The sequence below is a fragment of the Semicossyphus pulcher genome, unplaced genomic scaffold (genome assembly GCF_022749685.1).
Source record: "Semicossyphus pulcher isolate SPU_LCO1_2020_fin unplaced genomic scaffold, fSemPul1.0.p SCAF_1, whole genome shotgun sequence".
NCBI lineage: Eukaryota > Metazoa > Chordata > Actinopteri > Labriformes > Labridae > Semicossyphus > Semicossyphus pulcher.
The window spans coordinates 22,673,463-22,778,901 of record NW_027211603.1 but is presented as its reverse complement, the minus strand read 5'-3'; the positions used below and the strand labels follow the sequence as shown (position 1 = coordinate 22,778,901).

Below are 105,439 nucleotides of genomic sequence, written 5' to 3'. Positions count from 1 at the left end.
CTGAGACATATTTGATATTCGGTCAATTAAAACATCATCTCATGATATAAAGCCTTTCAATACTTGCTCACCAATAGAACTTAAAACTAACTGACCCTGCACTTTCACAATCATATTGTACATCAATGCTATATTATACCGACCTCCTCTAAGGTCATCCCAGCACATCTGAATCATTTGCTGTTATAATATTTATAATATATTTGCTATAAAGTGTCCTGACATTGACAGAAACATTTCACTGATATATAAAATAGCAACATGATGTAGAAGTGTTAATATTTTTAAGTGTCGCATGGGAAACATCATGAGAAGTATTCTATGTGGGGAATTGTATCTTTTTATTTGTGCTGAAAATGTACATTTTGAATAACATCTTGTATACTGCATCTCTGTTTTCACTTAAAATGTTCCTCCTGCCTGATAATCTCCATATCTGTGCTTTTTAGCTGCGGCATGTGTGTTCAGTGATTTAACAGAAACATATTAAACAGAAGAATCACACACGCGGCTGCTTTAATATGCTGATTCCTAAAGCCAAAAGTTTTATCTCGTCTACACGCTTCAGGTGTTTCCAACGTATTTCACCGTTTTCCTTGTGCTAATGATCTCCATATCAGAGTTGTTGAGAATAACAAGCGTCTACTGCAGATACCATCTGCCTGTAGGCTACACACAGTCTGCTGTGCGTGTGTGTGCGTCTGTGTGTGTGGTGTCTCCTTGGCTTCAATTGATCTGTGGGTATCATACTCTATCAGGTAATAGAATGCGCTGGGACGGGGGCAATATTTAAATGAAAGGCGATGTGTGTGTGCACATACACAGACACAAACATCTACCTGTGTGTGTGTGTAAATAAAAAGAGAGCAGTGGTGGGACGAGTGCAGAGCAGAGCTTCTCTCCGCTCGTGCAGCCGACAGACGAATAGACGCAGCTATTGGTAATCAATGGTAAAACTGGAGCCATTGAACAACTGTCCGCCTTTTCAATTGTGTCCCGTTTGAGAAACAATTTGACAATAACGTCAGCCTGAGAAAAAAGACACACAGTCAATATACAGGGAGAGCCGTGTGAAGGACAATTTAGAGAGCGGCGGCGTCTATATGTGTGTGTGAGTGTGTGTGCGTGTGTGTGTTCTTTGTCCCAGTGTGTTTTTGGACAGTACTGACAGCGGAGCATTGTATACCCTTCACTGATAAACAGCTTCCAGAGTCATTAAAACAGAGTTAGTGTGTGCATACACAGGCCTGTACACACACACACACACAGACACACTGAGGCGCAGAGAGGTGAAACTGCACGAGACCAAAGACAAATGTTTCAAATATAAATTTAATCACAGCTTAATGTACAGCTGAAACTCAATTATGTATATTAAGTTAAACTAAGGGAAGGATTAATGCAGAGTGTGAACTGATGACAGTATGTGATACATTTTCCTGAACGCTTTGGGTCGGTAAATGAATGTTGAAAGTACTACACATGATGATCATCACAGTTTTTATATTGTCTGTTAAAATAACACATTTCATTCATTCATTCAAACCTTTATTAAAGCCTTGAAAATCATTGAGGTTTCCCTCATGTGCAGTGATGTCGAGATACAGAAAATTACAATTAAAAACAATTGCAAGCTGAGGTGAAGTGGTTTGAGACCATCGCCTTCATTTGTCCTTGAGATTGATTGTCTTGATTCATTAATCAAGAGGAAACATGAAGCTTTAATATTATATAAATGCAAAGAAGACACTTTAAATGGCAAGAAATTTGCAGGGAAAAAATAAGAATGTTAGGTAAAATAAAAGTAATATTATAAACATATAATCCCAAATAATTGCATTTAAAAAATGACAATTCATTAAACTTTACATTTTTTTAATTATAATTAAAAAAGTGAATTTATTCCACCTAGTTTGCAAGATCTCAAACCTTTTTAAACACAAGATCCAAATATGTCACCACAGGCTTCCTGTAGTTCTGTTCCTGTAACCTTTAAACTATCTCTCTCTCCTGCTCCCATGCTGCCATCTTTTGTCTCTTCCTGTCCCTGACTTTCACACTGCATGGAATCATGGTTCCCAGAGGTTCTTCCAAGGAGAACACATAAGGAGAACGTGTGCAAGAATGTGGAGACTTTTATATGCCTCTGATTTTGTGCGAACGTGGCTGCTGAGGGATCAACAACATTATTCAAAGTTTCTGATTCAAAACACACTCATGCACATTGCACCGTTCTGTCCTGAGTTGTTATTGCTTAAAATGTTGGTGTGTGTGTGTGTGTGTGTCTGTGTTTTGTTGATTAAAGCAGGGTTCCCCAGGGCTCTGCCCCCCTCCCATCCATCAGTTTGTCCCTGAACAGGCAAACATATTGTGTGGGACGTTAAGACATGGCCGCAGAGATCAATTTCAGGGGACATAACTATCGCACAGTATAACTGACTAATTTCAGCACACACATGATAAGTACACTTGACCCCCAAATATCTCAGGGGTACTGAGGGGAAGGGAGAGGGTAGCCGTCAGGCAGTTATTGTTGTTATACCTTATAAACTTTGTTGGTGGCCCTTTGTGGTGTTCCCTATTAAACGAGAGCTAACGTTACCCCGTACACTTTTAGCAGTGTGAGGCGGCATGTCACGACTTGTCTGTGAATCTTCACAAATACAAAATCTTTCCAGCCGTGACCAAAAATGTAATAAATTCAATCTTGCTTTCCCCTCAGGTATTGTTAGTTTATTTATAGGCCTCCAAACTGTAACCCACCCAGAGCCAGACGGGCCCTGTTTGTCCCATTAGCCATGGACACAGCGGCGAGGCCTCTGTATGTGTGTGTGCGTGTGTGTGTGAGAGAGAGAGAGGGAGAGGGTGTGCGTGTGTGTGGATCAATAACCATCCTAGAGGTGTGGATAGAGAGGGGCAAGGTGAGGGTCAGGGTTAGCCGCCAAGTGTTAGGGAAATAAGTGGATAAACAGATGAGAAAGAGAGCGAGAGATTGAGTTAAATGAATTAGAGGAGAGGAATGGAGAGAAAGAGAGAGGAGGATTTACTGACGATATTGTGTCATATTTTCTAGTAATGACAAACACATTGGACAATTTTGCACAATTTTTATCTTTAACACTTGTTTTTATGATTGTTCGAGTGTTTGCACTGCAAAAGTGTTTAACTAAATATGTGTATATTTATCATACTTAGATTCTGCTCTTTTTAAATTCAATGTTGACGTCCAAAAAGTGATGGCTGCTTGTTTTTGGTGTTAATAATATGATATTATTTAAGATAGGTGAGGTAATGTTAACTTATCTGAAGTGCAAAGACTGAAATGTTTGTTTTTTTACACTTTATCCTGCATAATATGCCATACTTAAAAAGCAGCATACAAATAAATGGAGGTTACGAATTATATATATATTTTTTCATGAATTTCTTTATTTATAAATTGTAGAATATGTATTTTTAGAAAAAGAAAAATTTAACTAATAATAATACCAGAAAATGAATCAATCTGTAATTACAAAGATCGACAGAAAACACACATACTGACATTTTTTTGTAGCAGTGACTCAGGTTGCCTTCACAGCTGACGAACTTCTTTTCCCTGTGATGGCTTAATCTGTCAACCGCACACACACACACACACACACACACACACACACACACACACACGGCAGCACGTACGGCGTCGACTAGGTTTTGCTCTCTACGTAATTGAATCAAATTCTCCACCACCAAAACAAAAAGGCTGGCGTCAGCATCTTGTGTTCCTTTTTGCATGGCCACTGATTGTCCTTCGTCCTGCACGCTGTAAACTGTAATGATACAAATGACTCCACACACCACACTATATTATAGCTTCTGTAATGACAACAGAGAGAGACAGCAGGAAGTTATTCTCTCTGCCTGTCATAGTGGTGTCTGCATCTGTCTCCCTCTCTGACCATCTCTCTCATTCATGCTAACTTAGGTTTTCTACACCATGTCAAATGGAGCACACACACACACACACATGCGTATACACATGCGTGCGCACACAGTCCTATTGTCATGATAATGGATTCTGTGTTGTTGGCTTTGGGGTCACGAGGTCAACATAAGCTTCTTAATGGACTGTGAAATAACCCTAACTGCATTAACCTCCCAGATCTCACATCTCACACACACACACGCACACACACACACATGCATTCTCATACATATAAGTGTATACATGCAGACGCACACACAGCGCACATGAACACACAGAAGCTCAGATGCGATTGGATTGGTCTTTAATTGGCGGGGCGATCACACCTTGAGGATGGAGGGAAGACGCTTCAATCAGACGGAGTGATGGAGCGAGGGATGGAGAGGAGGGAGGATACGGGATGGATGGATGGAAAACAAATGAGCGAGCCTAAAAAGAGGACACTGTTGTGTCACAAAGCTTGTCCTGTGCATGAACACACACACACACACACACACAGTGAGGCTTACATTAAGATAATGTGCTGTGCAAATACTGCTTTGCCTTTTAGAGTGTATTAGAAAGTGGATGATGTTCGAGTGCACGCTCGGTGTATAGGGAGCCAGCGAGAGGCTGCCGCTGGCTAAGTTTGACCTCAGCCCAGTGTCATTCTCCATATGCTCTCCTCTAATACAATTATTCCTCTGTGTCAGATATCAAGTGGGAAGTGGGGTCTATGTATGTGTGTATGTGTCCGGACACATCTCATGGAAATGTCCTCAGTTTATTTCCGCTTAAATGCGTTTCGGCGATTCGGCTCAAAAAGTACAAACTTATTTAACTCTTGCATCTTATTAAAAATCCAAATAATACATTCAAAAAGCTTCCTCAATTTTACATTCTTTCCTCTCCTCTCTCCTCCTCTCCTCTCGTGCCAAACGAGTGTCTCCCTGAGAGGGGATCACTGTGGATTTTGGGGGGGATTTAGCTCTGCGTCTTAAATCAGTCTTAATTTTTGCTCTCTGCCATTAAAGAGCCGCCATTAAGCTCTTCTCTCCTCGCCTCATTTCCCTCTTCCTCTTGTTTCACTTTTTCAATTTGTGTGAGAGGGGGAGTTCACTCCTCATAAAATTTCACTTTGGCCAGCCTATCATTTGCATCTGAGCCAATAAATAGCAATTAGCATTAACAATTAAACCAGCCAGTGGAACCGCGGGCAGCTCCCTGAGATGGCCTGATGGATGGGACGGTGGATAAGAAGGAAGGGAGGGACGGTTTGGAGTGTGTGTGTACGTGTGTGTGTGTTAGTCACTACTTACTTCATGAACTCTCACAGGGCAATCCAGTATATCTAGCACTTTCATTTCCTTCCGAAAGCTAATTTATCTACTGTCTCGGTGGCCTCATCACAACGCACACATATGCGGTGTGGGCAGAAATGCCAAGCTGGTGCGCCATTTGTTCCTCATATATCGCACACATTTTACACGTTAATTACACTCATTAAATAACAACTGCTTTCAGCTCTCCGTCTTATTTTTACAAGTTCTGTTGTTCAGCTCCGCACAGGTTTCCAGATTCATTCATAAAGATCTGATGTAATGAGGCCAGCTCTGGCCTGATAACGTCCAAGGAGTCAAATTATGTTGCTATTAACACATATTTAGTAGAGGCTGATATTATTTTTATCACAAGAGTAGTGATTTTTCTGCCCATTGGTCCCCAAAGGAGACATTTGTCATGTAAGGATGTGTTGGAGAAAGTGTTGCTTTCCACGTTGGTGCCTCATCGCAGCTTCTTAAAATTACACGATCTTCATCCTGTAATTCTCAGATGATTAGAAAGTTAAGAGAAAAAAACTTTTAACAAAATGCTTTTAAGCTTATCTGTGTGTCAGATATGTGTCCAAATCCAGTGTGCATGTATGTGTCAGTGCTGCTGACTCCCGCGTGCAGGCTGCCTCCCCCTCCCCCTTCCCCCCCTGTGAGCGCCTCCTCTGAGCCCCCGGTGAGAATATTGTTGGTGGCTGGTGACGATCAGTCCATCTCCATACATTAATCACCACCAATAGAAAGCCCTGACACAGCAGCTACAGCGGTGGCACTGCCCTGCCTAACAAAGCATAGAGCAAGGACACACAGCGCCAACAGCGAGACAGAACAGAGGATGGAGGGAAGTGTGTGCTTGTGTGTGTGAGAGAGAGAGAGAGAAAGCTGCACAGAAAGAAAGAAAGAAAGGGGGGAGCGAGATGGGAAAATATGGAAATGCAGAAAGAAAACAATCATGCTTTACGTTTCCCCCTCTGTCCTCACCTCTTTCTTTTTGTCTCTCTTTCTGCGTCTCTCTTTCCCTCTTGTTCGCCTGCTTTTTATTGTTATTACCACGGCAGCGCCATTAGAGAGCTCCACGTTCTTCTCCACTGGAGCAATAAATGAAGAGGGCCTCACTCCTTTTTTCCTCCTCATCCTCTCCCCTCTCATCCCTTCTTCAGGTCCCCGCTCGTCTCCGTCCTCACCTCCCCTCGCCTCCTTCTCCATTCTCTGTTCCTCACTTCTCATCTTATCGTCCCCTCTCTTTCCCCTCGTTTTGTCTTCTCTCCTCACTTCTGTCGTGTTCAACTATCATCCTTTCATTTTTCTCACATCACTTTTTTTTGTCTTCTTTTCTCATACAATGTCTTGTTCCATTTCATATGTGAGCCTAATACGATCAAACACAAGCCCTCTGACCCTGACAAGCACACACACACACACACACACAGAAAAACTTGTAAGAGACAGATGTTGCAGTCATGACAAATCACCCTCTGTGATTAAATGCTGCTTAGCTCTGTGGACACACGTTGGACCATTAATTAGTGATCCGAATGCACAAATCCAGCAGAAGACTCATTACTTTACACTTCCATGATGTCATCACTGTCACACAAAGACATTTTATCTTACTATGCTTAATTTATAGTCTGACTCTTTGTAATGTTAAGAATTACTCATAGTTTGAACACCCGACTCTGCAGCTCTGCAAAGCCTTTATCTTGTTCTTTTCTTTTTCTTACAAGTTCACCTGTCCTCTCTTTCCGTGTACATCCCATGTTTAAAATGTATGAACCAAACAGGAACCTTGGATCTGTTGACTCAGGTCAGCTGGTACAGCCCGGAGTCCTAACTAAACATGGTGACGCCGCTTTAAGCCACAACGCTGCTTGTAACTAACAGAAGCATTGACATTTATAAATCCAGCTTAAAAACATTTCTGTATTCATGAGCCTTTGAAAGAACCTGCACTTCATTCTTATTGTACTGTAGTTTCAATTTGCTCTTATTACACTGCAAATAATTGTTATGTAATTGTGAAGTATTATATCCTCTTTCAGTCATTTTTATATTTCTTTAAAAATTACCGTATTGTAGCCTCCCAGAGTACTTCCAGAATCTTCCCAGCATGCACTGGGGCGGATTTAAATGTTCAGATATTGTTAAGGAATTGAGCTAATATGCCTTGCTTATAGTTAAGTTATCTTACAGTGTGTTTGTTGATGCCTGTGTGTTCAGACATCATTCATTTCACAGTCATGTTACTAAGTTTTATGCGTACCATAAGTGAGGGTTCTATCTCCTGTCTTGACGCTGTTCTAAAGAAAGTAAGCTCTGTGTATGAAATGTACTATATAAACAAACCTGAAAAAATATGGGATGGTCAATACCACCAGTTTAATTTAGCATTACCAGCAAACCAGCTTAGCATTTTATTTTCAAAATATTTATTAATTCATCATTACTTTGTCAGATTTGAATTACCATGTCTTGCAACCTCATGGTCTCAAGCAGCTCCAATTAAACCTCTTAAAATTACATTCACTAGTTGGGAAAAATTAAAATGAACAATTTATTAAAACAGTACATAAAATCTTATGGTATGCTAGTATATGTTGCATTTAATTAAATATATTTTAATACAAACCCACCTAAAAAAAGCCCCCAGTGTATAAAATAAAAATGTCCTCGACAGACACCAGAGAGGGTTAAAAAAGGATCCCAGCGGTACAATCAGACTCCAGCCAACAACACACAAAGATTAATATAAGGACTTTGGAGTCAGACGACATATCAAGTACGCAGCATGTTACGAGACGAGACAGAGACACAGCATGCAGACGGTTTAAAAAAGGGAGAAGGACACAGATGTAAAGTGAGTAAAGGAGTATATGGCGTTTTAATAGGCGGGAGAAGGTAGGGAGACATGTGGGAGGCGTTAGAGGAGCTGATGCCAAAACTGTATGACAGTGAGTGTCAAACAAGGAGAGGACGAGGGTGGAGGGAGCAGTGGGTGTCTGCAAGGAGAGGTGAGAGAGGAGACTGTGGGAAGAGCGTGTCAAAGTAAGACAGAAGGACGTTCTGGTCAGAGGACTGAGACACATGAAGTGTATTTAAAATTCTGTACAGTAATTCTGACCTTTATCACAAATGCTCGTGTTTTTGTGCTGAAAATGTTTTTGAAGCAGACAAACAACAAGCTCTTGGTCCACCTCAGTTGTTCCTTTGTGCCCTGTCATTGCTGTCAACACCTCCCTGAGCTGTGATGCCTCAAATTAGACAGAACGAAATCGAGACCCAGGCCAGCACAAATGCTATCTAAACCAAGGTAGTTCTAAACTTAATTTGATCAGTGTGTTAGCATTAGGATGCAGCCTCATTCTGATGACACATGTCTGTCTCATGAGGGCTTCCAAAAATGTTCATGTGCCTAAGTTCCAAAGCAAGCAGGCCCTGTTTCTCTAGCACAAAATAAGGGCTGCTCCATGACATCAAGGTGAGTTACACCTGGCTGATTTGGGTGACATCATTTCCAAAGGTGTTATAGCCACACACAAGTGTAAGGGCCTGTGTCCACTAACAGCGTTTTTTTGTGCTGGCAGCATCCAAGACCTCAAATTCAGAGCACTTCTCACCGGTGCTTACTGTTGCTAGGATACGACAGTTGTCTGGTGGCACGTCCGCTTCCCTCAGTAGTGACCGTTAAGTCTGTTTTAAATTTCTCTGTATGCTTAATATTTGCTTTTATTCATATACAAAACCCATAAAAACAATGTAAAGGAATCGTGTCCCGGCATTAGCAGCTGCTCTACACCTGGAAATTGTGGCCGCGAAAAAGCTAAGCTTTACAAAAAAACTAAAGGATTAGCTTCTCCTCCACCATTGTTGTTGACAAAGTTGATATCACAGGTCCCGCCCCTTCTGGATTTTGATTGGTCGATGAGGGAGAAGTGACATTGAAGAGCGTGGCTGACGCTGAAGGCGTTTTTTTTGCACTGAAAACGCTTAACTACATTGATTTTGTATGGAAAATAGGTGCTGCTAGTGCAAAAAAAAAAGCTGGTCCTAAACAGAGCAAAGTTTTGAAACAAGGTTGTAGGGTCTCTAAAACCTCTGAGTGGGAGAGTGGATGCTAGACTAAAACATAACAAAAGTTGGATGACTTCTGTGGTGTTGAAGTTGCCTGTGCTAGCTGTGACCCCCCTCGACTCTCTTGTCTATTTTGACAAGCGCTGATAATTGCACCAAAGGTCCAGAGATCACATTTTCACTTGATATCATCATTCCCATCTTGTACTGCAGATATTTTTTACAGCACTGTTGGAAAAGGAGGACGTTTTTTTTGCACCAAGGGTACATGCTAGCAATGCAATTATATCTCCAACAAATGTGCAGTATATAAAACATATAGAACAGTAATTAATAATAAAACAGATTGAGCAGCTTAGTGGGACTTCTGAAGCTGAGCTCTAAGCTGTCCAACTTCAGAAAACTCTCCAGCTTTAAAAACTGAAAGACCTTGAGTGGGGATGGAGGGAGGAAGTGATGGCAGGCTGGAGAGGTGAGAAAGAGAATTAATGTGGTAAAAGGGAGTCAAAAAAAGTTTTAAAAGTCCCTCCAGTAAAAGTAACAGTTCTCAGAGACTGTGGACGAATGTTCTGTATGTGTTGGCAACTGCCTTATGAAAACACATCAGCCTCCCAGACAAAATGTAAATAGCAGTTAGCAGAGGATGGGGCAGGATTAACAAGTCTATACCTGCTTCTGAGGACAACGACAACGTGCGAACATTTTACTGACACATCGGGCAGACAGACTGATGGGAGGAGGGAGGGAACGAGAGGGGACGCCGAGTTCAAGGTCAGGAAATCAATGAGAAAAGTCAGAGCCTATTAAAATGTAACATGCATGGACAATATAATATTTTTGACAGTCTCTTACACATTAAAGTATGCTAACTTATCTATCGTTCAACAGTATCTCTGTCTGTCTGCATGTATGTCTGTCTGTCTGTCTGTCTGCTCTCTCTCCCAAACACTCGACCACTTGGTTATTTTGGGTTCTCTATAGGAAGTGCTGCTTCTCACCTGTCGTCCCTGAGACATGGATCCATTACTGAGCCCGACGCCACCAGGATGCTGTGTGTATGTGTATGTGTGTCTGTGTGTGTGTGTGTGCGTGTGTGTGTGTGTGTGTGTGTCTCATGTAACTCAACAGTTGTTTGGGAAGTTGCTGAGAGAGGTATATTACAGTCCCATGCTAACTGCAATTTTTACTCATTCCCACTTACTGTGGAAACAAGATCTTAGTCCACCTTATTTGTGCTAATGTACCAACCAGTTATAGTCACATTAAGGTGAGACTCGCCAAACTTCCTGAGCTTATAAGATTTTGTAGGTATAATTCAGCATTGTTCAAATTGCATACCGTAAAATTCAGTGTATAAGATGCAGTTTTAATCTTTTTTTTTTTTTCTAAAAAGTGGGCTGCGTCCTATACACCGGTGCGACCAATATACCAGTATAATGCAGAGAGAGGTATGTTATTGTGTTACGGTATTTTTTTATTATAATCTATCTGTGGTAACGTCACACCTCCTCATTAAACAGTTTCCAGGTTGCTGTTTTAAGTGAGTAAAACTAACTTGATTGTTGCTGACGCTTCATCACGGACATGCACCGTCATGATCGCCATGTAGGCTGCAATCCCGCTAGCTACAGCACCGGTAGCTAGCAGGATTGCAAACTCCCTCTGAGATACCCCCCAAAATAGGCCCCATACATAAACACCTAACAGTCAAATTAAGCATGTTCGCAGCCTGGTAGAAAAAATGGTTTTGGTCTCTAGAGATAATTTATCTTTACTGAGGTTAAATATTTGTATAAATCAATCTCAGTCTCCTTCTGTGTGATTGTTCACTGGCTCATTCACAGGCTAATGAAATAGCTACAGAGGTAGACTGTTAAGCTGTAATAACTTGGCAGAAACCAACCCCTCGCTTCTCTCCAGCAGAACCTTCTCGTCCAAATATAGCAACTTTTAGCTCCAAAAAACCAACATGGCGACTTGGCAACTTGAGGCTTCAAAACTACAGCTCTCAAACCAATAGGTGACGTCACAGTCTATACAGTTGCTTCAAACAAGGTGTATATATTTTTATTCAGCAGGTTTAAACATTTTTGAATGTTGAGATTAAACATTACGATGGTGCCAAGATGCAGTGCGAAGCCACAGGCCAGAGTACATGATGTTTGTACACATCTGATCGAGGTAAGCAACACATCAGTGTTTCTGAGCCTGTGGCTGCACTAAGTTTTCTTATCAAGGTGCTTTTGCTCTTCCTCTTAAACCTACATGCTTTTTCTCTCCTAATCCCTCCCATCTAACCTTTGTATCTTTCTACCAGCTTCCCTCTCTGTCTCCATTTCTTCTCCCTCCCTCTCTCCCCTCTCCCTCCCTCCCTGCTCAGTCTCCAGCGTCTCCCTCAGTGCCCCCAGTGAGAGCAGCTAAAATTAAGTGGTGCCACTTCTCAATGACACTTTAATGATAGCACCACTGCTCCGCACACAGAGAGATGGGAGAGGTATGAGCATCTGCTAAAGATAGGCCCCTCAGACACAAACACACAGTACACACACACAGACACACTCGCACGTCCAAACGAGTGAGCCTCCCTTTGTCTCGGCTGCCACGGGGACCGTGGGGGACGGGTGGAGTCTAATTAAGAGCGTCCGCAGGGATACGTTTGTCTATGCTTGTGTGTGTGTGCGTGTCATTCCAGCTTGGCATCACCATCACCTGCCTGGCACTGCCATTATGGCTGGCAGAGAGAGAGAGAGAGAGAGGAGGGGGGCAAAGATGAGCAGAGAGGGAACTGATAGCACACCAAGACACGGTGTGCCTTTTAGTTGTACTAACATCTCAGAGAAGTGAAGCGAGAAGTTGAAGTTTCTCTGTTCTTCTCCAGTGATGTTTAGGGCATCAGTACTTTTATAGTGTGATTAAAACATGTTTTTAACAATGGGAACCAAAAACAAGTATTCTGTGGGGTGGTCGTGGTTAAATCAGCCCTGTAATCTGAGCCTTGCTTCAGGTAGGTATCTGTGCGTAAGTGTGTGCGTGTGTGTGTGTTCAGAGCCTCCTTGTAATGGAGTTCCAATATGTTCTTAACGTTGTCAGCATTAAGCAAGTGGTTGATCAATTAGCCCACTACTACCCTTACAACGTCAATACTGTGACTTTAAAAGCTGCGTCAATAATGTAACATGACCTGCCAAAACACAGGTCATCACATAACACTGACTGTTAACACAACACCAAACTACTCACTGTAAGATTACAGAGGGAACCAGCACAGACTCATAGATAATGCGTTTAATCTCTTCTACTACGCCAGGACATAAACATCCGCTGTCTCCCTCCCTCGCCTTCTTTCGGTCTGCACATGCGCACTGCATTAGTAAACAATGTTACATGTGGCATCACCGGATTCGGGAAGTCTTCGTCTTTGCAAAAAATAGTATTGTTTTTCTTTTATTTGCACAAGAGCAGCCTAAACACACACTGCCCAAAATGGCAAAGACCGCTGAAAGTCGGGTTCTGCAGCATTGCAGAACCCAGTGAATTATGTGCTGCTTGTTATTTATTCTCTCTCTCTCTCTCTCTCTCTCTCTCACTCTGTGTGTGTCGAGCATGTGTGTGTGTGTGTGTGTGTGTGTGTGTGTGTTGAGGCTACCGTCAGGTCAAAGATGCAGCTGCAGGGAGGACTGCCAAGTGACATTTTAAGACTCTTTCCCACCCCCCTCATCACACACACACACACACACTGGGGTCTGACTGGACTAGACAGGTCATCAGCAGTGTGATGCAGGGCCTCGCCCTGACTGGCACTGCATGCACGCACACACACACACACACACACACACACACACACATACGCATGTCACTTTTATGGCAGATGAGATGAGAGATGTCCTTTTTTGAGCAGACGTCACATTCGGGGCTACATTTGCTTCCGCCGAACACACACACACACACACACACACACACACACACACACACACACACACACACACACGCGCGCACACACAAAACAAGCAAACACAAAACACTGCTACTCTAGACAGACTAACTTTTCTCTGTTTAATCATGTAATACATATTTAAGTGGCTATTTTAGCACACATGCTCTGCCTTCATTTCAAATGATCAAACACAGTCAGTATTCTCAGCCAGGAATGATTTGTTCAACAAACGGTGGAAAAAATGAACATTTTCTGTCAACTCAAATGAAATAATGTTAAATCGGCCACAAGGTTTATTGATGGGTTTGTTCTGCTCACATTTCTGCATGATTTAAATTAATTCACAGAACATCAGCAACCAATAAGGATGAAGAGAGAGTAACTTTTCTCAACCCACCGTTAAAAATGAAACCATAAATGTGTAGCATCTTTACCATCACTTAAACATGTCATACAGGAGCACAGATAGCACAACTACAACAGGTGGCAGAGCTGGAAATTCAGCCCTCAGACCAGCAGTTCAACAGAAGAGCATCTCTGCCATGATTCAGAATGAAAGTGGACACGATGTATGCCAGCAGCCATCTGCAGCCAGGTGTGTGTGTGTGTGTGTGTGTGTGTGTGTGTGTGTGTGTGTGTGTGTGCTTGCCTGTGTTGTGACCTCTGGACAAGTAATGAATGATCTATTCTCTGCACCACTTCCCAATGAAGTTCCATTACACCTTGCTTTGCTCCAGTCATGTATACAGCAGGTGTGTGTGTGTGTGTGTGTGTGTGTGTCTGCGTGTGTGTAGTGTGAGAAAGGTTTGCATCAAGGTTGAAGCACATCAATACCTGAATGGGATGAGAGCTTCCTGCTCTAGACGTATACACACACACACACTCACGTACACACACTGTGTATTAAATAAATAATTAATTACACAGCAGACTGAAATATTGGCAGGCTTCTCGAGAGATAGACAGTTGATTTTCAACAGGAGGAATAAATCCCTTAGGGAAAGAGCATGGGCACACACACACACACACACACGCAGAAGCATACCACACATGCTACCACTGGGGGTTGAAACACTCATACAAACAGTAATTACCCCCAACAGCTTAAAAAGACATTTGCGGCGCATTTATAATGGATGCCAAATTACCAAAGAGTCCATTTACACACACAAATACATGTGTGTGTGTGTGTGTGTCAGTGCTGAAACAGACATGCACACACATGCACATCTACACACAAACATTTAACGTTGACTGCCTGCAGAGGGCTGTTTATGTCCAGTGTGAATAATTGCAGTTATTGATTTATCCTGTTAAAGGTAATTGAAGTCACTTAAAAAAGTATTAATTCACCGTGCTGTCGTTTAGGAGAACTGACCTGTTCGTAGGTTATCACATTTTAAAGCACACGCGCGCAAGTACATACAATGAGATATAAACAGGAGCAGAGCAAACTGTACGCACAGACACGCACGCATGTACACAAACTCTTAAGACTGCGTAGGACTTATCAGCTTTTGCCGCTCTATTTCTCTTCAGCCCTTTCCAGCTCTTCTCCTTTATTTCTCTCTCTCTCGTTATCTCCTCTCCTCCTGACCTCTCTCTCCCTCTTTCTCTCTTTTCCTCCATCCCTCCTGCTCCTTCTCCCCTTACCTCACTTCACCCCCTCTTCCCCTCCTCTGTTCCTCATCCATTCATTAATCTCAATCTCTCTGTCTATGCTCCTTGAAGTAAGATGTCAACACAGAGCGCACACACGCACACACACACACACACACACACACACACACAGAGTGATGTGCCATATCATCAGCTCGGCTTGCAGTCAGAGTTGGCGTTTGTCGTCACAGGCAGGCTTGTAAAGAGAATCAAATCACATTTGTCTGTCCTGTCACATTTTCATCAAACAGACTGCTGTGACTGTGTGTTTGTGTATGACTGTGTGTGTGTGTGCGTGTGTGTACAGGCCTTTGTATTTACAGTATGTATGTGCTTGCAAGCATGACTCCATGAAACAATTGCATTACCATGTAGTCAAGCAGTGCACAGCGGTGAAATGAGACAGGGACATATTACACTGCTGGCTCTTATTAACTCTTCACTGAGAGGAGAAATCTGACAAAGCTTACAAGTGTCAACAGATAGTTCAAGAGAGACACAAAGAGAGGTGAGCAGGCCTTTTTCCTTATCTTTCCCTTAGACTTATTTAGCTGAGGTCCAAAGTTTTAATTCAATTTGGTTAATTTAATGCCTTTTTTATTTAACAGAACAAAGTATTTTTCTCTTTCTGAGTGTTAGCCAACATTTACAGAACAATAATGGTAGTTTTCAAAGTGTAAAAGTGCGATAAACCCTGTAAGAGCTTCTAAAAATGAGTCAAATTAAAGTGGATAACGGTTAAAAGAATCACCAAACCACATCTCCTGGAGCTTGCTGAAAAAATACAGAGTTGGGACTATAACCAGAATTATTTATTGTCACATTATGCCACCAAATGGGCACTTGATAATGATCCTCCATTCAATGAAGGCCGTCAGCAATACAATATAATGCACTGGAAAGAAGACAATTAAAGGTCATACGATTTTAATGTTTCTCAAAAATCAAAGATGTTTTTTGTCTGTAGAAATATCTGAGCAGACTCGGGACACCCCGCACAAAGATCTTAACTTGAGTCATTTGTATTGATAGATTATTTTATGATTCTTTTATAGACAGTGATGTCACAAATTCTTTGTAGGAACAGTCTGGTTTGTACTCTCATATTTGTAGTAGTTACTATGTTACTGGTTATAGTTTGAGCAAGCCACATTGCTCTTTTCAGTGTTAAGATCCTTTACCGTGCATGTTTATCTTCTGAGTGTGCTCACCTGTGCAGATGGAAATGTTTTGTTCTAAGAACGTTCTGAGAAAGTTACGTGCGATGTTCTGGTAATGTTTTGAGCGTGACGTTTTTATTTGGTTCCCACAATGTTCCTTTTAATAGAAGGAGAACGTTCTCTGGAAACATCTTCAGAAAGTTGCAGTGAGAATGTTCTTTTGTTAACAAATCACATTTCAGGAATTTTTTATAAATCACGTTCTGATAGTTCAGGCCGTACCAACATCCTGAAAAGATCCTCAGCATGTTGCGGTAAGCACGTTCTACCTTTGTTTTTATGTAACATCGAGCAGACAAGCGTTCTGACATCCCAGACCTCAATAACATCCTGAAAATATCTTCAGAATGTTGCAGTTAAAATGTTACGTCTTAGTTTAAGTTTTGACGTTACAGGAACTTTATGTGAAATTATAAACATTCTTAAAACGTAAGGTAATGTTAGCCGATGTTATGGGAACGTTCCCTGCCTGCTGGGTGTCTGAGACGACATGTTTATCAGTAAATGAAACCAGTAAGTGAAAATTTAAGTGTTACTCAACTTTCTTCTTTCTTTTCCCCCCTTTTTTTTTGGTCTTTCTCTCTCTCTCTCTCTCTTCTCTCTCTCCCGGCTGTTTCAGTGGAAGCCACCTCTTCTCAAGGACGGGTCAAAGTCGTGCACATGCACACACGGGCCTGCACGTGCACAGCCACACACACACGCACATGTATAGAGGAGGTGCTGCTGTATGTATTGTGGCAGCTCTGTGGGAAAAGCCTGTGGGTCTGGCCAGAGAAAAAAGGCAAAAATAGAATAGAGCCGTCGAGTTGCTGCGACTCCAGTGGGCCAATTCAAATCTCTCTCCGTCTCTTTAGCGAGACCTCACAGCCACCAACACACACACAAACACACACGCCTGCACTATTCGTACTTGGAAAATATCTCAGTCGCTGCTTTGGTTTCTATTCCTCTCATTTCCCCTCCGTTTAGTTTACAGTAGTGTTTGTTTGAATCTTGAGACACGTGGAAAGAAGTGCAGAATGTCACTGAACAACCTGGAGGGGAGGAGGAGTGAGCATATGGCACAAATACAAGAAGAAGGAATACAGTTATCAAACACAAGCGTCCCATTTACTCCTGCTGCCTTTCATCGAGGCTGCTCTCCTCGCACACTGACAGGGATTACCTGTGTGTGTGTGTGTGTGTGTGTGTGTGCGCGTTTCAGCATGATTGATAAGAATTAAAAATTAAACTTCTGCAGTCACATTTTTTCACATGTAACATTTTCCGATCCTCAAAAGCAGTCAGGCGATCTAAACCAAAGCTTTGTGTCTTGAAAGCTGTGACATTGAGAGGTCTGGAACGTTTTACGCCTCCAGTGATTCAGTTTTTCTCCTTTCTTAAACTACATTTTGATGGTTAAGAACATGAGTCAGAGCCCCGGATTTCTTTTCTTTCTTGGAAACTGGAGGCCGTCAGGAAGAAGTGGAGGTCTCTGGGGCCTGAATGCTTTAAGTGCAAAACTCTTAAAACTAAAGTTAAATTATTTCAGAACACTTTGATAAAATTTTTTTTTATAATATTAAAAGAACTGTGAGGATTTTTTAACCAAAATATGTGCAATTGCTCCCTCCGGGTACTCTGGCTTCCTCCCACAGTCCAAAGACATGCTCGTTAGGTTCATTGGTGACTGTAAAATTGCCCGTAGGTGTGAATGTGAGCGTGAAAGGTTGTCCGTCTCTGTGTGTCAGCCCATAGACTGTATATAAAGAGGGACGACATGACAGCTCCCTAAAAGTGAAGCCAAACCCTCTCTATCGCCTCCTGCTGACTGGCTGGAGTATAGGTCATAAAGCCCGCCTCCTCCATGTTAACAGATGGGACATGAGTCAAACTATAAAATCAAAATACACGTCAAATAAATATTTCTGAAACATGGTTTCTGTCATTATAGATGTCAAAATGATGATTGACAGCTCTGTTGATAAATACGTCTCCTGCAGCCGATCTGTTCCTGATTAGCAGATTGGAGGATGAACGATGAGAGGAGACGTAACTAAAACAATCACTACAGTCATTGAAGTTTACATACCTGTGAACGTTAACCTCAGACCAACACAGAGAAGCTGTTCTGCTGTTAAACACACCGGTGTGCGGGATCTTTGCTGTTTTTTCGGTAAGTTAAATGTGTGTTTGGGTTAGCGGAAGTGGCTACGGCCGCTTCACTCGCCGATCTCTACTGCGCAGACTCTGGCTCTAAATGACGTCACCATCGCAAGATGGCAGCGCCTATCACAGGGGCTATTTTGGCATCAGTTTCGTACAATGGGAGCAGATGGAGACGCGTTGTCCATCTATATATACAGTCATTGTGTCAGCCCTGTTATTGACTGGCTCAGTCCAGGGTGTAACCCTCCTCTCGCCCAATGACAGCAGGGATAGGCTCCAGCCCCTGCGACCTTGAACAGGATAAGCAGTATAGATAATGGATGGATGGATGGATGGATGGATGTCAGTTGCAGTATTTTTGATGTCTGTTTGTGCTGATCAACAAGCCAGTTTCTCATAGTAAGAGATGACGTAATTATTGGTTTGTACAAGTGTTCATTAATCGAAATCCCTGCAAGAAACTTTTAGCATGTAAAGTAGCCGTTCAGTTGTGTTTTCCTTTTTTGTCTGTGAACTTATGTGAAGGATTCTTAGGCTACGATCAGACCAACATCAGGCCTCCATCCCATGATGAGGTCACTCATGACGAGGTCTTCACATTTCTTTAGCTTTTTTGGCCCTTTTCTTAGCATTTAAATGTACACTTTAAAAACTCCAAGTACAGTGACGAGATCTCACTAAGAGAAAATGTAGGTTGACCCAGCAAATGTGCTGGGAGATCGGTTTGTGTGTGTGTGTGTATAATTGATATAGCGTGCCATACAACGCTTTGTGGGAGAGAAGCAAAGGAACAGTAGCGTGTGTGTGTGTATGATTATGTGCATGTTTGTGTGTGACAGAAGCAGGGGAGTAAAGTCTGAATCTGCAGCCGTGCGCTCTACTTTCTGAGAGCACAGGGCGGAGGGAGCGAAGCGGAGCGGGGTGTAATTAGGCCACGATTTGAACTCTCTTAGTTCCTCCCTGAGAGGGGGCGCAGGGTCATGCCAACTATTATAAATGGAGCTGGGCTGTATATGTGATCACGTGTGTCTGTGTGGGTGCGATAATGTGTGGATGTGTGTGTGCGCGAGGTATAGAGGGAAAAAAGGAGGCAACTTTTGATTGGTTCAAAGTGTACAGTTAAATATAGCTTCTTCAGGGCAACCTGGTGTCTTATAGTGCATGACAGGCTTGTGATATTCTGCACATGTCACACCGCTCTCTGCCTGCAGGTTCTTTGTTTTGACTGCTGTTAATCAAATATCAGAGAGCAATGATTCATGATGCAGAACAGTCCCACTGCAGGTCCGCACAAAAGTCATGCTTTATATAAAGTTCCCTCTAGTAAGTGTGAGTTCATAGGTGGGACGGCCATTATTGGTCCTAATATGATGCTTATTATGTGTTAATAAGGCACAGGTGTTAGTATTGGCATCATTACCAAGTTTATTGTTACATTATGAGACACATACAAGCACATGTTAACAGTTCATAAGTTCAACGTCTTATGAGTTTCTAATAATAGTTTTTAGAAGCATTTTTAAAATTAGGATACGTTCTTTATTGTGCGTTTATTAGGCCTAATTAACAATTGACTTTATCTGTTTAAATATCCAAAGTCTTGTTACTGGTAATACATCCTTTTTTATGCATTTCTTTTTTATCTACTTTTCAGAATAAAACATCCTGTGCAGACTCACCGTGACCGGACCGTTGCATCACCATATCGAGCCATCAAACCTTCCGCTTCTTAAAAATCAACTACTGGGGAATGAAGCCGTGCTGAAGACGGAACAAAACGTCGGCACAGCTGGAAAGTGATGCATCCACGCGCAGTGGAGTTTTAAGAGGTGCTGGTAAGCTGATTTTGTTCCCTTTGGATAGAACAGGTCCAGCTTAGTTAGCCATGCCAGTGGAGTGATATAAATCCTGAAATCTAACACAAGAAAGCAAAAAAACAAAATGCTGAAAGAATTCCTTTGAAGTAGCAATACATGTATTTCCACATGGGTACAAATCAAAAGTCAAAAATGAAATGATTTATAATCAACATAATTATTCATCAGAGGAACATTCAAAATGTAAGCAGTACGTAAACGATTCTGTTAAGGCTGAACACACCCAGTGTTGTACATCATATCCACCACTTTACCACATGCAGAGAAACTAATGGACTGTTGATAAAAATACAGGATTTAACAGCAGCTTAACAAAAGAAAGACATGGATTAACTGTAAAGGGTTTTTGCAAGACATAAAGCAAGACAAGAAACCTGCTTTTATAATATAATGGACTAGATTCAGGCAGTTCCAATATTTGCGACTCTAAACATTGACAGCGCCGTAACGGAGCTCCGCCGTTACACTGCCTTTGCTATTTTACATTGAACCACACAACCAGTGTGTGTTTTCACATTGTCTTCTGGTGTTCGGAAGCAAAACATGTGCAAGGTGTGAACCAACAGCACGTGCTTCACATATACACACACCGCTGTTACTCCGTTTACACTGACGTTGTTTCGGCTCTCTGATGCCGGCTCAGAGGTGGAACACTTCGCCCCACTGTTACGCCTCTGTGCGTTTTACATAGAAGACGCGGCGCAACAGAAGCGTAATATCCTGCCTTGAACTGGCAGTGTAAAAGGGGCTACTAACTGAAGTTTAACTACTAGCGCACTGCAGAGCCTCTGTTCTGGCTCTGTTGCTTGCAGTCTAACACAACTGCAGGTTATTGTTCGCCCTGCCGTGAACTGATTGGACGACTCCTTCAACCAAGTAAAAGCTGCCCTCCTGGTATTCATAATTAGTTGGTGTGGAAATAAAACTGACACCGTTCTATAAATTACTTTTTTTGTCTCTAACTTGCTGATAGCCCATTTCAGACCACTGATCAATTAAAGTCCTTTTGTAACCTCCCCTGCACCCACACACACAAACACACTCATCCCATTAATGAGCGGACGGCTAATTAAGGCTCAAAAAAGCGGGGGAGTCACTTCTTTTTGATTGATGGCCCCCTCCGTCGTCTCTTCCTGCTATTTTGCATTTTAATGTTCATTAATAAACTTTTATTGTTTTGTTAATTATAATACCATCCTCCCCCGTTGAGATAATAACTGAACAGTGCGATTTGTTCAGAAACATTTTCTTCTACATGAAGGAAGACGACGGGCGAAGTGGCCGGACAAAGAGGGAAGAAGGGAAACAAAAGGGACGAAAAAGTGGGAGAAAATAGCAGGAAGTGGAGGGTGATGTAGGGTAGTGAGAATATTAAAGGGCCTGTTTCATACTCAAACAAGCCGAACAGTAAAACATTTGCAATTATTGTTTGATTAAGTTTCAAGACTTTGAAGCAGCAAGTGACCACAAACAATGGCTGATAGAAATCAAGAAGACCTCTTGAAGTGATGGACAGGCAGTTTTTTCTGCAGCTGTGTGTGTGACACAAAACCACAACACTTTCCGAAAACAGTTTGAAACTTTCCCTCCACTTCCTCTTTCCTAACGCCACTCTAAGTGAGACTGTTATCTGTGAATTCAATGTTTATTCTGCATGTTTTTGCAGAGCAGAAAGAAATAATGGCTGCTAATGCTGATTGTTTCTCTCCATCTTTTCATGCTTAAGTACACCTGCTTGTGTAGGCGTGTATTAATGTGCATATATGAGTGTGTGAGTGTGTATGTGTGCATGCTCATTTAAATGTGCGTGTGTGCATGTGTGCTGTGGCCCTAGAGGTGCTAGGCCAGGGACGCGCATGATGGATCGTGGAGGCCAGTTGATAGCGCCATTACTCACTGACACACACATTCTCACACACACCCACACACACGCGTACACACCTGCCTGACACCTGTCCCCCATGGGGGCCCGGCTGCCCCTGAGGCCATCGCCCCGGAGACGAGCAGAGCCCAAAATTATTCTGCAAGACAGCAAATACATGAAAAGTTCGAAAAAGGAAAGAACGGTAAAAAGTTTGTAGGACGTGGTCTTTCTCTCCCAGCCGCTCTTTCTCCTGATGCACAACTTTACCTCCTATCTGTCTGTCTGTCTGTCTGTCTGTCTGTCTGTCTGTCTGTCTATATACAGACCTTTGTGACCTTGTGACCCCTTTCACATTACACGAAAAAATATGAACCATCTTTGTTATTATATAAAGCATCAAGTGTCGAGTGAACGAAGGATATTTCTTCTCCCGTGTTGACTGATATTATAAAAGAAAGAAAAACTCGGAGGAATTAAAAACATGACACAAATTGAGCTTCGGTGGTTAATAAGCATTAAATGGGGCATCGAGCGCAGTGAGAAAACACTCATATCTCACTTCATCTTCATTACTGGAAAAATGATGAGGTTTGCTTGTGAGTGTGTGAGCACTTCAGAAGGAACAGTAACCTGCATGAATGCCTGCCTGCATGAAAACAATTAGACATGAGTGTATTCTCAGTCAGAGATGTTTCTTACAAACTTTTGAGGTATCAACTTGAAGAGGAAATTCAACAGAAGTTTTGATGAAACGACATGGAATAAATACTTCATGGACTCCAACAAAATTGTTTCCTTGTTCAGTAAGTCAAAGAAGTGTGTTCACATTTTTGCATTCAATCTGTGTAGGTTAAACCTGCTGCCTCTAGGTTGTGTTTGAGGCCCTTGGTTTTTTAAGCATAATATTCCTTAATGTATCTTTGTGCTTTTATATTTCAAAATGTGCAAAGCTGATGCAAACATTTGGCCAAAACTAACAAGTCATGCTCACTTTCCCTAAAAGACTTTACAGCTCCAGAAAAAATAAGAGACCTCTAAAATTATGTTTTTCTCTGGCTCTATTATTTATAGGTTTGTGTAAATATGTGTATTTGTTTTATTCTCAACATTTCTCCCTACGTCCAAATAAAGTCTTCTCATTCAGGTCTTTTATTTGCAGAGACATGACGACTGGTTAGATAACAAGAAGATGCAAAAAATATGTTTTTCAGATCTCAAATAATACAAAGAAAACAAGTTCATGTTCGTTTTTAAACAACAGAATACTAATGTTGAACTAAGGAATAGTTCACAAATCAATATGTGGTGGAATAACCTGGTTTTTAATCACAGCATGCATCCATGCTCTCCACAAGTCTGTCACATTGCTGTTTGGCTACGTTAGGCCACTCTTTCAAGCAGCATGGCTGCTGATCATCCATCTTTCTCTTGATCACATTCAGGAGGTTTTCAGTGGGGTTCACATCTGGATTGGGCTGCTCATGACAGAGCGTAACAGAGAGAGAGACGGTGATTTAAGGAGCATTTGGAGTGGTCTGTAGCTGAGCTGTATATGCGTCAAGAACGCAACTAAAGTTCAGGTTTTGATTGGTTTTAAAAAAGTGATAAATAATCAAACATTATATCAGAACATTTCCTAAAGCTTCAACAATGAATTAAAAATATAATCCCATCAGTCCAGTAGTTTAAAAACCATGGAGCATTTGGGTAAACTGCTCTTACTTTATCTTAGAACACACAATTCACATCAATGGCTGCAGGGTTTTAACCCTGTGATGTGTCTTTTTTATCTTTTCATACTTCTGTGAAACTGGTTTATTTGATGAGTCAGCCACAAAATGAAGTTGAAGTTTCAGGCCTTATGATCAGATTTTACATCTCCAAAAGACATTTAGAAATACTCAGACAGACGAACACAGGGAACAGACCTTAGTAGACAGACAGGTAGCTAATGTTATATCTAAGGACTCGCAGGGACTTGCTACAGCACACAGCGGAGCACCTGGGGACACGGCAGCCATATGTTTAAGCTTTGTCTCGTCCTACAAAACTCAGTCTGCCCTTCACGTGATTTGTCAAAGGGCTGCGCACAGTGACAGGTACAGGGTACAGGAGGGCCGGAGATACTGAGACACACCGCAGCTAGAGGAGAGAGGTGGATGGGGGGAGAACGGCCAGGGGAGGAGAGGGGAGGTGGGGGGGGGTGAAAAGAAAGAGAGAAGGAGGGTGAAGTGAAATACAGTACAAGACGCACAGGAAGGAGAGAGAGAGACAGGCCAGAGACTTACAGGCATTTTAGGCAACAAAACGGGTGAAGGAAGTGTGTCTGGGGGTTTTATGTAGTACTTTAGGAAGAAGGGATGTATAGGAGGAGATAAAGGAGGACACAAAGGAAGGAAAAAAGGTGCAGGTAGAACACAGCAGGATCAGAGATAGTTCAGAGATGAGATGTAGGAAGGAGGAGGAGGAAGGAGGCGTGGGTCAAGAAGCAGGGTGCCTCCAGGCTCCTTTCCCTCTCCTTCCTCCAACTCCGCTCCCTCTCTCCCTCCACCCCGCGTCTCTCTTGTCCCGTCTTTCAGTCCCCCTCACCTCCCACCACCCCCGCCCCCCTCCTCTCTCTGTCCTTCTGTGCAGGGGGTTGAGGCGCTGAACAGATTATGGCGTAATTAAGGCGCTAAAGCAGCACATTATCCACCTGGTGGCTTATCCAGGGTGGCTAGCACCGCGGCTAGGCTAATCAGCCCGTGTGTGTGTGCGTGTAGGTGTGTGCGTACGGCCGGCAGCATTGGGGCCCATCTCACCTGATTAAGGCCTCTTATAGGGATGTGTTAAAAGCATTAGTTGAGGACAGGAATGTAATTCGTCATGTTTAAAGGATGGAAATTGAATCAGGGATTAGGAGGCAGCCAAATGAGCGCACATACACATACACTCTGCGGTCTGAGGGGGAGTCAATGTCCTTTACACTCGTTTTGTGTCTCTTTTTTTCATCTTCTCTCCTCATCAGTCCCTCTAAGTTCTCTGTTTATCTCCATTTCCATCCATTTATTTAATGTCTCTTCTTCCCTCTCTTTATACCTCTCCATTTCCTCGTTGACTCTGAGGTTAGGTACATCTCAAAGTAAGGAGACAACACACCTCTCCCTCTCTCTTCCTCTCCACTGTCCTCTAAGCGGTTAAATTGAAAATAATTGTGCACACAGACCCCAGAATGCAATCAACGGCCAGGACAATGTGCTGGGAAGAGAAGCGGGAATTATTATGTTGGAGAGAGTACTAAGTGTAGAGTGAAATACCTCAGAGAGTAATTTTATACCTTCAGACTTTATTAAAGCTAATAGGTTTATATATACCTCCCCGAGGCTGGTCAATTCATTAGATGTAACCGTTAGGAAGTATTACGCACACAACAAAGTCAGAGCGTTCAGACACAGAGGCAGAGAGAGAGAGAGCGGCTGAGTGCAGATGCATATTCTGCTTTTCTCAAGACGTGTCAGAAATAACAAACAAGTTATAAATAAATATATAACAATTATTGCCAGACTGTTTAAGGTCATTCTAAGTAACAAGAAGAAACAAGAAGAAAAATCTTAATCTATAATAAAACTCATGAAATTACTTCTAAATACAAATTCAAGAAGATAAAAATCTCAAACAAAGCAAAACAAATTAATGTAAAAAAAAAAATGTGTCTAATAATAATAAAAAATAATCACTACAATTTGAAGTATTAGCAGTTTAATATCTTGTGTGTTATTGAATACTTATTAGACACGATATCATTTGTAAGATTGTAGAATAATAATAAAAGTAATAGGAATAATAATAATCATTATAAAGGAATTTTTTGAGTTAATATTGTACATTTAATCTATATTGAAAATAAATTAGTTGCTTTCAGTTTATATTGAAATGTTTAAAACAAAGATGTGACTCGTGTCCACGTGTGATGACGTCTGTCTGCGAGCAGCCTCGAGGTTTCAGCGTCCAACCAAGAATTTAATCAGAAAACTTGAAAGAAAAAGGAAAGCGGACTCACATCATCGGAGCGTCTTTGTCAAGGGCGCCTTCTTTATTTTCATACACTGCTGAGTGGGACATGCTGAACAGTAAAATGGTGACTGCTAAAGAGCCAGCAGTGTGTGTGTGTGCGGGTGTGTGTGTGTGTGTGTGTGTGTGTGTGTGTATTTGCGTCCTTATATGTGAGAGACACCTTGAAGGGGTATGAAGGTGATGATGGTCAAGTCAAAGCTAATTTGAACGGTTTATAAAAAAGATGAAGGAAATTAAAATATACAGTTTTCTGTTTGTATTTTGGTGAATTAAGAATAAAAGATAAATTATTATCATTTTTAATGAATGACATAAACACCTTTATGACACCTTAAATACACACAGTTTCACAGTCTGGTGCAGAAGGGTTTGCACCAACTTCAGCACATATACAGCCGGTCTGCTCAGAGACACGATTCATTGACTGAAAAGCATCATTAGCTAACGATGTACATTTAAGCAGCATTGCTTTTAAAATACCTTGTTACAGCTTTTTACAAATATGCCACCAAAGTGTTGAAATGTGGTCAGCTGGGATGCCGCTTTGCAGATACAGTGGTTCATCCATGTCTCCTTTTTAAAGAGCTGTTTCCCTGCTGTAGTGTCCTTGAGCAAGAGGCTGGACCCTCACTGTTTCCCATGGGTGCTATTTTAAAGTTAACCTTTCCCTCTGACCTCCCTGAAGGCAGCAAGTGAAATAAGTTACTCTATATGAATGAAAGATTAAAATGCAAAATGATGTAAGAGTTCAGTGGACACACACAACAGCAGAGAAATAATCGCAGCTGTGTGGAATATTGTCAATATATAGAGTACAATGAACAATGTAAGGAGGGTCTGATTTGTTTCTCGATAATTACTGGGAGCAGAGCGGTGATATCGCCCCTGTTAGCACACTTTTAATCACACCATTTATGAAAACAAGCATGTCTGAAATCTCACCTCCTCCTCCTGCTTCTAAACTGCTACAGCGAGAAGGATAAATCTCACAAAAGTGAAATTAAACGAGGACAGAAAGCATCAATAGAGAAAGGCTGAGTCACTGTCAAGGGCACCTTTTCAATAATCAGCGCAGGGGGAGGACATATGTGATCATGCATCTGCAGCTACTATTAAATTATCACTGTACTGTCGGCAATGAGGCAACATATGGTGCAAAAGTGTTCTGCAATTTTTAATCAGTGACTAAATTCTTAAAAGATGAAATATCTATCATTTATAATTCCCGCATATGTTTATTTTATTCAAACCAAATGTTGAGGAATTTTAAAAAAGTCAGTTTGATTGAGATGCAGCCACGACGTGTGCACGGAGTATCAGCCTCACATCTAATCATCTGATCTGAATGAGACTCACTACAGACCATGTCAGCTAAAAAATACAAACACATAAACAGATTGACTTTTGAATAACATTTGCAGTGATTAACTTTGTTTATTTTAATATCTCTGCATATTTATGTTAGTAGTAAAAATGTGGCAGCAGAAAATGTGGCGTCTCCTTTTTTTTAAATGTTCATCATTGTTTAATTTGGTGCATTTTTCTACACACTGTATATGCATGCTTCTGCATCGTGCAGGTCGCTGCTGCGATCGCAGCTCTGTGCACGTTATTTGGTCACATCTGTTATTCTATTTTTAGACTCAGTCACATGAATGTCATCGCCACTGACACAATAAAATAAAGACCCTGAAAAGTCTTCATTCACAAGCTGGATTAAAACAATATGACATGTGTGTGACTCGGAGGATCAGAGGATGAGATGGTGGCAGTCAGGACATAGTTTGAAATCACAATATGTGCGTTTTTATAAAGAGGAAACCGCTTGTGATACGTCTTTAATAAATGAACAATCACTGTAATTAAATGTGTATTTCAGGGACTTGATATGACAAAGAATTAAATCGCTCTAATCATCACATTATTTTAAAATGACTGAAACACCATTCATTCTACTGCTTTCTTTATCCCTGTAATTACAGTGTAATTGCAATGTAACAAAATGTGACACAGCTGCTCGCTACCACTGGGCCAATTACTCACCTGACCTTGACTGAATTTACTAATCACACAGGTAGATGGAGCGACACCACAAGACAAACACACCACCTGTCCCTGTGTTATTCCTTACATTCCTGCTCCTATAGAACAACTCATAATTCACCATGCTTTATATTTCATTACTGTCTAATTACACTGTAATTACCGAGAGGAGGAAATCAGCATAATGGAGATGACATGATGATGTGGTTTCGATCAAATAAAGTCATTTTCATTCTTGGGAAAATATCAAACACCCCTCTTCTTAAATCTATAACCTGTAACTTTAATTTTAACTCTTAATTTCTGTGTGTTTTTCTTACAATGACTTCATGTGAAGCCTGTTTTGTGTCTTCCATCTTGTTCCATTTCCCTCCACAGACTTAAAAGAAGTTTAGCAGCAAAACAATCCCTTTCAAACCTAATTGAACACGCAGCAGCTTCCAGGCCGAGCATTTGAATGAATTTGTGAATTATGTGAGAGGTCGCGGTTATCAGAAGGAAAATGTCATCCCGACTCTGCCTGTCTCGATGATCTAGTGTGCTCTTTTTTGTTTATAACTTCACTTTATGCGTGGTTGTTCTGTAGCTATTCTGGTGCTGAATGTGCTGGATGACTCTGTCTGCCGGCTCAAAGACAAAGAAGGACGGTCATTAGACTATTCTGTAACATCAGGTACTGTACACCTCTCCCTCTCTCTCCCTCTCTCTGCCTATTTCTCTCTCTTTCTGTCCCTCTCTAACACACACACACACACTTTCCATTTTTCTTGCTCTATTTTTCTATTCCTCCCGCTCGCTCTCTCTCTCTCACACACACACAGATGCACAGAGGCACACATACATTTATTCTGCGCTGCGGTCCACATTCCATCAAAGTCCGGGGTGATTTCCTGGTATAGAGCGCCATCTACAGGTCTCAGAAGGACAGTCGGCTCAGGGCTTTGACTCTCAGATGGTGGTTTCAAGAAAGACACACATTTTTAGACTCAGCAACAAGGTGAAGGATACACTGAGACATGACAGTGACGTTCGATTACATGCACACAATATAAATAAGGAGAATTTAATACATTATTACTCTGGATAAAACATGTTCTTATGCACTGAATGGTGGGGACATAGTGCAGCTGGAAGAATAAAGAAGAAGGCTAAGATATGAAGACACTGAATTTGGTATTCTGTGGTTACATTCACGTTTATCTACAGGAAAAGTCTCCTAATTTATATGTTTTTAACTGGTTATTTTGTAGAGCAACCAAGAAAAATGTTGTCTACATTCAAATGATTCACGTTTGCTTTAAAAGAGCTGATATTTAATACTTCTACTTTAAGATAAAAGTGTGAAAGAAGAGTTTAATCACTGTAAAATGTGCATAATGCACTAAGCTGCGTGTGTGTGTGTGTGTGTGTGTGTGTGTGTGTGTGTGTGTGTGTGTGTGTGTGTGTGTGTGTGTGTGTGTGTGTGTTCTGTGTTCCACGCGGAGGGTCAATATTCCGTGTGTGGCTGCGTGAATGCAGCCACCGGCCTAAGTGCAACTGCTTTAGCTTTTGTCTTCTATTTTGCGAGCTCCTACAATAGCCTGTTATATTTGTTAAAGTGATGAATGAGTTTGCCCATTCCATTCTTCATTTGGTGTGTGTGTGTGTGTGTGTGTGTGTGTGTGTGTGTGTGTGTGCGTGTGTGTGTGTTCCAGCCCTCTCAAAGTCATTGTTTCCCTAGAGAGGGGTCAGTGTGCTGGTCAAAGCTTTCTGCTGCCACGCTCACCTCCCACCACTGACCAGAGGGAGGGAGAGGGAGGGAGGGAGGGAGGGAGACTCACTTATACCTGTGATGTAGAGAGATTAAAATAACACTGTGGTCTTTTATAGTTTCTGCAGCAACTTTAAGTTAAATTTGGTTCATTTATAGTTGTTATATTTTGGGGATAAAAAGAGGAAGAGGCTCTCGTGCTGTGTCTGGGTGGGCCGGCCACAAACAGGAACTACGGTTTATCAACATATTTATTAGAAAGAGAAGAAGAAGAAGAGATCATGCTAGAGACTCTAAACTTTAAACCTTATAAAGAAGACAAAAATCCAAATTTAAGTTTTTCAGTAAAAGTCATATGAGTGCTAGCGCAGCGAGAAATCAGCCCAGGCCTTTCAGTCTTGTCATAGGCTCCCTCTGCCACACACACACACACACTCATAGTCCACCCGTTATTAAACAGTCTGTCAGGGGGGTTGAGTGTGTCGCTTTCCTCCCCCCGTTCGCTCACTGCCCCTAAAACAATTTCAATTTTAATAGCTTTTACTATGTATCTGAAGCACTGGAGACATAGAAAGAAAGGGCGACACACACACACACACACAGAGCGAGGGGGAGAAGTAGTCCCGCTTGTTGAAAATAGAGCCATCAAAAATGAAGGCCGGCCCAGCACAGCCCGCAGACAGACAGACAGATCCCCGGAGCATCTTGTAATTATCCCTGTGGACGCGTTGCCTCTAGCTGGGCTCAGCTACCCACCCCAACCCCTCCCCCCTTTCTATCATCCCTCCATCCTGCCGCTAACCCCTCTGCTGCTAATTTCATCCCAGGGATTAGCCCCCGCTTGCTTGTCTATCTTGTAATATTTCTGGGGGGTGAAATGGTGAAATATCGCCTTCTTCTACTTATAATAGGACTTAGTGCGCTGGGCCGGGGCATGCCTGTGCCTCCCCCCATCCCTCCTTCTTTTTCCTTCCCTCCTTACTGCTATTCAGAGATGGAGAAAAGGGTTAAAAAAGGAGATGAGGAGAGAGAGAGAGAGAGAGAGAGAGAGAGAGAGAGAGCACCCCGGGAAGTGCCGCTGCTGCGACGCAAGCTCTACCGGGAAGTGACCGCGGAGAAGGTGTGAAGGTGAAAGTGAAAACGGTGCGTGGCGGCGCAGCGCTCTGGTAGTACCTGCAGGGCAATGCAAGCTGTTTTCTTTATGCATAAAAGAGAGGGAGGGAGGGAGGGAGGGAGGGAGGAGACACTGAGACAGAGGTGCCACACTCCGCAAATCCAGCACCCAGTCTTTTGTCTAACTATTCATGTGATGTTCTTTTATGCCTACCTGTCTGCCTCTCCACCTGACTTTTGTCATGACCTGTCTGTGTGACACTTTAATCGACAAAATGTCTGCGATTTCACACACCTGGCTGTCTGACTGAAAAAGTGCGGGTGTCTACAAAAGCAACACATCCGGAGCAGTTTGATGTTTTCTTGCGAGCTCGTAAAAGCAGGTGAATTAGTAAAATATTAAAATGAATTAAACCAGTAAGGGAAGCCAATAATCAGAATGTCTTTCAAAATGATGCTCTAACATAAATACGATATAATATTTCAATCATAAAATCTGTATAATAAGCACTAAACCAGGGGAACATCTTTCTCCACATGAGGAGAGGAAGGGATTGAGACGTTTTTCTCTAAAGATTTTTTACTTTGCGATCAGCTGTTTAACCTTTTGCTGGACTGAGCTTAAAGTTAATGTTGAGCAAGAAACAAAGGTAAAAATGTGTGATGACAATATGTTTTATTTTTTGGGCCTTTTATGCCTTTATTTATAGAGAGGACAGCGGATATTGTTGGAAACAGGAAGAGAGAATGGGGACTGACACGCTGCAAAGGGCCGAGGGTGGGAGTCGAACCCGGGGCCGCAGCATCAAGTACTATACCGCCGTTTCAACTGCTGAGCTAAACCAACGCCCAGTGAGACAATATTAAGGACACTATATCCACAATAAACTACTCCTACAGTTTTATTTTGTTTCAAAGATGATGTTTTTTGAGTTTTTGCCTTTATAACATAGGACAGCTGAAGAGAGACAGGAAATGTGGGGAGTAGAGGGCGGGGGAAGTCCTTGACATGCACCAAATGGATCAGGAGTCGAACCTGCGATCAGTTCGTCGAGGACTGCAGCCTCTGTACATGGGGCGCCTGCTCCACCAACTGAACTAAACCAGCGCCCCTTCTCTCACATTATTACGGGTCAAATTACACATGTTTTACTTTGATTGGAAGTTATGTTGAAGCCCCGCTTGTCTGAACATCCAGGCAGAGCGCTTTGGAGTAGAGGTGCAGGTGCTTTATGCTGAGATGGACAGAATGACATCTACACTGTACAAAAGAAAGAGTTACGCTACAATAAGGAATTTGATTCAAAATCAGATGCATTGATTTTTTTTGTTTTATAGGAAAATGTGCGTGCTTTTGAATATTTTAACTGGTCATGTTTGTGTGCATGATCATCTGGATATCTGTCCACTTATGTGTGTGTGTTTAAATCCATGTGTGTGTCTGTCTATCTTTTATATACGTGTCCGTACATTCACAGTATGTCTCTACCTGTGTGTGCGTGTCCGTCCATCTGTGTGCGTCCGCCTGCATGTTTGTCTGTTCGCACGCTGAATGACCTATAGCCCTCTGTCTCTCACACACTCCTCTCCATCACTCCAGCCTCTCATTACAGCTGCAGAAGCCCAGCCTGTCACGTAATTAAAGGCAAAGTTATAAATGACCAGCAGGCCAAAAGCCATATTTCACAGGTGGCCGCATATTTATTTATAATTTTTCACCTTTAAATGTGTTTCTTATGCAAATGAGAGCCCGGACACTTTTCAATTAACTTTGGGGGCCAGTCCCTCTAAGTACCACAGAAGCTTGTTATTGAAAAAAAGAGTATTTTTGTTATCAGCCATAAATTATTCCTGTGTGTCAGAGAAATTGAAAGGTGTAATGTATGGGCCTGTATTTGGTGTATTTCCCTCCCTTAAGGACTTCTAGATTGCTTTTCTGGAAACACCTTTTTTTCTATAACTTGTACATATATGATTCACCCCCCCTTTGCTTTTCTCCTAGACTCGCTCTTTCTCCGCTCATCACATGCACGCCCAGTCAGACCTGCACTAACACTGCAGGGCAGTTTAACGGTATATTATATGAGCAATTGGCAGGCAGGTATGTAGAAAGGTATGGCTCTTTTATGGTGACAGACTGAGAGTGTCCCCCTCCGCCTCATTTTCTCCTTAATTGACCTGCCGAGGGAAAGAAGTGGAGCGACCCCGCTCTGCTATCACCTCAGGGAGAGAGAGCAGCAGAGAGAGGGAGATTCAGCAGAGGCAATGAGGAGACAGAAAGTTTAGAAGAAGAGGTATAAAAAAGAGAAACAGCAAAGAGAGCATGTGTTCCTCCTGCTCTCCTGTCCCGTCAGAAGCCCCCTCACAGTTTGAGATGTGTAGGATACGCTTAGAGGTACGCGTGTGTGCATGCAGAAGTGTGTTACATTTGTTAAGATGTGCGTGCTCCACACATTAAGGTGTGTGTGTGCAGATGTGCCCTCTCCCTGGTGCGTAAAAAACGTCCATTAATTGAATTCCCCCTAATTTCTCGTCAGCCTGGCCTCGCAGAGCGAGACGCCTGCCTGCCAGCCGCGCAACGCCACACTTCAGGTATGGTGGATAATGGAGGATGACATTTCTGTCCCACCATGCCTCGGGGCAGCATGTGATACATGGCTTCCTCTATGAAGGTTAAACTCAGCTAACCTGCCTTTGGCGTTTCATTACCCACTTGTTAAATACTCTTTTGGTAATAAAATGATTAAAAATTTTATTGCTTCTCTCAAATGAGGCCTCTTTTCAAAGGGATTTAATGACTTTGGAGATGAATATGTGTGTGTGTTTGTGTGTGGGTGCACTCTGTGTGTGAATGCATGTGTGTGTGTCCAGATAAGTGCATCTCCAGTGTGTAAAAACCTAATGAGAGTGATATGCTTTACAGCGAAACCACCATTATTCTCAGGGAAACGACCCGGGCCGTCATTATGTGTAAAGTAGCCATACCTTCTCCCTCTGCCGGGGCACATTCAAACAGACACGTTTTACATACAGCTCAGTCTGTGTCTTGAAGCGAAGTGAAGTATTTATACTAAAATGAATGGGCCTGACTATTTTTACATCGCAAGTTAAGCAGCGTGGCTATAGCAACGGCACATAAAATATTATATTCAGCCCATTAACAGGAACTACAAGCCTCGCCTCGGCCAATATGGCTCCACAGCGACTGAGCAAATCATCATACCCAGTGTCATTGTGGCTGTAAAATTAGCAGTAAAGGGACCCGAGAAACTGATCTCAAAATCCCAATAAAGCAGTTTCTTAATGTCTGAGTCAGGAAAAAGAAGTGGTCGTGAGGACCTGTTTTAAGGCCACCCGAATATTAGGAAACAGGTTGAGGAGCAACGCGAGGAGAAGAAAATTAGCAGCAAAAAACATGTTCATTGATGATTTAAAGTTTGTCTTAAAGACTTGTGTAAGACAGAGGTGATTAATATAAAGTATAAAAAGGCCAAAGCATTAAGTTTGCTCTCTGGCTCATATCATGGTCCAGAACGTGGAAACAGTGTAGCCTTTGTGGGAAGTCAAATTGAGAATTGCTGCGAGCTAAAATGTATAGTTCTTGTTTAGGGATTTCCCAGATTAGCCTGCCTCCCTGTTGGCTCTCTGGGTCCCTATCAGTTTTGTCGGGGCTCTCTGTCGTACTGCTGCTGCCCTCACAGAACCTCTGCACACACACACTCACACTCACACTCGCACACACACACTTAATAAATGGCCGGGTCCCCCTCCCTCGGGCCAGAGGAGTCGGTGCTGGCCGGTTCAGCTGATATATCATGGCAGCCCGCTCGGCTCTGCTCCACTGGACCCTGTCCAACACCTGTTCTCCCATCAGGGGATGTTGTGTTGGCGTGGCGTGGCTGTGCCACTGTACAGATTGGCACTGCCCAGCCGGGCCAGCGGAAAGGATGAAGTATGAGACTCGCAGTGACAAAATGTAAGCTGTAATTAGGAGGGAGGACCACAGTGGATAATGGCCGTGCCTTTTATAAACATCCTCTACATTTCATGATGTAAATATCACACCGGAATAAAAGTTATCTAAGTCTTAACTAATAAATCAATTAATCAATCATGAGATTAATTTAATTTCTGCTTGATTTGTCTTTTAATTAGAGAAAATGTGTTTGATAGTGAGTATGATCAAAATTCTGTTATGTAGTTATATATTTATGATTTCCAATTTCTGGGATTTTCACATATCTGAGCGGTCAAACTTAAAAACAAAGTTAAGATCATGAACTGAAAAAAGATTCAGGGTTTCCTCACGTCTAAAAAAAATCACTGATCCACGACCTGAAGTTGTCTTTCAACACAATGATATGGTGTAAGGTTGGACAAAGACTAATGTGGCAGAGAAAAGGAGGTGAAGTATATGTGTATATGTGGACTCACAATTTAGAATATATTGAAGAATTTAAATTTGTGCATCCACACAGCATCTTGTTGTAAATGTACAACAGTCTGTGATGTGAGGTGAACATAAAACCAGTTATCACCCCATTTCTACTAACATGAGATGACTAACTTGGGTAGTAGTGCTATAATACTCTGCACATACTCACCTGTCTATTTGTTTGTCAACTGTGGCTTCAGGGACATTTGGCACAGGGGGTGTTGGGGGGTCTTGTCCCATCAGCTTTACAGATTACCTGGGAGAGAAGAGGGGAGGTGCTGAATGAGATATTAACATTTGCGTTGCAGTATTAAGTTGGGGTCCTTCCACTGAGACTGCCATGTACTCTGGTCACACATTTTCTTTTTCACTCTCGGCAGAACTAGTTTTGCAGTCTGGGAAGGGATAAAATGGACTTGTCATCAAGTAAATTAAAGATTTACTATAAGATGTATGTGAATTAAAAAATAGATTTAAATTATTCATGACAAAATATTGCCCATTTAAAAATAAATAGATTTATTATGATCAATTTGACCTTAAAATGAATAATAATAAAAAGTAATTTAACACCACTCTCAACCAGAAGGATTGGTTTAAAATGAACGATATATCACAAACTGATCAGCACGATGATAATAAGCTTTCCCTCTACTCTCCTGTTCCTCCAGTTTTTCTCCAGTAGAGGGCGACAGATACGCATGTATGGCTGGATGAGTGGCGTCAATTATATTTACTTCAATTAACCGATAGAGCTCCAAGAGTTAATAGTACTATTTCAGTTATTACGTTTTTTAAAATACTTTTTGCAACAATCTCAGAGATCGTTTTGTTATACAAGTAACTCTTTATCACTGGACTATTTCCTTGCCTGAATCGAGGGTGCTGTTTTGAACAGATTGTAGGGGAAAATGTAAACATTTAGGAAGGGCTAAAGGTACGAGTTGGCTTGCTTTAGTCCCTCTGTGACTGGCATTTCTTACATTTTAAGAAAAAATATTTTTTGAATTAATCTGCTAAATATAATCTGTAAAATAATTCCTTTATCTACTTAATTTCATTCTCATATTAAGTTTTAATACAAAAAAATCTAAGAAAAACAAATGCAAATTTAACTTAGTTTATAGGGCTTTCCGCTTCGTGCTAAATTGTGCTACTATTAACAAGAAAGTTGGGGCATATCGACCACATGCTATAGTGTGGTTCACGTGAGGCCATTAAATGCTTACCAGGAAAGAAGTGTGTGTCCAGACAAGGGAGAAAGGTTGAGAAAACACCTTAGAACACGCAATGAAAGGTATTAGGCTAGGCTATCTGTTTTTTAGAGTTAGCTTGTTTAACTATACGTCTTGAGCATTTATACCTGCTATATCCTTAAAGTTTTACGGTTTAAAATGACTTTTTTTCACCTTTCTATTGCTGCCTGTTCTGTTCATTATAATAAGGAAGCAATACTTGACATTACGTCAATTAGTTACGATACGATATTACTTTACCTTTAAAAATATGTTTTTATTTTATTAAAAAGCGGTAAAAGGTAAAAAGAAAGACAGCCGCGGACCATACCATTTTAGTTAAGAAGAGGGGAGGGACCTTTCGTCGCTGAGGATCAGAGGTGATGACACGCGCGACACACAGTCCCGCCGGAGGTCTCGCGCTGGAGACATGGTGACAGCACACAGGATCAACTTGCAGGCTTTTCATGAGGAATAGTTACCGGGCTGCTCCCGCTGGGCAGTAAAAGGTGAGTCCTTTAAGCGGTTGTCTTCGCATTTTTTATTTTGTCGCAGTATTTTGAACAGGTAGAGCACGTTACCTTGTCTGGTTTGTTGGTGATGAGAAACAGACCTTTACTGTGTGCGCAGTTGTTGCTGATGCTGTTGGGGAAACAGGAGATAATCCCTGCTAACAATGTTTGAGAAGACGAATTAACAATGGAGCTGTGACTTTTTAGAAGAAATGTTGTGTTTTGCTGTAAAACATTGGTTAATATTGCTTTTAACACTTTGTTTATCTTGTAGTTATAGTCTGAAGGCTTTAAAGGGCAGTTTTCCGTGTTATGGTCAGACCCGTTTTACCCAAGAAAAAATGCACCCCCGTTTTTTTCATGGCTACACCCTGAAAAAAAACTATGGTACACTTTAACTAGTTGAGAACGGGTAACAGACTACAATGTGGGAATTTAATCGGTCTGAGTCGATGTTTCCTCCATTTTATTCTGTAGTCTACCTGGTATCTTTCACTGCGCATTGTCTGTTATTTTGTTAAAAGAATTGTAAACAGGCCTGAGGCCTGGAGTCATATTACAGCTCTTAAATTAATTCCTTGCTTAACAGAAAAAATCACAGTTAATTCAGTGTTTGAATAGATAAACTGGGTTCATTGTATTTTTTACAATTAGATATTTTTTGTACATTTCTCTACTAGGTCCCTTCAGCCATAGCAAGTTGTTTTGGCCCTGTTGATTTTGGCTGTCACATTAAATATTGTTCTGTCGATATAGTTGCTACAGTTTGTTTATAATGCATGTGCATGTATTTCTGTTTCCACTCCTCATGCTGCTCATAACATTAGATCATAAGTTGCGTGTGTTAACATTTCATGTCTCATGGCTGATATAAGGTTTAAATGCCTTTTTAATGACAATAACACTTTCATATAACTCTAGATGATGGGGACCTCTTAGCTCATGATCCACTTTAAGTTTCTGGAACCTCCTGCAGATTAAATGTTTAAAACCCACAGTATATGCTACGCTTCCAGCCGTATTTGTATGCTTGTAGACAACACAAGTTCTCCAGGAATTATGCAAGAGAGGGGGAGAGCAGACGAAAAGAAGACTGCTCAAGGACGTGCAGCATGATAGCAAACCAACAGGCAGAGCAGACCCTGAACATTCAAGGAGTGGGAGCTTTGTAGTGCCATTTCTTTACATCATCTCAAGACAGTATGCTGCACAGTCTATACACACACTGAGAAGACAGCCACACAACCCTGTATTGTATCACCACAGCTCACAGTTGACAATGTTTTCCATGTGTTGTTAAAGCAGGCTGGATTCATTGTGTAAAGATGGCAAATGTATACACACTTATAGGTTAAAACAGTTATTGTTCATAAAGTGTGAGGATGCCTGCAGGACTGCAGTCAGAAGTGTTTTGTTTTGGTAGAGCTGTCAGGTCATGAGTACGTGTGAATGTATAGCTGGATGTCCTGACTGAGGGGTTTCCCTGAGCAGTTGGCCAGTTGGCTGGCGGGTCATTGATCCAGTGTCCGTTGAGCAAGCTGTGAATGAGAGCGTTTGATGTGGGTCAGTGGTCAGTGATGAGCCCATCTGAGAGTGTGTGTGTGTCAGTGCGTGTGTGTACAGCTGACATCCCTTTGCATATGTGTGGCTGTGGGTCAGTGATCACAGAGCATCTGCAGAGCTGGACGTTTTTGTCTTAATTCTACTGTTCAGGGCTGAAAGAGATGCTGCACCGACCAGCTGACACTGCTCCACATTCCCTGCCTTCTCTCTCTCTCTCTCACACACACACACAAATCACAACTAAAGAACAGTTTCAGTTGTGTGTTTTTGTAGGATATCGTGCAACATATTTGTACGCATGCATTCTCTTAACTGAGCATGTCTGTGTGTGTGTGTGTGTGTGTGTGTGTGTGTGTGTGTGTGTGTGTGTGTGTGTGTGTGTGTGTGTGTGTGTGTGTGTGTGTTTGTGTGTGTAATATGATCAGCTATTGATGGTGTTGCAGGGTGGACTGCAACCGTTCTTGTCAAACTGAACTGAAAGAAAGAATAGCAGGGATGCTGCTTCTGTGTGTGTGTGTGTGTGTGTGTGTGTGTGTGTGTGTGTACAACTGGTATGTGGGCCTGCCCAGCAGAGAAAGAGCCTGGGGTTCTTATCTGACCTCTCCCACGATGACCTTTCACCCCTGAAGACAAGCCCTTTGTGTCCACTGAGCCTGAGCCCATGGGAGAGCGTGTGTGAGGGTGCGTATGCATGTGCCTGTGTGTGCTCCCACAAAAGTTTTTGTGCGTGTGTATGAGAAGTATAGGCCACATCAAAGTCTTACTTAAACATTGTTATGGACTCACCTTTGACCTTTGGGTCATGAGACATCCCTGAAACAAATACATCCATGCCCTCAGAGCAGTGAGTGTGTATGTGGGTTTGCATACATTAGCAAGGAGCTGAGCAGGACATAATGGGTAGAAGAAAATGTGTAGAGCAGTTTATCTAACAATCTCTTCTTTACTTTAATTATTCTTTCGTATTCTACCTCATCATGTCCAGAATTGCTCAAATTATTGGAAAAAGATTGATGTCCTTCCGGTTCTTGTGTTTGTAGATCAGCTTTATTCCTTTTACAGCATTATCTTGAAAACCTACTTTTTGTAAGAACACCTTAAAGTGTTAAAATACGAGTAAAGCTTTGGTGTGGTAGTATAATATGTGGACTGCATGGGGCTCAAAGGGATCCTAACTACAGTGTTAGGTTGGTGATGGTGGGAAGGGGGTCCAAGGGGTCATAAAACTCCACAATAGTGTCTCCCTCCCCGGGGTGAAAGAAAGACAGAGACATAGAACAAGAGGATGGGGGGGGAGATGAAAGGATCTCCCACTTCCACGCGAGGGAGAGAGGAAGGAGGGGGAGATGGGAGGAGAAACGATCAACAAAGCTTCATTACAAGTTTTACATTCTGCTAATGTCTGTCAGCTCTGCTTGTGTAAGTCACCTCAGGTTGTGTGCAGTTGGAAGAGATATTCCTCATGTTGAACTTTGGAGTCTTCATAACAAGGCGAGAGCAGATGAGCAGCTGGAGATTATCATGCAAATTTTGACTGAACAATGCTCATCACAGCACTGGGTTCCTTTCTTTGCAGTGCTTAGACTTTAAGGCACATTGGTCGACATTATGTTAGAGATACGACTGTATCCTGCATCATGCATTACCTGCAAAATATCTGTCATTTTATATTGATTCAGTTTAATATTACGCAGAAATTCTACCAAGCACTCACAATAATATTCAACAAAATCCCCCAAAAGAGCCTCTTTTTTTTTAGAACCACCTCTTGACAGTAAAGCAATAGTGACCCTGCAGTAAGAACATAATAGCTTTGAATTCTTCAGATTTAGACTCACAATACTGGTTTATTTGATCACCAGTTGGTCAGAAGTTTGGGATGTTGGTTAGGATTCAATAAAAGTTGGAGTGCACCTCTCTGCTTTCATCTCCTCTCTGCCTGTGTCCCTCCCTGTCTCCTCTCTCTCTGGTTGTAAAAAAAGATCAGGGTGCTCTTTGGTAGAAGGTGTGATTACTTCCTGTCAGCGCCGGCTGTGTTATGACAGGGCTTTTTGTCCTCCATCCTCTGTCATTCTACAAAGTGGTGCAAGGCTTTAAAAGTCTGCACTGCTTCTTTACATATGAAAGTGTGGAAGCAGAAGGTGGCTGTGTGTGTGTGAGTGAGAGAGAAGGAGAGAGTGTGTTTTTGTGTGTTTTCATCTCAAACATGAATTTTAAGAGGAGAGTGGGGTTGGACTGTTAACATCCTCGTGTGGAACTTTTTTTTATAACGAGCAGATGTTGGGAAAATCTCAAATACAGCAGCTGGCAAAATCTGAAGCTCGGGCCGGATTTTTTCCGGCACATATAAAAGCAGATTTAAAAGCTGGCTCCCAAAGGATCAGAGAAGTATTCCACAATTATTATTATTATCAAAAGTCTAATATATCTTCATGGGAAATATGCAAGCTATAATTTGGCTACGCAAAATTGCTATTAGAATTTTAGGTACTAAGATCGGGTTGTGTTTATCTCTTATATAATATTGTGTTTCACAACAGAGGGTTACCACAGATACTTTTTACAACAACTGTCAACACCTCGTTATTTTATTAAGTTTATACAAGCAGCACAGGCTGTGTCATTATACAGAATCCTGTCGTTAAGTTTTTATAATATTAGTTGTATTTTTGGCCACTGTAGTCACACAAACGTGGAGCACATTAGAAAGCCTCAATAATCGTTTTCGGTGTTTTAAGACAAGGTTTTTTATGCTCCATTTGTTCCTGTTAAGATGTTTCCTACTAGAGCATCGTGACCCAGGCTGCACAGAGAAGTTTCAAATTAAGCTGAAAATAATCATGTTTTTGCTGTTAAGAGATGTAATGCATGAGTCTGTAAAACAATGCATCACCTTAAAGGGGCCATATCTTCAAAATGGATATTCTCATGTTTTGCATGGGTTTCACATTTTGGGGTGTTTATTGTTCACAGTGAAATTCCCGCAGATTTTCCGTGTTTTACAGAATGACATTTTTAAAAAGGTCGCCTCTGAAATGGTCCGTTCAGAACAGCTGCAGGTTTCTATGTAGAACCTTGCTTTCGCTGAAATCGACCAATCGTCATTCACCTCAGGCTGCCTTCTTGCACTAGCTTGTACTCAAGTCGTTGTAGATTTGAGCTTACCATTCTGTTACCTCCTGGCGATTCTGGCTCGTACATGTAAGGCCGAATAATCGTTTGTAGAGCAGCCGTGTTTTCTACAACTTTGGAGTGACAGTGCGGCCGCTCCCCCACGTGGGATCGCACATGTGGGGGAGGGGCTACGTGGTCACTCCAAATACGGCCAGCCAATCGTGGCTAAGGTCTGACCTTTGAATGGCAAAACAACTTGTTGGTTTCAGGAGGAAGAAGAGGCTCTGAAATATAATTAAATTAAAACATGTATACAATTTTTAAAACTAATCAAACTTTACCAATGTGATTCAAAAACACATTAGAATAATAAAATGATTGCATAGCTAGAGTATGTCCCTTTAAAGCTCCTGTGAGGAACTTTTGGTTTGTGTTTAATTTGGCGCCCCCTGTGGAAGAAGCCATACCTCTTCTCTCTTTTTTTGTCCTGAACATGCTAAAGTGGTGGTTTTTAATACAAAATCTAATCCTGCTTTCTTTAACAGTCGTATCACTCACTTTAAGTGTTTGCCCTGTAAAATGTAAACAAAGGCAGCGTGTAGTTAATGACTTCGTCTGAGACCTACCCCCCGCCAGCAGTTTCAGGCATTAAAAATAACTATATAGAAATTATCAATCTTGTTGCTGATGGTCTGGTTTGCTTTTGTAGCTCATTTAGAGAAATCAGAATTAATTTCAGTCGGTTTCATAACCAGCAAAAAACTCCTCACAGGAGCTTTAAGGACAAAGGAAGCTTTGTTTTTTATTTATCTATCACTGTGCCTTTATTTTTTTTTTAAAGTCTTATTGTCTCTGCCTTATTGCTGTTGTTGTTTGACTTGGCCTGGCTGATCGTTTCCGGACACATGGTTTTGTAACCCTCACTCTAACAGGAAGCTGTTGCTCTGCTAACCTGAAGCATAAGACACAAACAGCTTAAAGTCTGTAATCTGACAGGCTAGTCTTTTCATTAATCCGACCTGCAGGTTGCTGACTGGTCAATGAAGCATGGGACAGTAATTCCAGGTTTCTCACTCAGTCACGTGTGTGTAGCAGCCAGCATATGGAGAGGTTTAGAGGAGGGGGATTAGGATCGTGTTTACCATCAAACCTTGTTATTTCCTGACTGACTGACCAAGTTTGTTTGCCGTGGAACACATCTCTGGCTCTGATCAAAATCTTTCCTATGCCCCGTCACCATAGTGAGTGTCGTGACACATTTGTTGAGCATCCCTTTTATGTGAGAGCAATGACTCTCATTAGGATATTTTAGAAAAACATCATATGTTTCCTTTCGCGCTATAACTTAGAGACATAAGAAAAAGGATACAAGAGGCTCTCTTTGTGGGGTTGTGTAAACTTTGACAGCTATAACAACATTTTTCAGCGCACATTTGGAAACAGTATGTGAAAGAATTACTGCCTTCTTGGAGCAGTTCTCATCTGTTGGAGAGCAGAGGAGAGAGGAGAGCCAGAGAGCAATCCAGAGAGAGAGAGAGATGCTTGGAGAGGGAAAGTAGAAAAACAGAGCTGGGAGGAGAGTCTAGGTCAGGGTGCCCTGACTCTGTCAGAGCTGCTGATTTAATGGCATGCTGTCTGGACAGATGCCATCCACAGAAACTACTGTTCAGTGTGTGGGCCTGTGTGTGTTTCTGTGTGAGCAGATTGTTTCAGGATTTCAGTGTTTGTGCCTGTTCATCATTATATAAATGATGCGTTTATAAGCGTGTGGGTGACCTGGCAGTACTAAGCAGCACATTTGTTCTCATTGTTGCATACTTTCAACACATATAAACACAAGAGTTTCAAAGGACCCTGCTAGTCATGTAATATTTAGATAACTTCAGCTTTCTTGGTCCATCTGAGGCTGAAACTGACAGTACTTTGAGGCTATATTTTACACTATAATTGAGGAAGATGAATCTCTGTTTTCACTATCTTAAATCAGCAAAGCAAGACTTTCAATGCTTTAAAAGTCAAACAAATCTGGGTTTAACTGTTAAATCATAAAAATCAGATGGAAAATATCTTTTCATTGTCCAACACATGCTGCGTTTTTCAGGACACCAATGGGGAACTCTTATGCGGGCCAGCTGCGGACCACGCGCTTTGAGGAGGTTCTCCATAACTCCATTGAGGCGTCTCTGAGGTCCAACACTGTCGTGCCTCGACCTGTCTTCTCACAGCTCTACCTGGAGACCGAGCAGCCATTGGCTCATGATGGTGAGTTTTATGGATGTAAGGGAGAAGGTGTGGGGTTCAGCAAAAGAGTTCCTTTACTCAAATTTGAATCCTGAGATCTCTCTCCCATCTGCATGTCCACCATTATGATTGTGTGTTGGAATGTTTTTGTCCCCAACAGGCCGTACAGAGAATGATGATGAGGATGATGAAGAAGGCTCAGAGTCTAACAGCCCTCCAATACCCTATCAGATGAAGCCCCCACCTGAGGGATCATGCACCACAGATGGTTTGTATACAAACACATATGCACATATATAAGCTCATAAAACAAAGATTTTTCACCACAATAAAGTCTGTTTTCTTTTCAAACACACACCTAGCTGGAGTTGTAGTTTCCCTGTATTACACTACACTCCACATCTTCAATGCAATCTGTGCTCACTTCTTATTTATGTGTACTGTGGGTTTAAATGAAGAAGACAGACTTTGAAAATAAATGTACTTTATTTTTCTGCCCACAGGCTTCTGTCAGGCAGGCAGGGACCTGCGTCTGTCCTCGCTGGCATCAGATCCCTTTGATGTGCCCACTGGCTTCATGTTGGTTGGGGTGAAGTCCCCCTCCCTCCCTGAGACACTGCTGGTATGTGCCGTGGACCGCCGCTTCCTGCCAGACGAACGAGGCCACAACGCACTGCTGGGTGAGTCAGCAGACTCAATGAGACAGGAAAAAATAATCAGAGAACAACTCTTCAAAACTTTTCGGACTCTTTCCAACATTGAGATGAAACAATCAGTCTTGTGTTAAATATAAATGACTTGGGACATGTTAAGCCTAGCTTAGCAACGAGGCAGGAGAGAAAGAGAAACACCACACCTAGCTCTCTCCAGATTAAAAAAATACTTGTACCATGATATACTAATATTGAACTATTGTTTTAAAGATGATGACGATGCATACAATGTTACATCATTGCAACAATTTTGTGTGAGATTTAGAAGCACAGAAACACAGCCTGTTGTAATCATCTATTTTCTGCGTGTGTCAGGTTTCTCAGGGAACTGTATGGGCTGTGGAGAGAAAGGCTTTCGCTATTTCACCGAGTTCTCCAACCACATTAACCTGAAGCTCAGCACCCAGCCCAAGAAACAGAAGCACTTGAAGTACCATCTGTACCGAAACAACCAGGGTCTGCTGGTCAAAGGAGCTCCCATCTTCTGGCGGGGACACGGTAAGGGATGGATACACTTTAATGTGGTATGAGCTGATTTTTTAAAGATTTTTCCTGAAGTCCAGCTTGATGTACATGTATGCAACCAATGGTAGTGAATTCAGATGTGTTTACAGAGCAATGTGCTTTTGTAAACATGTATTCAAATATGTGTGGGACCTATTTTTTTTTACTGTGGTGGACCTTCACAGTACAAACCAAGCTGGCCACACAAAACTGTTTGCTCAGTTTTTCCTGGAGATGTACCACCTGGACAGCTCATGGAAACAGGATGACCTTATCATTGGCTGTATTAGGGGTTTTTCACAGTCATTTCAAATTACTTCAGTTTCTCATATATACTCTAAAAGCAGTGCTGTTCCCACTGATAGCTTAGCCGTGTAGAGTAGAACGATAAATAACATTCTAGTGTAATCGAGAATAATAGGGCTTAGCTAGTAAGGCTTTTTCTGTTGTTACTAATCTAGTTGTCTTACTGAGTTACTTACTTACTGATACTAGTCTCTTCCATACTGTAGGGCATACAGCTTATTAATTTAATACTGGTATTTGGACTGAAAATGTTGTATTGGTGCATCCCTAATGATAGTAATTGTGACACTAAAGCAGAGCCTTAGAGTTAACCCTGGTGCAGCAGCATTGTCCGTGGCATAGGAGAAAAAGTGTCTCACTGAGTTTGGATACCTTTTTTTTAGGGTTAGGTGCTTAACCGGAGTAAGTAACATGCGTTACATGCACTGCAATTAGAATAGGGATGAAACATGAAAACATTTCTACTTTCAGAGGACTGTCTGGATTAGCTGATGTACTAAAAGAGGGTTTACTACATGCATGAACGCTAGAGTCAGAGGTGTCAATCGTGCCCTGCCTTTCTGGCCTCACTGTCATGATCTGAAATATAACGATGTTGTTCTGCACACTAATGTAGATGTGTCTATTTTTGAATTCGATATGATCAAAGTACAACAAGTGAAGTAAAACATAATCAGGGTTTATATAATGTTTAGAGTACAATGTATTGACCGGGAAGCTATGGGCAAGTACAGGTCAGACCAGATGGACAGGTAGTGAAGCCTTAAGGGCAGGTGAAAGGTGAGACTGGAGTGCACACAAAGGTCATAGCCTTGAGGTGACCTGTCAAATTCAAACAGTCTGGAAGGACACAACCAGGTGAAAAGGCCTGTAAGACCGGAGAGTGACACTGGCGATATATTGTGCTATCTAACCATATCTATCTATATGACATAATATACCTGTCAGGTGATCTCTTGATGTAATCGTCTTGAAATGTTTTGCTATTGATGAATGGGTAGTAAAATGTTACTGTAGGTAGTGAGTTAAACCTAGTGCAGCATCATTGTCTGTAGAATAGGTGAGGAAAAGTGTCTCAGAGTTTGGATAACTTTTTTTAACAGGTGCTTAATCGGAGTAAGTAACATGCGTTAACCAGTTCGTAAGTTCGTTTCTCTGAACTGCTTTTTTCTCTCTCACAACAAATAAGTCACTGTTATCACCCAGCTACTGTGGGTTGTATTAGTTTAGGTGGATATATGCAATTTCTCAGGTTGTGTGTCTCTGTCTGTTTCAGATAGCAGGATGAGACGTATCGGGTCCAGCCTCTTAGAGGGTCATGTGACATCGGATGAACAGCCACCAAACATCACACTGACCCACCCACCACACACACCTGGCAGCTACACAGGTAACAGACCACAAGTACGCAGAAATATAGACACCAGAAGCCAAGTTGATTGAGTTATTTGTTTGTATTCTCAAACTGACTGCAGACTCAAGTTTAATCTCAAGAGCCCTGAACATTAATGAAAGCTATTGACAGAATTTAAACTAACCTAGAGAGAAGGCAGTACGTAGTGAACACAGAAAAATGCCTCATGAAAAGTCACAGTTATTAATGTCATTAATACATTTTTGTCCATTTATCTGTAAACGGCAGGACCACATGTGGACCCGACTGGTCTTCCACAAATAGCTGAAGTGCCCCACTCGCTAACAAATGGCAACCATGCTGTCCCCTCCTCCATCACCCAGCCACCTTTAAATCAGTCTGGACCTGGGAGACCCTCAGCCACAGGTACAGATGGTGCACTATATATTATATATTTTAAACCTGCTTTAAACTGAGTCGTCCGCTTTATCTGGCTGCTTGTGTGGATGTAAACATTGTCAGTTTGTGCCTGTTGTTTAAAACCCCTCCCCTGGATTTTTTCACACCTCTGAAAGGGAGAGCTCCTACAACCAGCAGCCTGTGTGTGTGTGTGTGTGTGTGTGTGTGTGTGTGTGTGTGTGTGTGTGTTATAACACCCCTGCTACAGGAGCCATCCAGCTGCATTGTGTGTTGAGGGTTGTCCTTTGTCTTTCTGTCTCTCTCCCTCCCTCTTCCTCTGTCTGTCACCTTTATTAACCGGGGTTGTAAAATCCCCTCTCTGTCTCGTCCTTTTCCCTGCCTCTCGCTGAATGAAACGCTTCCTTCCTGTAGATGTTGTTTTTTTCATGGCCCTTTTAACAAGTGGACCTTTTATGTGTCTCCCTGTGACTGCATTTCAACAGAGAGTTGAGAGGAGAAAGAGAGAGGTTAATGTATCACTAAAATACAGCTGTTTTGTATTAGCCTACTATCCATGCTAAAACATAATTTATTGCATGTTTGGTTGATTTGCGGGTTATTAATAAAATAAAAATGACTCCCCTGATGAACAGGAAAGACTGAATTGTAGAAATAAGTGAAAAATCTTCCTCAAAAAATATGAAGGTGTTACTACATTATTGTGAACATACTGTGAAATCTAAACTACAAACCTTTGACTTATATGTGATTTTTTATTCTGCAGTGCCCCATGCAAATAATGGACCACCAAAAAAGAGGCACAAGGGCTGGTCGCCTGAGTCATCTGCCAACAGTCTGCCAGAGAGCGCTGTGAAGACACCGCCCTCTTCATCCACCTTATCAACTTTACCTGTGTCCTCTGCAATAACTAACGGAGTCAGATCAGGTACAAAGAAGACAAGAGATATACAGAGAAAAATAGACATAAATAATGTGGTTGGAGACCTTGCTTGAAGTGTTTCTGTGTGTAAATGTATCTTGTTGTTTCTCCAGAGACTGCAGCCCCGCTGAGTTCGTTGCAGGGGTCCTTAACCCCACTTTCTCCCCCAGGGCTGTCTGTAACGATCCCTGATCAGCTGCTGCACACCTGCAGACTGCAACCTGTCATCTTTAAAGGTCAGATTCATAACTATATGTGTGATTTGTAATGATAGAGTATGCTTTCATGTGCAGCACATACTGTGACACCTGCAGTAAACCTAAAGATTATACTTGTGACAGAGTCGAGTAATTATTGTCTGGCTGGTGTTTGGTGATGATTTTTCCAGCCCTTCTCAAGCAGGTGAACAGGTGACGTTTTTAGTAACCTCACAACAGATGGTCTTTTAGTTTGCTCTTCCTCTCAGGTTAGAGGTCAGCCAACACCCGAGGCTGTTTCTCAGCCTGTTTGCCCTGCCCTCATCCCCTCCCCTCTGCCCTTTTCAGCCCTTTGTATCACCTGTCAAGTCATCCACCTTCCCTCTTCAACCTCTATGCCCTCAACCACTTCCTATATCTTACTGGTGTACTTCGTAGTTTTATTTTCTTTCTGATTTAACCTCTTATTCATCACCTATCTGCCCTTCCACACCCATTACACATTTATAATCCTACCATGAGGAGTAGACGGAACTTGATTTACCCACCACTGGATCCTTTGCAACGACTGGGCTCTATTTGGGTTTGTTGCAGCGTATGACCTTTGCATGGCATCTGAAACAAACATCATACACCTGTCACAGTAAAGTCTAATCTAATATACCTCATTATAAAATGTATGTGTCCTTTTCATATCATAAAATAGGCATATGACAGCCTTACAAAGACTGACATATACAAAGATGTCGTTATTTGTTTGCACGATCTACTTCTGACAAATCAATCCGTTGTCTTGTGACATGATTTCATGAACTATTTTTCCATCAAGCCGTCAGTAAAAGCCTCCTCCTTTTCCATCCATTTATTCAATTTCATTTGTCCAGAGGGACCTTCCCATACATTTTGAGTATTTTGAGTTTTAGTATCTCAGTGGAGGAAGTTTCAAGATGTGGAAAGTAGGAGGAGGGCATCAGCTTAATATCTATAATGTTTGTGCCCAAATGTATTCTCTGCCACCTCACTGTGCTCATCCTTTTTGCTTTGCACCTCTCATTGACACAGGTCATGGCCCGCTCCCTCAGCTGACTGGCAATGTCAGTGAAGTCCTGGTCAGTTCTCTGCTCCAGAGTTGTTATCTGAGCTCCCAGACACTCCCCAGGGTCTACCAGCACTACGGACCATCACCCATTCAGCCGTTGTCGACCGAGATGCAGATTCTACTCACAGTCTACTACCTTGTTCAGCTAGGTCAGCGCAAAACCATTATTTAATCACACACAGTAGGCCTGAAACAGAACATTTTCTGTCATGATGTCATTGCTGTTTCTCATGATGGCCACAAGGAGGCAGACAGGATAACAAAGTTCAACAAAGCTTGAGTCGGCTGACTTTAGCACCCAAACTAAAATCAGTTTCCATACTCTCCTTCACCACGCTTACTGTTTCTTTGTCTTTCCCTTATATCCATCCCAGGCCCAGACCAGGTGCCCCTGATAGAGGACTTGGAGCAAATATTCATGAGGTCATGGAGGGAGTCCCACCTCAGCGAGATCAGACAGTACCAGCAGCCTCAGACAACTGCCACCCAAGGGAGGCACTATGGCATAGAGGTGAGGCAAGAAGCCTGACAAGTGTCCTATTGTTCTGTTTTAAAATTGAGAAAGCAGTGTATAGGACAGAAATATAACAATGCAAATAAGCGATCATATTTACAATAAAATGTGGAGTGCTGTGCATTAAGGAGGCTTTACGATCTTTGAAGACCTTTTACTATTTCTCCCTTTTTATAAGCTTCATTTTTTGTCCCCCAGACCCTGTCCACCCTGCCTGGGCTCCCCCAGCATCTTTCTTTACCTCCCCACAGCCAACAACCCCTGACCCCCAGCCAGCTTCCTTGGCTGGCCCAGTTGGCTGCGTCGTCCTGTGGAGAGAGCGTGGTGGTGGTCGGGGAGCATATTGGATCTTTGGCTCAAGGCATCCAGCAAACGTTCAGCAAGTTAATGGATCGACGGCTTGAAAACACAAACTATGTGGTCATTATTGTAACGACGCCGGGACAGGAAACACAGTCCTGTGTGATAGTCACAGGTGAGGGTTTTGTTGTTATTATTTGCATGTGTTAAAGTTGTCTTGTATAGAATTAAACAAAAAGCATGGAGCAAGTTTAAATTGTAAATGTATTTTGTGTGTTTGTTGCAGGTAAACACCAGTGCCGTGCCTTGGCAGAGAGTATGTGGTCTCCAAATGAGGGTCTGAAAGAAATCAACCACCAGCTCTCCACCGGCGTCGCTCAGGAGCTCATCCACTACTGCAACTCCCTCGGACAAGGTGTGTTCATACCTTCTTTTACATGCGCTAGGTGCAGTTGCAGGTTGCTAGCTGCACATTAATGTTTCTTTAAGTCGTTATTCACCAACTTAGGGTTTACCTTTTTGTTTTCCAGATGGTGATATGGATTCCCTGCTGGACAGCGCCACCATTGACAGCAATGAGCCATCTCCCATGTCCAGTAGTCAGGAGTCATCTGAAGAGAGGAGTCTGAAAACCACACACAGTCCCAAAGACACACAGGGTTCAAAAGACTCACCGGGCCCCAAAGAGGGTGCTCCAAGTCCCAAAGACACCTGTTCAGGTGAGACACAGGATGGTGTTATTTTGATAACAGGTATTCCCTCAGCTGTAATTCAAACTTTTTCATAGTTTTAAGCTTAACTTTTTTCCCTAAGTTAAGTTTAAAACCCCTTATTGCGCCCTGATAAGTTACTTTTTCTTAGACTGCTTGCTGATTTAACTCTTTACTCAGATCCATTAGACTTTCTGTAGAACATGGGGAATATTTAGAGATTACATCTGCATGTTGTGTCACGTCCCGTCCTCCTTTTTTCCATCAAAAGTGCAAAGTTGAGACCAGATCACTCATAATATACATGTGTAAAAAATGATCTCTGATGATATGAATTTATGCTCCTATATGTGTAGAATACTCTGTGGATTGGCGCGAGGTTCGTCCCATCCAACTTGCAGTGGCCAGAAAGCTGCTGTCCCACGTTTGTGCCATAGCAGACTCCAGTACACAGAACCTGGACCTCGGCTCTTTTGACAGAGTCAGCTTCCTCATCCTGGTCCCGCCCTCCGAGGTCACATTTCAGCAGACCGTCCTCCACCTCTGGAGCTCTGGTAAGTTAGTTTTTCAGCAGCTGTTTTTGTTTATTATTTTCTTTAAGAGAGAGCAACAAGAAGAATCATTTTGTTCGCCTATAACATGATTTTTATGTGTATATATTTTATGTGTTTGCATGTTGTTTTAAATACCACCTTCTTCCTCTTTGTCTGTGTCACTCAGGTGTCCTTCAGGAGCTCGGGGGTTTAGACCAGGAGTGTCTGTCTCAACGGGAGGCTGAGCGTTATGTGGTGAAGATGGATCAGAGCGCTCAGCAACGAATTGACAGCCTCATCCAGGAAGCACACAGCAACTCCTACACACTCTACATCCTGGTCCATGACCATGCCCACCGAGACATTAACAGGTGTGTGTGCGAGCAAGAAAACACATCAGAAGTGATGCAGAATGATTGCTGTGCTCCTTTTTTGTTCTTCCATCAATGCAACAACAAATGTGTGTTTCTCCTTCTTTGATTCCCCGCCTGTGTCTCTTTCTCTCATACAGTGCATCCTGCAGTAGCTCTGACGGTAGTTTGGGTCTGGTGGACCAGCTGTTAAACTCCAGGCAGGTCAGAGATGCTCCAAACATCCTAATTCTCCACGTCACCTCCTTCCCCTTCGCTCTGCAGACACAGTACACCCGCATCAGCCCCTACAATGAGATCCACTGGCCCTCTGCGTTCAGTAATGTAAGATCAAACTCTGCATGCAATGCACGCTCTGTATTTTATACAACAGTTGCACATATGAAAGATATAATATTGTGTATGTTTGTGTTCTATTTGTGTGTAGGATGTGGACCTGTACCATGAGAGGACACGATACTTCGGTGTGTCAGAGCTTTTAGAGTCGACGCGTTCAGGGAGCAGCCTGCCTCTGATGCGTTGTGATTCTTCCTTTGAAAGCATGGTAGCTGCCCTGGAGGAGAGGTAGCACAAACATGTACAAGTTTTATTTCTTTGTAGGCCTCCACAAACGGTTGAGCAAGAAGTTCTTAGTCCGTATCTCTCTCCCTCTTTAAGGTTCCCGAAGCTGCACAGTGCTGTGATCCGGACTACAGTTTTGATCCAACACTACTGCGTAGCTCTGATGGCTGCGTCCGGCAGAATCAGCGGCTCCCACAATCTCCACAAACACACCTCTGTGGAGACCCTGGAGATTGTACAATCACTGCTCACTGCTGCCCAACAATGTCCCGCCCACCACGGTCACATGGTCTTGCTGCGGATCCCCTCTCCGGCTCTGGCATCATGGGCCCAAAGACGGCTGTCCAGAGTGAGGAGGCAGCTGGGTCTGGAGGAGAGTTTTGAAATCATAATGGGGAATCCAAACCAAACTCTGAATATTGGACAGAGCTTCACTGATCAGATCAAGGTAGGGAAGTAGTTTATACTGTCATGAAATACAGGATAAACATAGACTGGAAGTGGATGCAGTGAAGCTAGCGGTTGAGAGCACGAGAACTCATTGTAAGAATGTTTACTGAGGTAATAAATGATCAAGCTTCAAACAATCAGACTTCTTTTTGCAACCAGTGGAGGCACCACCTACTGGCCATTAGAAAAAATGCAGTTAGAAGCACGTCCGCATTGGCTTCACTTTCGAAACCAAGAGGCTACTTCAACTTCTTATATACAGTATATGAGGATAAATCATTTTATAGATCGATGAGGTCACAAGTAGATCAGTATAAGTAAGTGTAACAGCTGTGTGTTTCCTGATCTTGTGTGTGTAATGCAGAAGTGGCTGAAGATTCAGGACGCCGACTGGGTTCCTCGGACCTACCTGGAGCTGGAGGCTCTTCCCTGCATCCTGATCCTGTCAGGTGCTGAGCCACTGGGAGAATCTTTGCCGAGGTACACACACTGAAAACTCTCTGAACCTTTGTTTTTAATCCTCTAATCCCTAATACATTCGTGGCAAATTAGGCACCTTTCTATGCAAATAGACTTCATTGCAAAAAACAGCACTGCGCAGTTAGAGTGAGAATGTTACCGTCTGCACAGAGTTGGTGGTAACTGCAGCACAGTATTATAAGGGCTGTCGCGCTCAAACTTTCAAGTGATAATGACAACAATTCCACCTTTTGTGTGACCAAAACATTTAAATGTACAGTAAATAATATTTTGCCATCATTACAACAGGTAGGAGATTAATCAGTCTGGGGCTGTCTGAGGCTCAACCCTGGTACATACAGGCACACTTCTGCAGCAGTCGCTATGTAAAGCTGCGTTACAGACAGTGAAACTAGTAAAGCGTCCGTTGACTCTGGGTTTCACAAAAAAAACAGTTCTGATGTGTAGCAACATCAAATTCAAAAGGATAACATAGTTTCTTTAAGGTTCTTTCTGTAACTTCACTGAAGCTAGATACATGTTTTCTTCAGTGTAAACAGTAAATGTGTTGTGCCCACAGGTCACTGAAGTACTGTGATCTCAGAGTGATAAGCTGCTCCTACCTTCAAAGAACAACACTCGAACAAGAGCTTGGACTGGCTGCTTATCTGGTGAAGGCAGAGTCACGACCCCCACACAACCCCGGACCAGGAAGTGACCAGCTGGAGAGTGACGCTGAGAAACTCAGCAGTACTGACAATGAGGAGGAGGAGGGACAGGAGAACGGTGAGTTGAGATGCACATGAACTATTCTTCAAGATTTTAAAACGTGAAAAGTTCACTTGCTGTTCGAATCATTATATCCACTGAACTGGTAGTTAATTAATTGTTTTTTTTCAACTCTCTTTTTCCTCCTTCTATTTGTAGGGGACTCCCCGCTGTCATCCAGCCAGCAGCTTCAGTCATGCCCAGACAGTGGAGCTGCAGATCCCTTCCCTGCACAAAGCACCACCTCTCCAAATGTCCAAAGAGGGACCGTAGACTCCATAAAATCTCCCTCACCCTCACAGACTCAACCACAGCCTGCATCTCAAACGTTTTCTTATCCTCAGCCAGCACTGCAACACCAAATCCAGCCTCATGTGCAGAGTTACTCCCAGCCCCAGCATGTGTCCCAGCTGCAGCCACATCCCCAAATTCAGAGTCAAAATCAGCCGTTATCTCAAACGACCTCCCAACCTTACACTCAAACACCTCATCCTCCACCACAACCGCATCCCCCTGCCCAGTCTCGCCGCCAACACTCCAAATCCACCTCCTCAGGCTCCTTGTCCCCTCGAGCCTCCTCTCCTCATCTGAGCTGCTCCTGGGCGCGGGGAGTGAGTCGCCCTCCTTCTGTGCTCCTCCCTCGTGCCCTCTACGATATTATCACAGCCAGCGACAGCAGCGGGCTGCCACGATGTACTTCATTCCTGCCACACATGTCTGTCGCATGGGCAAGCAGCTTCAGGTAAAACTGACACGTTTTTTTTTTCTGCTGAAATAAGTAAATTCAAAATTTGTAGAAGACTTGCATTGCATTTTCAAAGATTTGACATAAATATAAACACACAACACAGTAAGACCTTTTCCTCAGTGCATCCTGCCTAGATCAGACGCTGCAAGTCTCACTCAGTGAAATTAAATTATGAACCATGTCTTTCTTGTGCAGGCCCTTGCTGAGTAAGATGATGACGTGCACAGAACAGTCCCTGTACTATCGTCAGTGGACCGTCCCTCGCTCCTACCACATGGACAGCAGCAATCGCACTGAAGGACGAAGTGACAACTTTCACCCTCGCAGGCTGCTGCTCAGCGGACCCCCACAGGTACCGTCTGTTTGTTTATTTCCTTGATTCCGATTCAAGCTCATCATTTGCTGTGTATTTTAATAGATTCTTCTCTTTGTTCTTTCCACGGTCAGGTGGGTAAGACAGGAGCATATCTGCACTTCCTGGGTATTTTGTCTCGGATGCTGATCAGGCTGATGGAGGTAGACATCTATGATGAAGAAGACATCAACTATTGTGAGTATATTTACATTGTTTCCTCCATTGCTCACCTAAAATATGCAAAACATGGAAACTGGGCTGAACACATTAATTAATTTTCCACATTTTCTCCTGTTGCACTTTCTGTCAGGATATCCCAGTAAAGATATTAATTATCAATATTCTCAGTGCTATAAACTCATGTGTAATGCATACATTTGTAATGTGTTTAGGTGCCCAGGCTGAGGGAGTGCAGTACCACCCATCCAATGCTCGCTGGCCCAGCCCGGACATCATGAAGACGATGCCTTTTGACTACACCATCCATGACCCCAAATACGATGACATCAGCTCTGTCTATTGCCCTGAATATAAACCCAGTGCTGAGGGTAGGCACACGCATACTTATCAATATATTAACACACAGCCTTAACTACATTCACACAACATGTATCTTTATGTGTGCTGCTCTGAAGTCACATGTATGTTGTGCTATTGTCCTAATCTGCCTTTGCTCCTGTTGTCTCTTCAAGGAAACCCCTTGCGTCAGGAGGACGTGTACCTTCGTAGGCGGACGTCTAGGATCAAACTGTCTAAATATGCAGCCTACAACACCTACCACCACTGTGAACAGTGTCATCAGTACCTGGGCTTCAACCCCAGATACCAGGTCAGCAGAACACAACAAACACAATCACATCAATGACTGTCACGCACTGCTTTTGAAATGTAACTGATGATGTTGTCTATTATGTATTTAGATGTATGAGTCAACACTCCATGCCTTCACATTCACTCATCTACTGCTCGGGGAAGAGATCCAGCTCTACTTCATCATCCCAAAGTCTAAAGAGCACTACTTCAGCTTCAGCCAACCAGGAGGCCAGCTGGAGAGCATGAGACTGCCTCTCACCTCTGACTGGGTGAGTCCCCCCACACTGAAACCTGAACTACAGAATCTCAAATGCAAGCTTTCTTTTTTCCAGCTTAATAAAAAAATAAAATATAGCAGGATCGGGTAAGTTTTATGCTAGAGCAGAGTGAGTCTGAGCTTTTGGTGACGAGTGAAAGAAATGTCAGCCCTCCAAATGAAACAGTGCTCTTTGACTATCAAACACTTCAGGTGGAGTGTACTAGAGGTAACAAACACATCCATTATACGCTGACAGTTAGTGTTCCTGTAGTTGTAAAAACACACATTGTAATTACATCACTAATTGAGTCTACTAAACATTGCAAAGTAATAAAAATTATCATAAGTATGAATGTACTGATTATAAATGTGATCAGTCTTTTTTAGTACAGACACATACATACCTCAACACATTTGCATGTAAGTAGTGATTTGCACAGTGCAACACCCCTGAACTCCACTAGGTGGTGCTGCAGGTTAGACCATTTACAAAAATGTGGTCATGGATCACTGTTGCCAAGTTCCTCTTTATTGTAATTTGTAATATGTGCACAACACTTAAAACCTCTCTGACCAAAAACATCTTTCTCCATCCTGTATTTTTGGAGACCCCTGGGGGTCTTTTTTTTTGTTATTCCTCTCTTGCCCACAGGTCATGACACAAAATCTGTCATTAGAAATCAACAGTTCTTCAGAAATTATTATTGCAGTGTCTGCCTCTTCAAGGTTGTTTTTTATTGTGTAAATATATGTTAGATATTAGATATATACGTCACTATGTGATGAGTTCTACTTGAAAGTGTTTTTTCCCTTTCCCCAGAGCCCAGACTGCATCAAGAGTCCAATATTTACTCCAACCACAGGTCGTCATGAACATGGTCTCTTTAACTTGTACCATGCTATGGACGGAGCCTCACATCTACACATCCTGGTGGTGAAAGAGTACGAGATGGCTGTGTATAAGAAGTACTGGCCCAACCACATCATGCTGGTACTGCCCACTGTCTTCAATGGAGCTGGGATAGGTATGTCATTACTTCTGCTGCTGTTAGATTGTGGGGATTCCCTCTTTTCTCCAAGCATGTTTACATAACTGGAATATCAGCATCAACTGGTTTTTTTTTCATAATCCACCAGATAAGATAAGATAAGATCTTTATTAATCCCGAAGGAAACTATAGTGCCAGATAACTCCAAAAATACAGCACAAATTAGAGAAACTGCTCCTGAAACTGCACATAAATAAACCGATTATCATTCTCCTTCAGGCGCTGCTCACTTCCTGATTAAAGAGCTTTCATATCATAACTTGGAGCTGGAGCGTAGTCGGCGTTTGGAAGGAGGAGGTCCAGCCGGTGACGTCTGGCCTTTCATCATCCTGGCTGATGACTCCTGTGTTATGTGGAACACAGTGGATCTCGACTCACGCAGGTACATACAAACACTTTATTTATATACAATAAGTGTGTAGGACAACATAGATGTTGCTTTTATCAGAAGTAAGAGTTGTTTTTAACATAGCTGCTTTTTGCTGTCGTTAGTGGTTCAGTGGAACACGCTGTGTCACTGAAGCAGGTGTTACAGCACATGGAGGCCTTTCCAGACCTGGCAAACTATGGACTATGCGGGATCAGGAAGTGGAGTAGTCGTGGACTCACAGGTCAGGGGTCATGATGTCAGAAACTTTAATAAGTTCACTATTTTGACATCACTTCAGTCTTTATAAATCATACATATATATTTTCCTCCCGGGGTCAAAATTACCATTAACAATTGTAACGTCACCCCAGAGTGTAATCACACGCACAGTCTCATTCAATGACGTAACTTTGTTTAACTGTTCAGGTAATCCAAAAAGGGAGCCCTTCTCCAGAGGTCACCTTCATGACTTCCTCCTCCTCAATGTGGACCGGAGTCAGAATGTCCAGTACGACCAGAACCGCTTCACCTGTCATGATGTGGACTTCACCCTGAGGCTGCACAGTGCTGGTCTGCTGGTCTGCCGCTTTAACACCTTCAGTGTCATGAAGAAGCAGATCGCCATCGGAGGATACAGGACATTCATCATCAAGACCAAGGTAAATGCTTTCACCCTCATTCCATTCATCACATGGAATGAGTCTTTGTATTTGTGTAAGAGTTAATGAATGATGTTTTAGTTACAAAAGTCTATTGTTATTAAAAATAGCTTGAACTTTCTCCAGATGACAGATGTTCCCACCTCAGTGGGGCCCTCACAGTACGTCTGTGCTCCAGACAGCAAGCACCTTTTCTTGGCCACACCAGCTCAGCTCCTCCTGGAGAAATACCTCCAACACACCAGCCAGAAGCTGTTTCCCCTCAGCACCAAGAACTACACTCATCCTGTGCTGTCTGTGGACTGTTATGTCAACCTGGGAACCGAGGTACACGGCACACACAGGCACACACACACACACACACACATTTGATACACACAGAAAGAGGTGAACACACATAAGACAGCCTCTTTGTGAAGTATAGGTTCATATGCTCGTGAATAAAAGTCACACTCCTTTTGCCTCCTGCAGGTGACGGTGTGTTTTGTGAGTTCCAGACCTCACTCTGTCAACATCAGCACCACAGGGCTGCTCTTCAGTGGCCTTCTGCTCTGTTTCGCCGACTCCTTTGTGACTCCTGGGTTCCTCAAGAAGTTCACCTTCCTCAAAGGTAAATATACCGAAAGGCCAAATATAGACCAAAAATATATAGATTTCATTCAGAATACCTAAATGTGCTCAACAAAGCATTATCATATTAAAAGCAGCAAAGCATAAATACTAATTGACAAATCATCACCAAGTCCAAGAGTTTGATTTTCACATCATAGTTAAAGACTGCGTCCCTCTTCTCCTGTCTACCTGCCTGTAGGTGCGACTCTGTGTGTCATCGGGGCAGATCGTAGCTCCTTGAGGCAGACGGTAGGAAGGCTGGAGCTCGAGGAGGAGTGGAGGTTCAGGCTCAGTGACGAGTTCCAGACTGCCAACGCCAAGGAGGACCGACCGCTCTTCTTCCTGACTGGAAAACATATTTGACTGAAACGCATGTAAACAATGGGATACAAAGCGTCTCAGTCCGGATTGAGATCACTTTGACTGCCATGAACTACGTATTAGTGTTTATCACAGCATGACAGGAGACATTAGACAACACCAAGACGCTCCTGGTAACCCCTTTGGATGTTGGAGGGTCTCCCTCTGGGGTAGACCAAGAACTCTCTGGACGTATTATATATCTTATCTGGCAGGATCGCCGCTGGATGCTCCAGGAGGAGCACGAAAACATTTCCTGGGAGGGGGATGCCTGCCATATCTTGCTCAGCATGCTTCCATTGAAGGCCAAGCCTGAGAGGTGACGGATCAAGCTGTGAGATCCACTGGAGAAGACGTGAATGGAACATAGAACATTGATCATGGCCTTTCAATAATACGCTCATACTCACACATGAAAATAGGATTTGGAGGTGAGGTCCAGTTCTTGGCTGCTAATCTCATGACAGACAGCTTCGTCTCTTAAAGGTCATGATCTCTGAAAACATGAATGTGTTTGGCCAAGGAACAAGAGGAAATCATTTTTAAAAATATCTTTGTTTTTATGTGGCCTTTATTGTTTCGTGGTTATTACATCAGTAAGGAAAAGATTGTTTTGAAGAAAACAATATTTGGTATTGTTCAGGAATCTTTCTTTGCCAGAGAAATGTTGATTTGTATATTTAATGTGGTTAATAAACCACACTTTATATAATATTTACGGTAAAAAAAAGAGTCATTTTTACGACCTAATTGAAATGTTTTCCCTGAAATAAAAAATAAAAAGTGTAGAGTAGTGTGGTTCACCCCAAATAGAAACAAAGAGTATGTTGTATTCCCAGTTTATTTAAAGGAGGAAGAAAAATCAATGCATCCTTTCACTTTGAGGAAGTTCACTCGACTCGTATTTGCATGTGCTGCTTTTGTATCCCCTCATATGTCTTTGCATGTTTAGCTGTGTTGGGGTTTTTATTGCAGTGTAACAGGGTTTTGCATGCTTCCTTGTATGTGCACACAATGAGAAGCTTTAAATGTTAGACACAATCATTTGTGTGCAATAGTAGCCGATTTTTGGCAACAAATGTTTGTTTTTCATGATACTTTTTTTTACATAGCATTAAACATTTTGAATATATATAGTCAGGTTTGCATTTTGTAAAAAAGTACTTATTAACTGTGTGAACAAGAAAGATCATTCTGTTCGGGTGTAGGACATTTGTTACTTTTTATGCGCCACAGTTTGTATGACAGTTTTAATTGTAACTAAAGTCCTCTGTATGTTGGAGTTTTTCACTATTTACACTTTTGTAAGCTTTGAATTGTATAAATGTACAGACATTTTAAGTTCTTTTGTGTTTGTTTGTCTCTTTATGTTTCAAAAATAATTAGCAGATCACTCTCCACTTTTTACCCAACTGCCAAGTGTTTATCATGCTCTGTGACTTACATAACAACAACATAAAAGATGTGAAATTCCTACAATGCCAGAACTGCTTTAGGCCGCAACATAAAAACAAAGCCTGTCTGTCACAGGTTGAAAGGAGGACCTTGTCCTCATAAGACAAAGCTGTGTCCTGCAGTACCTGTGCCAGTGTTCAGGAGATATTTGACACTGCTAGCAGAGCCTCCAAAGTCCAAATGGCTGTTAGCATAAGTATTACAGAGGGAGAGAGTCCAGTGGCAAACATTACCCCTCGATGACAGGACACACTGCTGCCCTCAGATGCTCCGTGTCCACGTGGAGGATCAGTGTGTCTGTGTGTGTTTGTGTGTGTGACGCAAGCTGATTTCAGAAGTTATTTAATAGTACCTAGAAGTTTAACTTTTCTCAGGACACTATACCAGAAAAAACGTCACTGATAAGTCATTTTAGTGTTTCTGTTATATGTCATTCATTTGCATTAAGCCACAGAGTGTGTATGTTTAGTGGACTGTGTGTTTGTGTGTGTGCGTAGACTGCAGTGTCAAAAGATCAGTCCAGCCACTCTGGACCCTCTCAGATTTCCTCCAAGTAGTCCATTCCCAGAACCTGATAAATTTAGTCTAAAACATTCGCTGCATGTTGCACCGGTTACTCACTCAAACGGCCTCACTGGTTTAAGAGTCCAAGGACTTAACTAGAACCACCTAGAAGAGCTTTTGCACCATGACGAAGAAAGACGTCAGTGTAGGATTGTCATTCAAACTGCACTCTGCATCTATCAAGACATATTCTTAACAGTTGAACTACAACACGAGATTTTGAAGCAAGTTGACGACGAAAGAACCAATACACAGATTTTTACACCTCAAACGTCTCCGGGGACTGACCAGCTCCTGTCTCCAGCGTTAATTCTACTAATTCCTCCAGAAGATTTCTGCCTGGACCACTCAGAAGGACTCCTTCAGATTATCCTGCTATGTTCTGAACTCTTCACAACAAGAGTTTGCATAGCAGCTCAGGACTGTGAACCATGCGACATGAAGACATGACCCATGTGGAGGATGTAGAGGGAGGCTTCAGCAGTCACAGTGAAGATTACAGCCCCAATTACAGCTGGTCCTTGGTAATAATGCTAAAATTCTTTTTATTTTTCATTTGTCAGTTTAAAGCTTATAACATGGCAATTTCTGAAAGAACAAGGTGACGTCTTTTAATGTCTTTTTATGTCCAAACAACAGTCTAAAACCCAAACAGAATCATAAAGCTGTTTGTAAAAAGCAGCAAATTCGTATGTAAGATGACCTGAAATCAGCTTTTCTTTCTGCTAAAAATAATTGAAACAATTATCAACACTGTTGGCAGTTAACCTCCTGTTTGGTTTATATGTTCAACATCAAGCTTGCTGCTCATTGTGGCCTTTCACATTCACACAGAAAAGTGGACAGTGGGGGTACAATGATGAACACGCACACAACTTAATGACACATAAAACTGAAAGAGTTAAAAGGCAAGAATGATAGTAAAAGGGAACCGGGAAGGGTTAATCAACAAACACAATCATTGGAGATGTAAAGAGACATGAGGGAAGGATAAATGTGAGGAAGTAAAGACCACTTGACCAATCAGAAGAGATCATGTGTCCTTCAAAACAGTGTGATCAGATAACATGGTCATCCTGACCTTTAGTTGTACAACCGTGTACCAATTCTCAGTGTGGATGCTGGCTCTGCGCAGAGAGCATGTGAGCTTTTGCCTGTGTGCAGTATAGCCATGTGCTAGATCAACAGCTCATATTTCCACGCACAACCTCAAGCCCACACAGGTACTTATAAAGGCATATTACACCACAGTTAGTGGACCTATTACATAATAGTCCCACTAGGCAGCACCTCCACATTCCCTCTTCCTCCTTTAGATCATATCTGACTGAGGTTTATCTTTAGCTGAAGTTCATGGCTGCCATTATTTGTCTCCCCTACTATCTGTCATATGTTAGCGGGTTCATTGTAATCATTAAAGCATTTATAGTCTCAAAATGTTTTAAAGACTGTTAATACAAACATAAAAAAGCATTTTAGACTTTACATTTGAAAACGTTTCTTTAAGCCTTCATGCTGCCATACAGAGCTGTTACTTAGATAAAATATATACAGTATATAAAATTAACAACACAAGTAAAGTCCAGTAAATGAAACACATCATTAGAATGAAGCTTGTAAACGCATAGAAACCTTTCGAGTCCACAGCCTCCAGTTGAAACGAGCACATCCTCCAAGACACCAAAATAAAGACTGTTGTATCTTGCCAAAAGATAGCACCATGTCAGTATACTGTATACACATAATTATGACTCACTTATGATGCTAATAAACATTGTAATCTAACAGCTACTGAACATGATATAAGAGGATTTGTAACTTCTGTCCTCTACTCCATTAAGTCACTCTATGCCAACAAAGACAGCATGTGCTTTTGTCTCTGTTGGTGAAGAATGTCCTTTTTTATAACACTGTTATTCTGAGGTTTAAATCATGATGCAGATATTTGTCCCAGCTTATGTCTCGTTTGGTTGTTTAGGTCAAACTAGGATTGGTGGCAGCAGCATGAAAGTTTGAGTCATGTCTAGGCCTGGAAACCTAACTGATCAGATTTTTCTAAAGCCGTGCAACAGCAGCATGTCTGTTAGGACCGAGGGGCGGGTTGAATAGTTCACTTACGCTGTGTGGTTAATGCAGCCCTCTGATTGGCTCACGTAGCCCATCCCCCTAAAACACCCTCGTTGCTGTGGTGATGAAATGAATGTATTCTTGACCTCCGAGAGGGTTCCTGGGAGAGATCAGGGTTCCCCAGCTCCATCGTCTTCCTCTCTCTCTCTATCTCTGGCTCTCTTTCACGTGACGCTGCAGGCTGATAGCTGGAGCGATAGAGAGCACTGTTAACAGCCAGCACTCACACAAACCGTAAACAGCCACATTCACAACATACAGCTCATGCATGCAGAGAGCAAACATTAACCCACCCACATAAACAAACAAAGCACATGGCCGCACATGTGCTGAAATGAATGAAATTCCTGAAATTACACACAAAGTCAAGCCTGTGTTTACAGTTTCATTTCCTTCACTCTTAAATTAGCTTCAGTTTAATTCAGTGAAGCCCCTGTTGAATTTAAATATGCAGCCAGTGTGATGCATTGAAAAATAGCCCTAAATTGAGAAAATTGACACAACTCTTCTTTCTGTTTGTTATCTAGCCGCAGCATGTTAGCTTAGCTTAGCCTAAAGCCTGCGGAAGTGGAAACAGTTAGCTTACTTTGGTGCTAGTACAGATTAAACAAGATATTAAGTGTCATTAAGTGATCATTAGAGGTGCTGGTGTGGGGAATTTGTTATTGTTAGTCTGAACCAGGCTAACAGGTTTCTTTTTCTCTTTATGCCTGTTTCTTTTTCTCTTTATGGCAAGCTAAGCTATGAGCTAACTGAAAGCTGCCGAGGGAAGCTCCATATTTGCAACAGAAACGTTACAGTAGATTCACTTCAGAAATGAAGAACTATTTCTTGAACTGGTAATTAAAAGCAATATATTTTAAAAAGGATAGAAGATAAATATAATTAAATATGTCCATTTATAGTATTACCCACGGTTTAATGAAATTGTACACTTTAAATATAGATATAACTTTGTTTACTTGACATCATTTGTGAACCACAGCCTAAATCCACCTGACCTAATGTCACCCTGCACAGTGGAGTAAACAAACTCAACACAAACTTTAACATTCTGCAAATTCTCTCTCTTGCCTACTCTCCAATCTCCATATTCCCTCTGTCTGTCACTCCCCTCTCCCCTCCTGCTCCTCCCTCCCTCGTTGGCTACTTGTTGCTCCCTGCTGAATGACTCAGTTCTTAGAAAAACCTCACACGTGTTTCCTTGTTCCCTCTCCCGCTGCCTAGTGCTGATAGTGTGTGTGTGTGTGTGTGTGTGTGTGTGTGTGTGTGTGTGTCGGTCGGTCAGCAACAATGACAAATGAGTAATCACATGTTCAACAGTTATACAAATATGTGTATATACATCGACTGACAGCAGAATGTTTGACATGTGACTAAAGTTCCGTGCAACGCACACCCATTCTCTCTCTGTAGGGTATCGTTCCTCTATAGACGTTTTTTACTACTGTCAGCTCTCACATGTTAAGAAAACCTAATGTGCTTGTGGGTGTTGCTGTGTTGTATTACCACTTTCTAAAGAGGCAGGAACAGTTGGATAAGAGTGTAACTGGGGGGTCTGGTTCTTAGAAACATTGAGCAACAACAAAAGCCATGAGACCCAGTGAGCGGAGGCTCTGTGGGGAGACAAACTTTTGTGTTTGTTTCTCTAAAGTGGGAACTCTGTGTCCAGACGTGACTCTGAGGTCAGGCAATATCACCTTACATAACCTTACTATAATCTGATTACAGAGGTAAGGGACATGTAACAGTTAGGAAACTCTGAGTAAATTTGATCATCTTCAGCCAGTGGGTGGTGGAAATATTTTTTTGTTCATACTTAAATTTGATAGCAGCTATCCTAGTTTTTTAATGGGTATAATAATTATTATATGAATTTATTTGAGCGGGTCTAAGGATGTTTTTTTCTGTTGCTGAAATGCCATTAGCTATTTTATCAAACTTGTCAATCTAAATTTAAGCAAGCTAGCAGTTAGCTTAGCTTATTACCCGGCAACCTCACAGTAAAGACAGGACGTTTGAAAGTCACTGCTCCCAGCTAAGAAATAGCCCTGCACGTGACCACGCATAAGGACACAAATTGTTGCAAGTACTGATGAACAAATGAGACATACGTTGTTAAAAGGTGAGCTTTAGAGGTGGTGGTAGGAAGATTATGGTACTCAGACTATGCCAAGCTAGCTATCAATCCCTGTTTGCATTCTGTAAGCTAAGCTAAGCAAACTAGCTGCTCCCTGTAGTCATACAGGCACGACAGTGAAAATGTTTGTAAATGGCAACTGTTTCCTTAAATTGTTGTCAGAGTAGCTGTACTTTCCTGACTGCTCAGCTTTCACATGTTTGTAGATTTCCTGAAACTTCCTGGAAGGCCACATTATTCCTCAAAGATAATTTACAGTGTTGCAGTTGCAGGGTTTCAGTTGATGGTGTTTCTACATAAAAACAGTTCGATGAGTTTAATTTGCATATGCTATGTTTTCTTTTAGAAAACAAATTGAAATTTTTACTTTGCCAAAGTAAAGTCTGCCATTTGGGAATGAAAGAGCACACAGCAATGTCTTGGTCTGTCCTCGAGTGTCAGGGCAGGTGGGTGGATTTACATTTTGAAAACGGAGACACAGTCGGTGCATGGCACAAAAACAGATGCCTTCGAGCCTCCTGAATGTCACTGCTATTCTTGTCTGCTCAGCTCCACATATTACTGTTGTGTTTCTTGGGAATATGAACAAGATACTTATTACTGCTGCTCTTCTCTCACACAGGAAGAAATGGATGCCCCAACACTGGCTGTTTTGTATGTGATTTTTATCAAATAGCCAATATGGGAACTGCTACTATGAACTAAGTATGGTGTTTTTTAACTGCAGGTCAAAAAGAGAACTGGAATTTCAAAGCATTAACATTAATGGGAATGAGAGGCGTAATAAAACTTCAGCTATGCAGCAATAAACTTCACTAAACCTCAATTATCTGACTGTTACTTGTTGTACGACAACTAAGCACTAAGTGCTTACATATAGAAGAATAGATATTATAGACTGCACTTTTTATGTGGTCCTGTTTGATAAGTGACAGCACTGTGGATTGGTGACCTCAAACAAGATAAACAAATTATTATAAAGACATTTTTTCATCCTCTTTGAATTACACATTTGATAGTAACTCTGTAGGATATTTTAATTTACTTAACTTTCAGCTCAGGACACAACAAGGCAAACACTGCTAAAACGATACATTAGAGAAGCTGCTTCAACTTGCAGCTTTAAATTATCCTTCCAGCATCAGAGATAAATAAATCAGGTGCCCTTTTAAAATAAGCCCTCCTTTATCATGCTTAGACAATCAGTCATAAGTTAATCATAAGAAAATTATAGTGTAAAACCTTTGCCTGTTCAGGCAAGTCATTATTAAAGAGTGAAAAGTTTCAGATAGGACTAAAAAATAGGCCCAGACCTGCAGTAAAAGTCATTTTTCATTTTAAGAATGATCAAGTATCTTTTTTAAACAATACTTTGTAATACAGCTTATTTCAGTAACACAGTTGTAGACATCAATATGTTGTCAATAATTAATTATTGCTTTGATGCCCGGCAGATTTTCCAGAAGGTCAGAGGTCAAACTGTCCATAATTAGCAGAAATCAGGATCTTCCTGATTCATTATAACTTAAACAATTAACCCAGATAAGTGTCCTATTTGATTAAAAAAATAAACACAGTGGTCATATCATGTAAAAAGTACCTCTTCTATAGAGGTTTACATATGATTTTATTAGTATCATGGATTCATTTATCATTTAATGAAGCCATTAGCTAGCTTACAATGTTTTACATAGAGCACTAGACAGAAAAAGCCTTACATAGGTCAAAGTAAAACCACAACAACATAATCATAAATTAAACTCGCTGTAAGAGGGAAAATTTCAGTAAACATTGTGTGACGTCAGGGCCCGCTCAGCCAATCGCGTGTCTCTATTTCCGCAGTCCGGTGGTGGTGGGAGGAATAGTTTAACTGCGGTTTATATAGCAATCACCCTTGAGCAGAAGATCCAAGATCGGATGTGAGGAAAGCTTCACGACAATGTTTGACTTGAGGATTGACACGTAGCGGAATAAAACTGTACTGAGGACGTTTGGTGTAAAGATTTGGATGGAAGAAATATCCCGGAGCGTAAAGCGACGTTAATAAATAATGTAAGTAGGATTTCTGAATTGTACTCCACAGATACCTACCTTTAGAGATAAGAAATACCTCTCCTAAATGCACAATTTTTTCAATATTCACTTGACATAAAGGCTTGAATGTTTACCTTCGCGTTTGTTTTGCGTGTTGTAGTGTGCGGCTGTTTGAATGAAGGCAGAGCTGCGGTGCAGACTGCAGAGCCTCACCCCGTGTGCAGATGTTTACATGTCGCCTCACAGGCTACACATGATACTACGAGCAAAATGTCAACCTCGTTTTATTTTATTTCATAATACATTTGTTTTATTCTCTTCTTATGTGTTATCCAGCTTTAACAGAGACACTTTCATGTAAACAAAAAGCTAATTTATTTCTATTCATGTGCTTATTTATAAATGATAAGGTCATAGGCTATAAAAATACATTGACCCTTTATGAGGTTATTTTTTACAGCGTGAGCTATTTTAATACAATGATTTCTATCTGTCCATTTATGCCTTATAGATGTATCAGTCAGTAATCCCAGAGTGTCAGACTGCTGCTGTAGTCACATTAAACATAATTGGATAATCCTTCTCATCATCATCTGTCTGTTAATCCCTCAGCCTCTCTCTCACCTCTGTCTGACTCTCTGTTTATGTTTGCTCTCACTGTGTGTGCTGCAGTAACACTCAAACTGGAGTATATATTCACTTAATTCAAAAAAAGAAGCCTATATGAAGTTATTTATTAAACACTATGAGTCTAGCTAAGTGATGTTGACTCAAGGCGAGGTTCCTTTAGTATTGTGTTGTTTCTGTAGTAAAACAGTTTGAGAGCATTTGCATTGAATGACACTGAATAATGATCCAAAGAGTTGTCTCATGATTGGTCATATTACATAATGTAGAAGCTTAGTGATTGGCTGTGAAACACAGACTTCTTGGAAAAGTGGGCAAGGCTTTGGTTGTGTGTGTGTGTGTGTGTGTGTGTGTGTGTGTGTGTGTGTGTGTGTGTGAATGGTCCTGTCTGTTTGCACGTGGCCTATGTTGACAGTGATATCAGATCTGTATGTGGAGAATGAGTGCATGAGCATGTGTGTTTTAGTGATACAAATAAAATAAAAGGGCAAGTGAGACAATTATATAATAATTGTCAAACAGTCACACTTCTGAGTCTTGAACAATAAGTCACACTTACAGGTTAAAGGGTCAGTTTAAGTCAATGACCAAGAAACAGAAACGTCCTGGTTTCCCTGAACAATCCACAGGTCAAACAAGCCAGACAGACTTTCACCGTGAACATTTTAAGATTACAAACTTTATTCTGTAGTAGAAATTGGAAATATAAATGAATTGTCCATAGAAACCAAAATAGAAAAGTGTCATCATGTCTAGATATCACTTACCTAAAGTATCTCTTGTGATTTGGATTAACTGACTACAAGACAAGAGAGAGAAGTCCAGCACATTCAAGAGGCACCACTGTTAGTTTACATGTGACATATTTGTGTGGTGTTATTTAAGCAGAGGTACCATGAGGCCCAGTCTGGACACAGCTGAATCATTTATATCCATAACAGCGCTGTCGTTGTGCAGCTATACACAATAACCGGGCCGGTCAGAACAAGTGTCACATGGGTCTGATGTCAGGTAATTACAGCAGAAGGGCCATAATATGTGACTCGCAGGAGGGGATGGATGTTAAGAAGTCATCTTCGTCATTATGAGGTTATTACATGGTCGGCGAAAAAATTGAGCCATCTGTTAGGCAGGGTGTAACAATGTGTGTGTGTGAGGATGCCAGAAAATGAGTCAGCACAAACAGGTGGAGACTTTTGAGGACATTTTGTTACACAGGAAGAACAGTCATCTCGTGTGTGTGTGTCCTATTATCTGCTTCTTCCTTTCTCTCCTCAAACTCCTCGCCTGTCATTGTCTCTCCCTAATGTGTCCGATTAGAAATGTGTATAGATAAGATTTTTCGCTGATGTCGTAGCTGCAGTGGCTTGCATGACATGGCTGTAGGGGTCATTAAGTAGTCCAACATAAAATAACAAAGAAACCAGAAGTAGTCTAATTGTCTACCTTTCTTTGAATTCATAAAAGCATGACTTATCAATTTATCCATTAACAAGTATTTCTTCTAAATACATATTCTCTCTGTACAAAGTTTCAACAACCACCCATCCTGCAGCCCACTGAAAGCATTTCCCTGTCTCTTTCCCTCTCTGGAGTCATGTTTGGCATTCTAGACAGAGAGCATTAGAGTCTGTGGATCAGAGGGACTGGCACAGCACCATATGATTACTCTCATCCCTGATGGGGGGGATTTGCTTTACAGAGAGGAAAAGGCACTTTTAATTTCTAATCAGACGGAAAAAAAGTCACATTTGGATAAGATAAGATATTTTAATTTGGCAGGATGGCAATGCAGCCATGCATTTTAACAAACCCCTGACCCCCAGCAGATGCATTAAAGGTCACGTCCTCCAGAGTGCGATGCTCAGCTACATTAAAAGCCTGAAATGTAAATAAAATCTTATTTAATGGACCAAAAGAGAAAGATAATAAGTAAGAGATGTCTTTGAAAAGTAATGAACAACTCTCTCTTTCCCTCCGTCTCTCCTCTCCTGTGTGTCTCCAGTTACAGACCATGAACTATGTGGGTCAGTTGGCGGGTCAGGTGTTCGTGCAGGTCAAGGAGCTGTACAGGGGACTCAACCCTGCAACACTGTCTGGATGTATAGATGTCATCGTGGTGCGGCAGCCCGATGGCTCCCTGCAGTGCTCCCCCTTCCACGTCCGCTTCGGCAAGATGGGCGTGCTGCGTTCCAGGGAGAAAGTGGTGAGATTATAGGGTGTCCCCTTCCTCATGCGTTCACTCTTTTTATTGCTCTTTAATCCCTATAGTTTGTGTGCAGGTAATTTGAGAGCTCACAGGCTGTTGCTCACACTTTTATTCTGACAACAGCAGAAAATCAAAGGCAAAGAAAGCTCCTAAAGCTCCAGAAGTTTTAATCAGTGATGGCAGAAATACTCAGGATTTTACTTTAGAAAAAACACTTTCACAATAAAAGCCCTGCATTCAGAGTGGTTGCAGTTAATGACACATTCACTTGTAGCAAAACTAAGACCTGTACACAGTATGCTGTATATACTGTCCACAAAAACACCCAAGTTTCAGGTAATTTTCCACTTGCTAATGAGTTTTTGAAACATGTTAAAACTCTTTTTTCCATCCTGCAGGTGGACATCGAGATTAATGGGGAGCCGGTGAGTTTGCACATGAAGCTGGGGGAGAATGGCGAGGCCTTCTTCGTCAAAGAGACTGAGAATACTCTGGTGAGTAATGATTGACAGAGTCGTCACTCAGAGTTTGTAAACACACTCATATATATATAGGAAAGAACGTGACTTACTGACAAAAAGGTCATGTAAGGAGGAAGTTAAATACAGGCATTGCTTGAACTAAATTCACTGGAACTGATTCAATTCTTTCCCTGTTGAATTGTGATAATCTTCATGGATTTCTGTACATACTGCGAATACATGTCATTGCGATTTTAATAGTTTTCCTGCCAAGACAAGCCCAGAGGAGGAGAAACGTGCCCCTCCTCTCCTGTAGTCCGACATGCAACATGAGACTACGATCTGCCAGACAGCTGCTGGAGGAGGCTTTAAAATCTGTTAACAGCAAATTGGCTGTTATCATCAAGCAGTAAAAGTGTGAAGGCTGGCCAGAAACCAACACATATTATGTCAAGAACATTTTTACATCATTTGAATAGGTGTAAAGCATGTGTCCTGTCCCAATTAAATAATAGCAACAGCAAGCAATGCAGTTTAGTGAGACAAGCATCATATTAGGAAAATAATCCTTGCAAAGGGATGGATGACCTTACAAGTTAAATGACAAATCTGACGTCAGTCTGCTGACACGATATTTTCTTTGTACAGAGCAAATAGACCTGATTACATCAGCTGAAATATTAGCTGAGTAACAAGAAGGGACAGAAGAGTCTGTCCCTGTGTGGCATCCTGTATGCCAGCATGACTTGAGCTTCCTGGAAATCAACCATCAGGAGACGCAGAGAGTAGAAACAGATACTGGTCAGTCCGTTTTTTTAACACGTGATTGTGGAAGAGGAAATCTTTTTTTCTTATATACATCTTAAATGCTGCCTTTCTATGCATTGGTTATTGTTTCTCTCATGCAAACCAGCTCTTCTCATCTCCTGATTTATTCACGTGCATGTGACCTGCACTGCTGGTAGAAGTACTGGAGCTCAGGGTTAAGTCCTCAGACAGGATGCTCAAACTGAATATGTATGCGCTTGCAGTATCATGAGGCTCTTTGAGTAAAGCATCCTCCATGTGAGTTACAGTATGTGTTATGAGATATGCATCAAGCAAAATGCAGAGCAGAAAGGAGAGAAGAGGGACACTATGCAGGCACGATGTTACCCAGCATATAAAACTTATATGATGAAGAGCAGTGTAGAGCTGGAATCTCTAATCCCACAGCTTTATTCTGGAGTCCGGTGACATTGTGCCAATGTCATGTTGATATGAATAGTACATTGGTGTTGTGTGAAATGGTAGTACTAGAAGAAAGTAACAAACATCCAATCTGCTGAAGTACAAGTTGTCTGCCAAACTAGAATTGTATGTAACTTTTGAAGACACTATGAAAGTCCCGGCTAAATATCTTCTTATACTAGTCTACTATCGTCTTACATGGCAGTTTGTCCAGGCCAAATGTAAATATAGCAGAAACAAATCTGACCCAGGAACATTTCCTTTTGTTTTGTCAACTGATTCTGTAAAGTGATAGGCAAGGTGTCATGGGAAGTTGGCGGGTTGGTGGTGGGGGAGGAAGGGGGGTTAGAGGGAGGCGAGTTGGCTGTGTTTCCCTGTTTGGAATTAAGAGGGAAATATCCTAAATTTAGAGGTCTAATTCCTAATCTGAAGGATTACATTGGTCTTATTCTGCTTTCATGATTCAGAGATTTTGAAACTTCCCATTACTAGTAATTAAAAAGATCACAGGGGTTCTTGACAGAGGGAAGAATATTGTATTGGGGAAAAATCCCCTTGAAGGTTTTTCAAATTCAAACAAAAATGCTGAGAATTATTCGCTGATTCCCGTCACAGTGTCTGGGCCGTGTTTCAAATCCTCTCCTTGACCTAACTCTCCCTCTGCAGAGTGGAAAACCACCACAGGGCTATTTATAGCTCTGCCAAATTCATCTTCATCTACAGTCGGGTGAACACAGACTGCAAACAGAAACTGGCTGTCACTTATCTGTGACAGAAAGGCCGACAAGAGAGACAGACACAGTGAAGGAGGACGAGGACAAACATGACAGATAACATGTACAACAAATACTGCACAGTAGCACAGCACAGTTTGTTTTATACAGAGATAAACAAGACTGAAACACTGCCAGATTTGGTAGGGAAGGATTTCCAAAGAATGACCTGTTCAGTCTTTACATTTTTTCTTCTCCATAAGTGTTTTTTTCTGCCTTCCTGTAACAGCCTGACTGATCTAGTTGTAAAAAAAGATTGACAACATTTTGAAGGAACTATTTTGCAGCGAGCCCAGTCTTCTGTGCCTCCCTAACCGACTCCCTGTACCCTCCCCTGCGTCGTTACTCTGGATGTAAAATTAAATTTTAGGACATGTTGAGGCTTGTGTTTCTGCAGATGTACCCAGCATGTTCCCAGAATGTTTCAGCAGAAGTTAATCCTCAGGCTAGAAGAATAACTGATAGAATAACAACAAACATGGTGTAATTTATCTTGCTGTGGTTCTGTTGAATTCCTGACAGGTAAAAACATAAATGTAATTGCTCTAATGTTTATCTCTTCAATTTGCTGTATCACCACTTTTTTAATTGAATATGACCAATCTAAGGGATGCTGTCTTAAAATCTTTTCGACAAGTCACATATTTCTTTGATGCATGTAGTTTTTACAGAAATCTCATGCACTGAAATAACACATCTCGCTTACAGAGAAACTGTATGTCAACTAAATTTAATGCAGCATTTGATTGAATAAAAATGGGTTTTGGCATGGATGTTTCCAGGGAGACTAGAGGCCCGACTAGAGGAGCTGTGACCTGGCATAGTAAACACTGTCCCATTTTCTCTGCCAATAAAATGAATGGGGCTCTGTTGGACTGTGTTAAGACACGTGCGGTGCACTGCTCAGATCATCTCTTTATCTTTCTCTCTCTGTCTGCAGTATATCTCTTTCTGGCAAAGTCATTGTAGGGAGACTGTGACAGGCAGAACTGTGTGGTTTTGCTAATCTGAGCTCAAACCCTAATTCCCACTCGATTAAGCACACAAACACACATACGGAGGAAAAGCGTTTCTGTCTCATCAGTGAAGCTTCTGCTCCGCTGGGTTTTTGTGGTATAGCTCACAGACACATATATATTTTTATGTAAAAAAGCTAGCATTGTGCTAGTTTCAGGGATGGATTTGGTCCAGACTGAACTTCTCAACAACATAGGCCTACATGGATTGCTTCAATCAAAATAATCATTCAATTGTTTGCCATGAAATATGATGCAAACATTCATGTTCCCAAATCAGAATATGTTGCTAACCCTGCATCTAGCACAAACATCAGGGAAATATTTGAATGTGTAACTCTTTGCTTTACAAACAAATACTGTTCGTGCTAAGCATAAAGCATTCCCATCAGCTTCATTGGGACTTACTAATTAGTAATTTTAGCATTGTAAGAGACTAAACTCAAATGCTACATTTTGTAAACACGACGCCTGCTAGTCATCTGTTTGCCTATTCATTGTGAGCATGATGACATTAGCATTTAGCTCAAAGCACTGCTGTATCTTTTCTGCCTCAAAGTGCATGGCTGTAGACTCCTGCTGCTAGCCCACTTCATGTTCACACTCGCTTACACACAACTTCTCTTCAAAATTCAAATATGTTTAATAAAATACTGTTTTTTTTTCCAGCTTTAGTAGTAAAAAGTAATTATTTCTGATCATATTAATGACCTTACTTGATTGTGTCATGTTTCTCCATTGACAGGAAGTAGTCCCGGCCTACCTTGCCACCTCACCCATCATGTCAGTGGGAGAGCAGTTAATGGAGTCCCAGCTGGGCCGGGGCAGTTCTCGTCACCACGGTAGGCTCTGTTTAAAAAATTATATCATTGAGTTTATGAAAAGGTGTGTGTACTTTTTTGAAACTGTTTTTGTGCTACTATCTCTCATCCCATAGACGCAATCCCCTGCGGCTCACTTCCTGTCCAGAGCCTGGGACTGCAGCAAAGTGATAACGGGATGAACAAGAAGAGGAGGAAGAGGAGAAGAAAGGCCCGGCCAGAGGCAGGAGGAGGAGGAGGGAGGAGAGAGGAGAGCGGGGAAGAGTTCTCCGATGAGGAGGACATGTTTACTATTGACTTGAGCTCAGATGAGGAGAAAGAGGGCGACAGCAGCAGGTGTGTGTTCATGATTGATTGCTTAATTTTGTAGGTCAATTTGAACGTTTTTAGCTTTCAGGAATGAGCCTCAGCCTGTTTAATATATGTGTGTGTGTGTGTGTGTGTGTGTGTGTGTGTGTGTGTGTGTGTGTGTGTGTGTGTGCATGTGTATGAATGTGTGAGAGAGACTGAAAGAGAGAGAGAGAGAGAGAGAGAGAGAGAGAGAGAGAGAGTGGGGTTATTAGATGTCAGTCAGTCTGTGGTAAACAACCTTCGTCAGACACTGCTGTTTGTGAATAAGGTGAACCAATGCCAATGATTCCTCTAATTGTGTTAAGCCAAGAAACTGTCTCACTGCTTTTTATGCATGAATTAGTGAACATTCATGTCCCCTCAATCATCATCTAGTGTCTTCTTTGGGTCCATTACCAATGTTCATAACCATATATTGTTACAATGACGATCCCGGTAGTCTTAGCTTTAGCTTACTTTTTCAGCTACCAAAAGTTAGTATATAGTATAGCAGTTGCATACTTATTGATTATTAGCTTAGTTAGGATTTGTGCTTTTATGTAATTAAGAAACTGTGTGTGTGTGGTTTGTTCAAATTGTGTGTGTGTGTGTGTGTGTGTGCGTGTGTGTGTGTGTGTGTGTGTGTGTGTGTGTGTGTGTGTGTGAAATCCTTTGAAAACTAGTTTTCAGGCCTCTCTCCAGGAATTTGTCCTCTTCCCACAGCGCACTCTGTCTCTTTGAAATAATGGCTCACAGTGCATGCTTCCAGCAGGGGTTCAGAGCCTTTTTCAGAAGTTTGCCACATGGCATTGTGGGAAAATTCCTTAAACCCCTAGAGACGTTAAAGAATGTGGGTCAGCTTCATGTTATGCTTGATACTGTACCTTGGTTTAAGGCTGGTTTTTGACATGTGGTTACAGTCAAACAAGCTCCAAATGTCTTAAAACTGGTTTGTAAACTAAGGTTGAGATAAACAGATCTTTGGTGTTTCAAAGGATTTGAACGAACAAATGTTTTTATGAGCGTTATTAGACCCCTTTTTTACATTATTTAGATTCACAGGAACATAATATGTTTAGTTTGTTAGTGTTTGCACAGGTTGTGAAACAATGTGTTTATATGACTGACATCTTCCTGCATGTGTGTGTTTGTCATCAGAGCTATGTATGGTGATCAGGGGTCCACAGCCAGCATGCACACACGCCCCACTACTGATTGGATCCGCTCACAGAGGTATGATTTGGACACTAAACACACTTAAACAGTATATACTATATGATAATCTTAACTGTCTAGTAAACTCTTCCTAATCTCTATCTATTCTAATTTTAAATTCTGTTCATATTGTAATTGATATCTAACAAATCTTAAATATCCTGTGCTCACGATGATTACTTAATAATCTGATTCTCTGTCTCTCACTCTCCTCCTCCAACCTCTCTTTGTCTTCTTATCTTTCTGTAGTAAAGTGATTCAGGAGACTCTCTCCATCCCTCCACCCTGTGGTCTGTCCATCTCTTGTCCTCAGCAGACCTCTCACTTCTCTTCCCCTGCTAGGTATCACCATCAATTTTAGCCTCTCTGAATCACTGAAAAATGCACCTACGGAGGACAAGTACAAATTCACAATATAATTTATGCTTTCTGATTTAATGTTTTTGATGCCTTTTATTTTCCACTCTAATTGTAGTATTTTGAGGTTTTTAGTGAATATTTAAGGTACTAAATTTGACTAAGTATGGAGTACCAGCTGATCTAAATCATGTTCGTGCCACTTTCTCAGCAGCCCTGACGACTCACGGTCATCAACACCGAAGAGTGACTCAGAACTAAACAATCAGAACAAAGACAACCCTGAGATGCTGTGGACCTGGGGGGAGCTGCCACAAGCTGCCCAGGTAGTCGATACATATTTTATTCAAGTTTCATGAACATATAAGAAAAATAAATCATCAGTCATTTAAAAAGGTTTAACCCGTCTCCCTTTTTCTTTACAGCCTGCCTTCCTGACCTCCCACCAGAAGCAGGACTCTGCCACAGCAGTCTCCATCCCCGTGTCTGCCAGCACTCACTTCAGAGCCATTAATGACTCTGGACCCCCCTCCATCACTCTCTATGCTCCCCAGCAAGGGGAGAGCTCTGCTCACAGTGGGGACAAGGACACTAAGGCTGGAGACAGGGTTGGAGGAGAGCAAGGTAGTCACATTGAGGACAATTTATTAATTTATTAAAGTGTTCTCTACATGTGTCTTTAATTAACAACATAAATTAACAGCCTTATTGGAGTTAATAAAGTATTGAGTGTAGAATTTAAGAATCCAAGGAGGATATCTAAAGTTAACCTCTTGTGTATCTTGGTGACCCATGAGTTTTCTTTTTTTCATCTTAAATTTACTTTTATTTTTTTAGGGCGAGCAGTGGAAAGTGTTGGGCCCTCGTGTGCAGAGATCGAGCATCTAACAGCCGGATCAATGTCTCCCAGAATGCTCCTCGATCATCTTGAAGAAGGTGGTAACAGAGGAAGCCCAATTAGAAGAACAGATTCTCCATCCAAGAAGAAAGGTATCAGTTCTTATCTCAAATCATCCATGGCTTTTCTTGGAAGTGGAAGCTTTTCTTCAAAGTGTCTGTATACTGTGATAATGCCGTCTTTGTTTGCTACAGACTGATTTATGTCTGCGTGGTTGTCTCCTCTTAGAAAAACGAAGCCAACATCTGGGTGCTGATGGCATTTACCTGGATGACATTACAGAGCTGGAGCCTGAAGTTGCCGCTCTCTACTTCCCTAAAAGGTAAAGTAAGGAACATATAAATGTGCAGAACATGTATGTGCATGCCTTCAAGCGCTTGTACAAAGCACACTCCACCCCATACCGCACCCAAACTGTGTAGACAGCTTTCATGTAGTGTAATCCACCTTCTTAAGGCCATCATGGACGTCCTCAGGAGGATTCATAATAGTTTTAAAGACTTTCTAAATAATGAAGTGCCCGTAGTTGGCATCTGTAAACATTAACACATTAGCTGCTTTTCAGAACACTTAAAAATGACTGATTTTTTAGGGCACATAATAACAGTGTAGTAGTCTAGTATTTGACGACAAAAGTATCAAACTGACCGACACCTTTACAACAGATGTTCCTGTCTGTGACAGTGTCATTCTGTCTCTCTCTTGTTAGTGACGGAGGCAGCAGCTCCATGAAGATGGACTCAGAGATGTTGATGATGGGAGTGCGGAGCGCTAACCAGTCCCCGCAGTCAGTGGGCAGCAGTGGGATGGACAGCGGTGTAGACAGTTTGTCAGATCAAATGGGTGACCTGCCTCATGTTGCAATCTCTTTGTGCGGAGGACTCACTGACAACACAGAGATCACAAGAGGTAAGGAAAGGACAAAATAATTAAAAGGTTACAAAGCTTTTAAATGTATATAGTTTATATTTATTTATACAGTATTTTAACTTTATATAAAATTGCATGTCATATCTTTGTTATAATTAAACAATTTTACCTTTAGTGCTTCTTAAAGCATTTGTCTGTCACCCTGTGTGTGTTCTTGTCTCTCTATGTAACGTGTGTGTGTTTCATGTCACAGAGCAGTTCCAGGAAAGGGCAGTGTCCTACCAGCAGTTCTCTGAGAACCCTTCTATAATCGATGACCCGAACTTGGTGGTCAAGATAGGAAACAAGTATGTATTACTACACAATGTTATAGTAATTTAAGTACTTTAATTTAAGAACTTCAAATCTCCACTAAATCCCTATAAGTTGGTTGGTTTTATGCCACATTAACAACAATGGCCTTCAGAGGAATAGTTCCTAAATCGTGCCTAAATCTAGATGAGAAGATCGATACCCGTCTCTGATCCTCTAATCTAATGCACGACAAGAAAGCAAATAAGCTTCGCTGTTGTTATGACTCTTGAAAATCAAATGTCAGTTGTGTCTTACAGATAAAAGTCTGTGCTAATAGCGCCCTCTGTCATCTGTTGTAGGTACTACAACTGGAGCACAGCCGCTCCTGTCATGTTGGCCATGCAGGTCTATCAGAAACCACTGCCGCAGGTAAGACCACCACAAAGACACACAAATAAATGCTCTCGTTGTTACTAGTTTACTGTATGTTTTATGTTTTCAGTGGCAGAAGAAATCCTCTGATTAGTTTTGTTTAACTAGCCAGTACTACCAGCAAAATGTGCTTAAAAGTGTCAAAAGTTAAACTACTCATTATTGCAAAAGAAATTACAATCTGAGTTTTATATTATTTTATATTTTATTAGACAATTATTAGTAATGCATTACTCTGTAACACCATTTTCATGTTGTTATACATGACATACTGTGGGTTAGTTTAGTCTATAAAACACACCATAATGTTTTAAATGGATAAGTTGTTCTGTATGTACAACTTTAAATCTGCAAAGTGCATAGGAACTGAAAGATAAAAGCAGTGGAGTAAATTGATTATATTTATCTTGTATAAAGTAGACAATAGTTATGTAGTATAATTGATATAATGTACCTTTATACACTCCACTAGTGCTGCACAATGGCAAAATATGGTATGTCAGTGCAGTCTAAGCAGCAGGAAAGAAAAAAAAAAATTCAAATAACTTAATGTGGTTTTGAACTTATTTTAGTTTATGTTGTTATATTTGTTAGGTGATGTTTGGTGTCTGTTAGTGTTCTGCCACTCCCTGCATCGCTCTCTCTTGTGCACTCCCTGCATTTTGCAGTTAATTCTCTTTAATCTGATGTTTCACTCTGGTGTTTATCATTTGCAAACATCTTCTCTAATTTAAATGAAACCAGATCATTTGTTCTCACATTTGTTTCTGACTCTCGTAATCAATACTCACCCATTTCAATTCGTATTATAAAGTAAATATATTGTAATTTGCAGCAATGTCATAGATACTCAGTTACTGAAATTGGCTGTTTATGAATCCACACGTGAAAGCTACGAAGTCTTATACCACAGTGAAATGTGTTTTCCTAACACCTTAATAATGTCTTTATCCCCGTCCTTATTTTTTCCCTATAATTTAAATTTTTTCTGCCATCATCCATTCGATGTTTGTTTGTTCTAAGTGTTGGTGTTTGAGTTACGTGTTTTCTGCTTTTGGCCTCTTCTCATACTGCCTCCCTGGTCTGTTTGGCTCCAGCCCTCCCCAGCCTGTACGATGTTTTACTGCTTTGCTTACGTGTTGTACACCTGGCACGTCTCTGTCTCTCTGTTAATCTGGCTATCTGCCTCTTATGCCTTGCATGTCCCAGTATTCATGAGGTTTTACTTTGCATCCCATTGAACTTTCATCTGTAACTGCTTTTATTTTGGTGATTTTATTGGAATTCAGTGTGAGTTTAAATGTTTTTATGTTATACTATCTTTTCTTTAATTTCTGCCTCGCTTTGTTTTGAGTTTATTTTTGCCAGTTTTGAGTTACATTATCAGTCAGTTTTGAGTTGTATGTGCACGGTTGTCTCCAGGCCTCAGTGGAGAACATCATGAAGGACAAGATGCCAAAGAAAGGAGGACGCTGGTGGTTCTCTTGGAGGAGCAGGAACAGCGACTCCAAATCAGTAAGTACACAGATGCACACATTATTAGTTACTTTAGCCTTCATTATATTTACTACTCAGTGAGGAGCATCAGAAAGGATCAACACGTACAGAAATGTTTCAGTCGTTTAAGTGACCTCTGACCTTGTGCACTGCAGGAATCAGTGTCTGAGGCAGGAGGTGAGAGAGGAGAGAGCTCAATCACTATGCCCTCAGTGAACAGGTGAGTTCAGATAAACAATTATCTACCATGTTTTTCTCAACAGTGTTTTCCTCGTATACCTAATTGGTTGTCTTTGATTCTTCAGGATGAAGGATGAGTCCTCCTCTAGTGACGAGGATCACAGATCGTCCAATCAGGCGTCAGGGTCCTGCCTGTCTGATCCCCCCATGAGCTCTGGCAGCATCTGTTATAAGAAGACTCTCCGGCTTACTTCAGAGCAACTGGTGTGTACTGTTACAGCTGGTTTTATTGACTGTAATTAGGTTACACACATCTGTAAGAATTTATGACAGCTTTCAAGCTCTGCTCTGACTCCTACATATAGCACATATTATCACATATGGTTCACTATGAAGCAGCGAGAAAGTTGGCAAAGCAGAATATCTGCTTGTAGAACAAACTTTAATACAAAATATTCCCTTCTGCTAGTTTCAGGCTATAAATCTCTCTAAAAGTTGAAACAGCGAATCTGTGAATTAGATTCTTTTTTACTGCATAAAAGCTAAGAGCTAAGCTAATATTTGGCATCACTTACTGCATCTTATAGAAGTATGCTATTCTCAGGTCAGCAGTCAAAGAGGACAATTGATATTCTAATACTTTTCCCTGGAACGTGTGATGTTGCAGCTTAATTATCCAGTTACAAGTTCTGCACTACACTTTGCTATATTATACATTTTTGCGTTATTGCATGTGTGTTGACAGGCCAGTCTGCAGCTAAAGGAGGGTCCTAATGAGGTGGTGTTCAGCGTGACCACGCAGTATCAGGGCACCTGCCGCTGCCACGGTACTATCTATCTTTGGAACTGGGATGACAAGATAGTCATCTCAGATATAGACGGAACAATCACCAGGTAAAGGAAAGCAAGACAGTCTTGTGAATGTTTGTTGTTAGCCAAATTAAAGCCAGATAAAATTGCACTGGGAGGAAAAACTATGATAGAGTGCAGTTCAGATTTTCACCACTACGTGTCAGGCTTTCCATTTGGTGTTGGTTCACTTACTTTGATGAACTGTACCTGTACTGATTGTGTGATGTGCCTCTAGGTCAGACACACTGGGTCACATCCTTCCCACACTGGGTAAAGACTGGACACACCAGGGTATCGCACGTCTCTACCACAAAGTCAGCCAGTGAGTGCTCCGTACAATCTGCACAATTTGTTCAGACTACAGTTTTAAAGAAGATAATATCAGCTTTAATATAACAAATATCACTTTTTATTTTATTTGCTGAAATCAAATTCTGAAATATGTGTAATGTTTGGTCATGACTGTAATGCTTTCTTCAAACCAGTGTGTATGGCTATGTAAAAGCTCTCTCTCTGTCACAGGAATGGATATAAATTCATGTATTGTTCGGCGAGGGCCATTGGTATGGCTGACATGACGCGCGGCTACTTGCACTGGGTCAACGAGAGAGGAACCATGCTGCCAATGGGCCCTGTGCTGCTCAGCCCCAGCAGCCTTTTCTCTGCCCTGCACAGGTCAGACAAACACCACTTTATATAGTCATAAAAAACAAACTGAATGCATTAAACAGTGGTAAATAATAGTAACTGTATTTTGGTAATTATAAATGATCATATTGAACAGAAGCAGCTGTGACGGAAATTACAGTTTGTCTTAATTGTTAGGAATAGCTTGTACAGATTGACACTTATCAATGTCTGTTTGTTATATGCAAATATTTTCTAGGCTATTTTCTTGCTTTCATTTTACTCAGTTTTTAGCATCTCTTAGCTCATGAATCCCTTTCCACACCCTATTGCAAGAGCGTCTTTCCCAGTGGATGTGTTAAATGTGTTTGTTGTCATGTTTTGTAGGGAGGTGATTGAGAAGAAACCAGAGAAGTTTAAGATCGAGTGTCTCACAGACATAAAGCACCTTTTCTACCCAAACACTGAACCTTTCTACGCTGCTTTTGGCAACAGAGCTACGGTGAGACCACTGCATGGGACAGACACAAACTTGTTTTTTTTTATGGGATACCACTTGCTTTTGGTGGTGATGCTAATTGTTTGTGTGTGTGTGATCTCAGGATGTATATTCCTATAAGGAGGTGGGTGTTCCTCTGAACAGGATTTTCACTGTCAATCCCAAGGGGGAGCTGATACAGGAGCACGCCAAAACCAATATCTCCTCGTAAGCACTACTCTTTGTTTCCCTTGATTTGGATCCATGTTATCTTTCTCACTAATGCAGATGTTTAACTTTGTCTGAATTTTTGCAGTTAAAGTCATTAAATGCCTGCGTGTCTCTTTCTCAGCTTCGGTGGCCTGTGTGAGGTGGTGGACCATGTTTTCCCGGTCCTGGCTCGAGATGATGGAGCAGGCCTCCCCTGCGCTGACACCTTTGGCCAATGCAACTATTGGAGCGAGCAACTTCCTGATGGCCCCAACCAGGAAGACAATCCACAGCCACTTGAGACAAGCTGAGGAAACCCGATCAAATGCAGCACTGAGGACGCAGCTTGTCTCCATATCGCAGTCAGGCATGATGCTGTGGTCAGTGGTTTTATGATTCACTGTGAATCTGGCTGCCCAGATTAAGACTAAAGATTATTTTAGAATCAAAAACTAACCGAAGGATTCTGTGGGAAACAGCCATCAAGCTAACACTGACAATGTACCATGGAGCTCTGTGGCTCATCCAAGGCTCAAACATGTCACTGAAGATGAGTTACTGATTCTACTGATTCAAAGAAGATGAATGTGATGAATGTCTCGCATTATAATCCTTACACAACACAAAACATATGTGGGTCCATTGCAAATATAACTGCTGTGATGGGATTTATAAAAGCCAGAAGGCTTTTTTTTAACAGAAAAAAAAAGATCAAATTAATTTCAGCAGCTGCTTCGGAGCGAGGCCAACTAATGGTTCTGTCTGAACACAGGGACTCACATGTCACACACTCACAAACACACTGATTCAGACAAATGCACAAACACATACACTTCAGTAAAACGAGTAAAGGTACTCCATAAACAATGCACATTCGTATAATGTCTATAATGACTACGTGTTTTTTAGCTTCCAAAGAGATTGATGTGACTAGTTACCCTTCTCTCCTTCGTCCCACACCACTATTCGTTTATAGTGTCACATAGAAAAATGCATACTGTTATGCAGCGCACTAATTTGGCTTAAATGTACTTCTATTAACATCTGGTTAAATCCCTATTGTATAGCCTGATACAAATTATTTTTCATAGTTTTATCTTAAAATAACCAACTGACCTCAGTTGACCTATGTAACATTCGAGGTCACCTGAAAACTTTGGGAGAAATTCTGCTTCACCCTGCAGAGACTCTACATAAGCAGCCCTTATAGGCTGCCTACACAACAATGACAATGACATAAATTACATACACAGTTCCGCTGTTCAAATCTCAAATCAGCCTCCTGTTGTATTGCTAATTTTTTATTATCCTTTTTTAGGAGATAAAACTTTTTTATCCGTTACATGCAATTAATTCAAGTTTTACCTGGCACATGTACCTAGCTTTTGTAATATTTTCTGACCTCAGGTGCTGCAGATAAAGCACAACACTTAAACATTACATTATATTACAGTTAAACCATCCAGAACACGCAAAAAAGCACAGATAATGTATCCAGTCATCTTCTGTGCCAAATGTGTGTGTGGTCTCCTGACCGTGCTACTGTGAAACACGTGACTCTGGCACATCTTCTAACCAGGGTAGTGACAATACTCAAGATTAATGCAAGACAATGCAAATAACTTCAGTCTGTGTTCTTTTTGTCTGTTTTTATACGTGCAAATAAATTAACTCCAGTGATATGCTAGAATGTAGTGTATTAATCACTCACAGTGTATTCTAATGACTAATGCTCATCAATGCAACTACTGTAACGCCCTTACAGGAAATACAGTCATTTATTTTCTGTTTTGTGCTATTACTGCTCAGATCAGTATACTTATATGTTCCGCACTTATCTGTTCTGCAGTGGAGGCTTAAATGCAGTTTTGTTTGTGCGTATTTTTTATCCGTTATAAATTCAAATATTTATGTTTTCACGTTTAGATCATTTACTGTACTGCATTTTTCTGGGATGAAAGCTAGTTTATTTTTTACCACATGTATGACTTCAAATGGGGGAAACCACTGTCCATTAATTTTTTTGTGACCATGAAGTAAGCATTTTTTTTTCTTTTCTAAGCTCTGCCCATCTTCTGAGAGCTCAACTATATTTAAAATACCTTGTAACTGGTGCTCATTCAAATGCACTTGCAGCCATATTATGCTTCACAGTAAATGTCTTTTAAACCAGCTGCCTCCTGTTGTTGCACTCAGAGGTGGCACCACTAAAGCAAGAGAATCAACATGCAGTATTTTAGCAACGCCAGTAGATGGATTCAAATGTTGTTTGTCATTTTGTTCAATTATTTTCTTGTATGCTCGACAATACTTGTACCTCTTGCAACATACAGAGAGTACCATCAACCCACATTAAACCTCCTCTGTTCATGTTAAAGCTAAATTGGAACTTTGGAAGCAAAACAGGTTCAAGAAAAGATGAAATTAAGTGACACGAAATTAAGTAATTCACTTGATGTACATCTGAATTTATGAGGATCTTTGTTCTCTGATATTAATGTGTCCCATATTGAAAAGAATGTTTAATCAAACAAAGCAGAATACTGTTAATGAGCCCTCTGATTGATTGTGACTGAATCTGTTATACTGTTGTATACTCTTTGTGCATAGCATAGATATGTCTGACTCTGTACTGTGATTGACTTTGCCTCAAGAAAAACTAATAAGGAGTTAACCTTAAATCAGATCTAGAACGTTGATTTTAACATGCCTTTGGTGTCATTTGTGTAAGAGGAGAAGATGCAAAGGATGCATGCTGTTGTAATGTGAAGATGCATATTTACGTGGATGTAATGATCGCTGTCTGGTTACTAGATCTTTGTAGGGACGAACTTCCCTTTAAAGAAAAAACAGGAAAAAGAGAATAAATCCTTTGGCTTCCTTATCTCACAGTTAGAAAAAATGTATAAGATCAAATAAAGAGTGGCCATTCGGAGCATAAAGATCTCCTAATGGTACGATTGTATGTATTAAATATGGGAGTCAAATGTAAGATGATTTCTCCTTTTAATGAACGCCATGCTCTTTACAAATGTTAGTGTAAATCATCTTTTGGATGTTAAGCTCCTAATTCTTTCTATGAAAGATGCATTTAAGCTCTGGACCAGTTATCCAGTCCGTCTCTGTGTTGACATGGATGTTGATCCAGTTTGCTGTCCCATGTAAACATTGCGTTTTAGGCACTAAGCAGCAGCTTACTGAGCAGTGTGCAGTGCAAGATATTGTGAACAAGGTGGTTTGAATAAATCTGTACAATGGACACAATTTTTCAATAAACTCAAAGGTGATGGCTACATGATAACCTTAGCTGTGTGTGTTTCCTTTCTCGCTCCTTTCATCTTAGACATAAAGACTTAACTCTGAGTAGTGTCACAATTGTGCTTTTTTCAAATTAGTATCCAAAGATTTATTTAACTGAAAGTTCCACTAACAATTTTGCCAAAGCATCAAAGTAAAAAATAATCAAACATTTGTTTAGCAGTGATATTTAAAATACCTCCATGTTAAAGCTCCTGTGAGGGTTTTTTTGCTGGTTATGAAACAGACTGAAATCAATTCTGATTACTCTATATGACTTACAAAAGCAAACCAGACCATCAGCAACAACGTTGATTATTTCCATATAGTTATTTTTAATGCCTGAAACTGCTGGCGGAGGGTAGGTGTCAGGAAAGGGGGGGGGGGGGGGGGGGTGCAGATGCAGACCCAGGGGTGTCTCAAAGTTATCCCAGAGGGATAACCACAACATCGCAGTAGCGATAGATTGGAAAGGGGAGGAAAAAGACAACGAAACTGTATAGAGCCGCTACAGGCTTCCTTAATGAAATAAAGCACTAAATGATTAACTAAATCACTGCTGCCAAGCAGCTGACTCAAAACCACAATTTTCCAGGAGACCCAGAAAACTCAAAGCTAAAGGCAAAGACTGCCCGGGAGGCCTTTGATAACCCAAAAGGCCACACAAACTCTCCAGCACCCCAAATTATTCCCTGGGAAACAGGCAATTGACCACAAATAAACACAAAGTTCTGAGTTGGCGTTTGCAGATACACCAACAACTAGAGAAGCCACATGGTGAACCTAATGAGTCAGCACAGGGCACTGGAGACTCAGGGTATACGAAGACTCCCCACACCTGGGCTTAATCAAAGCCAATCAGTGCCACACACACCTGATTGCAGTGAGTTGATTCTTTCACCACTCTCACAGGGCCGAAAGGTTGAGTGCCCTCACAGTAGGTGTCTGATGAAGCGATTAACTACACGCTGCCTTTGTTTACATTTTCCAGCAACAATATTTAAAGTGAGCGGTACATATGACTGTCAAAGAAAGTAGGATGAGATTTTTTGTTAGAAACTACCGCTTAAGCATGTACAGGACAAAATCAGCAAAGAGAGAAGAGGTACGGCTTTGTCCACAGGGGGCACCAAAATCAACACAAACCAAAAGTTCCTCACAGAAGCTTCAAACATTTGAAAAATATGACAATATATTAAAAAAGACAAAAGTCAACATTGAAACCATCCAAATATTTGTGTTGTTATTTAGTGTCTGTGTATAAGCATGTGAGGTTAGGTCTAATTCAATTAATCAGTTTCTGTTGTGGTTTGTGTCCTTCTAGATGTAGTTAGAAGATTTATAGATATAGCGTTTCCATCAGAATGAGATTCTATTTGAGGTGTTTGCTGACTGGAGTTGTTTCTCTATTACACTGACAAGGCTAAGAGAGCTTGTAGAACATTGGAAACATGCCGCTTGCTCACCCACATCTCTAGCGTGATCGGTAGGCGAGTGAGCAGACGAACAAAACAAACCGGGTAACTCAAATGAGCCAATCCCATTACTACAGCCAGCTGTCTCCTCTGCTGGGAAAAGAAAAATGCTGTCTCCCATGCACAGGCGACCACAAATAAGTCAATATATTTCAAACCACTGAATGAGCTAAACAAGCAAGATACAGTTAGCGCAGACACCAAGTGGTCCAGAGCCAGCCTCAAGTGGCCAGACAAGGTACTGCAGTTTTTGTCGCTTATGTGTTGGCTTCATTTCTCAGCCATGGAAGACCAGTGACAACATTAAAATATCACCTACTTGTCAATGCATTCATAATAATTATAATGATTGTTCTGCATAATGAATGTTTGTATTAGATTCTTGTGTATCATTTTATGTACGTTTAAATACATATAAGTATTTTAGCCTTTGTAATGTCACCGCCACAGACTGCTCATCTGAACAGCTGAGTGGTGTAATGTACAGCCTTTGATGAAGGCGGGGCCCTTTTAGCATGCCTGTGAACAGGGTCAAGAATTTTTGTGTTGCATTCTGGACATGAGGGAGGAAGGGGAACATTTAATATTACTGTCTTGCTTAATAAATAGCAGCTGTTTCATATTTAATACCTAAGCCCACCCCCTTCTCCTTCTGTGTCTGCTGTCTCCCTTCACCACCTTCTCCTCTTTCTTTCCACACTCCTTTTCCTTTATCTCTGCCCTACTGATGTCAACTATCAATGGAGGTACTCTAAAGCACACAGGTGTGTCAATTTTGGACAACAACAGGAAACCTGCCTCCCTTCCTTTCCTCTCTCTCTCAAACTATTTCAACACATTCCATCTACTTCTCCATTTCAGCTCTACCCCCTTGCAACCCCATGTGCATGGAGCTAGCCTACCACCCCCCCCCCCCACACACACACGCATAGCTCATCCTTCCTCCTCCCTTCCCCTGTGTTTTTGCTGGAGTAAAGAGAAGTTTGACTATCTTTTAAGATTCCACCATTTTGGACGGTTAAAGCCAGAATTCATGTTGTTGGCCCTTTGTTTTGACACAAGAGCGTTATGGGTTTATTTATTTCATTGCATTGCATTGAATGTTTCTGCCAGGCTTATCAAAGGAGTTATTCGTAAGATAGTAGCCTAACTATTTATTAAATATAGCAACATTGGCTTACAAGGAAGTTTATCTACAAAAAAAAGATAAATAAAGAGGGAAATTGAAAAAGAAAACATGTCACAAAAATAAATATTTGAATAGGAGGCATTGAACAAGTATTGCCTGCTCTCAATGAGAGGGTTTTGGCTGTGTTCAAAATGAACCGATCGTTCACAAACCGCCCATCAGGCTGCTCCAGATGTGAACGTGATGTGAAACATTTAGAGGAGCAAACACTGAACGACAGGACTGCACAAGGTCTGGCTCTCCTTTTGTTTTTCTAACAGCTCTCGTTTGTAAATGCTTTTGTAGGAATTTAAAAGACACTCTGGTCTAAGGTATATATGGATGACATAAGCAGACAATTATTTCAAATTAACATCGTGTAACTTTTCATCAGAGCTCTTTAATATCGCTAAAGCAGAGGGCAGGAGGAACAGATGTCATTCTTCGAGACTCATGAGTGGCATCTTTTGAGGATTGATAGTTTTGCTTCATGTAAACAACACTTCCTGTCGGACATGTTGGCGATATCTAATGTATAGACACACAGTTTAAGGTTTAAATCTCTTCTAGTGTAGCCGGCTTGTAATGGACTGTCTAATGTTACATGTGTAACTCCGTGCCTTCAGTTGACCGTTTTCCCACGGTATTTTGTCCTTGTTTTAAGATAAATGTGTATCTTTTACTTTATTGTTGTAAGTTACATTGAAACAAACTGCACTTTTAAAATGAAAAGTTGTGAATATTCAGCTAGCTATCAACGACTAGATTTCTCAGCCGTTAGCTTGCTGCACGGACTTTAGCACTAGTAACGGTTTTTACCCTCCGATGCACAACATGGATCACAAGTGAACACTAGTACAAAGCGACTGATTTTGAGTTGTATCTATGCCAGTAATGCATGCTATACTCAAGGTTTTATGAGTTCCTCCGTTAAGTTTTTTTTAACACCACAAACAACAATTTTAATTGTTTTGTTGTTGTTGTTGTTGTTGTTGTTGTTTTTACTTATTTTGCATAAAAAAAATGTTGTAGCCTATCTCCAACGTCTGGTCAATTTTGACCTACGTTTCGAGTTTAATTTTGTGTTTTTTCCCCCTATTTGATTATGGGCCTGTTAGAAATGAACGTGGATTAAAATTAACTTAAAATAAAGTAATAAATAATTAATAAATAATGTAAAAGGTTTTTGTAAACCATGCGTTTCAGTTTTACTTATTAATTACTGAAAGTAACCTTGAATCAGTAAATGTTTGAATTTTTAGCACTTTTATACAATTCAGGTTTCATGTGTCCAGGCCCACACAAAAAGGCTGCAAAAGCTTTTAAAAATAAAGTGTTTCATTTCAATATAAACACTTCAGAAAAGTGACGTTTGAGAAGGGGGAAGTATGCTACAGCTGCACAAACAGGCATTTCCCTTGAGCATGGAGTCCTTGTAAAGTTACAGCCATAAAGTGGCGTACATCAGCAACTAAAGCAAGGGCACCAAACTCAATGGAGAAAAAAAATACATTTGTACAGCAACAAACATTAAACTTGTGCACAGAGAGATGATTTATTGTCATTTTTTAATGCATGTTTTTAAAAACATCTCACATACCCTTTTTGTTATAGGACAGTATATTGTGCATTGCAGCTAAAATCTGTTGTAACTTAATCTTTTTTTTCTTTCACGACAAATTTAACAAGAATACAAACCCAGAATTTAATAATAACCACAATTTATTTGTAAAATCTGATCTAAATCAGAATCAAAACGTGACCCTTTATTGTTACATACAAGTGAATGCCTTTATTAATATTCTAATCCAGGGCTTCTCAAACTTTTTGGGGCCAGGGAACCATTACAGGAGAGAACATCTTCCAAGGACCCCCTCATTAAGCATATGCTTACCACCATTTGTACTCTTAGATGCCATTGGAACAATTTGTATTGTAAAACTTATCAACCTAAATACTTCAGACCCGTTTCATAGTGATAAACAGAAAAACAATTCAAATCATGTAAATACCACTTATAGGTTACACTTTAAATCAGAGAGCCATTTTATTCAAATTGCATGTGGACTCAACTTGACAGCATTTATACTTTTTGAAGTAATTAATCTTAAAAGCTTTCAGAAAATTAACAGCCGCAGGAACGGTTCGTTGCGACCTGAGTGAGTTGAGTGATTCATGACTGATTGACGTGATGTCTCACAATCATATCAGTTTCTGGCCCAAAGCTAATGTGGGTGGGAGTAATGGACATAATATGCTTGTTTCATTGTCACAGTCATCATCTGTTGACATGCAGTTTTAAATGATACAGCACAATTATAGAATTTATTGTAAATTAATCATAATTATTTAGTGGCCCCCCAGGCTGTGGTTCGCAGACCCCCAGGGATCATAGGATTCCACTTTGAGAACCACTGCTTTAATCTATGTCTTTCCTGTGTCTGTTTGATAAGATGTCTGCCGCGCTCTACTCTGCGAGTGGGAATACTGCAAGTCTTCAGGGCACCACAGTGGGGGGAACCAAACCGTTACAGCGCTTCATTAAGGGACAACCAAAGATTATTGGCGTGAGACACAAACACACACACCCATGTTCAATTGGAATATATTGCGGTCGTCACAACTAATGCTTTTATGATTTTTCTCTCAGATCATCCTGCTGATCTTGGGCTCATCTTTCTTCATCGTTTCAATATCGATCACTACCTCCATCTACTCTCCGCACATATGGTCAACCATCCCGCCTGGCATCCTGCTTGGTGTCCTGGTTGGTAACAAGAGCATTATTAATAAGCGGATCATAGTTGCTTATGTATTTGATTTTTGATATTTATGTATCAAAATTAGAAACCAAGAAACCACAAATAATCAAAATTGACAGAATGCTGATTGTACTGTGAGCACACTTCAGTAGATAACACACACTATGGACTGTGGTTCTGCTGTCTTTGGTGCTAGTTTTAACTAAAGTCAGTACTGTGGTTTTCCGAAAAAATAAAGGGATACATAATGAAACTACTTCTTTCTCTTTCCCCTTTAGTTCATCATATGTGGGATTTTGTATATTTTGACTGAGCACAACCCAACCAAGAAAACAGTAAGTTCCGTTATAATATTTTGCAGGAATACTGGTAACCTTTCCAGAACTTTTTTTTGAGCAACAATAAAGCCTTGTTTAAATATTTTATTCCCCTCCAGCATTATTTGTAAGTCTTCAAACATTACTTGCAAATAATGTTAGTTTTTCCTAATAAAAATTCAAGTACAAAGTTAAAAGTTTGAATGCAATTGTTTATCAATCCCTCCTTTTATTTACTAATGAAAACATAAAAACAAGTAATGATTTATAGCCATTTGCAAGGCGCCCTATGCTGTCTGTATACTGTGTGAACTATTGGCAACCATTGTAAGTTTTGGGGTGCCAGTTAAGCTTAGCAGTCAAATCTTCCCACATCCCACATACAGAATCGTCCGACGTCCCACATACAGAGCCTATATTCCTCGATGCGGTCTCTCAAGAAAGGCATAAAGGCCAAAAAAACCAAAGAACGATTGTATGTTTCTGTCTGTTTCCCCCTTATCTGTGTGTGTTTGTGTCTAAATGTAGGTAACCATATCGTTGGCTCTGAGTATTGTGACCATACTGGCCTCAGTTTGGACTGTGCTGCACATTGTGCCCGACATAATACACCGCAGATATTATGGATACCATGCAGACTCTATCACGGAGGATGAAGTTAAATGGTCATCATATTATGAGGTGATTATTATTCTTTTTGTGTGTGTGTTTGTATGTGTGTGTTGGTGGTGTCCATTCTAGTATTGATCACAATTCTTAAGCAAATTTTAGCTTTAAATGTCTTTGTAGGATTAGGCCCTATTGCATATCAAATAATCACACCACAACTTTTTGTATCTTGGTTTAATAAAAAATGTTGGTATCAATGAAAACCCTCAAATGGATTCGAACACTGTTAAACATGAGCGAAAACTAATTTGTACCTCAATGATTTATTAAATTGCATCATCATTTACAGACACCCAAAGTGTTTAATCTTCATTAAGTAAAAACAACATTAAAAATAAAACAATCATATAGTTTTTCCAATAACTATTTTATTGCACAGTACTTATTTTTATTACACAGTCTGGGGTCAGTCATGGCTGCTGGTTGACTGCCATTCATATAACCAGCCCTGCCCTTTGACATTGCGTTTTGTTTTCTTTCTGCGATATACTGTATATTGCGATATGAACAGTGGTCAGCACTGACAGCGTTGTGCATTAACTAGTAGTAAGACAAAGGGTGGAGAGAGTAAAGGTGGAGCAACATACACCGTCAATGGTTTGTTTATGTTGCCAAAGAATTAACCAGCACCGGGACAAATAACAGGACTGATAACGGGAATACACTTTCTGAAAAGGCTCCTTACGTAACTGAGCATCTGCCTCGACCATCTTGCACACATTATGACGACAGCAGTAATGCACGCATGTTTACAGGCAGGTGATACACAGACTCTGCAAGTGCAGCGGTCAGGTCTCTGTGCGCTCTGTGTGTGTGCTTCTCTAATTTTTGCATTAAGCAACATTGAAGTAGCAGACGTGTTTCAGGAAATCTGATTGACTATCGCACATCCTGCTTCCTCCTCATGTGACAATTGCACATGCGCACATCGCAATTGCGATGGTTAAACCATATATCTTCAACAGTGCGCAACACTTGCTGAAACTGGTTTAGAACTTAAGTCTGCTTACGTCAGTAAGTTGCTGGCACTGACCATAAAACAAGTCCAATGAAGCATAAAAATGTTTTATGTCTTAACACCTCAATGGAATGATTAAACAGACCTATTTAAAAAATCAACTATGATAACATTGTATATTGTCTATATTACTTTAACACTGGCTAATGCCCAAAGTGCTAGCTTGCACCTTAGAAGCGTGAGCCACAGAAAGCTGCCACCGGTGTTAAAAACAAGGATTATCTGAAAATCGTCTAAGGGTGTCAAACATTTCAATCTGGTCCACAGTTGGTAGTATGCTTATGCAAAAATGTCTTCGATATCATTTTTTCATGTTTTTAGTAATATATATGTGTGCATTTATTCCAGACCATGGGACTATCTGTGGAAGTGGTGTTCCTGATCTACAGTTTGTTGGGTGGAATTATTTTCATTGTGATGTCAGTTATGGCCGGGGCTGCTCTGCGTTCCTCAAAGAGCCAGGTAAAAGACATAAAAACACTTTCATACGCATTACAGACTGTTCTAAGAGCTGAGAGATTGTCTCACAATATCTGCTAAGCTTCAACTAAGACAATATCTGAATAAGGATCAGTTAAGTCTGGCTTTAAGCGCTTTTCCTTTTTTTCTCCTTAGGCCCTTTTAGTGATGACTACTACACCAACTGAAACCCCAGCTGAACAACACGCACAAGACGACGGTCTAAATTGTGAAATATTTAGTGGAGAAAAGTAATATAATACAAAGAAAGTATTAACCACTTCTCACTAGCGTATTGTGGTTGCATAACAGACTGTATCCTTCTATGTATTTCCTTATGGTGTATTTGTGATCTTTTACTGCCTTCACCATCATGTGAGCACTTAATTTCCTCTTTTAAGCACTGCCACCAGAACCACTTCATATATACTTATATGCCACTTACTTACTGCATGCTCTCAGTGTGCAGGTAAGCAGTACAAAGGTCTGAGTGAAACGATTGGCCTTCTGGGGTAGTTGAAATAAACTCACGCGGGCTACTTTAATTTCTCAAAAACAGTCAAACAAGTGCAGGGCGGGCTTAAACAGTGATGAGCCTACCGCTTGTAGAATTAAACACAAATGGTTTACATTTAAAAATACTTGACAGATCAGTTATGTACAATTTATAAAAAAGAGTTTTTGGTTTAGAGGCTGTTATCATCTACCGGCATGACAATATTTACAATCTTTTTTTTTTTTAGCTCTAATTCAATAGGGGGGCTCTTCAAATAACCTTTGACCAGCTTGATTCCAGACCTATCAGACCGTGCACATTTTTTTCAACAATTCAAACATTGTATTTAAAAAAAAACGTAGTTCAGTCTAATCAGGCTTAACAACTTGAAAAAGTGTTGCAGAATATATGCAACACTCTTCAACTATGAACAATGTGCTTACATAAGTGCAAAGTTAATGTTTGTTATAAAAAGTAGCAAATATCAACCATATTAACCAACCAATGACTTAACACTTTTAAGTCCAGAAGTTACAAACTTGTGCTTGTTGTATTTATTGTTTAATGGTAGAGCTGCATTATTACCAAATGGAAGCATACAGCCATGTTATATCTTAACCATTTTGTGGAGAGAGCAAACGACAGTTGAGAAAAATGGAATGTCAGCAAAGTCCAACTATAAACACGTCACCTCTGGTAAACTGTCCTCTCTGTGTAACACAGAACGCTGGGATCTGTTTCTGCCTTATGTCCTTTACAGGAGATGTTTAGCATGGACAACAAAAATATGTACACAATCTCATGGCTTTTCAAGTCACGACACATTATTACTCTTAATGAAAACGGCCACCATAACTTATTCGTTAAATCAAGAGCTTGAATCAATTTGCCAAAACAAAGAGAAAACAGGCTGTAGTAGAATATGCCTGTCCTAAATCTAATACGGATCAGGGGGAGTAGGAACAGCTATAGATAAAGGTTATTTCCAAACACAAATCAAATACACAGGAAAATCAGTATTTTGCAGTTAATTTGGGAAGAAAATGTTGCTAGCCTTCTTAGTAATTCAAAACATATTAAAGTCTATAATATTTACAAGGATTGTCATGAAAACTGGAAAAACAACAAAAATGTATGTTAGATGCCAAAAACAATAGTGAACCATGTCATGCATAAATAAAGGAATGCCAACCGTGTTATTCATTGTCATTTATGAGTTTGTTTTTTGATTAAAACTGTGAACTTAATAAAACTGAAGAGTTTGACATCCTGAAAAGAATCCAAACAGGGAATATGAGTCACAGCTATGAAACATTTGACAAGACCTTTGTAACTGTATGTTATTATCTGTTTGAAAGGACACATCGTGATGCCAAATGACTACTCTAGGGCACAGAATGGAATGGATTCAAATGCCAATCTGACAAAAAAATTTGCATCCAATGTTAAAAAAAACAATTGTGAGCAAAATCTAAATGATCACCTTTTAAATGTATGTTTTTTAAGTAAATGGTAAATCCAGATAATACAGAGCAACTTAAACCTGAAAAATGGCTGTGAAGGTTCTCAGTTATGCGGATCATCATAATTCAAAGTTTCATCCAAAAGGCAACTGGACTTGGTTGAAGTTCTTGAAGCACTTTCATTTTTGCCCATTGAGGGGAATCAGATCTAAGTTGACCAACTTTTAAGATGATATTGTAAACTTTCAAACAGATGGTTGCTTACTCTATGTTCAACAGTAGGCAGACAACTTTGTCTGTTTGCCATTTGGTGCTGGTCGAATAGCATAAAATTGATTAGTAGAAAACTGTCACTGAAATCATAGATGAGAGTTAACAGAAACAATAATGTTGAAACAAGAAGACACAAGCATTGTGCTGAATGATGGGTTATGGCTCCATAGGTCCAAGGGATTCATCACTGTAAGTTAACCTGTGTTCCTTGGTTAACTGGCACATTTTCAATGTTAAGTCCTAATGCTGCCATTTGGAGGGGGTAGATCCCCATGATTTCTGAAACTTATCTCAGAACTTTATCCCAAAAATGCCCCGATTATTTTCCTTGAATTATTGAAGAACATTCCGTCCATATATCCACCGCAAAAAAGCCTCTTCAGTTAACTGACTTTCACTATGGTGGCCTCTACTTACTGTCAAAAGTTGAAGATTTTTGAAAGTCAGTCTCAAAGGCAAAGCGCTGGTGAACACGCATATGCTCTGTGACACGGTACTGGCGCGAGAAGGTCATAGGACAGCGAGGGCAGGGGAAAGGCCTAACGCCAAGGTGGCTCCGCACATGTCTATTCAGAGAGCCACGCTGGCTGAAGGAACGATCGCACAGATAGCACTGGAATGGGTGGTGAACAGGAGTTGAGAGATGAGCTGATATATTTGTTGGCATGCTGCCTGACAGGGAAGAAGGTATGCAGACTGACAAGGTAGATGACACAGAGCCTTGAACAAATTCTGGGACACTAGGAGGTGAACAGACTGTCAAGGTAGTGGTCTGGTTCCCAGCCTCCACAGTCCTTACTTTATGTAGAACTTCAACTCCAGGACTGTTCTGGGCTTTCCCAACAGGTTTTCTCTCTTCAACATTTGCTTCACCAACCAGAGACTTAGAGTCAGCCTCAACAAAACTCTCTGCTGTAATTTGTGTCTCTCCGGCTTCATCCCATTGCTCTCTATCAGTATTCCCTGATCCACTTTCAAATGTGTCCGTGTGGTCATATCTAATCCAGTCCTCTCTTCTGTCAGATCTGTGTTTGTAGGACACTAGCAACTCGGCAGGTTTGGAGCTAATGTCTAGCAGTAGAACCTGCTCTGTAGTCCCTCTAGCAAAGTGCTGCCTTAGAGGACTTGATACTTGACTGGTGAATGTACCTACATCCTCGCCATCACTGGACTGGTCTGAATGATCAGGGTAGCCTGGGTGGGGGTGTGTGTGATCAGGGTCTCTATGTGATACGTGTGTGTCATTCTGTGGTAGGCAGTGATAATAAAGATGTCCACGGTATGACTGCCTAATAACACTTGATGCAGCATCAGAAGTGTTGTTGTCCACAGGTATTTGGCTTGAGAAGTTTTCAAGCTCTATAGAAGCCTGTTTTTCAAAGGCATAGTGACTACCAGTGACATCACCCAAACCTAATTCTAGTGCGCTGGGGGTAGACGGACGGTGTCTTTTTTCTGTCGTAGGTGTTTTTTTGCTGTCAGAATCTTCTTTTGTGCTTGTCTCAGCTCTATGCAAGTTTGGGTACCAATCAGTCCTAGGTTTATAGAGATGACTGTCCTGTCTTTCCACTTCAGTTGAAAACTGACTTGAGTAACTATGTTCCTCTTTCACTTCTCCCTCAGGATGCAAGTATTCACAGTGAGAAGCACTTTCTGTGTCTGTGTCCTGTACAGGAAGTGGAACTTTATCTGTTAGATCATGTGAATGAACGGACTGATCCGTCACTGTCGTTGCCTTCAAGTTATTGTGGCAGTCAGAACAATCAAGTCGCTGATATTTGGAAGGGAAGACCTCAAAACTGAATTCGGTTTTATACCTTTTTCCTCTAGTGAAATGGCTGCGAAACCTATTCTGTGGCATTGAATCATCGCAAAGATCTTTTGGGTCATTCTCATCCTGAAATGAATGACAATGAGCATTGTTGTATTTATGGTTTACAATGTGGGACAATCCATTGCCACGATGTTCATCATTCTGTGCTATAAGCTGATCTGTGTTGGTGCTGTTGGATTGGTAGCATAAATCCTGTAGTCCACATTGATCTGAACTATCCTTGTAATCCCAACTCTGTGTTCCAAAGTGATCTTTCTTATTGTGATCCTGGTTCTGAGCCTCACAAACATTTTGGTCATTGATGGTAATACCTTCGACAATGCTGTCAGAGGGTCCAGATAGGGAGCTGGAGCTGACTGAGGCCTGGGATACTGGATGGTAAAAAGGCATAGATGCTCTACTGCTGTGACGGATGACAGGCACTGCCCCACAACAAGGACGAAGTGATGAAGAGGATGAGGAGGGGCACTGTAAGGGACAAACATTGTCCTTCAGCTCGGAGGTTGAGAGATGAGGAAGGGAAGAGTGACGAATCTGCATGTTGTCTTCCTCTTTCCTGTTTTGCTCCTCTTCTGCTTTACTTTCCACTGCTAAACACAGTTGTTGCGTCTTTTCCAATTCGCTCTTCCTTTCCTCTTGCAGCTCAGAACTGTGACATAGATTCAAGCTTCTCCTGTCCTCAACTATCCTCACTGGCTCCTCCTCTGTGCTCTCCCGCCAAGTCTGATGTGGTTCAGTGCCAATTGAATGACACTGATCCTTCAGCAACCCACTGCTTAAGCAACCCACTTTGCCCACTTTGGAGACCACATGAGCTTCAGTGGTGCAAGGGACATTTTGCATCACATCCTGAGGTGTCAGATAAGTTTCTTGAGAGCAGTCTATTTCATTGCATGCAGCCTCATTAGATACATTTTGATGATCCTCTCTCTGCAGTGAGTTTACACTGCAATCTTGTGATAATGGAAGATGCTTACTAAAGCAGTTCACAGTTTTACTCTCAGAATTGTTCATATCTTCAGTGGAAGCATTTGTGTTATCTGCAGAGTTCACCTCAGTCTGCCGCCAAGCCTTCAGAGTCTCCTGCAGTTCATCCATCTGCAGGTGGCGGGCAGCACTGAGCAGATTGTTATACTGCTGGCTCTGAGTGTATGACAAAGCCCCTGTGTAAATGTAATCCAAAAGAATTGCCAGAACCGAGTCAGACAGACATGGATCCTGCAGTTCCACCAGGGCACCAGATGAGGACAAGATAGATGCCAACACTGGACTAGAAGCCGACAGAATACACCTGGACGAGCAAAGAACATCAAGATATGTGATGTTGCATTAAACCATGAACGTCGTGTTAAGAAATACAGCAGCCAATACAAACAAAAATGTCTAATATTTATCCAGTAGATACAGATAGTGTGTTCGTTGCTGTTTAATACTGCTCACCTGTGTGCAGGGTATAGCTGGCCAGGGTTCAGTCTCTGTATGACCACACAGTCACAGTACTGAGCTTGTTCTCTTTGGAGGTTCAGACTTGCCAGCAGCGATACTGCATGGCTGCTAATTTCCTGGACACAAGTTGCCACCTGGAAAGTACATAGCTCAGTCAATAGCAGTTACTGCTGCTTAAAAGGCTAACAGAAGAATGGTGCTGAAAGAGCTCAAATTAACTAAATTATGATAGTTGGTTGAAGAGGTTTCTCTGACTGCACAGTGTAAACAGGTTTTTAGACTTTGCATGACAATGCATGCTACTACTGTTCTTTGACTTTTTGTGCAAGTACCAAAGCTAAGTTTAAATCATGTAGACATTCATTGACAGGTTTCTTACTGGTTAAAACACATCAGCAAGACAGTAAATGTATACTTATAAACTGCATCATTGAAATGAAAGCATATATAAAGAAGGAAAAAATAAAACGCCTTGACATACAAGACGATCAAACTGTGTTATAGAATCTTATCAGTGAAAGCAAACTCATAAGTCGTTACAGTTGTGCAGACTGCTCGAGCATGTACATGATATAGAAATAAATATTCTCTTACCTCCATGTTAACCTGGCAGAGGAAAAATAAGTCCCCACAAATCCTGTGGTGTTCACAGAGAAGAGTCCTAGCAGGTCTTGCTTGTAGTCAACTGGACAAAAGAACCTCCATGGAGGCTATATAGTCAGTCTACTATCTACGCACACTGTCTCATGCGGATCAAAATCACACGCTTTTCATATTGGGTGCTTGGTGTGACGCGGAAGGACAGGTGCCTATAAGGAGTTCTGGCGTCCAACGTCAGACTTTCCATGTCCCGTTTTGGAGCGGCACTGAGACCAGCCCACAGAGGACCAACTTGAGACTACAGAAATACAGCAACCAGACAACATTTCTATTCACATCACAAAATGATGGGATCATAGAAGTCAGTGAAGCTTCATTTTTCTGTCTTTCCCCTGCAGGGAGGTCAGAGGTCACAGTCAGTTACAAAATGGTTTGTAGTGTTCAGTGTGGGTTTAAAAAAATGAATGCCTGAACCTACAAGTGACAGAACAGGACATGGGTCAAACTGGATCAGTTATTAAAGCATTTATTAGCTTTTTTTTTTTCATTTTGACTCTGCAATTGAGCCCTTCCATTGCACTAAAACAGAGTTTCACCAACGCCATTGTGTTTTCACTGAAGAAGGAACATGCAGTGAAACACAGCTTCTATCTGTTTTAATTCTACAAAGGGAAGCCTTCCCAGTGTCCCGACTATGAGCCGCCCTCCAGCTGACGCTTTGTTGACAACTCCAAACTTAGCCATTTCTCCACCCATCCACACCATGTGCTTGTCACGCCTCTTAATCTCTACGGTACTCTAATGTCACAGCCAAACCTCAAGCAGCACACAGTAGCTCTGGAAACTGTGCAATGGAAATACTACTGCAGGACATTATCACATAGACAGACATTTAAAAACAAGTCTCATGGCTTGAAGAACTAGGCTACAAGTCAAAAATAACCTGTTAAACTTTTACCTTTGTGTCAAATGAAATGATATAATTTACAGTATAAGCATCAGAATAGAATACCAGTATATTGCAATATACTGTCTGCAGTTGTTTCTGCCCCATGTTCATATCATGTTGATGTACCATAGTGCTTCCTGGTAGCCTAATGGCAGAGGCCTATACCACATAATCACAACTTGCAGCTAAAATCCAGCCGGGGGACCTTTAAGTCATACCCCTCGTTTTCTCCTGTTCTCTTTAGTCTCTCTGTACATTGTAATATGTAATTCAGGCAAAACTCATATTGAAAAACACAGAAATAAAAAAGGCAGATACACTTCCTAATAACACACATACACAATGTAGGACGTGCTGGAGAGAAAGTGTCCTTCATTATTTCCATTCCCTGGGTGCATGGTGACATAGATCACGTACTGTACTGGCTGCAAGCAGAGGAAAGAGGGTCTCTGTTGACACAACCAACAATAGCTTTTGGAAACATCTGTTGCTATATTCATATACCATATAGAGGAAAGGGAAATCTTAATAATCAAATAAGTAAATAAATAAGTACCCTAACATTTATTAAAAGTCAAAAGAGTTCATGAATCAGGTGTACCAGATCAGGTGCCATTGATTAGAGCAGAGCAGAGCTTATGTGCTAAAGGAAGTCTCAAAGACACACAAAATCGCATCACAAGATCTTCAGCTAAGTCTCAAAACTGCTGGTGTCACCCCCAGTGCATGCACAACAATCAGAAATTCAACCTGCAATTGAGGTGTGCCAGGATAGAGCTTTTGGTGTCTAAAAGGTGCACTTTGCTCAGGACAGATGATGTGCAAAGACTGTGTATATACAGACAAATTACATCTTAAAGGAAAAGCCTGGATGCTCGACATGCAGTGAGGGGATCCAGTGACCCTGATATGTTGTTGGAACATTTTGCTGGCATGGTTATGGTACACAAAATTAGTGAAAATGAGTTTTGATAATGTCTTTTAATTCTGATACCATGTTTCCCACTATCACAATGCTACAACATAAGGAATAAGCTGCTGGAAAGGCGAGGAAAAGCCATATTTATAACGGATGGACACTGGCTGCATGTTGAACACAAGCCTCAATGGAAGGGATACAACTCAAGGTAATTTGACCTTTTGAACAAAAGAGTTAAATTGGTCAATTCCAAAAGTAATAAAAGGTATTACATGAAAAAAAGACGTTTTTCCTTAAGCACCACCATTAAGCCAGGGGCTTATGTTAAAATTAAATCAAATAAAACAGAAATAAGATTGTACTTTGAAGTGCAAAAGTGCATGAGCTAAACTGACACTTGGTGTTACACTTACTGACCCTCAAGGTTTAATTACTATTTTTATTTTTTAGGCAACTGAAGCCAGAAATTCTCTGGCACACGCTCACCAAATATCAAAACGACTGCATGACACTAGCCGCTGCAGCCTGAGTACGGCCATAACTAACGTGATGTACTACTGTACATTCCAACAAGGTACAGGGTCTTCCTTTGCACATACATACATAGAGGGGACTAAACATCATGTCACTGCCAACAGAAGCACTGCGGGGACACGCCACAGACATACAACTTATTTAGTAAAGTCACATCATATTTAGGTCGCTCAATGGCTTACAAATATGCTGAAATATTTTAGTTTATGCTTTTTTAAACTTTTAGTCTTTTGGAAAAGTTAACAGTGGCTGAGGCTAAAAAGCCCATTGTAAAGAAAATGAATGACAATTAAAAAAAAAATTGTGTTGGCATCTGAGAAAATGTTGTAGATTATTTTCACTAAGAATTACAAATGTGAACATGCTGGTGACACGAGGAAGAAATTCACGGAAATCCATGCATCTGAAGCAAAGGGGTGGACTGACCTAGTGAACCTGCTATCCCTTCTGGCATGCTGCTGCAATAGTATGGCATAAGATCAACAGTTCAACAGATCAACCAAATAGTGTGCTCTAACATCTTTATAGGCCCAATCCCAATCTCCACCCTATAAAGCCTGAGCACTGAACCCTCACATACTGTAATGACGTCAGGCGTAACTGCGAACTGCGAACTGCATAAAAATCAGGAACACACTATCATGTCATCAGCCGGGAAACAAGATGCGCCACTAAAAAATTAGAAAAAAGCTGACCTCCAGCATTTAATTGTGCGTCTTGCATTATAGTGTTTACATATTTTAGCAAACTATCAAAAGTCAGAAGGCATATGCTACTTTTAATCCTTTGCATCTCACAGAAAGTGAAGAACTACATGTTGTCACTAACAGATACATTTATTTGCAGTTCCTGTCACCGTCCATGCTCGCTTTGTTTACATTTAGGTTTTTTGATTCAAACTTTATTGAATATAACCTCAATATACGAACATTTGTTTACATTTAGAGCGGGGCTGGACAATCATGTTTGTATACGTCACCAAGTTGGCTATGAATTCTGGGTAACTACCAAAGGAAGGTCTGCAGATATGCAGACTCACGCAAGGTCTAGTGCAATTTGTCGTGGAAAAGTCTGCATCAGAGCCCTCGCGCACTTCGTGACAGTGGGACAGCACTAAGCAATCACACACTTACCAGGAACGCGCCTCACAGTCACTGAGTGTGGAGATTGGGATTTGGGCATACGCTCACACATCATACCATACCCAGCTGACAACATACCAAACCTGCCTCTGGAAGACATGCAGCACAAGACTCCAGCTTCTTGTACCAGTTCCATTTTTAAACATGTAACATCATCTTGGTCTTGCTCTGTCTTGTACTCACACATCCAGAACATTGTAGTCATGATATCTGGTGGCTGCTATTCTCAGCTCACTGGCACAACACTGTGATCACCATATATCCGCATTAACACCCCCTGCAAAGACATACAGTAGCAGCATAACAGATGCACAAGGACTGCCAGAAAAAGTACCAGGGAGCGTTCGAGAGTGACAGAGTGTCCTGTGAGGCCTTGAGGTTACGATGCATACCATGTACTGCCAGGGCTACATGCCCTTGTCAATTCCATCTGGGGACCTTTGTCTACACCTCATCTTCGCCAACAGAATTTACTGTTAGTGTTTTTTTTCTATTAATGAAAGCATTACTTTTACTATCACTTTATTCCACAACATTCAGGAAACCACAGAACCAGTGGAGAAGCCAGGGTGAGTACATGATGCCTCATATAATTACATTTAGATTATTGTATGTTTTTAGAGGAATTATAATGAGTGGATTATTTAATTTTTGGGCTGAATAGATACTATTGGTCAATTGATCTCAATTAAGACTATAAACACCCTTGGATGCTTGTGTGCTTTCTGCTTCTGAATGGCTTTCATGCTGCTGTTAGATGCTCTGGCCGCCTTACAGATCACAGATCACAGATCTATTACGAGGCGGATGAATGGCTGCTGAGCCGTTTCAGATTCCATCTTCCTATCAAACCACGTTCTTTCATTTCACTAACCATGCGTCCCTCGGCTGACACGGCATTCACATCATCAGAATTATTTTGCCATTGCTGCATGTTTGATGTACCGGTAAGGCTGTTCTCAGTTTTGTTCTACTAGGTGGCACCTATTGGTGATACAAGGGAATTGCGGGCGCACATGTCCCAATTTAACCAGACATCCACTCCCTTTGTCATGGTGCTAACTCTTGATTTGCCATAGGCTCAATCACCATTGTGTTACCTCATTTGCTAATAGATAGTGACATGTATTTAAATGAAAATCTTTGACATTATTACTTTAAGTTGATTTAAAAGTACTTTTTCACGATTTCACGACTGCTGTCGTTCTTCTTCTTCTTACTACTTTTTTTCGGTGGAATTTCTTCTTCTCCTTGTGCCCACATGGCACAACATACACCTGCTGTTTAAGGGGCGTTACCTATGCTAATAACAAAAAAGTAACCATGCCCCTCCAATTCATCATTCAGCTCTTCTGGGTAAGAGCAGACTGGGATGGTTAAGAACGTTTGATGCATCTGGTGTTGACTTAAGA

General features: G+C 41.2%; 4 protein-coding genes across 4 annotated transcripts; 3 read left to right on the top strand and 1 right to left on the bottom strand.

Moving 5' to 3' along the window:
- Positions 1 to 43,973: 43,973 nt before the first annotated feature.
- greb1 (growth regulating estrogen receptor binding 1) lies at positions 43,974 to 59,575 on the top strand. Its single transcript, XM_069660117.1, has 33 exons — positions 43,974 to 44,127; positions 44,267 to 44,374; positions 44,610 to 44,786; positions 45,135 to 45,317; positions 46,906 to 47,019; positions 47,272 to 47,409; positions 48,167 to 48,328; positions 48,436 to 48,558; positions 49,582 to 49,767; positions 49,993 to 50,129; positions 50,331 to 50,607; positions 50,719 to 50,847; positions 50,963 to 51,151; positions 51,499 to 51,696; positions 51,863 to 52,046; positions 52,187 to 52,370; positions 52,474 to 52,610; positions 52,704 to 53,055; positions 53,422 to 53,537; positions 54,097 to 54,302; positions 54,444 to 55,026; positions 55,228 to 55,384; positions 55,480 to 55,582; positions 55,780 to 55,935; positions 56,080 to 56,216; positions 56,308 to 56,469; positions 57,280 to 57,484; positions 57,728 to 57,890; positions 58,001 to 58,119; positions 58,305 to 58,537; positions 58,664 to 58,864; positions 59,009 to 59,147; positions 59,349 to 59,575. The coding sequence occupies exons 1-33, from the start codon at positions 43,974 to 43,976 to the stop codon at positions 59,510 to 59,512; spliced, it is 5,976 nt and encodes a 1,991-aa protein (XP_069516218.1). The 3' UTR covers positions 59,513 to 59,575.
- An 8,149-nt stretch (positions 59,576 to 67,724) lies between these two features.
- Positions 67,725 to 86,494, top strand: lpin1a (lipin 1a). The gene is made up of 23 exons (XM_069658249.1): positions 67,725 to 67,847; positions 70,462 to 70,662; positions 71,064 to 71,159; positions 74,891 to 74,987; positions 75,083 to 75,302; positions 76,455 to 76,529; positions 76,761 to 76,853; positions 77,080 to 77,194; positions 77,294 to 77,492; positions 77,706 to 77,858; positions 77,995 to 78,088; positions 78,476 to 78,675; positions 78,890 to 78,983; positions 79,290 to 79,359; positions 80,785 to 80,877; positions 81,015 to 81,079; positions 81,165 to 81,303; positions 81,785 to 81,933; positions 82,127 to 82,213; positions 82,414 to 82,566; positions 82,906 to 83,020; positions 83,121 to 83,224; positions 83,349 to 86,494. The coding sequence occupies exons 2-23, from the start codon at positions 70,471 to 70,473 to the stop codon at positions 83,515 to 83,517; spliced, it is 2,772 nt and encodes a 923-aa protein (XP_069514350.1). The 5' UTR covers positions 67,725 to 67,847; positions 70,462 to 70,470; the 3' UTR covers positions 83,518 to 86,494.
- A 2,858-nt stretch (positions 86,495 to 89,352) lies between these two features.
- On the top strand, positions 89,353 to 96,057 carry LOC138591239 (uncharacterized). Its single transcript, XM_069661770.1, has 7 exons — positions 89,353 to 89,398; positions 91,600 to 91,713; positions 91,797 to 91,913; positions 92,187 to 92,243; positions 92,754 to 92,906; positions 94,261 to 94,374; positions 94,528 to 96,057. Exons 2-7 carry the CDS (start codon positions 91,600 to 91,602, stop codon positions 94,624 to 94,626), a joined length of 654 nt encoding a protein of 217 aa, XP_069517871.1. The 5' UTR covers positions 89,353 to 89,398; the 3' UTR covers positions 94,627 to 96,057.
- A 955-nt stretch (positions 96,058 to 97,012) lies between these two features.
- On the bottom strand, positions 97,013 to 100,483 carry LOC138589696 (hypermethylated in cancer 2 protein-like). Its single transcript, XM_069660104.1, has 5 exons — positions 100,478 to 100,483; positions 99,878 to 100,017; positions 99,491 to 99,728; positions 98,749 to 99,286; positions 97,013 to 97,797 (listed from the first exon to the last, which is right to left on the bottom strand). Exons 1-5 carry the CDS (start codon positions 100,481 to 100,483, stop codon positions 97,013 to 97,015), a joined length of 1,707 nt encoding a protein of 568 aa, XP_069516205.1.
- Between the last annotated feature and the right edge of the window lie 4,956 nt (positions 100,484 to 105,439).

Excerpts from the sequence above, each read along its gene's own strand:
- greb1 (XM_069660117.1), top strand. The coding sequence starts at position 43,974 with ATGGGGAACTCTTATGCGGGCCAGCTGCGGACCACGCGCTTTGAGGAG. Across the intron at positions 54,303-54,443 it reads GGAGGAGGGACAGGAGAACG|GGGACTCCCCGCTGTCATCC; the intron begins GTGAGTTGAGAT and ends TTCTATTTGTAG. Across the intron at positions 56,217-56,307 it reads GCTTCAACCCCAGATACCAG|ATGTATGAGTCAACACTCCA; the intron begins GTCAGCAGAACA and ends TTATGTATTTAG.
- lpin1a (XM_069658249.1), top strand. The coding sequence starts at position 70,471 with ATGAACTATGTGGGTCAGTTGGCGGGTCAGGTGTTCGTGCAGGTCAAG. Across the intron at positions 77,195-77,293 it reads AGCTGCCACAAGCTGCCCAG|CCTGCCTTCCTGACCTCCCA; the intron begins GTAGTCGATACA and ends TTTTCTTTACAG. Across the intron at positions 81,304-81,784 it reads GGCTTACTTCAGAGCAACTG|GCCAGTCTGCAGCTAAAGGA; the intron begins GTGTGTACTGTT and ends GTGTGTTGACAG.
- LOC138591239 (XM_069661770.1), top strand. The coding sequence starts at position 91,600 with ATGTCTGCCGCGCTCTACTCTGCGAGTGGGAATACTGCAAGTCTTCAG. Across the intron at positions 91,714-91,796 it reads GACAACCAAAGATTATTGGC|ATCATCCTGCTGATCTTGGG; the intron begins GTGAGACACAAA and ends TTTTTCTCTCAG. Across the intron at positions 91,914-92,186 it reads GCATCCTGCTTGGTGTCCTG|TTCATCATATGTGGGATTTT; the intron begins GTTGGTAACAAG and ends TTTCCCCTTTAG.
- LOC138589696 (XM_069660104.1), bottom strand. Across the intron at positions 99,729-99,877 it reads CAGCTATACCCTGCACACAG|GTGTATTCTGTCGGCTTCTA; the intron begins GTGAGCAGTATT and ends TTGCTCGTCCAG. Across the intron at positions 99,287-99,490 it reads AGGCTTGGCGGCAGACTGAG|GATGTGATGCAAAATGTCCC; the intron begins GTGAACTCTGCA and ends CTGACACCTCAG.